The sequence below is a fragment of the Pleurodeles waltl genome, chromosome 6, assembly GCF_031143425.1.
Source record: "Pleurodeles waltl isolate 20211129_DDA chromosome 6, aPleWal1.hap1.20221129, whole genome shotgun sequence".
Taxonomy (NCBI): Eukaryota; Metazoa; Chordata; class Amphibia; order Caudata; family Salamandridae; genus Pleurodeles; species Pleurodeles waltl.
Window position 1 is genome coordinate 767,240,151 of NC_090445.1, and position 144,179 is coordinate 767,384,329.

Consider the following 144,179-nt stretch of genomic DNA (forward strand, 5'->3'; position numbering starts at 1 on the left):
AGGTATCAGAAAAGCTGAGACATGTGCAGGTCGAGCTCTTCCTGCAACATCTGATAGGACTTAGGGCGCATCCCCTGCCAAAGACCACCCCCACCGTGGAGATTTCAGTCCTATCTCAGCTGCTAAACCCTACTAAGGAGAAGTCATCATGCAGCCAACTGCCTATCTAGAGAGGAGGTCCTGTGTGTAACCCTCCAAACCCAGCTACTCCACCACAGTGCTATACGATAGATCCCAAGGACCATCCTTGTGAGCTCAGTAAAATGGGAAGGAATAGAATTACAATACAACAGCCCCTCAGTCTTTTCTAGGCCCATCCCTCCACCTCCAGTTGGAAAGCCAGATCCCACCCCCCACTCAGCCAATCATTGACTACCAGCAGCTGAGCCACCCAGTAGCCGAAGTGCACATCTGCCATTCCCAGTTCCCTGTTCCAGGTGGACTGAGTGAATTTCTCATAAGCTATTTGAGGAGGCCGATAAAGCTATGAGAAGGTCCGGATTTTGGCCTGCAGCTGGCACCACCAAAGCTGCATCAAAATAGGGGATACTTTTGTAATGTGTATAACAAGTGGAGAAGGGCAATCATCTTAAGCAGTGCAGTGCAGCCCAGGGTACTGAGAGGTGACATTATGTTTCGATATTAAGAGGTGACTTAGCCCATTGGGTGAGGTCTGTCGTTAAGCGGGACATTAGGGGTAGGATATTGAGGCTCCAGGTTAGACCCAGCTCCAGAGCTATGTACATTCCCAAGTAACAAAAACTCTGCTCACCATAAGCTGTGTCGACCATTCCACATCAATCAGCAGCCCCTTTAGTGGGACAAAAGCTGATTTAGGCTGAACAGTCACCATCAAGGCCAAGGATCTGCAGCTTCTGGGGAATCATCAGCGATGGAAGAGAGTGTACAATAGCACGTCATCAGCACAGAGTGCTTTGCAATCCTCCATTGCCATCTCCCAACCAAAGCCACAGACATGAGCATCACATCGATTCCATGTTGCCAATAGCTTGAAGGGCATGGCAAACAAAAGTAACGTGCAATGGGCAACCTTGGCCAGTGCCCCGTCTGAATTTGAAAGGGACAGATGAGGTGCTATTGAACCAAATCCACAGATAAGTCACAACCCAGGCTTCTGCTGCAATGTCTTAATTTGCCCCAAGATTTCCCCAGAGTCTTCCGCCGAAAAGGAGGTATAGGGGTGACTTCCCCTACCTTGACCCCACATACGCAAGATGATGGGGTAGTAAATCAATCAATTTTAGATTGGTCCTGGGCCCCCGTTGTCACACCCCATGGAGAAGACGGTTGCTCCAAGCCCCGATCAACAAAGCCTCAGCAGAATACTCCACAGAGTGAAGAGTTTGGAACAAAGGGCTGCTGTTAGCTCTACAGCCCGCTTTCATTACCAGGCTCCTAGGTGGGCAGCACGAGCAGCGGGAGCCAGCCCGCACCATTACACACCTTCATCATATCCAGGCTGGGCCAAGTCTATCCAGAGCTTTGACTGCCCCGCATTGGAGAAGGCCACCACAATCCAATTTTCCCATGTGTTCTCCTGGGGGCCAAAATTGGAGGGCGGGCCCGCTTAGAAAAGGCCCACACTCCATCACAGCCTGTCAGGACCCACGTCAAACATGCCACCCCACCTTCTCCCAGCTCTTCAGCCTCAGCAATAGAGCCCTAGGGCTGCACAACTCTTTTGGTCACCAGATGGGGGGAAGGAAAGCACCCCCAGAGTCCTACAGACTGGTACTGACCACTTCGAGCACCCCAGTAGGCAAGGACTTGCTGGACCCAGAAAGTGCGGAGAGGGTGCCAATGCCGGTGCAGGCTCAGTGCAACTGTGCAATGGCCCCGGTCCAGCAACGTCTCGGTCAGGTCCTACAAGACCCTCTGTCCAGCTTCTGCAGGTGGGGAAGAAAAGGGTAAGGAGTCTGACTTCTGGACACATTGGCCCACATTGGCCAGCTTACCCCTTCCACTGGGCACCGTGTCACTCGCGGCCTCAAACTACTGCCTTTTTGAGCCCAAGCACTATGAACGTGGTCTCCACTGCTGCAAGCACGTTGCTGTCTCCCCCTTCGGTGCCCAGTACACCCCAAGCAACCGCTGCACCACGGGTAGCTACCACTAGCAAACTCAGGCCGGCTCACTGCTCCTGCCAGCACCATGATTCAGGTGGGTTGGGCACAGCCAGTGGGAGCTCTAGCAAAGAGCGACCATCATATTGGCTCATCATGCCACACCCCTGATATTTTCCCTCTTAACAAAGCTTATGTCTGAAAGTAATCTTTCTGTAAATAGCTGGCAGGCTTAGACAAGGTAAATTTGTATGTAAATTTAAGAATACAACTAAATTTAGTTTTGCAAATGTGGCCACATGTATTTTCTTTTTCAGAATGTTTCAACAAAAAACTATTTTAAGCACCAAAGAACTAAGTGAAGCAACGAAAGTTGCATAAATGATACTTTCAATTTACAAATAGCATCCACTTTGCAAATCTGTTACCACCCCTTTATGTGTCTTGATAACTGATAAATAGTTTAAGACTACTATTGCCATTGTAAACATTTGAAGACTTGCATACCGACATATAAATACAAGGGCGTGCTCATTATATTCTGCTTTCCATTGTGAATTGATATGGGTCACAAAATGCACTGAGCGAATCAAAAAGACGCTTCCATCTTGCAATGTGCCCTAAGTGTGCCTGTGATAACAGGAGGCTTAGCAGCTGTGAAATAGTTATGTACAATAAACCCCATTATTAGGAAAATCAGCTGCAGATAGGTTCATCAGTGAGATAAGATATTGATCGAATTGCATTAATTGAAATTGCCCTTGCAGCATCGTCCCGTAGGCACCATGAAACAAACCCTATTTGTTTTTGTGCCGTCTACTACTCATGAACGCTTATAATGAAGATTGCATAACAGACGACCGATGGAAAGTTAGATATGCTGATTTTAATAAGCTATAATTTATTTTATTTTATGCATTATTTTATTAGATTTCGTGAGCCAATATACCAGAAATGGTAATTTACCGAAAACTACTGGTGGCAGATTCGGAATGATGTCACCGTTTGGAAATATTGTTGAACAGTTGTTCATACAGTTAGGTCCAGGAAAATATAGATACATTTTAGATTGACTTTATCATTTTTGTAATTTCAAAATATCGCAATAAAGAGATAAATAATGCTCCTACTGTTTAGTTAGTTAAGATGCCTAGCATGAGAGTCGCTGATCTCTAACACCATCAGTTTTTGCTGGTAAATCAAGGTTCTCATTCTGACCTTTTAACCCTGGTTGCCTGCACTGGGGAAGATAGCGCGAGGTCGACCACTAGATGCCACCTCATTTCTCCTTTAGTTCCCATCCTATTTAAGACAATTACATTTGATGTATTTGATTGTCTCCCTGACGCTCCCCTATCTGACACAGGAAATAATTCGAATCTCAAGTAATACATCTGAAAATGGTAGATCGAATGTAGAACTTTAAATGTATGCTGCTCATGCATGATCAGGGGGCAACTATCAATTAGAATACATGTATAAAAACCTTGTATGCTTTCACTGGGCCCTCTTTATATTAATAACACGTAATTGCGAAACGCAGAAATACACAAATAATGTTACCTATTCACAAATGCATTTTGGAATACGAAACGCTTTACTTCAGTAGTACGTTTTATGTGAATTGGACCCAAACCCCTTAAAACAAGAATACAATATGTATATTCATGCCCTAGTCATATACAATCAGAACAACAATAAAGGACTGTGCCCTGTTTGCACTTTTACTAATAAGGAGTTGGGCATTTTTGGACTGTTTCACAAAGGCATTTATAAATACAAACATAGTACCACAAAAGTCATAATTATGTTTGTGAAAAGGTCCCATAATATCCACATCCATACTAGTCATAGAGTAAAGATTTCTGTGGTTTTAGGTTTGTAATTTGTGCTTAAATAAATGCTGAAAATCTGCAATGTTGCTGAAGTACCATAATCACATGATCGTGTTAAGAGCTGGAATGGGGCTGCTTCTGGATAGTCTGCGATGAATGAATAGCAATTCAGATACATTTGCTTCTGTGATAGACAGGAGTAAATTAATATCTATGATTAAACAAGTGAAGGGAACATATCCACTTGTAATGGGGCTGTAGGAGAAGGTGGTTACTGACAGGTAAAAACGTTTTCTCTACTGAAACGTTACATGTGCAGATGAACATTTGCGCTTTATAGACACATACATCATTTTCCAGGTGTTGCAAAAACTGATGTGCAGATTTTGCACACTGCAGAATTCCAGTAAATCTGATACAATTGCATAAATTCCGATGGAAGCCTGGTTTCTTTGTAAATGCAAACGAAAGAGATATAATCATCCCTTTGCTCAAATGTAGGAGAAATACTATTTGAACATTTTCCTGTCATTTTCATCTAATGCTACGTTGATTGACGTCAAGAATTTACACATGCAGAGATTTCACCTGGTGAAAATCTTTATGCATACATTTTCCACTGCGGAGGATTCCAGAAAATCTACTGTATTTCTGTCAGATATTTTCTAAACTACTTGAGGGTTCTCCGTGAAATGCAAAAAAACAGAAAATCTGTTCAGGGTTATTGTACTGGGGAAGATGCCTGACTTTCTGACCAATGGATGCCTGCATTGGGCCTATACATGGGGCAGTATGCATAATCATAGTATTTTATGACAAATCTTCCGATTTAGCATGCAATTTTGGAGCCAACATTTTGAGACTACTGGATTAGCATGCCAATATACAAAAGGTAACCGTACACCAATTCAGTTTATTTTATTTATTATCTGAGGCGTAATATACAAGTAATATATTTATTTTTTTAAATTACCTTCCTATTTTCCACACAGTATAGGAGGGATTAATGAAATGTGTAGGACCTAGTAACTAGTGACATGTGAACTAAGAATCGATGCAATGTCATCCCACTAGAGAATTCTTAAATATTTGTCAACAATTTCATACAACATATCAATTTCTTAAACCGGCCATGAAGTTAGAGGTTTGAATTTTGGCTAACTAAAGACTTGTTATTTTGTTACTTCTTGAATTTATAATATATTAATCTCTGCACTGCCCTCAGAATGGACTTGACTGATCAATATTCAGTATGCTTCTTAGAGGAATAAAAACAATAATCAACTCAAAATTAGAACAGGCGGCAAGGTTCCAAACGGGTGCAATCCTGTGTGTGCCTCTAGAACACAGAACAATAATCAATAAAATGTGATGCTCAAGGGAGGAAAGATGCCACCATACACTTCTACCGAAAGCACAAAGCTTCAACCAAATTCTCTAAATAACCCCAGAGTAACCTTAATATATAAAATACATTGTAGACAATCTGAAGTGTTCCATCGTTCTTTATTTTCAATCTTCACAATGTTTCGTCGCAATGAGTAATTTACCCACAACTTCATCAGGGCTAAAATGAAACAAAATATGCATAATAAAAACTCTAGTATTTTGCATTCTTAATATGAAACATCACCACACCATAGGAGCAGAGAGTAAAACAACAGCTATTCATCAGAAAAAAATCCATGTTGTGAAAAGTTTGTAATATATTTTCACCTAAAGCTAAAGACAAAAATAACCACACTTGAACTGACAATGTGACCCAAAACGGAATAATACCCCATAAGTGTAGTTGCCGTAGCTATCTTTCCAACCATTAAGTAAATTATTCATTATGCATATAGCAAAACAACCCTGTGTTACAGAGGAAATTGAAACCAACTGAAAAAGAAAGCCAGGAAAGTCTCCATCCAGCTGATTTAAAGTGACAGTGCTACAAGCCACTGAACACATAGGCCCTCATAATGACCCCGGTGGTCGGCGCTAATATGGTGGAAAGTACTGCCAACAGGCTGGCGGCACTTTCCACCATATTATGACATTGGCGGTTTGGCTTCTACCACACTGACCGCCACGGAGGTAACAGCCGCCGGGCTGGAGATAGCAATCTGTGGGATCATGACCCCACCTACCACTATGGTTTTTGTGGCTTCCTTACCACCATGAAAACCGTGGCTGTAGGCACTATCAGTGACAGGGAATCCCTTCCCTGTCACTGATAAGGGTCTTCCCTACCCCCACCCGCCCCTAGATTCCCCCCACTGCCCCCTTCCTCTCCAGACCCCACCTTCATTCACGCCCCTCCCTTCACACATGCACACATGCATACACATACCCATTCACACTTTCAGCCACACATGCATACATCCATTCAAACACACATCTGCACACACATACATACATGCAGACACGCATTCACACAACTCAACATACATGCACTCACACCTCCAGACATGCACACACATACAACACGCAACACACACCCGCATACACGCATGCACAGACATAAACACACACCCACACACAACACCCCCCATCCCTGTCGGAGCATCCATTTATCTGTGTCCAGGGGGTCCTACGGCAGGAGACGGGGCGGGTTGCTTCTGCCAGCAGCAGTGTCTACCAGCAGAACACCACCAGGCTATTTTATTTCTCATACGACGGCTGGCGGCAGTCTACTGGCGTGGCGCTGCTGCTGGCAGCAGAGCCACCTTACCGCCAACTGCCAGCACGGACACGGATTTCCACCATCCTTCTGGGGCAGAAATTCGGCTGTGGTCATAATCCGGCAAATGGCTGGTAGCCGCAGCGACGGTCTTTTGGCAGCCATCGCCGTGGAAGTAGGCAGTTTTTACAGCCAAGGTCCAAATGAGGGCCATAATGTCTGGCCTAGTAGCCAAAATATAATCCAAATATCAGGGAAACATTATCCCATGCTCCTATCTGCAAGAACATTTCATCAGGGGTGGATCCTCCATTAGGGCGGAGGAACGTCACCCCCGCAAGCAGCAGAAGCTGCAAAACCTTTAACCCCTTCTGTGCCCAGGACGTAATGGTTACATCCTGAGGCACAGTGCTGCTGTGCCCAGGACGTAACCATTACGTCCTGTGCACAGAGCCCAGAGGGAGCGCTCTCGCTCCCTCTGTGGGGTTCCCCCCCACACCCCCAAGTCAGGGATGGAAGGGGAAGCCCTTCCCCTCCCACCCCCGACCCCCCCAACCCCCCCTGTGACGTCAGCGCGCGAGCGCGCTGATTAGTCACAGGGTCTCCCCCATAGCGATTGAAAAAGAAATGCTTTTGCATTTCTTTTTCAATCCCATGGGGGAGGCCCCGAGAGGCTTCAAAGGGAAGGAAATGTATTTCCTTCCCTTTGAAGTCTCTCACAGGTTTCAAAAGCCGGATTGCTTGCAATCCGTCTTTTGAAACCCCACTAGACACCAGGGATTTTTTTTTTCATTCTTGAAATTGGCAAAAGGGAGCGACCCCTTGGGCAAGGGTCGCTCCCAGGGGGGCATTTTTTTAGGAAGGCCTTTTCTGCCCCCCCTGGGGGCAGATTGGCCTATTATTAGGCCGATCTGCCCCCAGGGGGGGCAGAAACCTCTAGGCACCAGGGACAATTTTTTTTTTTTTTTTTTTTTGTGATGAATTCTTTTTTTTTAGGTGGGGAGCGATCCCTTAGGCAAGGGTCGCTCCCCTACGGGGCAATATATATTTAGGCCATTTCTGCCCCCCTTGGGGGCAGATTGGCCTATTTTGATAAGGCCAATCTGCCCCCAAGGGGGGCAGAAACCATTAGACACCAGGGAGTTTGTTTTTGCGCGCGAATGTCACGCAACAAAGCGACCCCTTTGGCAAGGGTCGCTCCCAGGGGGGGCAATTTTTTGGGAAGGCCTTTTCTGCCCCCAGGGGGGGGCAGAACACTCTAGGCGCCAGGGCAATTTTTTTTTGTGTTTTTTTTTTGTGTTCTTTTTTTTTTTTTAGAGATGGGGAGCGACCCATCAGGCAAGGGTCGCTCCCCTGGGGGGGCAAATTGTATTTAGACCATTTCTGCCCCCCTGGGGGCTGATTTGGCCAATTTTAGGTCAATCTGCCCCCAAGGGGGCAGAAACCACTAGGCACCGGGGATTTGTTTTTTGGCGCCAATGTCACGCAGGGGGAGCGACCCCGTAGGCAAGGGTCGCTCCCGGGCGGGGGGGTGGGGGTTGGGGGGGCAAATTTATTTTAGGCCATTTCTCCCCCCCTGGGGGACAGATCGGCCTATTATTAGGCCGAACTGCCCCCGGGGGGGGGGGGGGGGGCAGAACACTCTAGGCACCAGGGCAATTTTTTTTTTGTGTTTTTTTTTTTTTGTTGTTTCTTTTTTTAGAGATGGGGAGCGACCCATCAGGCAAGGGTCGCTCCCCTGGGGGGGCAAATTGTATTTAGACCATTTCTGCCCCCCTGGGGGCAGATTGGCCAATTTTAGGTCAATCTGCCCCCAAGGGGGCAGAAACCACTAGGCACCGGGGATTTGTTTTTTGGCACCAATGTCATGCAGGGGGAGCGACCCCGTAGGCAAGGGTCGCTCCCGGGGGGGGGGTGGGGGTTGGGGGGGCAAATTTATTTTAGGCCATTTCTGCCCCCCCCAGGGGACAGATCGGCCTATTATTAGGCCGAACTGCCCCCGGGGGGGGGGCAGAACACTCTAGGCGCCAGGGCAATTTTTTTTTTTTTTTTTTTTTTTTGTTGTTTCTTTTTTTAGAGATGGGGAGCGACCCATCAGGCAAGGGTCGCTCCCCTGGGGGGGCAAATTGTATTTAGACCATTTCTGCCCCCCTGGGGGCAGATTGGCCAATTTTAGGTCAATCTGCCCCCAAGGGGGCAGAAACCACTAGGCACCGGGGATTTGTTTTTTGGCGCCAATGTCACGCAGGGGGAGCGACCCCGTAGGCAAGGGTCGCTCCCGGGGGGGGATGGGGGTTGGGGGGGCAAATTTATTTTAGGCCATTTCTGCCCCCCCGGGGGACAGATCGGCCTATTATTAGGCCGAACTGCCCCCGGGGGGGGGGGCAGAACACTCTAGGCACCAGGGCAATTTTTTTTTTCTGTTTTTTTTTTTTTTGTTGTTTCTTTTTTTAGAGATGGGGAGCGACCCATCAGGCAAAAGTCGCTCCCCTGGGGGACAAATTGTATTTAGGCCATTTCTGCCCCCCTTGGGGGCAGATTGGCTGAGTTTAGGTCAACCTGCCCCCAAGGGGGCAGAAACCACTAGGCACCGGGGATTTGTTTTTTTGGCGCCAATGTCACGCAGGGGGAGCGACCCCGTAGGCAAGGGTGTTGGGGGGGCAAATTTATTTTAGGCCATTTCTGCCCCCCCGGGGGGCAGATCGGCCTATTATTAGGCCGATCTGGCCCCAGGGGGGGGGGCAGAAACCTCTAGGCGCCAGGGGAATTTTTCTTTTTTTTCTTTGTTTTTTTTTTTAGAGATGGGGAGCGACCCATCAGGCAAAAGTCGCTCCCCTGGGGGACAAATTGTATTTAGGCCATTTCTGCCATCCTTGGGGGCAGATTGGCTGAGTTTAGGTCAACCTGCCCCCAAGGGGGCAGAAACCACTAGGCACCGGGGATTTGTTTTTTGGTGCCAATGTCACGCAGGGGGAGCGACCCCGTAGGCAAGGGTCGCTCCCGGCGGGGGAGGGTGGGGGTTGGGGGGGCAAATTTATTTTAGGGCATTTCTGCCCCCCCCCCCCTGGGGCCGGCTGAGCTACAGGCCAAACACCACAGGTAGGCACCTTGCAAAAAACACCTCTGTTTTCTGTGAAAAAATATGTTGTGTCCACGTTGTGTTTTGGGCCATTTCCTTTTGTGGGCGCTAGGCCTACCCACAGAAGTGATGTACCATTTTTATCGAGAGACTTAGGGAAACGCTGGGTGGAAGGAAATTTGTGGCTCCTCTCAGATTCCAGAACTTTCTGTCACCGAAATGAGAGGAAAAAGTGTTTTTTGGGCCAAATTTTGATGTTTGCAAAGGATTCTGGGTAACATAACCTGGTCAGAGCCCCGCAAGTCACCCCATCTTGGATTCCCCTGGGTTTCTAGTTTTCAAAAATGCACTGGTTTGCTAGGTTTCCTCAGGTGTCGGCTGAGCTATAGGCCAAAATCCACAGGTAGGCACTGCTTTTTATAAAAAAAATTGATGTGTCCACGTTGTGTTTTGGGCCCTTTCCTTTCGTGGGCGCTAGTCCTACCCACACAAGTGAGGTATCATTTTTATCGGGAGACTTGGGGGAACGCTGGGTAGAAGGAAATTTGTGGCTCCTCTCAGATCCAGAACTTTCTGCCACAGAAATGTGAGTAACATGTGTATTTTTAGCCAAATTTTGAGGTTTGCAAAGGATTCTGGGTAACAGAACCTGGTCCGAGCCCCGCAAGTCACCCCTCCTTGGATTCCCCTAGGTCTCTAGTTTTCAGAAATGCACAGGTTTGGTAGGTTTCCCTAGGTGCCGGCTGAGCTAGAGGCCAAAATCTACAGGTAGGCACTTCGCAAAAAACACCTCTGTTTTTTTCCAAAATTTAGGATGTGTCCACGTTGCGCTTTGGGGTGTTTCCTGTCGCCGGCGCTAGGCCTACCCACGCAAGTGAGGTATCATTTTTATCGGGAGACTTGGGGGAACGCTGGGTGGAAGGAAATTTGTAGCTCCTCTCAGATTCCAGAACTTTCTGCCACAGAAATGTGAGGGACATGTGTTTTTTTAGCCAAATTTTGAGGTTTGCAAAGGATTCTGGGTAACAGAACCTGGTCCGAGCCCCGCAAGTCACCCCTCCTTGGATTCCCCTAGGTCTCTAGTTTTCAGAAATGCACAGGTTTGGTAGGTTTCCCTAGGTGCCGGCTGAGCTAGAGGCCAAAATCTACAGGTAGGCACTTCGCAAAAAACACCTCTGTTTTTTTCCAAAATTTAGGATGTGTCCACGTTGCGCTTTGGGGTGTTTCCTGTCGCCGGCGCTAGGCCTACCCACGCAAGTGAGGTATCATTTTTATCGGGAGACTTGGGGGAACGCTGGGTGGAAGGAAATTTGTAGCTCCTCTCAGATTCCAGAACTTTCTGCCACAGAAATGTGAGGGACATGTGTTTTTCTAGCCAAATTTTGAGGTTTGCAAAGGATTCTGGGTAACAGAACCTGGTCCGAGCCACACAAGTCACCCCTCCTTGGATTCCCCTAGGTCTCTAGTTTTCAGAAATGCACAGGTTTGGTAGGTTTCCCTAGGTGCCGGCTGAGCTAGAGGCCAAAATCTACAGGTAGTCACTTTGCTAAAAACAGCTCTGTTTTCTGTGATGTGTCCACGTTGTGTTTTGGGGCATATCCTGTCGCGGGCGCTAGGCCTACCCACACAAGTGAGGTATCATTTTGATCGGGAGACGTGGGGGAACGCTGGGTGGAAGGAAATTTGTGGCTCCTCTCAGATTCCAGAACTTTCTGCCACAGAAATGTGAGGAACATGTGTTTTTTTAGCCAAATTTTGAGGTTTGCAAAGGATTCTGGGTAACAGAACCTGGTCCGAGCCACACAAGTCAACCCTCCTTGGATTCCCCTAGGTCTCTAGTTTTCAGAAATGCACAGGTTTGGTAGGTTTCCCTAGGTGCCGGCTGAGCTAGAGGCCAAAATCTACAGGTAGTCACTTTGCTAAAAACAGCTCTGTTTTCTGTGATATGTCCACGTTGTGTTTTGGGGCATATCCTGTCGCGGGCGCTAGGCCTACCCACACAAGTGAGGTATCATTTTTATCGGGAGACGTGGGGGAACGCTGGGTGGAAGGAAATTTGTGGCTCCTCTCAGATTCCAGAACTTTCTGCCACAGAAATGTGAGGGACATGTGTTTTTTTAGCCAAATTTTGAGGTTTGCAAAGGATTCTGGGTAACAGAACCTGGTCCGAGCCCCGCAAGTCACCCCTCCTTGGATTCCCCTAGGTCTCTAGTTTTCAGAAATGCACAGGTTTGGTAGGTTTCCCTTGGTGGCGGCTGAGCTAGAGGCCAAAATCTACAGGTAGTCACTTTGCTAAAAACAGCTCTGTTTTCTGTGATATGTCCACGTTGTGTTTTGGGGCATATCCTGTCGCGGGCGCTAGGCCTACCCACACAAGTGAGGTATCATTTTTATCGGGAGACGTGGGGGAACGCTGGGTGGAAGGAAATTTGTGGCTCCTCTCAGATTCCAGAACTTTCTGCCACAGAAATGTGAGGAACATGTGTTTTTTTAGCCAAATTTTGAGATTTGCAAAGGATTCTGGGTAACAGAACCTGGTCCGAGCCCCGCAAGTGACCCCTCCTTGGATTCCCCTAGGTCTCTAGTTTTCAGAAATGCACAGGTTTGGTAGGTTTCCCTAGGTGGCGGCTGAGCTAGAGGCCAAAATCTACAGGTAGTCACTTTGCTAAAAACAGCTCTGTTTTCTGTGATATGTCCACGTTGTGTTTGGGGGCATATCCTGTCGCGGGCGTTAGGCCTACCCACACAAGTGAGGTATCATTTTTATCGGGAGACGTGGGGGAACACTGGGTGGAAGGAAATTTGTGGCTCCTCTCAGATTCCAGAACTTTCTGCCACAGAAATGTGAGGAACATGTGTTTTTTTAGCCAAATTTTGAGGTTTGCAAAGGATTCTGGGTAACAGAACCTGGTCCGAGCCCCGCAAGTCACCCCTCCTTGGATTCCCCTAGGTCTCTAGTTTTCAGAAATGCACAGGTTTGGTAGGTTTCCCTAGGTGGCGGCTGAGCTAGAGGCCAAAATCTACAGGTAGTCACTTTGCTAAAAACAGCTCTGTTTTCTGTGAAATGTCCACGTTGTGTTTTGGGGCATATCCTGTCGCGGGCGCTAGGCCTACCCACACAAGTGAGGTATCATTTTGATTGGGAGACGTGGGGGAACGCTGGGTGGAAGGAAATTTGTGGCTCCTCTCAGATTCCAGAACTTTCTGCCACAGAAATGTGAGGAACATGTGTTTTTTTAGCCAAATTTTGAGGTTTGCAAAGGATTCTGGGTAACAGAACCTGGTCCGAGCCACACAAGTCACCCCTCCTTGGATTCCCCTAGGTCTCTAGTTTTCAGAAATGCACAGGTTTGGTAGGTTTCCCCAGGTGCCGGCTGAGCTAGAGGCCAAAATCTACAGGTAGTCACTTTGCTAAAAACAGCTCTGTTTTCTGTGATATGTCCACGTTGTGTTTTGGGGCATATCCTGTCGCGGGCGCTAGGCCTACCCACACAAGTGAGGTATCATTTTTATCGGGAGACGTGGGGGAACGCTGGGTGGAAGGAAATTTGTGGCTCCTCTCAGATTCCAGAACTTTCTGCCACAGAAATGTGAGGAACATGTGTTTTTTTAGCCAAATTTTGAGATTTGCAAAGGATTCTGGGTAACAGAACCTGGTCCGAGCCCCGCAAGTCACCCCTCCTTGGATTCCCCTAGGTCTCTAGTTTTCAGAAATGCACAGGTTTGGTAGGTTTCCCTAGGTGGCGGCTGAGCTAGAGGCCAAAATCTACAGGTAGTCACTTTGCTAAAAACAGCTCTGTTTTCTGTGATATGTCCACGTTGTGTTTTGGGGCATATCCTGTCGCGGGCGCTAGGCCTACCCACACAAGTGAGGTATCATTTTTATCGGGAGACGTGGGGGAACGCTGGGTGGAAGGAAATTTGTGGCTCCTCTCAGATTCCAGAACTTTCTGCCACAGAAATGTGAGGAACATGTGTTTTTTTAGCCAAATTTTGAGATTTGCAAAGGATTCTGGGTAACAGAACCTGGTCCGAGCCCCGCAAGTCACCCCTCCTTGGATTCCCCTAGGTCTCTAGTTTTCAGAAATGCACAGGTTTGGTAGGTTTCCCTAGGTGGCGGCTGAGCTAGAGGCCAAAATCTACAGGTAGTCACTTTGCTAAAAACAGCTCTATTTTCTGTGATGTGTCCACGTTGTGTTTTGGGGCATATCCTGTTGCGGGTGCTAGGCCTACCCACACAAGTGAGGTATCATTTTTATCGGGAGACGTGGGGGAACGCTGGGTGGAAGGAAATTTGTGGCTCCTCTCAGATTCCAGAACTTTCTGCCACAGAAATGTGAGGAACATGTGTTTTTTTAGCCAAATTTTGAGATTTGCAAAGGATTCTGGGTAACAGAACCTGGTCCGAGCCCCGCAAGTCACCCCTCCTTGGATTCCCCTAGGTCTCTAGTTTTCAGAAATGCACAGGTTTGGTAGGTTTCCCTAGGTGGCGGCTGAGCTAGAGGCCAAAATCTACAGGTAGTCACTTTGCTAAAAACAGCTCTGTTTTCTGTGATATGTCCACGTTGTGTTTGGGGGCATATCCTGTTGCGGGCGTTAGGCCTACCCACACAAGTGAGGTATCATTTTTATCGGGAGACGTGGGGGAACACTGGGTGGAAGGAAATTTGTGGCTCCTCTCAGATTCCAGAACTTTCTGCCACAGAAATGTGAGGAACATGTGTTTTTTTAGCCAAATTTTGAGGTTTGCAAAGGATTCTGGGTAACAGAACCTGGTCCGAGCCCCGCAAGTCACCCCTCCTTGGATTCCCCTAGGTCTCTAGTTTTCAGAAATGCACAGGTTTGGTGGGTTTCCCTAGGTGGCGGCTGAGCTAGAGGCCAAAATCTACAGGTAGTCACTTTGCTAAAAACAGCTCTGTTTTCTGTGATATGTCCACGTTGTGTTTTGGGGCATATCCTGTCGCGGGCGCTAGGCCTACCCACACAAGTGAGGTATCATTTTGATCGGGAGACGTGGGGGAACGCTGGGTGGAAGGAAATTTGTGGCTCCTCTCAGATTCCAGAACTTTCTGCCACAGAAATGTGAGGAACATGTGTTTTTTTAGCCACATTTTGAGGTTTGCAAAGGATTCTGGGTAACAGAACCTGGTCCGAGCCACACAAGTCACCCCTCCTTGGATTCCCCTAGGTCTCTAGTTTTCAGAAATGCACAGGTTTGGTAGGTTTCCCTAGGTGCCGGCTGAGCTAGAGGCCAAAATCTACAGGTAGTCACTTTGCTAAAAACAGCTCTGTTTTCTGTGATATGTCCACGTTGTGTTTTGGGGCATATCCTGTCGCGGGCGCTAGGCCTACCCACACAAGTGAGGTATCATTTTTATCGGGAGACGTGGGGGAACGCTGGGTGGAAGGAAATTTGTGGCTCCTCTCAGATTCCAGAACTTTCTGCCACAGAAATGTGAGGAACATGTGTTTTTTTAGCCAAATTTTGAGATTTGCAAAGGATTCTGGGTAACAGAACCTGGTCCGAGCCCCGCAAGTCACCCCTCCTTGGATTCCCCTAGGTCTCTAGTTTTCAGAAATGCACAGGTTTGGTAGGTTTCCCTTGGTGGCGGCTGAGCTAGAGGCCAAAATCTACAGGTAGTCACTTTGCTAAAAACAGCTCTGTTTTCTGTGATATGTCCACGTTGTGTTTTGGGGCATATCCTGTCGCGGGCGCTAGGCCTACCCACACAAGTGAGGTATCATTTTTATCGGGAGACGTGGGGGAACGCTGGGTGGAAGGAAATTTGTGGCCTCTCTCAGATTCCAGAACTTTCTGCCACAGAAATGTGAGGAACATGTGTTTTTTTAGCCAAATTTTGAGATTTGCAAAGGATTCTGGGTAACAGAACCTGGTCCGAGCCCCGCAAGTCACCCCTCCTTGGATTCCCCTAGGTCTCTAGTTTTCAGAAATGCACAGGTTTGGTAGGTTTCCCTAGGTGGCGGCTGAGCTAGAGGCCAAAATCTACAGGTAGTCACTTTGCTAAAAACAGCTCTGTTTTCTGTGATATGTCCACGTTGTGTTTGGGGGCATATCCTGTCGCGGGCGTTAGGCCTACCCACACAAGTGAGGTATCATTTTTATCGGGAGACGTGGGGGAACACTGGGTGGAAGGAAATTTGTGGCTCCTCTCAGATTCCAGAACTTTCTGCCACAGAAATGTGAGGAACATGTGTTTTTTTAGCCAAATTTTGAGGTTTGCAAAGGATTCTGGGTAACAGAACCTGGTCCGAGCCCCGCAAGTCACCCCTCCTTGGATTCCCCTAGGTCTCTAGTTTTCAGAAATGCACAGGTTTGGTAGGTTTCCCTAGGTGGCGGCTGAGCTAGAGGCCAAAATCTACAGGTAGTCACTTTGCTAAAAACAGCTCTGTTTTCTGTGATATGTCCACGTTGTGTTTTGGGGCATATCCTGTCGCGGGCGCTAGGCCTACCCACACAAGTGAGGTATCATTTTTATCGGGAGACGTGGGGGAACGCTGGGTGGAAGGAAATTTGTGGCTCCTCTCAGATTCCAGAACTTTCTGCCACAGAAATGTGAGGAACATGTGTTTTTTTAGCCAAATTTTGAGATTTGCAAAGGATTCTGGGTAACAGAACCTGGTCCGAGCCCCGCAAGTCACCCCTCCTTGGATTCCCCTAGGTCTCTAGTTTTCAGAAATGCACAGGTTTGGTAGGTTTCCCTTGGTGGCGGCTGAGCTAGAGGCCAAAATCTACAGGTAGTCACTTTGCTAAAAACAGCTCTGTTTTCTGTGATATGTCCACGTTGTGTTTTGGGGCATATCCTGTCGCGGGCGCTAGGCCTACCCACACAAGTGAGGTATCATTTTTATCGGGAGACGTGGGGGAACGCTGGGTGGAAGGAAATTTGTGGCTCCTCTCAGATTCCAGAACTTTCTGCCACAGAAATGTGAGGAACATGTGTTTTTTTAGCCAAATTTTGAGATTTGCAAAGGATTCTGGGTAACAGAACCTGGTCCGAGCCCCGCAAGTCACCCCTCCTTGGATTCCCCTAGGTCTCTAGTTTTCAGAAATGCACAGGTTTGGTAGGTTTCCCTAGGTGGCGGCTGAGCTAGAGGCAAAATCTACAGGTAGTCACTTTGCTAAAAACAGCTCTGTTTTCTGTGATATGTCCACGTTGTGTTTGGGGGCATATCCTGTCGCGGGCGTTAGGCCTACCCACACAAGTGAGGTATCATTTTTATCGGGAGACGTGGGGGAACACTGGGTGGAAGGAAATTTGTGGCTCCTCTCAGATTCCAGAACTTTCTGCCACAGAAATGTGAGGAACATGTGTTTTTTTAGCCAAATTTTGAGATTTGCAAAGGATTCTGGGTAACAGAACCTGGTCCGAGCCCCGCAAGTCACCCCTCCTTGGATTCCCCTAGGTCTCTAGTTTTCAGAAATGCACAGGTTTGGTAGGTTTCCCTAGGTGGCGGCTGAGCTAGAGGCCAAAATCTACAGGTAGTCACTTTGCTAAAAACAGCTCTGTTTTCTGTGATATGTCCATGTTGTGTTTTGGGGCATATCCTGTCGCGGGCGCTAGGCCTACCCACACAAGTGAGGTATCATTTTGATCGGGAGACGTGGGGGAACGCTGGGTGGAAGGAAATTTGTGGCTCCTCTCAGATTCCAGAACTTTCTGCCACAGAAATGTGAGGAACATGTGTTTTTTTAGCCAAATTTTGAGGTTTGCAAAGGATTCTGGGTAACAGAACCTGGTCCGAGCCACACAAGTCACCCCTCCTTGGATTCCCCTAGGTCTCTAGTTTTCAGAAATGCACAGGTTTGGTAGGTTTCCCTAGGTGCCGGCTGAGCTAGAGGCCAAAATCTACAGGTAGTCACTTTGCTAAAAACAGCTCTGTTTTCTGTGATATGTCCACGTTGTGTTTTGGGGCATATCCTGTCGCGGGCGCTAGGCCTACCCACACAAGTGAGGTATCATTTTTATCGGGAGACGTGGGGGAACGCTGGGTGGAAGGAAATTTGTGGCTCCTCTCAGATTCCAGAACTTTCTGCCACAGAAATGTGAGGAACATGTGTTTTTTTAGCCAAATTTTGAGATTTGCAAAGGATTCTGGGTAACAGAACCTGGTCCGAGCCCCGCAAGTCACCCCTCCTTGGATTCCCCTAGGTCTCTAGTTTTCAGAAATGCACAGGTTTGGTAGGTTTCCCTAGGTGGCGGCTGAGCTAGAGGCCAAAATCTACAGGTAGTCACTTTGCTAAAAACAGCTCTGTTTTTTGTGATATGTCCACGTTGTGTTTGGGGGCATATCCTGTCGCGGGCGTTAGGCCTACCCACACAAGTGAGGTATCATTTTTATCGGGAGACGTGGGGGAACACTGGGTGGAAGGAAATTTGTGGCTCCTCTCAGATTCCAGAACTTTCTGCCACAGAAATGTGAGGAACATGTGTTTTTTTAGCCAAATTTTGAGGTTTGCAAAGGATTCTGGGTAACAGAACCTGGTCCGAGCCCCGCAAGTCACCCCTCCTTGGATTCCCCTAGGTCTCTAGTTTTCAGAAATGCACAGGTTTGGTAGGTTTCCCTAGGTGGCGGCTGAGCTAGAGGCCAAAATCTACAGGTAGTCACTTTGCTAAAAACAGCTCTGTTTTCTGTGATATGTCCACGTTGTGTTTTGGGGCATATCCTGTCGCGGGCGCTAGGCCTACCCACACAAGTGAGGTATCATTTTTATCGGGAGACGTGGGGGAACGCTGGGTGGAAGGAAATTTGTGGCCTCTCTCAGATTCCAGAACTTTCTGCCACAGAAATGTGAGGAACATGTGTTTTTTTAGCCAAATTTTGAGATTTGCAAAGGATTCTGGGTAACAGAACCTGGTCCGAGCCCCGCAAGTCACCCCTCCTTGGATTCCCCTAGGTCTCTAGTTTTCAGAAATGCACAGGTTTGGTAGGTTTCCCTAGGTGGCGGCTGAGCTAGAGGCCAAAATCTACAGGTAGTCACTTTGCTAAAAACAGCTCTGTTTTCTGTGATATGTCCACGTTGTGTTTGGGGGCATATCCTGTCGCGGGCGTTAGGCCTACCCACACAAGTGAGGTATCATTTTTATCGGGAGACGTGGGGGAACACTGGGTGGAAGGAAATTTGTGGCTCCTCTCAGATTCCAGAACTTTCTGCCACAGAAATGTGAGGAACATGTGTTTTTTTAGCCAAATTTTGAGGTTTGCAAAGGATTCTGGGTAACAGAACCTGGTCCGAGCCCCGCAAGTCACCCCTCCTTGGATTCCCCTAGGTCTCTAGTTTTCAGAAATGCACAGGTTTGGTAGGTTTCCCTAGGTGGCGGCTGAGCTAGAGGCCAAAATCTACAGGTAGTCACTTTGCTAAAAACAGCTCTGTTTTCTGTGATATGTCCACGTTGTGTTTTGGGGCATATCCTGTCGCGGGCGCTAGGCCTACCCACACAAGTGAGGTATCATTTTTATCGGGAGACGTGGGGGAACGCTGGGTGGAAGGAAATTTGTGGCTCCTCTCAGATTCCAGAACTTTCTGCCACAGAAATGTGAGGAACATGTGTTTTTTTAGCCAAATTTTGAGATTTGCAAAGGATTCTGGGTAACAGAACCTGGTCCGAGCCCCGCAAGTCACCCCTCCTTGGATTCCCCTAGGTCTCTAGTTTTCAGAAATGCACAGGTTTGGTAGGTTTCCCTTGGTGGCGGCTGAGCTAGAGGCCAAAATCTACAGGTAGTCACTTTGCTAAAAACAGCTCTGTTTTCTGTGATATGTCCACGTTGTGTTTTGGGGCATATCCTGTCGCGGGCGCTAGGCCTACCCACACAAGTGAGGTATCATTTTTATCGGGAGACGTGGGGGAACGCTGGGTGGAAGGAAATTTGTGGCTCCTCTCAGATTCCAGAACTTTCTGCCACAGAAATGTGAGGAACATGTGTTTTTTTAGCCAAATTTTGAGATTTGCAAAGGATTCTGGGTAACAGAACCTGGTCCGAGCCCCGCAAGTCACCCCTCCTTGGATTCCCCTAGGTCTCTAGTTTTCAGAAATGCACAGGTTTGGTAGGTTTCCCTAGGTGGCGGCTGAGCTAGAGGCAAAATCTACAGGTAGTCACTTTGCTAAAAACAGCTCTGTTTTCTGTGATATGTCCACGTTGTGTTTGGGGGCATATCCTGTCGCGGGCGTTAGGCCTACCCACACAAGTGAGGTATCATTTTTATCGGGAGACGTGGGGGAACACTGGGTGGAAGGAAATTTGTGGCTCCTCTCAGATTCCAGAACTTTCTGCCACAGAAATGTGAGGAACATGTGTTTTTTTAGCCAAATTTTGAGATTTGCAAAGGATTCTGGGTAACAGAACCTGGTCCGAGCCCCGCAAGTCACCCCTCCTTGGATTCCCCTAGGTCTCTAGTTTTCAGAAATGCACAGGTTTGGTAGGTTTCCCTAGGTGGCGGCTGAGCTAGAGGCCAAAATCTACAGGTAGTCACTTTGCTAAAAACAGCTCTGTTTTCTGTGATATGTCCATGTTGTGTTTTGGGGCATATCCTGTCGCGGGCGCTAGGCCTACCCACACAAGTGAGGTATCATTTTGATCGGGAGACGTGGGGGAACGCTGGGTGGAAGGAAATTTGTGGCTCCTCTCAGATTCCAGAACTTTCTGCCACAGAAATGTGAGGAACATGTGTTTTTTTAGCCAAATTTTGAGGTTTGCAAAGGATTCTGGGTAACAGAACCTGGTCCGAGCCACACAAGTCACCCCTCCTTGGATTCCCCTAGGTCTCTAGTTTTCAGAAATGCACAGGTTTGGTAGGTTTCCCTAGGTGCCGGCTGAGCTAGAGGCCAAAATCTACAGGTAGTCACTTTGCTAAAAACAGCTCTGTTTTCTGTGATATGTCCACGTTGTGTTTTGGGGCATATCCTGTCGCGGGCGCTAGGCCTACCCACACAAGTGAGGTATCATTTTTATCGGGAGACGTGGGGGAACGCTGGGTGGAAGGAAATTTGTGGCTCCTCTCAGATTCCAGAACTTTCTGCCACAGAAATGTGAGGAACATGTGTTTTTTTAGCCAAATTTTGAGATTTGCAAAGGATTCTGGGTAACAGAACCTGGTCCGAGCCCCGCAAGTCACCCCTCCTTGGATTCCCCTAGGTCTCTAGTTTTCAGAAATGCACAGGTTTGGTAGGTTTCCCTAGGTGGCGGCTGAGCTAGAGGCCAAAATCTACAGGTAGTCACTTTGCTAAAAACAGCTCTGTTTTTTGTGATATGTCCACGTTGTGTTTGGGGGCATATCCTGTCGCGGGCGTTAGGCCTACCCACACAAGTGAGGTATCATTTTTATCGGGAGACGTGGGGGAACACTGGGTGGAAGGAAATTTGTGGCTCCTCTCAGATTCCAGAACTTTCTGCCACAGAAATGTGAGGAACATGTGTTTTTTTAGCCAAATTTTGAGGTTTGCAAAGGATTCTGGGTAACAGAACCTGGTCCGAGCCCCGCAAGTCACCCCTCCTTGGATTCCCCTAGGTCTCTAGTTTTCAGAAATGCACAGGTTTGGTAGGTTTCCCTAGGTGGCGGCTGAGCTAGAGGCCAAAATCTACAGGTAGTCACTTTGCTAAAAACAGCTCTGTTTTCTGTGATATGTCCACGTTGTGTTTTGGGGCATATCCTGTCGCGGGCGCTAGGCCTACCCACACAAGTGAGGTATCATTTTGATCGGGAGACGTGGGGGAACGCTGGGTGGAAGGAAATTCGTGGCTCCTCTCAGATTCCAGAACTTTCTGCCACAGAAATGTGAGGAACATGTGTTTTTTTAGCCAAATTTTGAGATTTGCAAAGGATTCTGGGTAACAGAACCTGGTCCGAGCCACACAAGTCACCCCTCCTTGGATTCCCCTAGGTCTCTAGTTTTCAGAAATGCACAGGTTTGGTAGGTTTCCCTAGGTGCCGGCTGAGCTAGAGGCCAAAATCTACAGGTAGTCACTTTGCTAAAAACAGCTCTGTTTTCTGTGATATGTCCACGTTGTGTTTTGGGGCATATCCTGTCGCGGGCGCTAGGCCTACCCACACAAGTGAGGTATCATTTTTATCGGGAGACGTGGGGGAACGCTGGGTGGAAGGAAATTTGTGGCTCCTCTCAGATTCCAGAACTTTCTGCCACAGAAATGTGAGGAACATGTGTTTTTTTAGCCAAATTTTGAGATTTGCAAAGGATTCTGGGTAACAGAACCTGGTCCGAGCCCCGCAAGTCACCCCTCCTTGGATTCCCCTAGGTCTCTAGTTTTCAGAAATGCACAGGTTTGGTAGGTTTCCCTAGGTGGCGGCTGAGCTAGAGGCCAAAATCTACAGGTAGTCACTTTGCTAAAAACAGCTCTGTTTTCTGTGATATGTCCACGTTGTGTTTTGGGGCATATCCTGTCGCGGGCGCTAGGCCTACCCACACAAGTGAGGTATCATTTTTATCGGGAGACGTGGGGGAACGCTGGGTGGAAGGAAATTTGTGGCTCCTCTCAGATTCCAGAACTTTCTGCCACAGAAATGTGAGGAACATGTGTTTTTTTAGCCAAATTTTGAGATTTGCAAAGGATTCTGGGTAACAGAACCTGGTCCGAGCCCCGCAAGTCACCCCTCCTTGGATTCCCCTAGGTCTCTAGTTTTCAGAAATGCACAGGTTTGGTAGGTTTCCCTAGGTGGCGGCTGAGCTAGAGGCCAAAATCTACAGGTAGTCACTTTGCTAAAAACAGCTCTGTTTTCTGTGATGTGTCCACGTTGTGTTTTGGGGCATATCCTGTTGCGGGTGCTAGGCCTACCCACACAAGTGAGGTACCATTTTTATCGGGAGACTTTGGGGAACATAGATTAGCAAAACAAGTACTATTGCCCCTCGTCTTTCTCTACATTTTTTCCTTCCAAATATAGGAGTGTGTGTAAAAAAGACATCTATTTGAGAAATTCCCTGTAATTCACGTGCTACTATGGTCACCCCGGAATTCAGAGATGTGCAAATAACCACTGCTCCTCAACACCTTATCTTGTGCCCTTTTTGGAAATGCAAAGGTTTTCTTGATAGCAATTTTTTACTCCTTATATTTCAGCAAATGAATTGCTGTATACCCGGTATAGAATGAAAACGCACTGCAGGGTGCAGCTCATTTATTGGCTCTGGTTTCCTCGGGTTCTTGATGAACCTACAAACCCTATATATCCCCGCAACCAGAGGAGTCCAGCAGACGTAACGGTATATTGCTTTCGATAATCTGACATTGCAGGTAAAAGTTACAGAGTAAAACGTAGAGAAAAATTGATGTTTTTTTCACCTCAATTTCAATATTTTTCTTTTTCAGCTGTTATTTTCTGTAGGAAACCCTTGTAGGATCTACACAAATGACCCCTTGCTGAATTCAGAATTTTGTCTACTTTTCAGAAATGTTTATGTTTCTGAGATCCAGCATTGGTTTCATGACCATTCCTGTCACTGACTGGAAGGAGGCTGAAAGCACAAAAAATTGCACAAATGGGGTATGCCCCAGTAAAATGCCACAATTGTGTTGAAAAATTGGGTTTTCTGATTCAAGTCTGCCTGTTCCTGAAAGCTGGGAAGCTGCTGAGTTTAGCACCGCAAACCCTTTGTTGATGCCATTTTCAGGGGAAAAACCACAAGCCTTCTTCTGCAGCCACTTTTTCCATTTTTTAAAAAAAAAACGAAATTTTCACTGTATTTTGGCCAATTTCTTGGCCTCCTTCAAGGGAACCCACAAAGTCTGGGTACCTCTAGAATCCCTAGGATGTTGGAAAAAAAGGACGCAAATTTGGCTTGGTTAGCTTATGTGGACAAAAAGTTATGAGGGCCTAAGCGCGAACTGCCCCAAATAGGCAAAAAAAGGCCCGGCACAGGAGGGGGAAAAGGCCTGGCAGCGAAGGGGTTAACAAACAAAATGATAATAAACCATGTTTATTATAGTTTTGTTTGTTAAAGGGGTGGAGCCACAGGGGTGACAAGCAGTGAAAGGAGTGCACTGTGCACGCCCCTCAGTGAGCATGTATGCTTGGCCAGTCTTCTCGGGCTGGCCAAACACACATGTGCAGTAGAGTCTCTCCAGCCTACCACCACAGTTGACGGGCTGGAGAGAGCCTGTGCCTGCAGCCTGGAGCTACGACGAGGGAAAGAGGGGCTGCGCGGTGGCAACGGAGGAGGTACGTTTTAAAAAATTTTTGTGTTAAATTTCACCCCAAAAACCACCACCCTCACCCCTGCACGCCGCCCCCTCCCCATCCCTTGTGAGTAAAGTGAGCCCCAACTGCTTGTCATTATTTCCAAATCGAAAATCGATAGCACAGTTTGTAAGCCTCTCCTAAAACATACTATATGAAACCAATAATGCTAATTATAATCAGAAATAGTAGAAGATTGTGAAGATTGAAAATAAAGAACTACGGAACACTCAAGATCGTCTTCATTGGACTTTACACTTTATAGTTGCTTCAGGGGCTATTTAAAAAAAAAACAATAATCACTCTGAAGATTAGTATGTTTAGGGTTACAGCATCACCATTCGAAATGTTAGAAGATACAAGGAAGATTGATGCTAGTATTAGTACACTGAAGGCAGTTTCCTTATGCCATTACTATAAAGGGTCACAAGAGGGTGATAGATTGGTATAAATCACAAAAATTTATTTGACAGGAGAAAAGACTAAGGTCCGAACAGCAAAATATAGGTGGTCATTAAGGAAATGGTGGGATGCCCCACCGCCATCCGTGACAGCGGTCAATGAAAGACCGCCAGTGTTAGCGGCCGGCATCCCGCCACATAATGACGCATGGAGTCTCACCACCATTGATGGCGGTGAGGGCCACTGTGCGTCATGCTGTCGGTTGGTGGCGGGGGTGGATGCTGCTCCACCATCACCACCACGTCAGTCAATACACCGCCACACCTATAATGAAGCAGTTATAGGTGTGGCAGTGTATGGAGAGGCAGCAATGGCAGCAGAGTAGCATCCTGGGAGCCTGTTCCCTCCCGATGCAGCGCAACAGAAAAGGTAAGTGCTGTCCGAGAGGGAAGGGGGAGGGAGGTGTGTGTGTGTGTGCATGGGGGTGTGCGTGAGTATATGTGTGGGGGGGATGTGTGTCTGAGTGCATGTGTGCATGTGTGCGTGTAAGTGAATGGGTGCATGTAGATGTGGGGGGTTGAGGTTTGGGGGGACCAGTATGTAGGGGTGGGGGATGGTGAGGATTGGGTTGGGGGGACCTACATGGGGTTCTGGGGGTGGAGGGAGGGGGGTCAGTTTTTGTGGTTTGGGGGGTGGGGGCTGTTCTCGGGGATTGGGGGTGGGTAGGTGTTGTGAGAAGGGGGAGGGGCCTGGTGTGTCACATACAGTTGACAGGAATGATTATTCCTGTCACCCATATGCTTTCCACCAGGGATTACCTGGCGGGTTAACTCGCCAGGGAATCCCTGGTGGAAATGGGATCATAATCCCACCGCCTGTCCAGCCTCCATCGCCGGGTCGAATGTGCCCACAGTCGGCCCGGCGGTCGAATCTGGCCTGGCAGTGGGTGGTAGTGAACTGGCTGCTTTGCAGCCAGTTCACTACTGTGTTCAGAATATGGCGGTCTGGACCACCATGCCGTTGGTGGTAATGACCGCCACGGCCGGCATGGTGGTGCAGACCGCCATGTTCATAATGACCACAATAATTTTGAATCCTTGAGCCTGCACTGATTATATTAACAGGAGAAGTAATGTATTAAATACACATACATCAAATATGGCATTGTATTACTGGTGTGGATTCCACAAAAATCACGAATATATAGAGTAGATATTACTGGTAAACAGCAATGTTTTCTATGTTTTCTAAAAGTTGGGTCTGACAATATGAACCTTCTGGATTGAAGAATCCTTAGCGGAGACACTCCTGAGTCACATTAAAGATTGTGGTGAATGATTTTACTGTGTTTCTTGATGAAGTCTGGTGAGGAATTTATTCAATCCACCTAATTTAATGTAGGTTGTGTGCTTTTTTCGTCTTGGTTTAGACATGGAGCTTTGCCTAATAGATGCTACCATTATTTAAGACCTGGTCATGTACTTCAATTTTCTGATTCCCTCTAGGCATTTACCTTTGGTTTGCATATGTGGTTTTGTGTGCTGTCCAAAAAGGAGTTAAATTTGCTGGTGATTATTGGCTGCTCATCGGAATAAGAAGTAGTGTCTGCTGACACTATACCAGTATTTATATGGCTTCTTGAGGGTATTGTGAAATATTTCAGAAGTGCATTGTAGCAGAGGCTAAAATCATCCTTTTCAAACAGCAGCAAAGCTTCTATTTTAAAACATTGCAAGCAGCATTGAGTTGCATGCCTATAGACCAACAGCTTAACTGAACACACATTCTAAGCAATAATAGTAATTTTCTTTCAATATTTATACAGCACAAATGTGACTACCTGCACATACTAAAACGTTGTTTCACCTAAATCAGAGGTATTCACTGCAATAATTTCAGAAATGATGATATGCTGAATTGGCTTTCCAATCAACCTCAGCACCTAATCTGCATCAAACAATTTTACCAGGATATCTTAACAAACACATTCTGAAGGTCAGACAATAGTATTTAAAAATATCCACACAAGTGTGACAATATTCACTTATCACTCATCCTGAGATTAACCTAGGTTTCCCCACCAAGTAGCTTAAGAACTACTGGTAGCTCTCCAGCTACCTGTTAGTAGCTCTTCAATATGCAGCCCATAATATTAAATTAGCAGCTTTTTCTTGTTAAAATAATAAATATATAACAACATTGAAAGTGGGTATACGAGATGAAAATGTGTGTGTGATTGCAGGACTCATAAACTGTTGTTTGTAGAAAAATGGCTGAATTTCAGTTGAAATTCCAATACAAACATTCCAACCACTGAGTCGCATAAGGATAAACAAATATTTCATTGTAAATATACCCTTCAGCATGCATATATGCTATACAAATCCATATGTTACGTTATGTTTATAGCTACTATTTGACAGATAAATCATGCAACGTTTGGGCAACTAATTACATTGGTGCCAGGCAATTACATATATGTATTATCCATGCAGAGGCATGACATATTGATAATGTTTTTTTTACATTGGTGTTTTTAACCCTGACTGATGCATTGAGGTGATTACTGATGATAGTTTTGAATGGAATTGCCAACAATGTAATCTTGTCTGAAATGGTCAAAATTGCACCCTGTTAGAAATTGGGTTTTCAGGAGGCTGAGGTATGCACCCTGTTCAAACAGGAATCACAATCTTACTCGGGGTATGTCAGATACACACTAAACGTTAACCTGTGCTCACACTCTGGTAGCTAGACACAGAGCAGGTAGGCTTAACTTAAGAAACAATGGTGGTCATTACAACCCTGGCAGACGGTGTTAAAGGTGGGGTAATACCGCAAACAGGGCGGCGGATAAAAAAATTGAATTACGACCCAAACGGAAACCGCCAACAAAGACAGCCACTTTAACACACCGCCCGCCACGGCGGTACAGACAAGCAGCGCGGCGTTCACCGCCAACAGACAGGCGGAAGACAATGTACCGCCCATAGTATCACAACCCGCCAATCCGCCACCTTTTCCGGGGCGGATTCACCGTGGATAAAAACACGGCGGAAACAGCTTTTGCAATGGGAAAACACTCACCTCAACACATCCCACGAGGACTCCATGGACCCGGAACTCCAAATACTCCCTGCCCTTGTCTTTCTGCTCCTTTACGACCATCATCTATGTAGGCGCCGAAGACAACGGTGAGTACTGCACCTACGACATGGGGGAGGGGGGAGGCAAAAGTTAGGGGGACACCCACCAAACACCCCCACCCCCAACCTCGCATAACACAACATACACACCAATGCATCCACAAAAATCACAGTAACAACCCACAATGCCCCCGGAAGAATGAAAAGACAAAGCGAAATCCGTTCAAACATTGTAATGGTGCAATATACATGTCTTACAAAAATATACAGATATATACGAAATTCAGTCAGAAATATATACATTACGAGAAGTAGTGCAGCTATGTACATAACAATGTCCGTGCACCAACAGTCCAAAAATGCATGGGCGAGGCCCAAAAAAGATACCTGACCACAATCGGAGAGAACACTGCAGGGGCATCAGATAGAAATACAACAGGCACCTCAGGGGGAAGGGAAGGGGGGGCAACTCAGCCGGATTACTGCAAACCCAGATCCACGACCATTGATGTATCCTGGGGAGTGCAAAGCCACAGTCTCTCAAGTCTCTAGAGTGGGTGGGGTGCCCACTGTGCCATCCTGGGGAGTGCAAAGCCACAGTCTCTCAAGTCTCTACAGTGGGTGGGGTGCCCACCGTGCCATCCTGGGGAGTGCAAAGTCACAGTCTCTCAAGTCTCTACAGTGGGTGGGGTGCCCACCGTGCCATCCTGGGGAGTGCAAAGCCACAGTCTCTCAAGTCGATAACATTCTCCACTGGTTCTGGAGGGGGACTGGTGCCCAGACTGGATGAGTCTCCCCATGAAAGTTCCTGTCCTGTCACCGTCCCAGCTGCACATGGGATAAGGATGCCTGATGTGGCGGTCTATTCATTCCTACCCGGTGCTTGCCCTGTTCAGCGGTCTTCAACATGGCGGTCTTTGCCCTGTTCAGCGGTGCTTTGCCATGGCGGTCTTTGCCCTGTTCAGCGGTGCTTTGCCATGGCGGTCTCTGGACTGTTCAGCGGTGCTTTGCCATGGCGTTCTCTGGACTGTTCAGCGGTGCTTTGCCATGGCGGTCTTTGCCCTGTTCAGCGGTGCTTTGCCATGGCGGTCTCTGGACTGTTCAGCGGTGCTTTGCCATGGCGGTCTCTGGACTGTTCAGCGGTGCTTTGCCATGGCGGTCTTTGCCCTGTTCAGCGGTTCTTTGCCATGGCGGTCTCTGGACTGTTCAGCGGTGCTTTGCCATGGCGGTCTCTAGACTGTTCAGCAGTGTTTTGCCATGGCGGTCTTTGCCCTGTTCAGTGGTCTTCAACATGGCGGTCTTTGCCCTGTTCAGCGGTGCTTTGTCATGGCGGTTCTGGTACGGACATTGGTATGTGGCATGACGCTCCCTACACTGGGCATTGGTGTGTGGCATGACGTTCCCTACACTGGGCATTGGTGTGTGGCATGACGTTCCATCATAGCCTACCTGGGCTGTGGCAGCCGGGGCCCTCCTGGGCACTGACTCCGGTGGTGGCGGTGGCCTCCTGACCAGTGACGATACTTGTGCCCTCCTGGGCTGTGACTCTGGCGGTGGTCTCCTGACCAGTGACAATACTTGTGCCCTCCTGGGCTGTGACTCTGGCGGTGGTCTCCTGACCAGTGACGATACTTGAGCCCTCCTGGGCTGTGACTCTGGCGGTGGTCTCCTGACCAGTGACGATACTTGGGCCCTCCTGGGCTGTGACTCTGGCGGTGGTCTCCTGACCAGTGACGATACTTGAGCCCTCCTGGGCTGTGACTCTGGTGGTGGTCTCCGGACCAGTGACGATACTTGGGCCCTCCTGGGCAATGACTCCAGTGGTGGCGGTGGTCTCCTGACCAGTGACGATACTTGGGCCCTCCTGGGCAATGACTCAGGCGGTGGCGGTGGTCTCCTGACCAGTGACGATACTTGGGCCCTCCTGGGCAAAGACTCCGGCGGTGGCGGGGTCTCCTGACCAGTGACGATACTTGGGCCCTCCTGGGCAATGACTCCGGCGGTGGCGGGGGTCTCCTGACCAGTGACGACGGTGCTGGCAGTTGTGTCTCGACCGCCGGGAATGATGGCGCCCTTCTCCGCCGTGACACACACAACAGGCTGGGCAGACTTCCTCTGGCCCTTCCCCACCTTTGGTGGAGTCACAGCTGACTCTCCAATCCCCTTGGAACCCATGTGAGTTGTTCTCCCACCAGGAGTCTTCACACAGTCCCATTGTCCACTCTCCAATTTTAGAGCCTTTACAGGGGGTGGGCTGCCAGTGCCTTGGCTCCGGGTCACACTGCCTGCCCTGGTGGCCGGTGCACTCCACAAACCTTGAACAGGCACCACTGGTATTAGAGGCTTTTTGGCTGAGGCGCTACGACGGGACTGATGAATTGGAGGGGGGGGGTGGGAGCAAAAAGGTCAACTTTACAGAGGGACAGTTTCTGACGTACACTGGGATGGGTAGTTGGAGGGGGTCTGGGAGTGGAGGAAGAGGAGGTGGTTGTTGGAGGGGTCACTTTAGGTGTTTTGGGTGCAGGTGCAGGTACTGGAGGCTGTCCTGAGGTGGATGGATGTTGGGTGTGTAGGTGCCCGCGTTTGTGTACTTTGGGAGGGGGCGTCACAGACACACTGGGAGAGGACACAGGGGACGTGTAAATGGCAGTGGAGGTGGTGAGTGCAGGTGAGCGGCTGGTGGTGCTGGGTCTCCTTGTGCGATTCATGGTGCCTGTAGATGTGGTGCATGCAGGTGTGTGTGTAGACGAGACTGGGAGGGAGGAGGGAGAAGAGGAGGAGGGGGACACAGTGGAGGCAGTGGATGTTGCTGTGTCTGTACGTGGGTGAGGCTTGCGTGAGTGCCTGTGGGTTGTGTGGTGCCTATGTTTGCTTGAGCTACTTGTGTGTGCTGACTTGTGTGCATGCTGGTCTGTAGGTGTGCTTGGGATGGGCTGGGGTACAGGAGATTGGGTCTGGGTGGAGGAGGTTGGGGGGGGAGGCTGGACACAGGGACAATGGCTGCCATCAGTGCTGAGGCCAGAGATTGCAGGGTTCGCTGAAGGACAGCCTGACCAGAATGAATGCCCTCCAGGAATGCATTACCGTGTTGCAACTCTCGTTCTACACCCTGGATGGCATTCACAATGGTAGACCGCCCAACAGTGAGTGACCTGAGGAGGTCAATGGCCTCCTCATTGAGGGCAGCAGGGGTGACTGGGGCAGGGCCTGAGGTGCCTGGAGCGAAGGTGATGCCCACCCTCCTGGGTGAGCGGGCATGGGGCGAACGCTGAGGGGCTGATGGGAGGGCGGTGCTGGTAGGGGAGGTGGCAGCTGTACCTGAAGAAGTGGGGCGCACAGATGGTGCCGCCACCACAAGGGAGCCCCCATCGGCAAACGAGTCCGTGTCACTGCTTGGTGATCCGGTGGCCGACGTGAAGCTCCCCTCGCCCTCCGTCCCACTGGTGCATTCAGAGTCCATGGTGTGGCCCTCCATGGCCATGTGGCATGCAGCTCCCTCGTGCTCTGGTGCCACTGTACCTCCGCCTGATGATGTTGATGTACAAAAGGACAGGGAGAGCAGAAAAAGGGAGGGGGACAGAATAAAGAGAGTTTCAGTGCATGGCATACCGCTACCGTTGGCGGACAAGACAGACACAGCAGCCCCCTGCATTACGCCATGCTCCTGCCCTCTGCACATGCAATCTCTGGGATATGGCCTACATGGCAATGGTGGACATCTGCACACATGGATGCCACAGGGGCAACTATACCTGTACTTGGCACTCTGCTGAGGTGGGGTAGAGTGCCACATGGCATGCATTACGGAGGGGCCTTGCCTGCGGAACTCGCCCTGGCCTAGGGACACCCACAGCCCACCTCCCCCACCCAGACACCTTCCACTGCGCGCAAAGTCAGCAGAATGTGAGTGTACTCACCCCCTTGTGTCTGCTGTGATGCCCTCAAGCGCCCATCCAACTCAGGGTAGGCCACCGCCAGGATCCGGAACATCAGGGAGGTCATGGTGCGACGGGCACCCCTCCCACGTTGGGAGGCCATCCCCAGCTGAGCCTCCGCCGTCTTCTTGCTGCAGAGGCGAATGTCCTCCCATCATTTCCGGCAGTGGGTGCCCCGTCTCTGGTGGGCCCCCAGGGTCCGGACCTCCTTGGCGATGGCATGCCAAATGTCCCTCTTTTGGTGAGCGCTGACCTAAATGACATGCACAAGGAAAGAGGATCAGTCATTACCAACTGCACTGTCGATGTGAGTGGCCCCCTCCCTACTCTGGCCATATGGCCCATTCATTCTCATGCATTAATGTTCTATGAACTCTGCCCCCTTCCCTCTTCCAACCAGCCCTCTTCACCCAGGCCTAGCCTATACAACGTTCTCCCTGTGTTCTAACCTGTTGGTCTGGAGGACAGTAGAGTAGCGTGTACTGGGGGAGGACCCCGTCTACCAGTTTCTCCAACTCCTGTGCAGTGAAGGCAGGGGCCCTTTCCCCAGACGCAGCAGCCATCGTCGCTTCCAGACCGAGGTCACAGCAGCACTTGCAGTGTAGGTTCTCTCCTGTCGAAGGTCAGGTATCTAGTGATTCAACAGATAGAAAATGGCGGTGACGTCCGCGGCGGTGATGTCCGCGGCGGTGCGCATCATCACTGCCGGCGCACCTGTTCATTGGCTCCTGGGACCCATAGGGTCCAATGTTGACCAATGCAGCATTGCGCCGCGGTCTACGGCCGCCTACCGCGACGGTGTGCAACACCAGCGCAGTTACCCCACAATCCCATTGTCCCAGTTTAGAGGTCAGGCAGCCGCCATTTCAGGGGCCCACATGGCTTCATTTACATCTGCGTCACACATAGCTAGGCCTACACTCAACACACATACTGGAAGGGTTTTGTGAGTGGTGTAGTCTTGTGTGTAACTGTGGGTACATACCTGGAGGAATAATGACTGATTCGTCGCTGTTGTCCTTCGTAGGCACCGTCAGCTGGGACATGTGAGAAGATGGCGAATCCTCCGGTGTACCGACCGCTGGTGGACCTGTTGACAATGGAAGAGCGACATGTCATCGTCACCTACCGGTTTGACAGTGCCACTATCCAGGAACTATGTACCCAGTTGGAGCCAGACCTGATGTCACCAATCCGCCATCCGACTGGAATCCCCCCTGACGTGCAGGTGCTGTCAGTGCTCCATTTCCTTGCAAGTGGGTCATTTCAGACAACAGTGGCCATGGCATCAGGGATGTCCCAGCCTATGTTTTCCAACGTGCTGTCCAGAGTGTTGTCTGCCCTGCTGAAACACATAAGGAGATACATCATTTTCCCTGAGGTGGCAGATTTGCCTACAGTGAAAGGTGACTTCTGTGCCCTTGGACATATCCCCAACGTCACAGGTGCCATTGATGGGACCCATGTAGCTCTGGTCCCCCCCCACAGGAGTGAACAGGTGTACAGGAACAGGAAGAGTTATCATTCTATGAATGTACAGATGGTCTGTTTGGCAGACCAGTACATCTCCCAGGTAAATGCTATGTTCCCTGGCTCAGTGCATGACGCCTACATCCTGCAGAATAGCAGCATCCCTGATCTGATGGGTCAACTCCAGAGGCACCGTGGATGGCTATTTGGGGACTCTGGTTACCCCAACCTTTCCTGGCTATTGACCCCAGTGAAGAATCCCAGGACCAGGGCAGAGGAACGGTACAATGAGGCCCATGGGCGGACTAGGAGGGTGATCGAACGCACCTTCGGCCTCCTGAAGGCCAGGTTCAGGTGCCGCCATATGACAGGTGGATCCCTATTCTACTCACCGAAGAAGGTGTGCCAGATCATCATCGCCTGCTCCATGCTTCATAATTTGGTTTTGCGACGCCAGGTGCCTTTTCTGCAGGAGGATGATCCAGAGGACGGTGTTGTAGCAGCTGTTGAGCCTGTGGAGCCTGTGGACAGTGATGAGGAGAAAGCTGAGGAAGAAGACAACGACAACAGGGAGTCAGTCATGCAGCAATATTTCCAGTGACACACAGGTGAGAACATTTTCATGTTTAACATTACATTAACTTTCACACGTCTACCTCTATCCTGTCTGTCGATTTCAACCAGTATTTGGTAACTGAGTTGTCCCTTTACATTACGTTTTCACAGGTGTGGTTACCAATGTGTCATCTGCTTGCATCCTTCAAGGACTTGTGATGTGTGACATAGGTATGTTAGCCTTACAATAAGAAACGCATTATGACACTGTCATTGATAATACATATTTATTAAATCACAGACTGACTCAAGATTGTTTTGTGTTTCAAGGGTGTTTATTGAAGTGCTCAGAAATGGGAGAGGGTTGTAAAATGAGGATGGGTGATGGCGGAAGAATGTCCATGGCAGAGTCCAGTCTATTAGTCTCACAGGTGCACTGCCCATCTGGGCATAGGAAGTGGAGCTGGGGCAGTTTAAGTATGGACAGGGTAACAAGGTGGGACAGTGGGAGGACAAACAGGGTGGTCTCATTTCCTGGCGGGGGTCATGCCATCTTGCTCTGTCCTGTTCCTGGATCTCAGGGACCGCTTGCATGGTGGTTGTTCGTCTGCAGGGGGTGGGGTGCTGGTGTGGTGGTCCTGTGGCATGGCGTCCTGTCCACTAGCGCCGGCGGAGGTGGTGGGCAGTTCATCATCCTGGCTAGTGTCAGGGGCTCCTTGGAGTGCCACGGTGTCCCTCAAGGTCTGCTGTATGTCCTTCAGCACCCCTACGATGGTGCCCAAGGTGGAGCTGATGGTCCTGAGCTCCTCCCTGAACCCCAAATACTGTTCCTCCTGCAGGCGCAGGGTCTCCTGCAAATTGTCCAGGACCGTCGCCATCGTCTCCTGGGAGTGGTGGTATGCTCCCATGATGGAGGAGAGGGCCTCGTGGAGAGTGGGTTCCCTTGGCCTGCCCGCCCCCTGTCGCACAGCAGCCCTCCCAGTTCCCCTGTGTTCCTGTGCCTCCGTCCCCTGGACCGTGTGCCCACTACCACTGCCCCCAGGTCCCTGTTGTTGTTGGGATGGTGGGTTATCCTGGGTTCCCGGTAGTGGTGGACACACCGCTGATTGACCTGTCCTGGGTAGGGAGATTTGGGACCGCTCGGTGGGTGCTGTGTTGGTGTTACCAGAGGGTGGAAAGTCGGTGATGGGCTGTGCCTGTGCAAGGGGAACCGACTGTCCCGAGGCCCATGATGGTCCGGGCTGGTCATCAGGATCCAGTAGGGCAGAGCTGCTATCGTCACTGTGGGCCTCTCCTGGGGGTGGAGTGGTGTTGTCTGGACCCTCTGGTGTGGTGACAGTCCTTCGGGTTCCTGCAGGGGCATAAGAGCATGATTATTGCATGTGTGTGTGTAATGGTGTGCAATGGGTGGGTGAACGTGTACCACAGTACAAGCATTCCTGTGTGGGAGCTTGTGTGATGGTGGTTTAGGGGGTTGTATGGGTATGTGCAGTGGGCATGCTTTAGTGCTGGGTGTCCATGCTTAGTTGTGTCATGCAGGGCATGGTGTGGGGATGTGTGGTTTGTGTTATTAGTACATTAGTGAGGAGTTGTAGTGATAGGGGAGGGTGTGAGGGTGGGGGTGTGTGATAGCATGCAGGTAGGGTGGGGGATATGATAGTTAAGATTTGACTTACCAGTGTCCGATCCTCCACCATCTCCTGCGTGTCCCTCTGGATGCATGATGGTCAAGACTTGCTCCTCCCATGTTGTTAGTTGTGGGGGAGGAGGTGGGGGTCCGCCGCCAGTCCGCTGAACCGCGATGTTGTGCCTGGAGACCGTTGAACGCACCTTCCCCCGTAGGTCGTTCCACCTCTTCCTGATGTCCTCCCTATTTCTTGGGTGCTGTCCCACGCCGTTGACCTTGTCCACGATTCTTCGCCATAGCTCCATCTTCCTGGCTATTGATGTGTGCTGTACCTGTGAGCCAAATAGCTGTGGCTCTACCCGGATGATTTCCTCCACCATGACCCTGAGCTCCTCCTCGGAGAAGCGGGGGTGTCTTTGGTGTGACATGGGGTGGTGTGTGTGATGAGTGGGGCGGTGTGAGTGTTGATGTGTGTGGTGATGTGTAGTGGTGTGTGGTGTTTTGTGCGTGGATGTGGGTTGGGTGATGGTGTTGTGTGCCTCTGTATAGTGGTGTTGTCTTGGCTGTGCAGTCTCTCTGGCCTTCTCTCGGTAATTGTGGTAGTAGGGGTTTGTGTGTGAGGTGGGTGTGTGTTTTATATTGTGTTGGGTGTGTGGGAGTGGTGTTTGTATGTGTATCAGGTGTGTATTTGGAATTGTCCAATGTGGCTGTGTTTTGTAAGAGTGTGTGTATTTTGAGCGCGGCGGTGAGTACCGCCAATGGAATACCGCGGTTGAAAGACCGCTGCGTGGATTCGTGGGTCGTAATAGCATGGGCGTGTTTCTGTTGGCGTGACGGTGGAGGTTTTGTTTTCGCCAGTTTATCACTGACCTTTGGTGTAGCGGAGTTGTGTGGGTGTCTGAATTTCGGTGGATTCCGAGCTATGGGTCATAATAGCTGTGGCGGTATTCCGCGGCCGCGGCGGTGTATTGGCGGTCTTCTGCACGGTGGTTAGCGCCTTTTACGGCCAATGTTGTAATGACCCCCAATGTGTAAAGTATTTGTGCAACACTTCACACAGTGAAAAAAACACACAAAAAGATATCACACCTGGTTAGAAAAATAGAGCTTAATTTCATAAATAAAACAATACCAAAATGACAAAAATCAAATACGTAGAAGTTGAGATATTGATATTTTGAAGAATAAATGTGAAAATAGTGTTTCAAAGCAATAAGCACCTATTGGGGTATCTGGTCGCACTACACCAGGACGAAGTCAAGAGTTCAAGCCACCCATGATGGGGCGCAGGCCCGCAACAGGAGCCATGGAGGGCCTGCTAAGCAAAAGTACCTGAATCCTTTTTGCAGCACATGTTGTGTTGATGAACCCCACTCAGTTGGTATGTTGTGCCGGATTTCTCCACACAACTGTGGTGATGCGTAGGTTACGTTGAGCGAAGTGTCAGTTCTCAATGCGGAGGTTCTGAATACAATGTAATGGGTGAATCCAAGCTGGAGGGATCGATACGTCGATCTTCTCCACGCAGTAGCGGCAGTACATTGGTTCTGAAGCAGTGGTTCCAGAGGTGATGTAGCTGTTTTGAGTGGGATCCGCCAGGATTTTTCATGTCGCAGTGAAAATGCACTGTATCCAGTCCCTGCAACAGTGAGGATGCACTGACTGTGACCCACACAAAGGCGAGGATTCACCAGTTTTGATGAGGATGTATGGGTTCTGGTAGTTGCAGCTCTTTATTACCATTTTTAAGTGTGCAGGACTAGTTTGGGACCACTGGGCAGCGCAGGAGTTGCAGCAATTTCCAGATGCTGTAGGTGGTGATGGGTCAAAGTTATGTGTGTCCCTGAGACTTCAAAAGAAGAGCAGGCAAGTCAGCAAGCCCTTGGAGTTAGTCTGCATTCAAATGAGATGTGTCCTGTCCTTTCTCAGCAGTGCAGAGGTCAGTAGGCAGCAGGGCAACACAGCAGAAAAACAGTTCTCCTAGAGCAGCATTCCATAGTGGCTTTCCTTGTATCAGCCCAGCAGTCCTTCTTCCTGGCGGAGTTATTCATAGGTCCAGCAGTGTACTGGTTTGGTATGGTCAGAGGTCCAGTACTTATACCCAGTTGTGCCTTTGAAGTGGGGGATCCTTCAAAGAAGGGTCTTTGAAGTTCACAGTGGTCCTTTCTTCCTGCCCTGACTCCAGGGTCACTACAGAGGGTTAGGCAGTCCTGTGAGTGGGAGCAGGACCCTGTCTATTCTGGAGTAAGTGTCAGCTCCTCTCTTTCTTCCTGCCCAGGATGGTCCATCAACATGCAGATGGCTACTCAGTCATGCATACTCTCCCTTTGTGTGTGGCTGTCTAGATGGAATGCTGGAAATCAGCTGTCACTCCACCCCAGATGTGTATTGGAGAGATGCAGCAGGCACACAGGGCTAAGGGCTGGAAAATGCCAACTTTCTAAAAGTGCCATTTTCAAAATTGTAATAATAAATCTGACTTTATCATCAAATAGGATTTGTCATTACAATTCCATCTGTACTAAACAAGACATGCCTACTCCTGCTCAATTAGGAATTACAGCTTATTAGATTCTCTATTGTCAACTTATGATGAGGGAAGGCCTCTCAGTAATGAAAAAACACATTTTTGAGTTTTTCGCTACCAGGATATGTGAAACTTAAAAGTATGTGTCCTACCTTTCAGTTATATAGCACATCCCCTTACAGGCTAACTAGGGCCTCCCTTAAGGGTGACTTTGTGTAATAAAACTGGAGCTTATGGCTTGGCAAGAGGTTTTAAACGTCAGGTCGACATGGTAGTCAAGCTACACACACAGAGCTTGCAGTGGCAGGTCTGAGACATTTTTAAAGGGCGTCTTAGTGGGGGACTGTAGTGAAAATATGTATGTTTGACCACTGACTTTGTGTTTCACCACTGTGCATATTAGTTGTTCAATGTTCACCAGTTGCACATCACATTTTGTATTCAGTTTAGCTGCCTATTGGCTTTAATGTGGCATTAGACATTACATTTTGTATTCAGTTTAGCTGCCTATTGGCTTTATCGTGGCATTAGAAATTGCAGTTTAGACATTGCAGATGAGCTGTGTTTTTCCACATGGTAAACTAAGCTTGTGTTTTTCATATTTTCTCTTACCAAACAAGATAGCATGATAAGGAAACACATATTTTGTGTTTTTCTTTAGTGCAGGGAAGAACTCGGCCTTGGGAGAGAGAGCCTTGAAAACTTGGCCATCTTTCGACGTTGTTTCTTCTAACTCTGACCTACAGTAGCCAGCATGTTTTGAATATTCACATCTGAGAGGGAAGGGCCTTTCAGAAGGCTTTTTCCCATGATTATTTAATCTATAAAAGGTGTCCCTGGGCAGGAGTGAGGGGAATTTTCCAAGACGTCAGTCAGGAGTGGACGTCAACTGTCTGACCTCCGGTGAGGGTGCTTTCTCGCAGTTGAACAGGGGTCATCAACTTGCTGGCATGAGAAAGATGAAGAGCAGTGACAGGCCCTACAGTGATGAATTTTGACTTTATTCTCTGCTTTGTAATTATGTGTGCCTCCAGCCTACTGATCTCCTTTCTTGGGAACCCCATGGTGAAGCAATAATAAATGTCTTCTTTAAACTAAAAAGTGCATTCCAGAGATTTTTTTCAGCTCGGTCATGAGTGAACGCAAAAAGAACAGTTGATGGACGGAATGTAGAACAAACCAAACATTCACCCCCAGTCACAGATCTGGGTCTAATCCATCAGTTTTTTTGCTCACCATGCCATTCCAGTTTGGACCCAGTCATATGCAAATCAGTCTTGACCCTGTTCCCCATGGGAACAGTCCAGCCCGAACTGCCAGACCAGGTTCACCCTGGACCAGAAACAAGCATCCTGGGACCGGTTTCGGGGTATCACCCCTCTTCAGCCAGGCTAGCTTGAATCTGGTGGCATAGTGAGCACGGGACCCATGTCTGGGCATACCCCTCCCACTTGGGGCAGTCATGAGTGAAAGCAAAAAATTTGGCATAGTCGGCAGGATGAGAGTGGAATTGGGGATTGGAAGTGCACGATTTAAAAGTGTAATTTGTTGTTGTTTAGAGAATTAAAGGAAGCACAGCAAACCATGTTTGAAAATGCATGTGAAGTTAAACTGCCTTATGGTGCTGTAACAAACATGTTTTCTTGTTTATTAGGACTTTCTATGTTTTGGGATGAGTGCTCGGCTAAAACAAAACTGTTTTCGTATTTAGAAAAGGTGATTTTTGAAAGAAATGATGTCCTTTTTGTTCTTGACAGAAAGGTTTGGATACTTTTGTCGGCTTACAGAAAAGTACATGAGAGATGTAAACAGTTAGAACATGAAAATAAGAATTTGAGTGAGCAAATTAGCCAGAACAAATTATTACAAGATAAGGCTGAAATGTACAAAGCTGTTACAGGAGAATCTGACTTCTCCAATTCCAGTAATGAGGAGGTTAAAAAAGGTGGGGGCCAGTGTGAGCCTCATGAGTAGAGTGTAGTTCGCTGTGCACAGAGCATCCCACAGTTTTTGGCAGGAGTTGAAGTGCATTCTTTAAAAGATTGCACTGAGCAAGAAGTTGACGATGTTACCAGTATATTCAGACCACTTTTGCAAAGTACGATGTGTATAATTAATTCAGACAAGACAGAGGTACTGTCACAAAATGTGCAGTTTCTGAGAATTCAGTAGAATTCAGAACATAGAGAGATGTTGTTACAGGGAAAACAAAAGATTTTAGAGTTTCTTCCTATTTGCACTAAGCAAGAGACACAGAGTTTCATGAAATTGTTTGATTTTTGGAAACAGTATAGCCCTCATGTTGGAAATGGCCCTTCTGCGGGGTTATCCCCAGGCTTTTTGCCTTCCTCCTTCTCTTTTTCTGACCTCATTTTTGCTGGTTTTTAGACTCTGCGCACTTAACCACTGCTAACCAGTGCTAAAGTGCTTATGCTCTCTCCCTTTAAACATGGTAACATTGGATCATACCCAATTGGACTATTTAATTTACCTATTAGTCCCTAGTAATGTGCACTTTATGTGCCTAGGGCCTGTAGATTAAATGCTACTCGTGGGCCTGCAGCTCTGGTTGTGCCACCCACTTAAGTAGCCCCTTAACCTTGTCTCAGGCCTGCCATTGCAAGGCCTGTGTGTACAGTTTCACTGCCACTGCGACTTTGCATTTTAAAGTACTTGCCAAGCCTAAAACTCCCCTTTTTCTACATATAAGTCACCCCTAATGTGTGCCCTAGGTAACCCTTAGAGCAGGGTGCTGTGTGGGTAAAAGGCAGGACATGTACCTGTGTAGTTTATATGTCCTGGTAGTGTAAAACTCCTAAATTTGTTTTTACACTACTGTGAGGCCTGCTCCATTCATAGGCTAACATTGTGGCTGCCCTCATACATTGTTGAAGTGGCAGCTGCTGATCTGAAAGGAGCAGGCAGGTCATATTTAGTATGTCCAGAATGGTAATACAAAATCTTGCTGACTGGTGAAGTCGGATTTAATATTGCTATTTTAGAAATGCCACTTTTAGAAAGTGAGCATTTATTTGCACTTAAATCTTTCTGTGCCTTACAATCCACGTCTGGCTAGGTTTAGTTGACAGCTCCTTGTGCATTCACTCAGACACACCCCAAACACAGGGTACTCAGCCTCACTTGCATACATCTGCATTTTGAATGGGTCTTCCTGGGCTGGGAGGGTGGAGGGCCTGCTCTCACACAAAGGACTGCCACACCCCCTACTGGGACCCTGGCAGACAGGATTGAACTGAAAGGGGATCTGGTGCACTTCTAAGCAACTCTTTGAAGTCTCCCCAGCTTCAAAGGCACATTTGGGTATAAAACAGGGCCTCTGCCCTACCACCTCAGACACTTGCATGAGAAGAAACCTGAACCAGAAGCTGCATCCTGCCAAGAAGAACTGCCTGGCTGCCTAAAGGACTCACCTGACTGCTTTCTACAAAGGACTGCTGCCTTGCTGTTGCCCTGCTGCCTTGCTGAACTCTTGTCTGGCTGTAAAAGTGCTTTCCAAGGGCTTGGATAGAGCTTGCCTCCTGTTCCCTGAAGTCTCAGGACCAAAAAGACTTCTCTTTTTCATTTGGACTGTTCGTGTGGCAAAATTTTCAACGCACAGTTTGCTCCGCGGCGAGAAAATCGCTGCACACCGACGCTGATCGACGCGACACCTTCGGGGCGACCAAAACTTCGACGCATGGCCTTGCAAGGACAACGCCGCCCGACTTCCAGAGGGGAAATCGACGCAACGCCTGCTGTGAGAATGAGAAATCCATGCACAGCCTCCCGGAACAACGCGCAGCTGGAAAACAAGCCGAAGAATCCACGCACAGACCCCGGGACATCTGGTAATCCTGCGACCCACAGAACGAGACTGTCTGCGCGCCGGAAAACGACGCACGACTTCCCCGCGTGAAAAATAACGACGCAAGTCTGTGTGTGCAGGGGAGAAATCGACGCACACGCCATTTTTCCACGTATCTCTTCTTCTGCGGCCCTTTGCGGACATTTTCCACTTTAAACCAGGTACTTTGTGCTTGAAAGAGGCTTTGTTTGCTTTTTAAAGACTCAAGACACTTTATATCACTTTTCAGTGATATCTCTACAATTTCACATTGCATCTTTATTCGATTTGACCTACACTTATCCTGATAAATATTATATATTTTTCTAAACATTGTGTGGTGTATTTTTGTGGTGCTATATTGTGTTATTGTATGATTTATTGCACAAATACTTTACACATTGCCTTCTAAGTTAAGCCTGACTGCTGGTGCCGAGCTACAAGAGGGTGGGCACAGGATAATTTTGGATTGTGTGTGACTTACCCTGACTAGAATGAGGGTTTTTGCTTGGACAGAGGGTAACCTGACTGCCAACCAAAAACCCCATTTCTAACACCTCATCTGAGTAAAATCTTAACCCTTTGGTACAAAGCAACTAGGAAAAAACATGAGTTTGAATAGAGTGAAGAGCAGTTGTGTGATTTTGATTTGGCAAATGAAATAATTCAACAGACTTCCGATTTGTGCACAGTGCAAGAGGGAAACACTGAGTTACATGTAACTGTTCATGAACATTATGTAAACTTGAGTATGTAGCAGAAATATGGGAGGACAAGGTTGCCCACAGGGCTTTGGAATAGAAAACTATCTGACTTTGAGGAGCGCTGTACTCCTTTTGAAAAAAAGCTTTTGACTTGTTTTTGGGCTCTAGTGGATACTGAGCAAATGACATTAAATCATGATGTACTTCTGAAATCTGAAATATCAGTCATGCAGTGGGTGATGAGTTCACCTAAATCTCACAGTATAGGACAGGCACAAGAGACTAGTATCATACTTTGGATCTGGTACATACAAGATAGGGCTCGAGTAGGACCGACAGGCACTGCAGCCCCAAATGAACAGGTGTCACAAGCCCCTTTACAGGATGAGGAGAGGGTTCAAGGAGTACCACAGGTAAAAAAGTCACCAGTGAAATGGAGTGCACCATTTGAATTCTTGTCCCCTGAGGATAGAAAGCGTGTTTGTTTTACTAATGATTCATTGAAATACGTGAGTACTAAAAGACAATGGAAAGCAGTGTTTTACAATCCAGATACTGAAAAGTTGTTGTCTACCACAGGAGAAGCAAAAAGTAGCCAACATACAGAGTTGTACAATGTGTGTCAGACTTTAGAACAAGAGCTGCTTGAGACGTGTCATTTTCACACTAATTCTTGGTTCACTGCCAATGGATTAGCCTTTTGGCTTTCCACATGGCTTGCTCATAACTGGTTCATTCATTCAAAGGAGGTGAGGAGCAGAGTTGTGGCAGGAAATTTGGGAAATGTTAGAACAGAGTAAAGTCATAGATGCTCATTGTCCAATTGACTCATTAGAATGATGGTTCAATTCCCTTGCAGATGTTAAAGACAAAAGTGCAAAGGCAGAAGTGTTAACGCAGAATTCTGACTTGGTGGGGATGACTAAGTGGGTGCACCAGAAATGTGGACACCTGGGAGAAAAAGCTACTTACAGGTGGGAAGAGATTAGAGAGATGCACATCCCCCTAGATATGATAAAAACTGTGATTTTGCAATGTCCACACAACAGAGATCTGTCCCACAAACAGTCAAAGATCAATTGGGGAGAGGAAAGTTACCAGGACAAATATGGCAAATTGATCAGGTTTTAGGGGGAGTGATTGCTGCAGATTACCGAGGCGAAACCAAAGTTATTCTGATAACTAGTAGAGAATCTGATTAATTCATACAAATTGGAGACAGAATTGCCCAACTTGTCATAAGTGTAGTGAATGGAGGTTTGGTAAGGAAGGAGTCTGCCCCAGCCCTTCTCACAGTGCAAGGAAAGAGAAGCTGTGGTGCAGCAGATAAAAACATTGGTGCTAAGGTGTGGGTTAAATCCCCAAATGGCCCTCCAGAACCTGCAGAAATTATAGCAAAGGGCCCCAATAACGTCCTGCTGATTATAAAACAAGGAAAGGAAAAAGGAGAGCACATTTGAGATGACAAATGTTATTTGCAAGAAAAGTCATATTTGTTTCTTTTGCAGATCCTACTACGACTCACCACTGACCATGAGTGTGCTGTGTGATCTCCCTTCAGGCGTTTGCGTGTGGGGTCGGGGGAGGGACCGCACCCCCAACCTGACCTGATTGATAAGCTTTGTGCAACGTTCCAGCTGCTTTTAAAGTGAAAAACCCATGGATCCATTTTGCGCAACTTGCACCTCCGGTTCAAGTTCTACATGGGATGAATACAGAGTACCATGGATGTTCAGTCAACTTGTTTGATTACATTCTTCCACTGGAACTAACTCATGGCTTATTATCTGATGACTGCTGCCAGTCTCATTAAGCAACATTGCCAGTTAGCTGTCTGTTTTTCGTGTAGAAACCTGACTTTCACATACATTCCAGCAAACCTTTCAGGTGGACCGTGTACCTTTTCATGATTCAAACTCATGATGTCTCCATCTAATTCTACACCAACTTGCTATATGAGAGACACTTACAATCAGTTATTATCACAAGTAGAATATATATAAGCTTCAGTCTTATCATTGTAGGTGTGTCTGATTTGAAAGTTTATAAGATCAATACGTTAATCCACTTCCATTGCTTTACAGTGATTGCTTTTATCATTTCATTATGTTGCTGTATACAATGCAAACCTGATTTGCTTAGAATTTTTATTTTATTTTTTTTGCTTTGAAATAAGAGAAAAGTAAACAAAAGCCATTGGTCAGAGGGTGGAGATGTAGTGAAAATAAGTATGTTTGACCTTTGACTTTATGTTTCACCACTGTGCAGATTAGTTGTTCAATGTTCACCAGTTGCACATTACATTTTGTATTCAGTTTAGCTGCCTATTGGCTTTATCGTGGTGTTAGACATAGCATTTTGTATTCAGTTTAGCTGCCTGTTGGCTTTATCGTGGCGTTAGACATTGCAGTTGAGACATTGCAGATGAGCTGTGTTTTTCCACATGGTAAACTGAGCTTGTGTTTTCGTATTTTCTCTTACCGAACACAATAGAATGATAAGGAAACACATATTTTGTGTTTTTCTTTAGTGCAGGGAAGAACTCGTCCTTGGGAGAGAGAGCTTTGAAAACTTGGCCAACTCTCGATGTTGTTTCTTCCAACTCTGACCTACAGTAGCCAGCATGTTTTGAATATTCACATCTGAGAGGGAAGGGCCTTTCAGAAGGCTTTTTCCCATGATTATTTAATCTATAAAAGGTGTCCCTGGGCAGGAGCGAGGGGAATTTTCAGAGACATCAGTCAGGAGTGGACATTAACTGCCTGACCTCCCGTGAGGGTAGAAAAAATCTTTCTCGCAGTTGAACAGGGGTCATCAACTTGCTGGCATGAGAAAGATGAAGAGCAGTGACAGGCCCTACAGTGATGAATTTTGACTTTATTCTCTGCTTTGCAATTATGCTATAATATAATCACATATATATGCTGTGTACATTGCAGCTGAGAACCACTTTGATATATTTTTCTTTCATTGCTGTGACTATCTTTAAACGTGTGCCTCCAGCCTACTAATCTAATTTCTCAGGAACCTTGTGGTGAAGTAATAATAAATGTCTTCTTTAAACTAAAAAGTGCATTCCAGAGATTTTTGTCAGCTCGGTCATGAGTGAAAACAAAACAGGGGCACAATCAGTGCTTCAGGCCCACTAGTAGCTTTTAATTTACCGGCCCTGGGCACATATAGTGCACTTTACTAGGGACTTATAAGTAAATTAACTATGGTAATTGTGGAGAAGCCAAAGTTACCACAGTTTAAGGTGAGAGCACAAGCACCTTAGCATTGGTTAGCAGTGGTAAAATACACAGAGTCCCAAAGCCAGCATAAGGAGGTCAGAAATAGAGGAAGATGAAGGCAAAAAGTTTATGGTGACCCTTCAGAGAGGGCCATTCCAACATACCCCTATAAGATTATTATTAGCTTGGGAAGATTTTCACTGAAAATAAAATGCTCTTTCTACAGAAAATGTTGGCGACCCCCTGGATTATCCCATTCTTCAGACCCTTACTCAAGATCAAATGAGAAAATATGTGATGGAATAATCTACATCTCTAATGGTATGATTTAAAATTTAATGGCAACTGAAAATCCTTAAGTCCCTGGATGAAACTCTAAATATGGAGCCAATTCTGCTGGGTGAACATCTTCCACCATTGAGATAGTGTGGCAGCAGAAATGTAGTTAATGGAGACAGCTCCTTATCTCAAGTATTCTCAATAAATTAGCCGAGTGTCTGTTGGCACAAAACTCTAAATCAGGCCTTAAAAGAAGTATTGTTAGTTTGCTGAAAAGGTATCAAGGTCTATGCAAGATTTCTACGGCTTCAATTTTCTGAAAACGAATCCTCACTCAAGTAAGGTTACATAGAAAATGTGAAATACAAATAACTGCTTTGTATGACAATGTACACTTCGCTCATGAAGTCTGCAATAAAAGGCTTTAAAGCATAACACTGCATTTTGGAAAAGTCTGTAGTAACTGAAGACATATTGCTAAACAGTGTTTCGGATCTATGCTATGAATTTTTTAAAAAATCTGTTGGCATAAAATGTTATATACATGGGGACACCAATGAAATGAGCGCAGTTTTTATAAGCCTCTCACACAACGAACCAGCTACATTTTCACTTGTCTATTGACTGATACAGGAAATATTTTTTCAAAATATCAAGGCGAAATTAAAAAAGTGCTGGCCTCTAAATTATTTTGAACAGCACTTAAATGCGGGATTTGTATCAGATATGAAAGATGGGCGCTCCCACGTCCTTATTTTGAAACCTTGGATTTCCAAATGATAAAATTGCTTTCATTCAGTCTCTCCAAACCCATTAGCATAACATGACCAAGTTCACTTAGTCCATTGAAGTAGTTACAAGTTGAAAACGGTTTCCAAAGTGTATTGCAATGTATTTATTTAAACATATTTATGATACTTTAAAGTGCACACTTGCCCACGGGCTCCGTGGGGTGCTAAATAAACTGTGTTTGATGATTGTTGGAAGGCTTACAAATTAAAAGGCCACATTTTTATATTTTTTCCCAAACTGTGTATAGTTGTTCGTTGCACGCAGGTCATGGGGAAGACGATTTCCATGACTGACAACTTCTAAAAAGCAAACACGTTCGCCTTCACATCACTTCTTGATCTTTGGTGTTATTGGTAGGTGAGCAATGGCAGGACACAGAGGGTGTTTTGGAAAGAACCAATCAAAAAGTTGTTGGATAAAAGAAGGACCTTTATTATGCAGTGTCATGAAGCATATACAAATGCTTTTGAACATAGAATGTTTTTGAATTGAAAAAGAGTGTAATCTTTTTTGCTATCCCAAAACAGGAGACCTACGACTGAGTGTAAGTGTTGGACGAGCAGCCACGTTCTGAGCCAACCAAAGAGGATGCATAGTAGATAAGGGAAGCACCAGGTAAAGGGCATTAATCAAGGTCCAATCACATAACGGCTAGAATAATGTTAAAGTGTGCGCTCAGCCAGGAAAGGAAGAACTATTGTCAGTACTACGAGACAGGGAAAACAAGAAGTCAAGGTCTTATCGGCTTGGGTTTAAATGATAGTTTAGCTTCAAATAGACTCTCAATGTTTTTACTGTTTAAGATGATGTGAGATAGTTATCAATGGTATCTGGCCTCCAGGCAGAAGACTAAGCAGAGGGAGGGACTCTTAGTATAAACACCTCTGTCTTGTTTGTGTTCAAATACAGGCAGTTATGGCTCTTCACATTAGCAGCTGTACTGTGGAAAAGACAACGCTCCTTGTCTGTGTTTCCATCGATTCTTTGTAGTAGCTGAAAGTCATCAGAAAAACATGAGCAAGACATGTCAAAAGAACTTATAAGCCTTGCTAATGTGGCAACATATAGATTCACCACTGAAGGGACTAAGAGCAGAACGCTGAGATACTCCACGAGGTGGCTTACAAACAGAAGGATGAAACAACCACCTGGCTCTGGTCTTATAGGAAGAAGGAAACCGTGCTCCGTACCCTACTTTTGATCCCAGCCCCATTCAGCCTGTCTATGGAACTGCAGGGCGCATGGCATAAAAACAGCTGAATGATCAAGGGCGATCAGTTCACTAAACCTCTCTGATCCAGATTCATTCGCAACCCGTTCTCAGCAGTCAGAAGGGCAACCTCTGTTCTATAACTGGGTCTAGCATAGAGGCCTCCGTGATGAAAGATGAATCGTGTACAATGAATTATTGTTCTGCTATTTCATTGGTGGAAGGTAATAATGACATAGTCCTGTATTTGTACAAAATGAAAGTGTCCATAAAGGGTTTCTTTATCAGAGAAGTCACACATGCCTTTTTTCTTATCTTGAGGAGAAAATGAAGAGATAAATTAAGAGTTTATCAAAGAACAGAATACTGGGGACAAACTAGTGGCCTTCAGTTAGAACATTCGTGAATGACATGGGTAATGTGTAGACCCTGATTTGACAGCTTTAATTATATTTTTTTGTAAAATCTATTTAATATGCTAAATCTATTTGTATTTTCAACCCAGTTCGCAGAACCAGGGAACAGCATTATAAATGCATCTCTAGAGATAAGGAAGTAGCCCATGTTCACACCCAGGGCCATATTTTCAAAAAAGTGGTGCATCACTAGTGATGCACCACTTTTCTTGCGGCCCACTTGTGTACTCTAACGCCACCATGGTAGCGCCTTATTTACAATACGGCGTACCATGGAACATGTTAGGGGCAATAGTGTAATTTTTTTTATGCCGTTGTAACAATGTACTGGATTAGCGTAAACAAATTAAGCTAATCCAGTATAGTGTTAAGAGGCCCACTGCAATCAATGGGAGCCTCATCTTAACACCTGCTTCAAGCAGCATAAAAAATGACGCTAGATGTGGCACAAAGTAGATTCCATTGAGCCATTTTAGCGACCCTCTAATGAGGGAACGCCCCCTTTGCATACATCATGCATGATGTGGTGCAAAGTGTTTACAAGGTGTCACAAACCTAGTTTGCGCCACCTTGTAAATATGGCACTATTGTAGTGGCCCGTTAGTGTCATATTTGCAGCAAAACTTTTGCTGCCAACGTGGAGATAAGGGGCACAATGGCCTTGTAAATCTGTCCCCTAGTTTTTGTTGTTAACTTTGAAAGGACTGACAAAACTGAGCAAAAATATGAAACATGATGTGCATATGGAAATTGCAAATCAGTTTAATGGTATCTCCCTTGCAATGTTATATAAAACAGTGGAAACAGCTCGCTATAATATTCAGCATTATTTCACATCAAATGCAATAAGTTAATCTTTGCCTCGAGCAAAGGTGAAAAAGTTACAAATAACAATTGTTCATAGTATGCTAATTATGATGCATATGTATTTATTTATACGCTTGACTGTACAAACAAAGGGGCATATTTATGATCCCCTAGTGCCACCGTAGTGTCACTTTTCGTGGTGTTATACCCTGCACCGTATTTACAAGGTGGTATTAATCCACTTTTTGTGGCTTAACGCCACCTTGTAAATATGACCCCTTCACATGCAGCCCTTTGCGTGTGCCGTCCCACAGCAACACCCATTGCATTTTGAGGCTGCTTCAGATTTACGAGTTTTCTTAAACCTGAGGCAGTGCCAAAATCTGCCCCTGAGGTGGCGTTAGCCAGGAGCAACAAGGAGGAAAACATTTATTGTTCCTCGTTTTTTGCTTTGTCTATGTGTGTTGCATTCTGCAGCACGCATAGAAAGAGCAAAATGCTAGACATGATTTTTTATGTGCGGGAAGGTGGCCCTTCCTGTTTATAAACAATCATTTCAAAATGACGCTTTGGCACTTCTGTGTATGCTGCGTTCTGCAGTACACACAGAAGTGCCAAATCACTATTAGTGTTTGTTTATGTGCAGGAAGAGACACCTTCCCACACATAAACAATCAAACCCCTCAATGCAGACATTCTTGCATGATGGTGCAAGAATGCCTGCATTGGCAGCTAAATTTAGCACCAGTGCAGGGGACAACATAGGGGTGCACCGTATTCAATTAAATACGATGCTTCCCTGAGTTGTGAAAATGATGGAGTGCAGTGCTGCCAATTTTGATGCTCCATCATTTTCCTTTAAATAAGGGTCTCTATCTTCTCTAAGTGTCAAAACGGATGACAAAGCAATAGACAATAACACTCTCAATGTGACAGGAGTCCGAGAAGGCAATGAGGTCTTCTATGGTGTAGTGAACAAGATTGCCTTTAAGCATTTTTGGAAACTTAGGGCCTAATTTAGAAGTCAGCGGAGGGAATGCTCCGTCACAAATGTGACAGATATCCAGTCTGCCGTATTACGATCCTCATAGGGTAAAATGGGATTGTAATACAGCTGACGGGATATGTTCGTGATGGAGTATTCTCCTTCGCCGACTTCCAAATCAGGTCCTTAGAAATGTGTTTTTTTTCTTTAATGTCTATGGATAGGGAGTCCCATTGAGGTTGCTCATAAAGCAAAGAGCATTCAGCATCCTTTTCACCTAAGTACCCCATGAGGGACAACGAGACTTGTGAAAGAGAGCGAAGAGTCCGTACATTAAGACCAGCATAACATATTAAAGACATTTCTTTTACCTACCAGGAACCAGTAGAACATTTTTAGCCTAGAAAAAAAACGTTGACCTTCCAAAGGTTGAAAATCAATTGAGCAACGTCATTCAGCACTGCAGTACTGACTGCAACTGGTACCTCTAGACTTTATGTAGCGTAGTCATCACTGCAGTTTCATACTCAAGTTTGGCATTAATCAGTGCTCTAATGATCGAATTTGATGGGTTTGATTATTTTTGTAAAACATTGAAGGTTTTTTGCAAGAACGATTATCAAAACAATCCTTTAAAGGAAAAAAAGATACAAAAGCTGTAAATATGAACAGAACGTGACAATATTCGGCCATTCAGGACTATGAAGCATGATTTTAAATCAAGGAGCCAAAGAAAGAGACAAGAAAGGTAAAAAAGTGGCGTGTAGGAGAAGATGGATTAGCATCACATAGGAACCATACGTGTTAGGGGATAAAGAGATGAGGAAAAGCAAGAGGTGTAGATGACACAGCATTCAGGGAAGTTGTATGCAATAACCAAAACATATATTAGTCAGTGCATCAGAGGGCAGAAGTAGCAGCCTCCCGATCATCCGCTGTTTGGGGGTTCAATGTCAAGAGATAGTTCCTGAGTGGCTGCCATATGTCTCTAGGCCTTGAGGATGGAGGTTGCAAAGATGCGTAAATTTCGCTTGTTGTGTCGCAGGAGGACATATCTTGCAGCCATGCTGTTTCAGTGGAAAGGAGGCTGCTACCCCAATGAAGGTCAATCTGGCGCTTGGCTAAGAGCAGTGCAAGTGCAGTAAAGCATCTTGTGTTTAGGGCAGGAGTTTAACATCAACCAATCAATCAATCCTATATTTTTAGAGTGCAGTACTTACCCATAGGGTCTCCAGGTGCTGAGGGGGTGTGTCCTCAGAGATCAGTTGAAGAGACAGGTCTTGAGGTCTTTCCTGAACTGAGGCAGCGATGGTGACTGTCTGAGATGAGGAGGTAAGGTGTTCCAACCTTTTGCTGCCAAGTAGGAGAAAGATCTTCCTCCAGCTGAGGACTTCTTTATGTGGGGAACGTTGGCGAGCGACTGCTGGGACAAGCGGAAAGGTCTGGAAGGGGAGTACCAGGTGATGTGGTGGTTGAGGAAACTAGGTCTGATGTCGTGGGCTTCTCTATAGGCGTGTACGAGGAGTTTGAAGTCGATCCTCTTCTTGACGGTGAGCCAGTGGAGGTTTTTCAGGTGTCCTGTGATGTGTTCTTGGCAGGGAATGTTTGAGACAAGTCTGGCGACAGTGTTTTGAATTTGTTGCAGCTTGTTCAGGTTTTTCTTGGAGGCTCTGGCATAGAGGGCATTGCGGCGGTCAAGTCTGCTTGTGATTAGGGCATGTGTCACAGTTTTCCAGCAGTCAGTTGGTATCCATCTGAAGATCTTTTGTAGGAGTGGGAGGGTGTGGAAGCAAGTGGAGGCGATGGAGTTGACCTGTCTGGTCGTGGTGAGCGTTAAGTCGAGGATGATGCTGAGGTTTTGTGCGCGGTCTGAAGGGGTGGGAGGCCTGCCAAGTGTTGAGGGCCACCAGGAGTCGTCCCAGGCTGACGAGGCGGGTCCCAGGATGAGGATCTCGGTTTTGTCAGATTTCAGCTTAAGGCATCTCTCCCTTATCCAGGTCGCGACTGCTTCCATCCCATCCCTGAACATTTTCCTGGCTATTGAGAGGTTCTCAGTCAGGGAGATGATCAGCTGGGTGTCATCAGCGTAAGAGATGATATTCATACCTTAGTTCCTGATGATGGTGGCGACTGGGACCATGTAGATGTTGAACAGATTGGGGCTCAGAGATGATCTTTTGGGTACTCCACAGCTGATTTTAGTGGGTTCTGATAGGTGTGGTAGGTGTCTGACTTTCTGTGTTCTGCCTGTCAGGAAGGAGTGTATCCATCAAGGCCAATAACAGATCGGGAATGATGGTTGTCCTTCATATGCATTAGGGTGGTGAGGTTAGTGTCCCAGAATGTACAGATGGAAGAGCAGGTCCAAGTTAAGTGCGTAAAGTTGGTATGTTTCGCAGAGCATTTAGGGCAATAGTGTGGCTGGGAGGGATCTAGTTTAGCCAATGCAGGCGGAGTTGTGTAAGTCCGATGTAAGTATTTATAGTGTAACAATTTATGGCAAAGATTACTAGAGATAAGTTTGGTTTGCACACAACAGGAAATTAAGCAAGTGTTATTTGGGGGCACGATGATCAGTGAAATGGGAGGGAACTCTCTTGGTTGCTCTGGGTACGCTGGTAAGACAGTTCGCAGTGTGCTGTGTAACTAATGTAGGGTGAATCTATTCATCTGTGTTGCGTTATGACCCTCTAGTAGCATAATGACAGATAAGTGGCATCGCTGAAAAGATCTCCAAAGGTGTGTATCCGGTGTGCAGTTAATGTGTGTTGAGTCAGCCGTTAATGGGTAAGTGGGAGTCATTGCCAAGGAAATATGCAGCGAGTACAAAGAATTGTACCGGAAGTAGCCTGATTCATGCCAAGCACGTAGTGGCGAGTTTTTGGACTTCAGTCGAGGATGGGACTGCGTGTGTTCAGGCTTAAGGTATTGGAGTCTAACATCGGGGTGATACAAAAAAAAGGCAAAATGTGCTTGAGCTACCAACTAGTAAAGGTATAAGTCAAGCACTGTGAACCCACCTCAGTTATAGGGAATTGTCAATATGTCCCAGCGTATATGAGGGCAGCGACAAGCCCATATGAGTTTAGTGAGTATCAAAAAAAGCCATTGTTCAAGGGACTGGGGATATTTAGGAACTAATAACAAAAATGGGAGAACTACTATTTTAAAAATGGCTATGCGCCCAGCCATTGATAGTGGCAGTTTAATACAGCCATCTAGCTGCGAAGTGAGTTTAACGATTTCTGGGCCATAATTCAGACAGACCACTTCAGTACTATCTCTGTAGAGATAAATGCAGAGGTATTTAGGTGGGTCTTTGCACCAGTGTAAAGGGTATTCAAGAGAGCATGGGGTTGTCGAATCAGTCAAGGGAAAGACCTCTGAATTACTCCAGTTAATATGGAGGCCAGATCAGATGCCAAAGCGCGTCACTTCTCTTATCGGGGGTGGTTAAAAGAAGGATTTGATCTCAGATTAATAAAATAATATCATCGGCGTAGAGGGAGGCTAACATTGAACCCCGATGGAATCTTTGACCGCGATCTACATGACGTTCTTGGAGGTAACACACAAGAGGATCCATAGCAATGATGAATAAAAGAGGGGAAAAAGGGCAGGCCTGGTGGGTGCCCCGTATTAAGGAAAAAGGTTCTGACAGCATGCCATTTATCTGAAGGTGGGCAAGTGGAACTGGGTAAAGCAGTATAATCAGGTCTCTGAATCCTCTATGGATTACCAGTTTCATTAGGGTGGCATGTAGGAAGGGCCATTTGAGAGAGTCATACGTCTTTTTGATTATCTAAAAGTGCTGCTGCTGCCAGAAGACCTGTGGATATTTGATTATTGACTGCAAATGCAGTGCAAAGGTTAATCCCTGTCAAGCAATGGGGAACAAACCCCCAGGAGAGATCATTTTTATTCATTAGGAGGGCAAGGCGTGTAGTGACAAATTTAGCTAGTATTTATTTATTGTGGTTCAATAATGACAATGGCTTGTATGATGTGCAAAGGTGTAGGAATTTGCCTGTTTTCAGTAATAGAGTAATGACAGCTTCCCTAACGGTGGAAAGGAGTTTACCCATTTGTAGGGATTCAGCATGCACTTCTAGCAAGTGAGGGACATAGAAATCTTTGTAAGCCTTATAAAAATCACATGTGAAGCTGTCTGATCCTTGCGCTTTCGTTCCACTCAGATTGTCAATTGCCTGGGAGATGTCTTCGAATGTAATAGGGAAAGTCAGAAATTGCTGCTGACCCTTTTCTAACCATACCATGGCAATTACAGAAAGGTAATCCACCATAGCAGCAGTGGGTATGTAAATGCAGGAAGTGTATAGATGGTGATAATATGCAGTACATTTTGACACTATGGCGGTGTTGTCAGATATCAGCATGCCATCTTTCTGGGGTAAGCCAGTGATATACTAGGCCTGATATTGTAGATGTAGGATACAAGCCTGCGTTCATATGGGTCTCTCACCCTCATCATTTCGACAGGCCCTAGCATATTTACCAAGGTAGACTACCTCTCGGGTCGCTACATCATGAAATTTCTGTAGCAGAGCTGAGCGAGTATGTAGTGACACCCAATCTGGATGGTATTGGGTCCGATGTCCAGGTCTTTAAGTTGTCTCTCAATCTTTGTAAGATCAATTCTGATACTACGAAGGACTCCTGTATGTTTAGCAATGCAGACTTGTTAAAAGTAGATTATAGGTAAGGGCAGGTAGGTACCTACACTTAGCAAGAGGCCACAAACCCCCACTAGGTCCAGTCAAGGTCTCAATAAATTGATCATCAGCCTATGAGCAGTTAGGCTTAACTTAGGAGGCAGGTGTACGAAGCATTTTTCAAGTCGCAAACAGCAAATCAGGCTGTTTGCGACTTGAAAATGCTGTTTGAGATGTACAGATCCATTTTTGCGATTCAGTAATCTCTTTACCGAATCGCAAAAAGGGTTTGCGAGTCACAATTAGGAAGGGGTGTTCGCAAAACAATTGCAGTTAGCACCAGTTTCAAACTGGTAGCAACCCATTCGCAAACGGAAAAGGGTCCACATGGGACCACTTCCCCTTTGTGAATGGGAGCGAAAATATTTTTTCATAGCAGGCAGTGGTCCTAGGGACCACTGCCTGCTATGAAAAAATGAAAAGAAAACTTTTCATTGTTTGTTTTTGAAATGCATCTTGTTTTTCTTTAAGGAAAACGGGCTGCATTTTTAAAAAAAACTGCTTTATTTAAAAGCAGTCACAGACATGGTGGTCTGCTGTCTCCAGCAGGCCACCATCCCTGTGATGGCGGCTATTCCCAATGGGGTCGCAAATTGCGACCTACCTCATGAATATTCATGAGGTAGGTCATTTGCGACCCCATTGGGAATTGCAAACAGTGTCATTGACACTGTTGTACATCAGGTTGTGCGACTCACAATTTGTAAGTCACAAAACCTGAAATTCGTACAGGTGGCCCTATGAATTTAAAAAAATTAAATGTAAAAAAATACTTTATAGCATCTACAAACAAAAAGAGCCAACTTGGGACATCTGTTCGCACTCGACCAGGGCAAAGTAAAAGTTTGAGGATGACAGCGATGGAGCACTGCTCGGCTATGCTGAGCGGGAGGCCTCGGTCAAAATGTTACCTTTGGACTTAGTCACTTTTTGGGAGCTTTTTCTTTCATGGTGGAGCAAGGCTCCTCTTAAGGCTGGGCTGCAATGCGGCGATGGCGGCTTGTTTCAGTGTGGCGTCCCAGTCAACTCCTGGAAGTCTTGTTGATGGGGAAAAGCTCCAGAGCTTCAGCAGGATGAACCTGAAATTCAGGCTGGGTTGCAGTTTGATGACGCCGGCTTGACTCTCACGGCGCATTTCTCCAAAGTTGGTCTTCATCCAGAAGTACTGCTTGGGTCCTCAAAGTGTTCACAAACGTAGTCCAAGGTTCCTGAAGCTCTGGGTTGCTCCTTGGAAGTTGGGACTTCACTTCCCAGAATGCATCTGGTCAGAATCCTCAAATGTCCATGGTAAACTAGACAGGCAGTCTATTCTTGGAGGACTCGATGCAGGGGACTCTGGTCAGCTCCTTTGTACCTTTACCTTAAAGTGTGTCCACTCCTGGAGTTGCAGAAGCAAGGCAAGGTTATTTTCTTGTTGAAGCCCAAAGTGTGCAGCTGGTGCAGTCCCTGTGAGTACAGTGTCCAGGTGCAGGCCAGGGGTCCAGCAGGGCAGTCCTTCTTCCAGTATCTTCTTCCAGCAGGGATCAAAACTATGTGCCAGCTCTGCCATATTTATCCTTGCTACTGTGAGTGAAAGCAGATGGTGCTACTGTCCAATGGGGTGCAGGCCCACACCCTCTGGGTGACCACTTCCTGTTAAGTGTGGCAAACTCAATCTAAGAAAGCAACAGTCTTTAAAAATCCATATGGAGGAAATCTCTCCTGGAAGGTCACATCGGGCTGACGCCACTCACTGATCTGGTCAAGTTCCCCTACCACACCTCCTCCAGATCCTCTCTTAATCTAATCAGTGGGGCTCCTAGCTGTCTGGGGTGCAGGAAATGGGGAAGGTCCAGTTTTAAGTGGCTTTCCTTCCTTTGAAGACCAGTTGGACTACTCTTCCCCCATCCTGCTCTGCCATCTGTTGTAGCAGTTCTCTGGCCCCCAGTTGCTTCCTTTGAGTTGGCCCAGGCCACATCACACCTCATTAAGGCAGTCTGGCTCAGGCTGCCAGAGGCTAATCAATCAGGTAAAGACACTACAGGGCTGAATTTGGTAACTTTCAGAAAAACGTTCTACAACTCTTTCCCTGTGTTAGTTATACTAAATTCAACATTGGCAAGTTGTTGGATTTATTATAACATCTAATTTGGTACCAAAATTGCTATATTTAGCTCATCTCTCTTGAAAATAGGACTTTATTATTTTAAAATAAGTTCTCCAATGTTAACCTACGTGGTCCATTGACTACAATAGGCAAACTAATGTGGCTGTTGTTTTCCCTCACCAGGGCTTATTTGACATTTTTTATTACATTGCTGCTTATATTTATACCACATCCAAAACTGGGGGCACTAAGGGCAGACCTTAGGGGTGACTTATATGTAAACATAAGGTATTTTAGGTTTTGGAAGTACTTTTAATTCCAAAGTCGAATATGGGGTTAACTTTAAATTAAAAGCAGCCAGCAATGCAGGCCTGCCTTTAAAATGACACTGGACACCACAGCAGTGCACCTATGGGAGCACTATCTATACTGGGGTCCAGAAACTTACATGCCCTACCATATACTAGGGATTTACAGATAGGTTGCCAGAGCCAAGTATAATCAGGTCTCATTTGCATATACCATTTTACAAGGAGCACTGGACCTGGGACCGGTTAGCACTGCCCAGGGCACAGTCAGAGTAATTAATAACCAGTACCAGTTCAAAAGTTTGAGGGGGTGATCAGGGCAAAAAGGATGACTTTCCCTCAAGACTCCTCTTATGTATGCACAAGATGCTTCCCATAGTGTTGAAAGGCATTGGACAGAGCCAGTGTTCAATGCAAAATATTCAAAGATAGAGTCACAGATTTCAGTGCAAAATACCTCATCATGTAAGGTATTTACTGTAAAACGGCAAGTTCTGGTAGATGGATTATGACAGGGAACACAGAGTTAAGCTACTACATGGGAGCAGTTAGATAGAGTTCATGGGTGGTAAGTAATGCCAGTGAGCCACAGGAATACTGATGGGGAAAGGTATCAGTGGTCTAAATGGGTCCAGACATTGTGTGGAGCTGAATAAAACGTATAGTCTGATATGTGTGGGTGGTAGGTGCACCACACACCTACAAGATGAAAGGTATACAGAAGATCTGTGAGCACTTGCAAGGAGTGAGGCTTGGTGACTCCAGTGGAGCTGGTGGAGTCCAGAGTGGGATTGCAAATAATAATAAAATCTCCACCTAGGAGGATATGATCAGCACCAAAGTTGGCTAAATGAGTCTTGAGATTGGAGAAGATTTCCAGGGAGTTGATATTAAGAGCATATATATATATTGGTGAGTAGGACAGTGACACCAGCCAGGTCCCCGTAAACCAACAAATGTCACCCTTCGGGGTCCGAAACAATGTTGTGAATACTTTTGTCAATTAGTATGTATATTCCCTGTGAATAGGAGTTGTAACATGCAAAGTAGCAGTTGGTAGGTACCCCGTTGTGTGGCATATGACTGGTCCATACGGGATAAGTGAGTCTCTTGGAGAAATGCTAGCTTTATGTTATGCCTGTTTAGATAGGATAGAACCTGCTTTCCCTTCCTAGGATTGTTAAGGCCCCTAATGTTCCATGTCGCATGTGTTAAAGGAAAGGTGTGGGCGCTGTTACCATGTGGAATTGTAATGTTGGTAATCAGTTTATAATAGATTAGTAGGTCAAACAGCCTGAGAAGTCATGCAGTAGAGTAAATGACAGATTTTAGAATTGTATACAGCACAAACAACCCATCACAGCTCCCCCCACCCGCACCGGTAAGTGTGACCTCTGGTGGATCCCAAAAAACAATTCAATAACCAAACAAGCAGACATGTTGGCATACATCTCAGGAGTGTGGAAACACTCCAAGTGGGAAGGGGTATGCCCAATTTTAAAGTGGGTATGAAACAATGTGGTTATTGCAATTGGGTGTAAGTGGTATAGTCACAGTAGTTGCAAGGTGCCATCATGTACCAAAGCCCCAGGAAAGGGCAAGTGGTGGCATCAGCACTAGAGGGGGACAGAGCACAGAGCAGCCAGTTGAGGTGAATGGGTATCCTGTGAGCCCAGTGGCAAAGAGGAGGTGGAGCTGGCGGACGGCCACTGTGCCCGCGAAGGTGACCCCCGTTTATGTTGTTTGCAGAAGAGCGCAGCATTGGCAGGAGTGGTGAAGAAGGTATGATGCTTGCCATCCAGTCACACCACATACAACATAGTATGGTGAAGGCCGCATTTCTGAAGAATCGTTTTGACTTTGACGTATTTGCAGCGCACCTCCTATATCCCATTTGCGAGATATTCAGGAAGATAGAGATAGCCATGCCCTGATATTGTAATCACCCTCTCTCACGGGCCAGTCGTAGAACGATTTCTTAGTCACAGAAATTGAGTAATCTGGCGATTATGGGCAGCAGGGGTGCTCCCAGAACAGAACATTGGCCAAGCGATCTTTGTGCCCTCTCTACCACAAAAGTGGTAGTGAAAGGCTCTCTGCCAAAGAAGTCCACAAGATGCTGTTCCACAAACTATTCATGCAACCAGTGTTGGTGGTCTTTGCCACTCCTGTAATGTAGGTATTATTGAGGTGCGAGCAAGTCTCAAGGTCCTCGTTTTTTGGTAGAAGCCATGGCTTTCAGGAGACGTCTCCCTCCTTCCAAGTGCTTTTGCGTATTGGTGTGGCTATCTTCCATATCCGATATTCAGCGTTCTGCACCATATAGTCTGGTGGCATGTTGATCTATACGTTCATCCATGTGATCTAGCCTAGTGGTCAGTGAGTTGAATCATGAGTCTATGGCTTGAAAACCTGCTTTAAGCTTGCCCATGATCATGGCTGTGCTGTCAGGAGGTAAGGCAGCGGCAGCCCCAGTGCCAGGGTCCCTGTTTTCAGGTCCTTCCAGGTTGTGCTGCCTGAGGGGTTTGCTAGTTTTGAATGATAATTGCTTCTGTCTGTGGTCACTGCAGCCCATTTTGCAGTCGCTGGGTTAGGACTATGAAGAGCAGCAAAACAAAAATGGCTCAAGAAGGAGAAGCAGCAGGTAATGCTGTAGTATTTGTGGCAGAAGAACAAAGGTGAAGATGTCTGTAGTTGATACACTTTGCAAGGCCTGAGGAAACAAACTCCTCTGAATTGAGATGTAATGTATTAATGAATGTTGCAGACACTTTAAATCCAGTCAGTCTGGTAAGCAGTGATTCAGGGTAGGTACAAGGCAGCTTGGTGGCACAATAGGCTCAACTCAGTATCAAAACATAAGTGGCTGGAGGATGTAACAATCTGGCAGCACTAACAGCTATGGAGAGAAGCTCCAATGGGTGAGACAGTTGAAATAAAATCACCAGAGCCTTTGAGGGTGTCAATTTGGTGACTCAAAGCAATGTCCTGGAGTTCTGGGCTCCACAAGGCTCCCCCGCCATGAGAATGAGTAAGACAGAAACGTTGTTAGGTGGGAGTCATGCATATGTACTGAATAGACCTCAGGCGGGAGTGGGAGGCTCTGCCTCAGATCCTGGCCCTCAGGCAGGCGTCGCAGTCGCAGGCAGGATGAAAAGGCAACAGTGGGACACAGGGTACCTCGGCCTACAGAGGCAGCACACGGGCCCAGGTGCAGTATAGAATCACCCACGAGCAGTGTGGCCTGCCCCTCAGGTTGCAACTGCAGGCAGGAGTCAGACCCGCAAGAGGGCCGTGGGCTGCTCCTGCCCCGCCACAAATCCAAGCCCCATGCAGCTGATGTGCATGCAGGCAGAAAGTGGAGGCATCAGTGGGTCCCCCTCACTCCCAGAGGCAGCGTGTGGGTCAGGGGCACCACAGGGTAGCCCACAGATTTGAGTGGCCCACCTGCCATGCCCCAGCCAGGCAGCAAAGATGTGAGAGGGAAGTCCACACTCCTAAATGCAGGACCCAGGAACAACATATTGCTGCTCACGGTGCAGGACAGCTTGCCTGCTGGCACTTTCCACGAGCCAAGCACGCCGCAGCCCCCCGCCCTCAGACTCGCCTGTGACCCCTGTCACCACGGGGCCTTCAAGGGCCATGTCAGGCCCCGGCGGTTGGCATCATGCATGGAAGTGGGTCCGGAGCTGTCAACTGAGCCTAACCGGGCACATCTTATTCCAGGCATATCCGGGTGTCGTAGCAGGGTGATTGGGAATGTTAGGGTCACAATGTTGCCAGCATGCGGCGACGTTGGTCATAGGTTCCCCGGAGCTTCACAATTGTGGTCTATATGCGTGCCTTGAAGCTGAGTTCAGTGTTCCAGATAACTCCCAAATGTTTTACTTTGCTTAGATTGAGGTGTGGATACCAAAACGAAGTTGTAGATTGAGAAATGGTATTGACCAAACAATTCTGTAAGTTAATCAAATTAACAGCACCTCAGTCTTAGCCCAACTGACTTTTAGGTCCCTGCCACTGTGCCTACATATTATGTTATACTAATCTGTAAAGTGGTAATTACACAAGATTTATTTGTTATAGTAAACAAGTGTGTGATTTGAGGTTATTTTGTTTAAGCAGTAAATAATAAATTATTAAAATCAGTAAAAGGCAAATTTATTTTTGTTTCCTTCACACTACTAGCCAGGTTTAACATGTCCCTAAATCTTTTTCTTATGTGCTTTCAGCTATGCATATGTTGAAAACCTAACTACACAAAACAATATCAAATAAATATGAATTTAATGGAACTAAATTAAAGACTTTGAATTCTATTCTATTTGGATTCTATTCAACTTTGAATCTTTGAATTCTTTGAAATCTTTGAATTTTACTCTGTTTATAGAAAAAATAGTTTCAATGAAATGCACACTAATATAATAAATCATATAGAATTTGAGGCGTACCACATAATTTAACATTGAAAACAAAACTGCCCTATGCTACCCATCATTGTGTGAATTTTAATAGGGGAGCTAACTTGTTTTCACTCACCATTTAAAAAAAAAAATATTTATTGGTATCTTATCAACAAACATACAAAAGGTCAACTTCCAAGGAGACGGCCCCTCCCTGGTCCCCTTTCCTCATATCAACTCCATTTCTCAGTTACATTCAATATAACAATATTGCCTTTCCTGACAGTGAATAAAGTCAGAGTCTAAGACAGCACACTTAAGTGTACTAGGGACTGAGATCTGCAGCCATGTCCGAGTCCTCTGAAGATGTGGTTTGCTCCTGAGTACCACGTTTTGGGTCTTTATGGCAATCCAGGAGATGGTCCCACTGCTGTGCCAAATCTACTGTCCCAGCCCCCTTCGCTGCCTCCCGATGTAAAGCTCTCCCCTCCGCCTCAGCCCATTTAATTAGTGCATCCCGCCATCTTGGTAGCTGCGGGTTCCTAGGATCTTTCCAGTGAATCGTAATCTCCCTGTTAGCCAGGAGCAGTGCCAGGTCGATGTATTTGGTTGTAGTTCTCTGTGTATGGGACCTTAGGAAACTCCCCAGTAAAGCCACTAATGGAGAGGGGCAAGTACTTCTATCTGTTACTGTGTTTATGCTATGTAGTACTGTATCCCAGTAATGCTCCAGTTTCCTGCAGCTCCATAGCATATGCATCAGGTCAGCTTCAGGCGCTGAGCATCTGGGGCATGCACTATTCCCAGTATTGTACATTGATGCTATCTTAACGGGACTAAGATATGCTCTGTGAAAGATATACAGATTTATAAGTTTAAAACAGGCATTTCTGGAGACCGTGTGTATATGTGCTGTGATTTCCCCCCACTGAGATTCATCTATAGGTTTCCCAATATCTTCTTCCCAGAGGGTCTGCAGCTTGTCAAGGGGGAGTAGGGTATTTTTGCGTAATGTTTTATAAAGTGTGGATACAACTCTCCTGTCCCCCCCTATTGTGCAGATGGCCTGGCATCCCACATGAGTAGGAGGTTCATTTAAACCCTGTTTCCAGTGTCTCCATATGAGTGCTGTGAGTGATCTATATGCATAAGGAACAGCCCCAGGGATAGCAAATTGTTCCATCAGTGTTTCGAAGGATAGCAGTTCCCCATTACCGAACAGGTCCCCGATTGTAGAGATGCCGTATGTCGCATTTCAGGCATTGCAACTGAACTGGGTCTAAGGCCACCGCTGTGGGGTGTATAGCAGCGAGTAATAATCAGTGAAGCTAACGTTAATCTTTCTTTGCCCATAAAGTCTCTTCCCCGCTGGGTCCACAATCTCCAAAACCATGGAGTGCTGTCTCGGCGGGGCCACTAGCCACACCAGTAATGCTCCTGCCTTATCTCCCTCCGAGTGCTGTCTGGTGATATATTTATAACAGTCAAAGTGTCTCAGCTTTTCTGTAGCCAGCGCAATTTTACCCTTAGTTTCAGATATAGTAGGGGCTAGTTCCGGGTCTTCGGGTCTGTTGTGTTCCAGTCGCCTTAGGTTTTCCTCATATCTGTCTATCTCCCCCTCCAGAGACTTCCTTCCCCTCTACTATTCCAGCTATACATTGACCTCTGACAGTCACCTTAAATGCTTCCCATTCTTCGGCCCTGTAGGAGGCGGTACCCTGGTTGTGTGTGAAATATTCATTAATAGTGTCCCTAACGGTTTGTCAGAAGGTGGTATCTTCCAGTGTTTTCACTCTAAGTCGACAGTCCGGTATTTGGGGACGGTCTCTTTTCCAGTCTATCATAAGCAGTAAAGGATTGTGATCAGACACTGTTCAACAGAGGTAATCAGCATTAATTACTGTACTGTTTACGTTGGGGGATGTTAGAAAAACGTCCAGTTGTATAAGTAGATCATGTAAAGGCAAGTAAAAGAAGTAATCACGCTCCTGCGGGTGACGGTGTCTCCAGGAGTCTATGAGGCCCCAATGGACTTTCCAGTCTGTGAAACTCTTAGCCAGCTTGTGTTTGGGGGAGTGCCGCGCGGGGAGTGAGATCTATCCAACTCCGTGTTGGCGATACCAGTAGTGTTGCCTGGGTAAAGTATGGTCCTAGCGTATGCGATATTGTGTTTAGAAAGGTGCCTTGGTCTTGGTTAGGGGCGTAAATTCCTCCCAGTGTGATGTACCTACCTCCCTGATGACCGGCCACCGGGACATAATGGCCCTCCTTGTCTATAATTATCACTGTTTTTTGGAACGGTACTCCTGGCCATATCCACAACAGGACCCCTCACACGTAAGCTGAATATGTCGTGGAGTAAACCTGACCTCTCCATCTCTTAGTTATAGCCCCCACCTCCTTGTCCGTATGGTGTGTTTCTTGTATAATTGCTATATGTACTCCACGTCTTTTAAGCTGATTATAGACTTTATAATGTTTACTCATGCTATTTAGTTCGCTAACGTTCCAGGTAAGGAATTTTTAAGCTAAGGATCCATCCATAATCTCTGTGTGCGTGTTTCTCATCCACGCTGTCTCCCCCAGGTGACCCTATCGTGCTGGGCAGTAACACTAGTCCTGGCAGTATCAGAGAATAAGATGGAGTTGACTACCCCGTTAGTGACCAACTAACAACAAACAAAACAATTCCCCTGTTTTGAAAACTCCTTCTCCCCAGGACCCTGTTCAAACAATCACTAACTGCTTAAAAATTGTGTGTGGAGACCAAGGCAAGGACCAAAGACAGCGCCTGTGGCCCCCACCCATCATCTGATTATGTATCATGAGTATTATGAGTATTACTCCCCAGCCTCAGTGATGTAAATTCAGTTGCCATGACGGTGCCTGCCGCATGTATGAACCAGCCAGCTGGCTTATTGAACTTCTGCTCAAGTTCCCCCTGAGCGCTAACACTTTCAGTAAGTCAACAGTGATATTGGGCTTCAGCCAGCTGACTCAGCCCGGCCTACCATCCTAGGAGAGCCCGCCTCTGGGGTGGTGGATGACGCTCCTCAAAGGATTTCATCTGATGTCCCTGGAGTGATCCTCGGTGGGCAGTCGGAGGTATCATAAGATGAGCACGAAGCACTGCCAGTCATGGATTCCTGGTCCGAGTGAGTCTCGGAGGGGCACAGCGATCTGGGTCCCCCTCCTCCAAAGGATGCTGCAGCATGTACTGCCTCACACATTTCCTGCAATGCCTGGCTGCGCGGTGGGACTGCGCTTGTCAGCCGTTTCCCCTTTTTCCTGCGATTTTCTGCGTGGGCCCGTGCCGTGTCCTCCGGCCTCTCATTCGCAGCTGTTCCAGACCAACCATTCCCGCACCTGTTGCGGCGTAGCGAAGAAAAGCATGTCATTGTTTGTGATAATTTTCAACCTAGCCGGAAAGAGCATGGCGTATCATATAACTCTCTCTCTTAGTTGTTGTTTGATCTCAGTGAAAGTGGCTCTTTGCTTCTGTGTGTCTCTTGTGAAGTCCGGAACTATCATTATCCACTGATACCCAGGTGTAATTCCCCCTTTCATTCTTGCCTGTGTCAATACAAAGTTTCTGTCCTTAAAATGGAGCAGTTTGGCAATGATCCGGCGCGGCCTGGCGCCCGGCGGCGGGGATCTCGCCGGAACCCTGTGGGCCCGCTCTATTCCAAAGTATGGCGACAAGCCCTCAGGGGCCACTTCTTTATGTATCCATTGCTTTAAATAAGTTTCCATGCTAGGTGCATCTTGATCTGCCTTTTTGGGGAACCAACTAGTCGTAGGTTACTTCTCCGTGCCCTATTTTCAACATCTTCTGCTTGGGCCTTGAGTATTTTGATCTCCGACGTCAGTTAGGCCACCGTTTTGGTTATCTTCTAGCATTCCGTGGCAAGTTGCTCTAGGGATTTTTCATTGGTGACCACTCTGTCAGTCAATCGCCAATGGTCATCCCTAAGGAGTGTCAAATCCTCTGAGAGTGTGTTGATCTTAAGTTCTAGTGTGTCACGAGATGCCTGTATTGCTTGTGATATAGTATCCAGAGTGGTCTCTTGCTGTAAGGCCTTGTCAGACTCGTCGGTGCATCGTCCTATTGTGGTCCTCTTGCTGTGTCGTCCCCAGGGCCATCTCGCTTTCTGGTTTACCCATGTCCGCTGCTGTCCTTTGTCTGGCACAGGATCTAAGCCCACTTTGTGTCTGCCCAAATGCCCAGGAGGCTGCACCCCTTCACCATAACAGGTTACAGGGTCCCAGCTGCTCAATTCTAACGTCCTCTCTGCGCATGATAAAGTCATGAGGGTGCCTGTTTTTACTTATAGTGCAGCATGTGATCTACCGCATTCTGCCCTGTCAGGAGAGGCATCAGAGATCCATCACCTCTGCGGGTGCCGCACAAAATCTCCAGCCACAGACCTCCACTTCTCACTCTACTGCAGGCCCTTTCCACGTGGGCCTGATATCACTGCCCCCAGGTCAAGGTGTCTGGGTGCTGTCCTGGCACTCTCCTCATCCCCTCTCCGGCATTGTATGGCCTCAGGCAACAGCGGTCCGCTGGCCCCGTCCATGTCCGCTAAAAGGCCTTCCTCCCACCCGGGCTGTGTGCTCTGCACCTCTCCGATCCTCCTGGGATGGGAGTGTCAGGTCTCCGGTCCCCCCCCGTGAACAGTGCCCAGGCCCGGGCCCCAAGGCCAACACCAGCCGAATGCCGCTCGGGCCGGGTCCAGCCCCCGTTTCCGCTGGGCACGTCTCTCCAGAGTCTCCAGGGCCTCCTCTCCTGCACTGCGGCTCAGAGGCGTCGCATCGTGTCACGCCCGGTCTGCTTATCTGGTGCTGGGGGCCTTGTCTCGCCACCGGCAACTGAGCAACGCCTCTTCAGCCGCTGATCGGGCTTTGCCAGGCGGTCGCCACCGGCCAGAGGCCCCCCCATCACTCACTGGCAGATCGTTTCCTCGCTCTGGGCCCCAGCGCCTTCCTCCAAGGCTGCTTATGGCTGTCCTAGGGCGCCGCCATCTTGCCCATCAATCGCTCTCCGTGGGCCAGCTGCTGCAGAGCCTCACAGGATCTCCGCGGCCGCCATCATAAGGGCTGCCAGGGGCTCCTCCACACCTTCCACCCCGAGTCAGATTGATTTTGAAGGCTGGGGAGACAGGAAGAGTATTGGATGGTAGGAGGCCGCCGGGAGCTCCACGTTACGCGAGCTGCTCCATCAGCCTCAAGCCACGCCCCCCTGTTTTCACTCACCAGTTGTATGCAAGTGGCTGCTACGAGCAAACATCTGCTGTTATTTATAACAAACTATATTCCTATTTTATTATTAGCTGTTATGTGATTAAATTATAGCTCCATCAAAACTGTTCTTAAAATAAACATATTCATCTGTCATTTCATATTTACTGTAAAAGTTGGAGCGATTATTATATATGTTCAGTAAACATTCATGTGCATAGCATTTATTGTCAATACTTAACGCTTAATGTTTTTATCCCTTGGGTCAAAACGGATTAATCTAATTTGCCTTTAGATTTAAATGACGTGACAATTAGGAGTTCAGTAACATTATTCCCCTTTAATAAATTATTTCAGTTATGTGTTTTTTTATCTAACTTATACAGTTGTATTCAATATTGTTCATAGAATACCTCTGTTCTAAAATATATCTGTGTATTAATATTTTCATTCAGATTGGTTGGTTGTTTTGTTGGAAAAAGATGCAGTGTGGTTGGTTGTTTTTTGGGAAACATATGCCAGTGATCTTAGTGATACTAATGCAAAATCTCGTACAGCAACCACAAAGATTAATGATGTTAAACAAAGCATAGTAATCCTAGAGTACTGAATCGGAGTATGGCTCTTCATAAAGGTTCAATCAAGACTGCTTTCACTCCCTTAATAATTACACCCAACAGTCCACGACACCTCATTCCAAGGTCAACCCTGCTTTACCACCCGACTTTTAAAACTGCAACAATAAAGCAATAAAAGAGAAATGGCAATAAATTAGACGTCTGTCAACCATCTGTCTGCGTGATAAATCATTTGTTAATTCTAGTCCTCTTTGAACTGGATCCTGGAGGAATATGAATTGTGAGTCCCAGTCACCCTTGACATTCCACTATCCCCAATATGATTGACCACAAAAAGCTGACTTCAGTACTGGAACATTGAAAGTGCTTCTACCGAAAAAATCTGAACTTGTTTTCTTCCTTCATCTCTCACTGATGTCAGCTAGAAAAAATTGAGAATTTCACTTACAAAAAAAATTAGATGTGGGATACTACGATGCTTCATGTTAGCACCAACACTTTTCAATTTATACTTAGTGCCTTTGAGTGCATTGCTTGTGATGGTCATTGTCACCATTCAGCAATGTTGGCCAACATTCAACTTTATCTGACAACCTCCTTAATTAAGGATTACCAAATCAGCCAACCAGTTTGTCAAGGCTCCAAACATGGATCTTGAAATCCTCCTATCACTAAATACTCCAAAAATGAATTCTTATTCATCACACTGAAACATAGAATTCACTTTTACCTCACTCTTCTGAATTAACTAAAGGAATCACTTTCCCCTTCCTACACAACATCAATCAAATTCCTTGGCTTCCCACTCGGATCCACTCTGCCCCATGTCCTTTAAATAAACAATATAGCCAGCCAATGTTCAACTACACACTCAAAAAAGATTAAATATCTTCCCTCCCCTACACAACTGAAAATAGCAGCACAGCCTATCACATCTCACATCTCGATTTTGGCAATATCTTATTAAACATCCTCTCACAGGCTTCCCCAGCTACCTTACACTCCATACAATGCTTCTCACAGTTGTGAAAAAATATGTCCATTACCTCCGTACTTAAAAACAACAACGATTACCTTTACATGTTGGAATGAGGCCTTAGAGGGGATGTTTGGCATGCCTGGCAAATCACCAAAGGATCCCACCATAGATGGCTTGTCATTTTATGACACATCAGAGGTCTCAAAAGTAGAATATTGCTGCTCTTCAAAATACCAGAATTAAAATGTTCAAAAACACAAACCCAGTCATTCTCTGGGTCACTGACAAGACCAGAGAACTCCCTAGCACTCAGGAAGGGATTAAGGGCCAGATGTAGGTAGGTCAGATTCACAAAATCGGATGCAGAACGGTGTCTCAGACACCGTCTGCGAGTCGCTATAGGGTCGCAAAGACCCACCTCATTAATATTAATATTTTATAATAGCGAGTCCCTGCACTCACAGGGATGGTGGCCTGCTGAAGACAGCAGACCTCCATGTCTGTGACTGCTTTTTAAATAAAGCAGTTTTTTTTAATTTTGCAGCCCGTTTTCCTTAATGGAAAACGAGTTGCAAAATAAAAAAAATAACGAAACCATTTGGACCACTGCCTGCTCTGAAAAACCCTTTTTGGCAACATTCACAAAGGGGAAGGGGTCCCATGGTGACCCCTTCCCTTTTGCGAATGGGTTACCCACAGTGTGACACTGGTGGTAACTGCGAATTGCTTTGCGACTGCATTCGTGGTCACAAAACAATTTAGCATAGCGATGCGAGTCGCAAATAGGAAGGTGATACCCCTTCCTATTTGCGAGTCGCATTCACAATTTGCGAGTCGGTACCGACTCGCAAATTGTGAATGAGCATCGCAATCGGCATTTTGCATGGCACAAACTGCGATTTTCGCAGTTTGCACCATGCAAAATGCTTGCTACATCTGGCCCTATGGTCCCACCTGTCTAAGTTAGCTTTGATATTAACTAATTTTTCTAATCCAAACAAAAGTTCCTATCTGGCTGATTTGAAATGGAACACCTTTTTACCAAATCAACAAGTCACCCTGTTCATATTTCTCATGCTCATATTATCTGTTTCTGTCAATCACCAGATGTTGAAACCTGTAACAAAACCAATTCTGTCAAGAATTTGTTTTACTGATAACAATGTTGCAGTGTTCTATGTAAAGTACACTCATTACACTTAGACCAGCAGCACATTAGAAAACCATTAAATAAATATGAAGACTAGCCAAGGTGTCCAAAGAGAGGCTCATCTATATAGCAGAGGATGTGGTGTCCTAGAAACTATTCATTACTTCCTCGCTCAGTTTCTGCAAGTGGGACCGAGTTATATGAAGCAAAAGAAAGTGTTAAGTCAATTTATAGTAGAATGTGGCACTCATTGAATAATGATCACCTACAGATCTCATATATTTCCAACAATGTAGATTTAAGGATGATTCTGAAAACCTGTATTCTTGCAAGCAAGAGGATAAAGGGCCTAATTACGAGTCTGTCGGTCAAGCTGCTGCTGCTGTGGCAGTCTGTTTGCCTCTTTATGACCCAGGGGGTCCGACCACAAGGGGACCACTGTCTTCACTGGGATCGGTGATCCAGCAGGCTGACAGCAGGTGCAGGTTGCAATCAGCCAGGGTGGCACTGCACACAGCAATGCCCCGCTGATTGGAACCTGGCTCTCCACCAGTATTTTCATGGCAGTTTCATCACCATGAAAAGGCTGGCAGAGAACAGGTGCAGGGTGCAATAATGGGGCACCTGCACTGCCAATGCCCATGGCATGAGCAGTGGAGGGGTCCCCCTGCCGAGCACCCTCGTAACACAGTGCAGACAGTGTGCATTACGAGGGTGCTGGAGCTCCATGCGAGCAGCAGCATTGCAGCCAGCTCAATAATGAGCCGGTGACAACTGTCGGGTGAAAACCTTTTTTGTTACCTCCTGTCAGCCCAGTGGGAAAGTGATATTGGGGCTGGCAGGGAGGTTGCCGTTAGAGCAGTGCCCACCCTGCCGGGAGTTTGATGGACGGGTGACCCCATCTGCCAAACTCGTAATCAGAGCATATATCCTGAAATGAAAGATCAATATTCCTTTGCTTTCTCCAATACATTTCTATTATTTATCCTGCATAGATTAAAACCTCTGTTAAGGGTAAATGACTTCAAGAAATGGATTATCATATTTTTAGCTAACAAAGCTATAGGCCTTGCCAGGAAAGCATTAAGGCAGCCAATTACATCTTCCAGAAGATACATGATATTTGAAACGCTCAAGATAAATAGCCTTGTAACTGGTTTGGGAGCAATCGAGGCACACAGTGTGGAGCTTGTGTGTTGTTAGAAATTATTTTATGGAGAAGTTTCTGTTTTTAGAGTAAACAATACACATCTAATAAGATAACATCCATTATGAAACCAAGGCCTGATTTGTAGGCTACTATCGGGAACAATTTGGTTGGTCAGGTGAAGAGAACATATATGCTCTCATTGCAACCCTGGCGGTCAGTGATAAAGCAGCAGTAATACCACCAACAGGCTGGCAGTAAAAAAAATGGAATTATGACCACGGCAGAAACCGCTCACACAGACCACTTTAACACACCGACCACCACAGCGGTAGCAACAAGCACCGCGGCCGTAACCGCCAACAGCCAGACGGAAGACAATGTACCACCCACTGTATTACAACATGCCCATCTGCCACCTTTTACGGGGCAGTAACCAACAACATCAAAAGCAAGGCGGAAACAGTGCACAGAAGATAAACGACTCACCCCTGGACACTCAAGGAAGAACCACGCCGCCATGGAGCCCAAGTTGCAGGAGTTCCCCATGCTCGTCTATCTCCTTCTTCACCATGAATACTAACACCGGCAAAGACGACCACGGTGAGTACTGCTGCCTCGCACACAAGGGAGGGGGGAGGAAAAAGAGAGTGACATACACGCAACACCCCCACCCCCACCCCAACACCCCAAACAGATGCAGTAACATTACATTTTCACCCTGGACCCCTCAGGAATAATGAAAGGACAAAAGGAATTGATTAAAGGGAGTGTAATGAGATAAAATAATAGAAATACATGCTTCAAAACCAAAACAGTATATACATATATACAAATGGAGGGACACTGCCCAGTCCACAATGTCCGTGGGCCACAGGGCCACATCACATGGGCCAAGGCCCCACTTGACTCCTGCAACAACACGGCACAGGCATCAGGTAAAAAATACACAGGCACCTCAGGGAGACAGGGAACGGGGGGCACCTCAGCCGGAAGATGGAACACCACTGGTCCTGGAGGGGGCAACATGCCCATCACACTGTCCTGGGGAGTGCAAAGCTACAGTCTCTCTAGTGGGTGGTCTGCCCACTGCCTGGTCCTGGGAAGTGCAAAGCTACAGTCTCTCTAGTGGTTGGTCTGCCCACTTCCTGGTCCTGGAGAGGGCAAAGCCACAATCTCTCTAGTGGGTGGTCTACTCACTGCCTGGCCCTGGGGAGTACAAAGCCACAGTCTCTCTAGTGGGTGGTCTACCCAGTGCCTGGTCCTAGGGAGTGCAAAGCCACAGTCTCTCTAGTGGGTGGTCTAACCAGTGCCTGGTCCTAGGGAGTGCAAAGCCACAGTCTCTCTAGTGGATGGCTTCTCCACTGGTTCTGGAGGGGGTGTTGTGCCAAGTGTGCTTCATCCTGGCAAGGAGGGGATGAGTGGATGCCTTCTTCCACTGGTTCTGGAGCAGGCTTTGTGCCCTGTGATGCAGCACATGGGGAGTGCAAGGTCACAGTCCCTCACCTGGGAGTCACACCCACAGGATTTGCAGGGGCCAGGACGCACTACAGTCCATGGAGGCAGGACTACACGCTGCCCTCCGGCGGTGATGGCTGCTTAGTGGTGGCAGTGGCGGGGCTGGTGTCGGGGATGCCAGTGGTGGGGGGAGGCTGCTGCCCATCCCCTGCAGCCTCGGATGGCTGCCCACTGGGGCTGCCTGCGGTGCTGGCAGTGATGGGGGGAGGCTCCTGCCTGTCCCCTGCAACCTTGGACGGCTGCCCACTGGGGCTACTGGCGGTGCTAGCAGTGGTGGGGGGAGGCTCCTGCCCGTCCCCTGCAACCTCGGATGGCTGCCCACTGGGGCTGCTGCTGCAGGCAGTGATGCTGGTGGCGGTGCTGGTGCCGGGAATGCCTGTGGTGGGGGTAGGCTCCAGCCCTTCCCCTGCAGCCTAGGACGGCTGAACCACCATGGTTGATGGTGGGGGTTCAGATTCAGTCCCTGCACAAGGCCTCCTGACCTTCCTGCCTGCAGGGGCAGGCCCCTTGCCCTTCCCAGCTTCTGGTGCCTCTTTGTCCTTCACCTTGGCAGCCGGTAGTGCCTCCTTGCCCTTGTCCTTCACAGCTGATGGTGCCTCCTTGCCCTTGCCCATCACAGCTGGTGGTGCCTCCTTGCCCTTGCCCTTCACAGCTGGTGGTAACTCCTTGCCCTTCACAGCTGGTGGTGCCTCCTTGCCCTCGTCCTGCACAGCTTGTGGTGCCTACTTGTCCTTCCCTTTGGCAGTTGGTGCAGGCACACTGTCAGTGGTAATGGCTGGTTCCCTGGAGCCTCTCCCATCGGCAGTAGCTGCCGACACTAATGTGGCCATGGACTGGGTGGCTGAGGTGCTAGTCTGGGTTCTGACCACCCTAGCCCGAAAGATGGGGGGGAGGGGTAGAGAAGAGGTTAACGGCGGAGAGGAAAACCTTCTTAGGGACACTGGGGCAGGAAGAGGGTGAAGGTCTGGGAGTGGAGGAAGAGGGAGTGGTCTAGGCGGTGTCAGTCTGCTGTGTTTGGGTGCAAGTGCATGGGCTGGATGTTGTTGTGAGGAGGATGGCTGTTGGGTGTCTCAGTGCTTGCATTTGTGTACTTTGGGAGGAGGGGGCACAGACACAGTGGGAGAGGACAAAGGGGACGTGTGCATGGATGTGGGGGTGGTGACTGCCAGTGAGTGATAGGCGTGATGGTGATGGAGGTAGTGGATGAGGATGTAGTGCATGCAGTTGTGAGTGAAGACGCTACTGGGAGGGTGGTGGACGACGAGGAGGAGGGGGACACAATGGAGGCAGTGGATGTTGGTGTGTCTGATTCTGGATGGTGTTTGTGTGAGTGCCTGTGGGATGATGTGTGCGCCTGTGTTTGCCTGAGCCCCGCCTGTGTGTTGTCTTGGGTGCATGCTGGTCTGAATGTGTGCTTAGGATAGGTTGGGGTTCATGGGAATGGGACTGGGTAGAGGAAGTTGGAGGGAGAAGGCTAGAGACAGGGACAATGGCTGCCATCAGGGAGGAGGCCAGAGCCCGGATTGATCTCTGTTGGGCCGCTATGCCAGAGTCAATGCCCTCCAGAAATGCATTTGTTTGTTGCAAATGGCCTGCCATCCCCTGGAGGGCATTCACTATGGTTGACTGCCCAACAGAGATGGGTCGCAGGAGGTCAATAGCCTCCTCTCTCAGGGCAGCAGGGCTAACTGGAGCAGGGCCTGAGGTGCCTGGGGCGAAGGAGATGCCCACCCTCCTGGGTGAGCGGGCACAGGAAAATCGCTGAGGGGCTGCTGGGAGGGCGGTGCAGGTACGGGGGTGGCAGCTGTACCTGTAGTTGGGGTGGCCAAAAAGGTGTCCACCACCACCAGGGAGCTTCCATCAGAGGAGGTATCACTGTCTGAACTGTCCTCTCCAGTCTCAGCCGTTGTGCTCTCCTTGCCCTCCGTCCCACTGGTGCCCTCATCCTCAGTGGATTTGGCCTCCTGGGCCATGTGGGATGCAGCTCCCTCTGTCGCTGGTGCCTCTACTCCTCCATGATACTAATGCACACAAGGACAGGGGGACAAAACAAACAGGAGGGGGGAGACAAAGGATACACTTGGTGAATGGCTACACCAACACCACCGTTGGCATACACAGCACACTCACACAGGGAACAGGCCTACGCATTATGCAATGCACTACCAGTCACAATGCTAGTCACCAGCCTTAGGACAGGAATACCTAAGGCCAATAGCAACATACCTGAGACCCACAGACCCCTGCCCAGTAGTGGATGCCTACTAGCTTGGTTGGAGGAATTTTACATCCGAACCCTGCCCAACATGGGACATACCATGCAATGTCCGGCCTGGCCTAGGGTCACCCACAAGCCCACATCCCGCACCGGAGACCACCGCACCACATGCAAGTTGTAGATTTGGAAACTGTACTCACTCCCTTTTTCTGATGGGTGCTGACCTGCAGACAAATAAACGTAGAAAAAGGTATCAGCCATACCATCCGACCTCTTACACTCATGGCCCGCCATATACCTCACATCCCCATATGCACAGACATTGACCACCATACATGCAGCACGCTGTTCAGGACCCTTCCACCCCCCTTACAAGAGCTCCTCAAACACAGAAATCCATGCTTTCATGCACCATTCTTCATGCTCACAGTGTACTCACCTGTTGGTCTGGAGGCCCATACAGCATTAGGTACTGGGGTAGGACCCCATCCACCAGTCTCTCCACTCCACAGCGGTGAAGGCAGGGGCCCTTTCCCCAGTGACTCGAGCCATGGTCAGTTGCAGACACAGGTCACAGCAGCACTTGCAGTGTAGGTCCTCTCCTGTTGAAGGTTACGTAGCAAGTGAGAGAACAGATAGAAAATGGCAGCCACGTCCACAGCAGTGTGTACCGTCACCACCGGCATACATAACCATTGGCCACTGTAACCCATCGGGCCCAATGACAACCAATGAAGAGTTGCACGGCGGCACTCGACCACCTCCCGCAACGGCGCACAACATCAGCGGCATTACCTAATTTCCCCCTGTCCATCCACACAGGACAGGCAGACACCATTTCGGGGGGAGGGGGGGCAGGCCATGGCACCTAACTCTGTCACAGTACACATAGGCACCATTTGAGCCTATCCAACAACATACTGTTTCAGTCACAACATGCAATGCAGTGTACAATTTGGAAATGTGGAATACTGACCAACTGTTCTTGCCCCATAGATTGTGTTACTGAAAATATAGAAAGAGGGGGCCCATTTTTGCTAAAGCAAGAGTTGGGAGGAAAATGTGCAGAATCATATATGCTCAGAGAGGAATACAGGTCAGCAGCTGTTAAATCAAAATGCATGACAAGTGATAAGATGCATTCAAGGTAGCAAAAGTATATAAAAAGGGCTGCTTGAGTTGATGATTTTGAGAACAGTTTCAGACTTAGAGCTGTGCTATCCTCCCGGCCGTTATTCATAAATGCTCATATTACTTGCCAAACTGAATCCTGCCTTTCTTTATTCGTGACCTGCCAACAACAATTGCAACCGCTGCAGATGAATAGGAGATGGAAACATCCCCCGTGTACAGACCCCTGGGGCACTTGGCAACTATGGAGGACAGGCACATTATCCTCACCTACAGACTTGACAGGGCCACAATCCAAGAGCAGTGTGCCCAATTGGAGCCAGACCTGATATCTGCTCTCCGTCACCCCACTGGGATCCCCCCTCTTGTGCAGGTGCTATCTGTGCTCCATTTCTTGTCAACTGGTTCTTTGCAAGTGACAGTGGACTTGGCAGCAGGAATGTCACAGCCAATGTTCTCAATAGTGCTAACAAGAGTGTTGTCTGCCCCGATGAAACACATGCTCAGCTATATTGTTTTCCCCCAGGTGGAGAATTTGGCCACAGTGAAAGCTGAACTCCATGCAATGGGACATATCCCCAACATTATTGGGGCAATTGATGGTACACATATTGCCTTTGTGCCCCCCCAGAGAAATGAACAGTTGTTCAGAAATCAAAAGAGATTTCACTCGATGAATGTTCAGAGAGTGTGCCTGGCAGACCAGTACATCTCCCATGTCAATGCATAGTATCCTGGCTCTGTGCATGAAGCCTTTATCCTGAGTAATAGCAGCATCCCATATGTGATGGGCCAACTCCAGAGGCACCGGGTGTGGCTAATAGGTAATCCCAAGGTCCCCACCCAGTGTATGTTGGTGTCTGGGTATGGGGTTGTCCCTAAGGGTTAGTGTGTTTCTAACAGGTATTCCTCGATATTTGCAAGTGACTCTGGTTACCCCAACCGCTTATGGCTACTGGCCCCTGTTAGGAATCCCAGGGCAAGGGCAGAGGAACCCTACAATGAGGCACATGGGTGAACAAGAAGGATTATAGAGAGGACATTCAGCCTCCTGAAGGCCAGGTTTCAGTGCTTCCATCTAACAGGTGGTTCCCTGCGCTATTCACCCAAGAAGGTCTGCCCGATCATGGTGGCATGATGTATTTTGCACAACCTTGCCTTACGTCACCTGGTGCCTTTTCTACAGGAGGATGAGGCTAGATGGGCATGTGGTAGCAGTGGACCCTGTGGACAGTGACAAAGAGGAGGCAGAGGATAAGGATGAGGACAACCGAACAGAAATTATACGACAGTACTTCCAGTGACACACAGGTAAGACACTGTAACTTCACCTTCCATTGATAGTTTTGAGTTGGATATTGTCACTGGCAGGCTGATTTTCCGACTACTATGGCCACTTACTGTACCCTTTGGCATGTCTATTTTCAGATATCTGTGCCCCACTTTGGCTCCTGGTGTGTTGATTGCAGCCAACTACAGGCCATACCTATGTATACATTACTGTACAGTTGAATTGCAATGTTTACAGCTTGTTAAACAAATACATAGTTCAATCAATTGACAGACTCCATACTTGTATTTTTTATAAGAGTGTTTATTTATGTGCTAATAAGTGGAGGGGGTATTGTAATGGGCTGGGGTGGTGGTGGAGGAGAGTCCAGGGTAAAGTTCCAGTCTATCTGTATCACAGGTGCATTGTTCAAGGGGGCATAGGAAGTGGAGCAATGGCAGTTCAAGGTGGACAGGGTGACGGAGTGGGACACAAGGGTGTCCAGTGTCTGGCCCATCGTCTCCTGGGAATGGTGGTATGCTCCCAGGATGTTGGTGAGTGCCTCGTGGAGAGTCGGTTTCCTGGGCCTGTTCCCCCGTCGCACAGCAGTCCTTCCAGCTTCCCTGTTGCCCTGTGCCTCTGTCCCCTGGACCGTGTGCCCACTGCCACTGACCCCAGGTCCCTGATCGTCCTGTGTTTGTGGGGTGGCCTGGAATCCCTGTAGTGGTGGATACACTGCTGATTGACGTGTCCTGGGGAGAGTGGTGAGGGCCCGCTGGGCATGTGCTGTGCTGGTGTTTCCTGAGGGGGGAGACTCTGTAGTGGTATAGGACTGTGCCTGGGTAACCAATTGTCTGGAGTTCCCTGATGGGACAGGTTGGTCATCCAGATCCAGGCGTGCAGAGCTGCTGACATCACTGTGGGCCTCTTCTGTGGGGGGACTGGATGTAGCTGGCACCTCCTCTCCGGTGACGTTGGGTGGGGGACCTGAGGGGATGTAAAAGCAATATTATTGTTTCTGTGTGTGCCATCTTGTGCATGGGTGTGTTGCCCTCTATGGTTGTTATTGCCCTGGCATATTAGGCTTGTGTGAGTGATGATTTGGTGGGATGTGTGATTGTCTCAAGTGTGCATACCTTGGTGATGGGTGCCCATGCAGGTCTGTGATGGGTGTCCATGCATTGGTGTTGCATGCAGGGTTTGGTTGTGGGAGGGGTGGGTTGTGATGGTGGGGTGTGTGGGAGATGGTGGAGTGATGGGAGTGAGGGCGAGGGTGGGTGTTAGAAATGGGGTTTCTGGTTGGCTAGGGTATGCACCTCAGCCAGGCAGAACCCAAACACTCTAGTCAGGGCAAGGGAGTTACACGTCCAAGATAACCCCTGCTCACCCCCTTCGTAGCTTGGCACGAGCAGTCAGGCTTATCCCAGAGGCAGTGTGCACAACACACACAACACATGTGATGCACTATCCCCACCACAAAGGAAACACAACACCAAGTTAAATGAAAATATACTGTATTGTACACCATGCAATTAGTAGACCAAACATCACATATCAGTAATATCCTGCTACCTTAGCAGTTGTCAGAACGTTACACATTAGTTACTCTGCAAACTATCAGTAGTCACATCTAACACACAGGTTACTCAGTATTCTGCAACATAAGCAGTAATCAGGAAACATGGTATTACACCAGAGCACTTCTCAGAAGAATATCATAAACGCCCATAGTAGGAACATTATAAACCATATGGCAAGTCATAAAAACATATTAGTATGGTATGCCCATAATAGGAACATTTGCATACATATATAAAACACCATAAGCAGGTAGGCAATATATGTATCCACAAAGTCTGTAGCAAGAACTTAGAATATATATATGGATCCTTTATGGAGTAGTTGTTCGGGTGATAAAGGCACCTCCAGTGCCTAGGTGATGGGGAAAAAAATTGGGCCCCCGGCGCTCCTCTGCTGTAGTATTGATGGGCCTCTCCAGGAGCCTGCGATCACTGGGGCCCCCCGGGACTCAACCGGCCTTAATGAGGTGGGCCAAAGTCCTCCAAAGATATCGTAGAGGGGAGAAGGGGGTGCCAAGCACCCCCTCCAAGTGGTGACAGGCCCCTCCTGAGGCTCGCAATGGCTTGGGGTCCCCCCGGGCCTGCACTGGCCCTCCGAGTCGGGGGGGACCACAACACTTGGCACTAGCCCACGAGGGGCCAACAAGGGGTCTGCGGTGTGGGCGAGCCTCCGGTGAGGCAGCCGGCCTGTGGGCAGATCAACAATGAGCCCTCTGGGGCTCGGCAGGCAAAGGAGAGGCGTCCTCCTCTCCTTCTACCCTCTGACGACGTTCCAGCCCATAGCAGAGCCTTCTGGTGCCCCGGGGTGCTCTACGGAGCGGTCCTCCCCCTGGGGGCACCAATAGGAGCACGCTTGCTCCAGCCCAGGGAAAAAAGGATTTCCTTTGTGCCCCGGGGGCAATGCAAGGCGCGCTTCCCTCGTGCTTCAGTTGAACAGCCTCCCTGGGCTGCTGCGGTGATTTCTGCCACCACGACGTGCTTTCAAAAGCGCTTGTGCATTAAAAGAAGCTTGGGTCGCAGCGGTGATGCCCCCCGCAGCTGGAGAGTGCTTTTAAAAAAGCGCAGCATGAAAAAAAAGATGAGACGCTTCCCAGAGCACTAACTTCTGTCGAGTGATGAAGCACCCCTCATGCTTCATATGGTTGCAGGGGTCAAGGGCCACAGCAACCTTCCCCTGGTGAGCAGAGTTCTAGAGAAAGGCCCACAGATGAAGGGGCTCAGCAACAGGCCAGCACAAGGAGGGTGCAAGCAAGGGCAGTTCCTTATAGTGACCAAGCAGGTCACAGGTCAGCACAGCAGCAGCAGTCCATGGTGGTTTCTGGTGAGTCCTTCTATCCTTCTGTGTCCATCTATAAAATGTCTCCAAGAATCTCCAAATTGTGAGGAAAATTCCCCTGTATTTATACTCAGCCCTTACAATGTTTTACAATGGTAGGGAGAGGAGGTTCCAACCAGTTACAACTGGTTCTGGGAGTGCCCCCTCTCTCCTCCAGCACAGGCTCCAAATATCAGTGGGGGGTAAACAACCCTATTGTGTGAGGCCAGGGCACAGCCTTTACAAATGCAGGTGTGCCCCGCCTCTCCCTACTCTCAGCCCAGGAAGACTATTCAGTATGCAGATGCACCTCTGTGATACCTCCCTCCCTGTGTACGGGCTGTCTGAAAAGTATGCACAAAGTCCCAACTGTCACTCTGCCCAGACGTGGATTGGATTCAAGCTGCAAAACACCAGAGTCATAAGTACAGAGAAATGCACACTTTCTAGAAGTGGCATTTCTGTAATAGTAATACAAAATACACCTACACCACTAAGCAGCATTTACTATCACCATCATAACCATACCAAGCATGCCTACGCTACCCCTCATAAATTAGACAATACCCCTTACACATAAGGCAGGGCATTTCTAATGCAATCCTATGAGAAGGCAGCACTCACAACAGTGAGACACCAAGTTAGGCTGTTTGTCATGCAACCTGGCACATGTCCTGTCTTCTACATACATGGCACCCTGCCCATAGGGCTAGCTAAGGCGTACCTTGAGGGAGACCTATATGAAGAAAAAGGGGAGTTCTGGGCCTGGCAAGTAAGTTTATATGCCAGGTCCCTGTGGCAGAAAAACTGTGCACACAGGCCCTACGCTAGCAGGCCTGAGACAGGTTTGAAAGTCTACTTCAGTGGGTGGTGCAAGCAGCGCCACAGGCCCACTAGTAGTATTTAATTTACAGGCCCTGGGTATAGAGATACCACTGTACAAGGGACTTACAGGTAAATTAAATATGTAAATTAGGTATAAACCAATTATACCAATCATAACAACTTTAGATAAGAGAGCACCTGCACTTTAGCACTGGTCAGCAGTGATAAAGTGCTCAGAGTCCTAGAGCCAACAGCGACAGGTCAGAAAAAATAGGAGGAAGGAGGCAAAAAGACTGGGGATGACCCTGCATAAGGAAAGAACTTCAACAGTGGGGGTAGGTGATGGCATGCAGGTAGGGGGTGAAAGTAGTAATGATTTGACTTACCAGAGTCCAGTCGTCCTGCTACTCATGCCAGGCCCTGAGGATGCAGTATTGCCAAGACTTTCTCCTCCCATGTTGTTAGCTGTGGGGGAGGAGGTGGGATTCCTCCGCCAGTCCTCTCTTCTGCCACCTGTGGGCTTGCTACCACGGAACGCACCTTCCCTCATAGGTCGTTCCACCGCTTCCTGAAGTCATCCCTTGTTCTTGGGTGCTGTCTGACGGTGTTGACCCTGTACACGATCCTCCGCCATAGCTCCATCTCCCTGGCAATGAATGTCTGCTGCAACTGTGATCCGAATAGCTGTGGCTCTACCCTGATGATTTCCTCCACCATGACCCTTAGCTCCTCCTCTGAGAACCTGGGGTGTCTTTGTGGTGCCATGTGTGTAGTGTGAGTGGTGTGTGTGAAGGTGTGTGGGGTGATGTGTTGGGGTGTGTGCTGTAAGGTACGTGGATGGTGTATGGGTGATGGTGTTTTGTGGCTCTGGTTCTATGGGTGCTGTTGGTCTGTCTCTCTCAGTTGGCAATATTTGTGAGTTGCAAGGGGTTGTGGGTATTGTGGGTGTGTGTATTAAAGGTGGTGTGTGGGTGTGGTGTGTTATGTGTGTCAGGTGTGTGTAGTTTGAATTGCCCAATGTGGTGTTGTTTTGTACGAGTGTGTGTATTTTGAGCATGACAGTATGTACCACCAATGGTTCACAGCAGTTGAATGTCCGCCGCGGTGATTCGTGGGACATAATGCTGTGGGCATAGTTATGGTTGCGTAACGGTGTGGGTTTTGATACCGCCACTTAATCTGACCTTTGGGCTGGCGGACTTGTGCGTGTGGCTGTATAGTGACGGATTGCTATGTGTGTGTCATAATATGGGTAGCGGTAAACCACTGCGGTGGTGGTATGTTGGCGCAGACGGCATGGCGGTAAGCAGGACTTACCGTCAATGTCATATTGAGGGCCATAATCTTGAAATGGGGGCCTTGTTGTCTATCCAATTTAGGCAATTTAAAAGATATGTATAAAGCCACCGCTTCTTTTGGGTTTTACTGTGTCTCTAGTTATTTCCCTTCTGTTGTTCACTCTGCCTCTATACATTTTAGGTTCTCCTAACTAAAGCCATGATGACTCTGGTGACTGTACAAATAAGTTAATAAATAAATAAATTGCTGGACACCGTTTATTCTTCTCAAAACTGGAGGCAACATCTAGATTGTTGTGTAGAGGTCATTCCTTGCTAATAATAGCATTCACAGGCCAGTGATTACTGGCAGTTGCTTTCAACTGGAGACCTGTGAATGACACTAGTCAGTTATCCCTGAATACATAATCATTTTAGTAATTTTGCAGAACAAATCAGAGAATCCAAAAACTGGGTGATTTCCAGCAAGCTTCAAGACTGGGGAATGTCAAAAATCTCAGATTTGCCAATGGAGACCTGAAAAGCTATATTGACAAAGGAAAATGAATGGGCTGTGAATCATAAGGCAAACTGGCCAATGGTTTTTCCAGCACTGATTAATGAGACAAGCTCCCTGTGCCACTGCAATACACAAATGTAAATGCTAGTGCTGATAGTTTTCAGTCGGAACCTGTGAGTAATTATTAAACACACAAGCAGGTGTCTAGACAGAGCTCATAAGAATAGGTGAAACAATCTTTGAATGGTAACAAAATATATAAGCATTTTCGGCTGAACAATCTAGTCTTCGTGTACGCCACAGGAGCCAAGGGCACTTCCTTTAGGTAATATTAGCATGATCAAGAAAATATGTCTGAAACAAGTTAGTTACACTAAGACAAGTACATGTGATTTTAGCTTTTGCAACCCCGTCCCCTTGTGCTATTTATTTGCACAATTTAAGACACTTAAATACTCCTTAACCTGTTTAGCGCGTGTTCCCTCTTGTTTCATAACTTACCAACATGCTGCAATCAAGCATCCAGTCAACTTAATCTTGTATTGTGAACGGGCCGAATGGGGTAAATACTGGGCCAGTGCTGGAGCAAATGACGATTTCTTCATAAACTGCAGGAAGGCTTCCGTGGCTGTGTTGCCCTTGGAAAGGACCTGTCAGTCAAAACGTCATGCATAAATGTGAGGTAAAAAGGCACGATGGCCTCTGCAGATGATTCGTTTTGAAATTTTCAACGATTTGTAATGCTAATTATCTTCAGACTCCTGAAATGTGTGTATGTGGAACAGCCTCGCTGTGTTTTGACCTCAGGAAGCATATGGGTGAATTAAAACAAATGAGAATTGCTATGATGCCCTTGTTCAAATAATCTAATTTGATTTTCCGGCCACCTCCACTTGAAACTTTGGAAAAGGTGAAAAAGTAGCAATTTGCTCGGCGCTGTTGATTAAGGTGAGACTCTCAAAAGCTGCCTGCAGAATTCGAAACGGTTACATTTCTATTTCTTTGAAACAATAGAGCCTGGGGAAATTGTATTGCCACGCAGCAGTCGCCCCCTAAGAAGTATTTGTTATTGCGTTAATTCCCTTTCAGCCTCTGCAATTAGCCTTTTATTTTCTGTTGTTTATCCCAGAAGAGTGAAAGCTGTATAATTCATTCTCAGTGTGAATATCCCCCAAAGGCTGACATACTACTGCAATCAACAGTCAAACAATTTCAGCTATGATACATTTGAAAGAGACCTCAGCTTGCTGCTCTGCAAGTCCATGCCAAAACCACAAGAATAAAATATGTACATAAAGTTGCAAATTACATGTTTACTTTTTTTCTACGCTTTATAAAGTTCATTAGTATGTGCAGCACGTATGGCAGTGATATAACACGGAATGTGTCTGTTTCTCATCGTCTATGCGCTCGCAATTTACAGAAGTGTTCTGACAATTGCAATAAAATCTTTTCTAGCTATTGTCAATACCTTGCAATTCTATTAAGGACACAGAGGCGGGGAATCTGCTTCTCAAACTTTTACTACCAATACAGCAGCCAATGAAAACGTTTTAAATTGCAAAGTACATTTCCCACCCATGCTTTATATGTTATTACTAGGCTTGGGCATAATTTTAATTAGACCAGAGTAATTGAAGTAATATGGTAATTTTGCAAGTTCTATGTCATTACCGATTTTACCTCCGTGATGCCACTTTGAGTAACCGATTTTCCTGTTTGGGGAAAATTGTATTATGAGAAGCACTGGAAAACTGCGAAAGATATCAGAGGGTTCTCCAACATGAGCAGGAGTGTGGCTAGTCAGCATTTTAGGAAGAAATGTATTTTTGAGTGACAATATTCCAAACGGGCCATCTGGGTATTTTCTTGACACAAAATGCACTTTTATTTTATTTTATTTTTTTAAATAGGAAGAAAGTGCCATAGAGACTGCCAGGCTACTGATTATACAAAAGCAACTTCCTCTTCTTGCCCTGAAGACTGCTTCCTCTGCTTTATTCAGCCATTTGTCCCTTTGGATTTTTGAGTGAAAGCATCACTGTATTTGTCCGCAATCTCTGCTGTATTAATGACCTAGAAAACTAACCTTTTTGAGAAAAATCAAGTAAATTCAAAGCAAAACTTTGGGAAAAAATTTGATGTTCGAGGAAGGGCATGTGCCAGTATTTTGCGTTCGTTTTTGTTTTTTATTGTTTGACTTTGTGGGTGGGTGGCCTAAATGTTGGATTGACATGGGGGGAGGGGGGGGAGGGGCGGGTGGGAGGTGTGAGTTTCAGATCACAGAATCTGTGAATCTGTTTTACTATTTTGGCCCAGGTCTACCCTGCAGTGGGCATTCGGTGTATTTTTCATGTATTTGTTTTACATTGTCACTGCTGCTCTATTGTATGTTTTCTTGAAAAACGGTTTTGTGGATGGGTTTGGATTAAAAGCAAAATGTAGGTTACTTTACATTTTGTCTGCATGCTCTCGTTGGTGGTTAGGGTTGATGTGCCTCCTGGAGTCCAAGACCATGTAGCCAGACATCTTCTTTTGGTCTTCTTCTTCCCAAAGTGCTTGGCCACACGTTTTTGTGAGTTTGTATATGTGTGCCATGGTTGATATATTGTAGTTGGGAAGTTTTTAAACGTAATTATAATTTGTTGTTGGCATTGCTGCTTTAACGTTGATGGGTAAAGGGCAGTTGCATGTGTCAGCCAAAGCACCTTTAGCAAATTATCTTCCCAATCCTTTCCCTAAAATCCTATAAGATGATTTTTAGGGAGCAGGTGTTCCAGGCAGAACAAGGCAAGTGCCTTCTTTGTTCTCCACACCTCTGTGTTTGCTGGGCATGCCACAATGGTCATTTTGTGCAGCTAGTGTGGTGTGTGCTTGCCATACAGTAGACTGCCATGTGTTATTTGTTCTTCCTGCATCCATCTTTTTTGGCCATGCGGTGATGGCCATTTTGTATAGCCAGTGTGTACTGTGTTTGTCACAAGCCACCATTTTGTCTATGTTCTCTAATCCTCCTTCTTTGATGGCCATGTGGCAGTGGCAATTTTGTGTCGAAAGTATGTACTGTGTTATTCATAGACCACCATTTTGAGTTGTGGAGCCAGTGAGGTGTATGTGTTTGGTGACAATTTTGTCTTTGATTTTCATGCTTCTGTGAGCTACTTACCACCATTTTGCGCAGCCAGTGTGCGTTTCAATCCTTTTCTTTCACTTTCATAGCCATTGTCTAAGAACATTGATAGAAGAGCACTGTGACATTTTTGTTCATTTTCTTCTTTTTTTCCTGATATATTTATGTGTGTGTATGGCAGACCATAGTACAGTGCTGTTGTTTTTATCAATTTATTTGATTTTGGTCTGCCTCCACCTTCCTCCCGTAGGGTCCCCATGGGCACTGGTGGGGCACAAGTAAATATTTGATGTATTTTATTGCCTGCTTCTTCCGACAGAGCATTCATGGTCTCTGGAGGAGCACCAGCCATTATTTTAAAGAACATATCTTTTCACCAATCATGTTGCACCCCCTTTCTTAAATATGAGGCACATTATGTTTCTGCCTCTTTCTTTGTCACCATCTTGTAGTCAAAATAAAGTTAACATTACATCTGTTTCCGATATCTGATGCTGAAGGCAGTAGTGCCAAAAGTCCTTTGCTACCTCAGCCAGCAGCCGTACTTGGTTCAGCCCAGTTGGTTGATATAGTGCACATCCCAGATATTCACTTATTCTAAGGAGAGATTGTCTGGATCACAGACAATGCCATCAATAGCTCCGGGCAATTGATATGAAGGGCCAGTTTTGATCCTGATCACCTCCTACCTGTGAAGATTTTGCTCCCCATCCTACTCTGTAACTAACTGTGGATAGCACCCAAATGTTGCTCCGCCATTCCAAGCCTCCATGTGGTTGAGCAGTGAGAACATTTTAATAATGACTTCCTCCCACAGATGTATCTGGTCAATATAAGAAAGATCCTTGCAAAGGTGTTGAATTTTTAACTGTTGAATGCCCCTATAATGTAAAGGCTAACAGACCCAACGATATAGTCTAGCTTCACAATACTGACCTCAATTCTCTTTTGATTGTCCTCTCTGTCTGCATATGAAGTTGCAGTCGGTTTGTTAGCAAGTCCAATTGAAAGCCTAAGAACTTTATAGTCTTTGCCAATGTTTTTAGATTCGCCATCCTTTGCATGGTATCCCACCCAATCATTTTGCCTTCACTCCTCCTGTTTTGCTGAATTCACTTTTGTTGGCATTAGAACTCTGTGCACTTTACCACTGCTTACAAGTGCTAAAGTGCTAGTGCTCTCTTCTTTTGCTCCCTCCTTCAAACATGGTAAAATTGGCCTGCATATAAGTGGCTCATTTAATTTTCTCGTAAGCCCTTATTAAATTGTATTATATGTACCCAGGGCCTGTAAATTAAATGCTTCTAGTTGGCCTCCAGCACTGATTGTACTACCTACTAAAGTAGTATTTCAAACATATTCACAGACCTGCCACTGCAGCCTCTAGTGCAGTTTTAAACTGCTATATCCACCTAGCAAAATAAATCTTTTTTCCAGCCTAAAACCTTCCTTTTCATTACTTATAAGTCACTCCAAAGGTAGGCCGTAAAGGCTCATAGGGCAAGCTGAAATTATTTAAAAAAGCAGGGTATGTGGGATTAAGTTTGAAATGTACTAGCAGTGATAAACTCATAAAGACATTTTTCACTGCTGGAAGACATATCTCTCCCATTGACTAACACTGGGTTACCCTATTGCATTTAATAAGTGCTAACTTTAGATTGGGATCTGGTAGAAACTTACTGTTTATACTTTAATGAATTGTAATTTAAAATCCTCTTTAATGGTAAAGTCAGATAACTGTGAATGGCTCTGCTGTTGGGGTTTGTGTATTGCTTTCAGACAGTAACACATAGGGGAGAGGGTTGGCTATCCTGGCAGGGTGAATAGAAGGGGCTCTGTTAGAAATTGGGTCTCTAGTTGGCAGTGGTTTGCACCCTGTCGAAGAAGGGACCCTCACTCTACTCAGGGTAAGGGAGTTACATACATAAGATAAACCATGCTCACCCCCTTGGTATCTTGGCACAAGCAGTCAGGTTTATCTCAGAGGCAATGTGTACAGTATTTGTATACACACACACCAAGTGAAAACACCACAAAAGGACTCCACACCAGTTTAGTAAAGTAGTCAATATTTATCTGAATAAAACAAGATCAAAATGACAAAAATCCAATATACACAAGCAAAGAGACAATATTTTAAAGATTAAACTTCATTATAGCGCATAGAAACACAACCAGCAGACCAGCACAGCAAAGCAAATGGCAGAGTGTCAGTCCCTCCTGTGGCATCTAGATCTTCTTCCTGGCAGAATATCCTCAGTCCAGAATTGTTCTGAAGTTGTGGTCTCAGAGGTCCAATACTTGTACTCATTTCTGCCTTTGCTGTAGGCAAACTTCAAAGGAAAGTCTTTGTAGTGCACACAACCCTGCCTTTCCTGCCCTGTCCCCAGACATACTCCAGGGGGTTAGAGACTGCTTGTAAAAGGACAGGGACAGCCCTTTTCAGGTACATGTGTCAGCTCCTCCCTCCACTCTAACACAGGAAGACCCATCAGGATGTGCAGGACATACCTCAGCCTCCTTTGTGTGACTGTCTACAGTGAATTCACAAACAGCTCAACTTTCATCCTGACCCAGACGTGTGTTCCACAGCCAGGTAGACGCACAGAATGGTTAAGCAAGAATGTGCCCACTTTCTAAAAGTGGCATTTTTGAACTTAGAATTTAAAAAACAACTTCACTAAAATATGTATTTTTAATGTGTGAGTTTGGATACCCCAAACTCCACTTCTTTATCTGCTCTCAATGGGAAAGTACACTTAAAATAAATTTCAAGGCAATCCCCATGTTACCCAATGGGAGAGAGAGGCCTTGCAATAGTGAAAATTGAATTTAGTAGTATTTCACTATCAGGACATGTAAAACACACTAGTATGTGTCCTACTTTTTAAATACACTGCACCCTGCCCTTGGGGCTGCATTGTGCCTACCTTAGTGTGTGACTTACATGTAGTAAAAGGGAAGGTTTGGGCCTGGCAAGAGGGTGTACTTGCCAGGTCAAACTTCCAGTTAAACCTGCACACAGAGACACTGCAGTGGCAGGTCTGAGACATGTTTACAGGATGTCTCATGTGGGAGACGCAATCAGTGCTGCTGGCCCACTAGTGCACTCCATCTGCCCTTGGCACCTTTAGTGCACTTTACTAGGGACTTACTAGTAAATCAAATATGTCCATTATGGATAAACCAATTACCAATCCAATTTAGACAGAGAGCACTTGCACTTTAGCACTTTTCAGCAGTGGTAAAATGCCAAGACTCCTAAAGTCAGCTAAAATGAAGTTCAGCACAGGATCAGAACAGGTCAGAAGCCAAAAAGACAGGGGAAACCACATCAAGGGCTGACAGGTCTAACAGGCTGCATCCAGCCCCACTTACATTTCAATGAGCTTTCCTCCTGCACACACAAAGGAATCTGTCACCATGCCTGTCCTGTATTTTGTCACCCAAGACTTCTTAGAGTCTTGACAGGGTAAGGGAAAAACTTTCCAGAACCAGATGTGGTGTTAGGACAAGCCTTTCCTCCACACACAAAGGCTAGCACCAGGTATAAATATTGGACCTCCAGAGCCCCTCATAAGAACACTCCCGGACCTGTGGAAATTAGAGAAGAAGGACTGTCCTAATTATTGAGGACTCCCACGCTGTCTGAGAAGGAAGAATGGACCTGGTTACCTTAATTCCAAGCTAACATGATTGACTCCAAGGGTCAGTTGGCTGAACTCCTGATTGAGCTACAGGGACAAAACAGCTCAAGAGGCCTTCCTGCAACTGCTCATAAGACCTGCTTCAAATGGATCTACAACTGGACCTGTCTGAGCCCTGCTGGCCTCTGCTGGCGTGAGGTCCTGATCCCCAAGAGATGCCCCACAAGTCCTGAAACCCTGGCTTATGTCAGACTGAGATCCTCCCAAGATGAAAGATTAAATCCTGAGTTTTGGTCTCTTTGTAACCAAGAACAAGTGATTTGTGCCAAAACTCTGCCATCTGAGATGACCACCAACGCGAAGGTCTAGTAGAGAGCTTCTCTTCGCGCTACACCAACCACAAGCAATGACTGCCAACGCAAGACCTGCACTTCGTGTTACAGCAACAACAGATTGTGGTGACCACCAACATGCAGTTCAAGCAATGACCACCAGCGATGCCCAACCAGCTTTTCGCACTACAGTGATGACAGTCCGCGCTAATCAGCCTGCTCTTCGTGCTACAGTGATGCACATCATCGAAGCTCACTGTGCCCCTCATCTCCCCTCCACTTCAATCGGAACTCTTTGCATCAGACTATGAGAAGGTTACTCCTTTAGCGGGACTAACCTGGTCCCTGTATCTGATCTGCACTCCATTGTAGTCAGCCTGTACTCGTGACTTTCCCCCAGTCTGGGACGACCAGATGACTGCGAGTGGCAGATTGTGCTTTTAGGTGTTATATCTATTTAAAAAGTTACAAATTAATTACTCTGGTTCTGTTAATTGAATTTTGATGTTCTGATATAATTTTATTTATTACATCTTGCTGTATTTTTCTAAATTAGTATGGGATTTTTCTTGCATTGAATTTTCACTTTTTTACTGTTTGTATGCTGCATAAATACTTTACACATTGCCTTTAATTAAGCCTGATTGATTTGTGCCAAGGTACCACATAGTTAAGCACAGGTTCATTAAGTGACTGATTCACCTAGACAAGGATTGTGGTAATTACCTGAGTGGGACTCCCTCCCCCCACCAATGGGAATGTAATTTCTTACAGGTGTCGAAATAGACTTCTTTGCATTGATCATGAAAATGAGTTCTTGAAGCAAATTAATCATCCATGACAAATGGGGAATCACTTGGTTGATATTGTCAAGATATACAATAAATCTTAGTCCCTTTACTGAGTGTTTTGACTACTGACCTCAGTAGTTTAGTAAAACAACGTGGGGCCTACGGCAGGCCAAATCAAAGCACTGTGAACTTGTAACTTGCAGTCCTCCAGAAAGAATGAAGAAAGCACTTGTGAGAGGGAAACATTGGAATGGTCAGATAGCATAGAATTGCTATTGTGAATTGAAATCCCTCCATTTGAAACTCTTGCGAGTTTCAGTGGAAAAATTGAGGCAAAGGAGTGGTTCCGCTTTCTTGGCACTTGATCTCGAATACACAAATGCCCTGTGACTGTTCCTGATACTGTAAACAACAGATTGGTTACCAACGGCAGAACAGACAACAAATCTTGAAATGTAAGCTGTGAATGCCTGATAGTTGCATTATGTATGTGCAGAATGTACTCATCTGGAAGAGCAGACAATGTTTTAATTGAAATGGGCATGTACTCCCTGAAGTTGCAACCACATTTTGATATTCTTGACCACAGCCTCTAAGCTTAGCATAAGCACCTGGCAGCCCCTGTGGTTTCAGGAATCCCCAGGCTTCCAGCCTTGGAGGAGCCCCTTCTCAGCTTCTGTGTAACTCAGGCATGTGGACATGTTCCAATTCATATAGCTTGTGCAGTATGGTTCCCGAGAGTACCCTACCGAACCAGGCGCTAAGAAAAATAAAGTGAGACATTGCTGCTTTCCCTTTCAGGCACAGCCGAGGAGTGTGAGTTGGAGAAGGTCCCTTAATAGAGTGGTTTGTGCCCCCAGAAAAAACTCATCCAAACAGCAATTGGCTCAACATTTGAAGACATTTCAATTTGAGCAGGCCATGATATTAATAGAACACATAATGTGCATTTCGGATGGAGCACCCCTCAACACTCCCTCAAACCCCATACCATCACCAAAACCCATCATAATGACACTCTGAAAGCAGGTGAGTGATGAAATTCTTGTTCAGAAAGAGACTTTTCCAGTTGGAGCATTTCCTTTTTTAGGGTCGAGCATACGTCGCATGCTTTTCGCTTGCGAGACACTTAAGTAGTTAGAAAAGGGCTCGGAGCCCTGTCCATGTCACGTCAGTGTCTTTCATTGGTTCGTGGGCTTGCCTGTTAAAATCTGCTTGCTCTCATTAGTGGAAGGCATGCATACGTCATGCCTTTTCCGGTGGTTAGCCCTCCTCAAGTGCAGCGACCAAGTACTGAAAACATGCGAGGCTCGCTGTTTTCCGTCTTGTTTGTGGACTACTCTTTATCTTTTTTGGCAGCGCGATCTCGCTTGGCTGCAGTCTTTTCTGTTTCACGTTGTTTTTATGCAACATCATGGGCCTGATTCTAACTTTGGAGGACGGTGTTAAACCGTCCCAAAAGTGGCGGATATACCACCTACCGTATTACGAGTTCCATAGGATATAATGGACTCGTAATACGGTAGGTGGTATATCCGCCACTTTTGGGACGGTTTAACACCGTCCACCAAAGTTAGAATCAGGCCCCATGTGTGTTAAAATAAGCCATGCTGCCTGTTGGTTGAGCGCAAGACACTGTTTAACTGAAATACTCTGGCTGATGAAAGCGACAAGAACCCGCATATGAGCAAGCTGTTCAGCCGTGGTTGATTGTTGCACCCTTCATTCATAGTAGATTTATTTTCCATGCTGGCAGTGCACATTGATACCTGAACCATGTGTTACGAAAATCCTTTCTCGGATGAGAGAATGCTGCTTCCACAGACTACACACACAACATCTACATTAACAGAGGAAAGGGATAAACACCCCATACAAATTTTTAAACACCCCAGTTCCCCACCATTAATGGAATGGAATGAGGGAGGTGCAGACTGGATAATGCCTGCTTAAGTACCTCATGTTGCTTCTGTAATGCTGCGTTCAGCTCCCTCTTGACTTGACTTGCTGGGTTTGGTGAAGAGGAGTCTGCCTCCCAAACTCCTTGGCAATTCAGAGTACAAGGAGCTTGAAATGAAATTAAGTGGTGCCCATGGATATTTGTAATCACACCAAGAAAGGGAAGCCCTGTGTTTAAAAGTGGCTTGAGAACAATATGTTTCAGTAGAACAACAGGTTTATAACAACCCAGATATTTGTTTCAGATGAAAAAAAAACAGCATTTACATTGCAATAGGTCTCACATTTGCGAGAGTTAGAGCTATTGGCGTTGTAAATGTATAATTGGACTTTTCATGCCACGTAAATTGGTCAACCCTGCCTCATAATTTGGTCCTTTCCTGCCACATAATTCCAGTGGCCCTGCATATAACTAAAGCCCTACCATTCACCTTCTTCATCTGTCTGTGGTGGGCATGGCCACATGCAGGGTGTACACACATTCATGGTACAGATTTTTGATGAACTGCTTTGAGAAGCAGCTGCCAATCACAGCACTAGATAAACAAGAAACCAATTTGTAGGAGGGCTGCATTTCTCAAATTGAAGTATAAACTCGTCAGCAAAACTGCATTAATTTCAAAGTCATACCACAATTAGGAAGCACCTTCAGCTGTTATAATGTATACTTGTCGTTTAAAAATCCAACATCTCACCCTAGTAAGCTTTTGGAATTATAAATGCGTGCATAGCAATCGTCTGAGAAGGAAGCCACAGGTTCAGAAGCTAAATAAAGACATTCAGGCACTAGTTAAAGACAAAGAAGCATCAACGATGTAAGCTGCACAATGCAGCACTTGTCTCAATGAGGTGAAGCGGGCGATTGCTGACAGGAATGATGTGGTTTGTCACGTGGCCTCTCTACAACGAGAGGAGACAGTGGGACAGAAAGGTCGGTGTGCCGGTAAGTGTCCCACTAGAAACCTTTTATTAACAGTTTATTCCAATGACCCGGGGGACCCATTCACAAAACTGCCAAAAAATCAAAAGGTAGACAGGAGGGGGAAACAGGAGCGCTGCAGATCAATGCACTTTTCTCTGTGACACAGAGGGCTCAAGTAGCAAGGTTTCTACTATAAATGAAAACATGATTAAGAAAGGACAGGAGAGGTCGAGTGGGGTATCCTTTAAACAAAAGTAAAACCTTTCTTAGGTCCTGAAACCTGAAGCAGGAGTTTACCTACAGCACACGGAAGATGGAAATCCACAGGCCCTCCAGACCCCTACTGCAGCAAAACCATTGGTCACCCAAGCGGTTGGGTTGCCCCCCCCCCCTTTGGGCTCGGCTGCCTGCTGCATTTTGGTTGCAATGCATCTGTAGCTAAAGGGACGGCAGACATGTGGCATGTAATAACAGTCTCCTGCCGTCATCAGTGTAGGCGCATGTGCAGCTTAGTCTGCCATCCACCTTGCTTAAAAGAGAAGCGCGACTGCTGTGGGGGAGAGGGAGTGATCGACAGGCTGCCGGTGGTAATGCAGAGTTAATTCAATTATAAGAACTTTGCTTGAAGCGCGGTGTCCGTGAAACATGTGCAGTGTAACTGGTGCTCCTGCAAGCTACTTCAAACTGCTATGGCCGCCGTGGAGCGCAAAAGGAAAAGACAAATGAAAACAAGCATTTGGAATGCAATTGTCTTGTGCTTGCTCGAGTTAGAGCTCATTGCGTTGTAAATTAATGACTGGACTTTTATTGCCACACAGACTGAAAATAACAAGAGGAAGAGAACGAGAGAGAGCTGGCCCTGGAATAGCCCCCCTCTGATGTTGGTTTATGTTTACAGAGGGAGCTGGTGGGGAGGAGAGACTGAACACAAACCCACAGTGCAAGGCAAACACTGAAAGAAAATGTCCCCTTCAGAAGAGATATACAGGACATAGCGTATTTACACAGTACTTTGTGTTGCTCCCAAAGTGAAAAAAGGCAGGACAAAGAGGCAGAACTGATCACTAGCAAGCAAGGATTTTTTAAGGACACTGCAACTAACAAATCAAAACGCTGGAACTCACTCTATTGTATACTTTAGTATACAGCAGGCCGAATGCTAACACTCGACCTAAAAATGTATTACTACTTACATTTCTTAAAAACAGCATGTATACGTCCAAAGTACGATATGTAAATTACATAATTACTTTCTGTCTAGGAGCGGCGGGTGACAGAACAATTTTGTGAAAAGGACTGGAAATAAAAATGTAGTTTATTGCTTTGTGAACAAGCTTTGCCTCAGCCTGAGTGAAAGGTCACAATCCATTCGTGATCTTGTCTTGTTTTTACCCCTCCAGAAGACTGTTAATTTTCACAATATCAGTATATCATTGAAATACTATAATTGCGAAGGTTAAAGGCAACATACATTTTTTTCAAATACATTTGTGACTTAAGTGAATTTTCGTAAGTTTCTGTTCTTTTTGACGTCCTGTGGTTTTGTTTACAGTGTTGCTTCATGCAGATACTATGGGTTTCGGTAACCGTTCCCTTTCCCCTTTCTTTTACTTCAAGTTTTCCAGAAATTGGTGTTATAGAAATGTCTTCCTGCAATCTTCGCCCACGATCAAAAACTGTTCTGAAATGAAGTGATCTGAAAGTGGGTGATGTTGTAATGGTGAACTATAATGATAATAGTCCAGAGGAGCGAGCATTCTAGTTTGATGCCCAAATAACAGCGTTGAAAGTATTCTTGAGGACTAACAAAGAGGTGCATGCCAGAAGTTTCATGAGGTAAGTTTGTTTTCTCTGTTTTAGATTGAGATTTGTTGTTTTACGTAATTTGTAATACAATGACATTCCAATGTAATTTTTATTATCACCATATCTTTTTCATTGGAGTTTCTTTAAGGAAATGTACACAGGTGTAAAAGAGCACTGCAAATTAAAAATATTGCTAAAATTAGATATTTTAAATGCAAATTGCAGATGTGTTTTGTTTAACTTCATGAAAGCAGGTCTGTGCTAAACACTTATGACTAATTAGAAGGCAGAGGAGGCAATAAACTATAGATTTTTTCTGAAGAAAAAAACATTATACCTCACTTTAACAGCAATGCTGAGGATCTGTTAAACTAAAAGGCCCCTTCACATTGGAGGGGGTCATTTAGAATTGTCGGAGCTGGGGCACCACTGTTAATGTACCCTGTGCTCACCCCGCCATATTTGTGTTTTTTTTTTGTCCTCATTTCGTCACCCACGCTTTGGTTAAGGGGGAAAAGCACAGGTCCCGGCGAACAGTAGCATGCCTCCAGGTATATAATCCATACCTCTGTTGAGCCGTCCCACCTGCTCAACACCCTGCCATATTTGTGTTCCACCCGCTTTTTAGGTCGAGCGCGCAAGCACTCTGATGTGTTGTAATCCATCTGTGTGCTTTTAACCACACCCACCGCACGCCCATCACTATCACTCGTTCATGGGCTTACCTTTTAAAAATCCTTTGTTATTCATAAATGCTTTACGTTTGTCCCTCCCTGGGGTAATTTTGTTACAGCCTTGGCCATCAACCCTGTTACATGGATAATTGCATGATTGCCGATACGTTTGACTGCGAGCGAACACCTTTTTCTTTTTGGGCCTCTCGTTCGCGCTCATGCTCTTAATGGCCATGGCACTTTGAATCGCCTCACTTATGTCAACTGTTTTACTTTTCATTTTTTATTTATGTGTCAAGAAAAGTCCAGTTAGGAATTTAGAACGCCAATAACTCTAACTCAAGCAAATTCGAGACCGTTTGCATTGCAAATGCTTGTTCTCCTTAGTCAGTAGGTCAGACTGTTAGGTACTAAATAGGTGACGAAAGGGGTATGTTTATTCATTAAATGGTTCGATAGGTAATAATTCGTATTTTGCTTTCTGATTACTGCTTGCTTTGCTTTTAATGCTATGCTTTGAAATATTTAGCAATTTGAAACGTGAGGGCAGATATGTTTGGGCTTGGGTGCTGCAGATTAAGCCTAAAGTGCCGCTTTACTGATCCACAGAATAAAATTATCAGCTTGTACTACAACCGTTCATTTTCACAATTATAAGGAGAGGAGGTTGAAAAGTATAGATTTGGGTAAGGAAAAGAGAATTAATTTTGCAAAGAAGATGAGTCCCGGTTTGCTGTGCCTGTGCACTATTGGTGCTCTGAGTTGGAAGACGTGATTCTATAAAGACTGCAGATTTACAGTTTAACAGTCACCGGATTCATGGGAGCTGCAAACTTACCTTTGCCTGAGCTGGATTGGGTCGCATTGATAGAGGTCCTTCTAAGGGTCTTAGATTATGATGGAAGCTGGAGGAGCTACAGATCACTATTGATGAACATTGGTAGAGCAGCTGGTGAAGGCCCTGTTCAAAGAACAGCAAGCCGATGGTGCTGCATCTCCGGTCCGAGGAACATTGGCAGAGCTACTTGCAAGGGGCTTGACTGTGGGACACCTGAGAAATGGTGCTGCAAGTTAAGACTCATATGCATTGGTAGACCTGCTCAGGAGGACACTAGTTCGTAGAACCTAGGGTGATGGTGTGGCAAATTAGGATGGAGGGGCTTTGGTAAGACTGGCAGTAAGGGCCCTGATTTTGGAACTGTGAGATAATGGTACTGCAAGTCAGGGCTGCCATACATTGTCAATATATATTTATTTTATATATAATGTATGTATATTTATTTTCTGTAGAGGACTGCCTTGATTGTCCTGGTTAGACCTAAGCAGTAAAGATATCATGTGATACCTTCTATCGGATATCAGACATGCTACAACGGTTTTCCTAAAAAGTGGAGCCAGACGTGACTCCCTCATCAGAAAAATATTGTTGCCATGGTCTCTAAAGAAGTCTGGGAACTGAAAAGGCTGACAGAACATGCTCATGAGGATATCCTCGCATACAATCTGCTCAGAAACTCCTTTTCTATACAGCAAAATAACCCGGGCTTGATTGCAGAGCATATTGAGGTAACATAGTTACAGGTGCTCTCTTTCATGTTACTTTTAGCAATAAATTGTCTACTTATTTTGTGGTTGTTGAGCAGAGAAGTGAATTACTTCAGAAGCCTGGGTATCGACTGCCAGGGTGTGGGTGTGCTTGGTGGGGGAGAGGTGGTCTTCTCACCGCTCCTTGTGACAGGGGCCCATAAGATTTTACTATGCCTCTGCCTTACCACAGTTATGAATTTGAATGCTGACAACGAGATCAGCTAAGGGATGCAGCCATTCATCCCAACATTCTCTCTTTTGAACATGGAGGCGCACACCCGATTCCTACCTCATTTATATTAAGTTGTGAGTTATGAAGATTGCGCTACACTATGCACTATCCAGGATTAGGGAATCCTTTGCTGCACAATAGCTGCTCTCGGCAAAATGCTAAACAATGCAAGCTCCTAGAGATTAATGTATGGATGTTGAATAAGCCCAAACACATCTATGGTGCATTAAGGTATTGTTTCTTATTAAGCTAACTTTGTTTAAAAACAAACCACATGAACTACAACAAAAATTAATTAAAATAAATTGCAGGAAAGGTGTTGCGTCAATTTCCGGAGATGCGGACTCGATTCCGCAGGCGTTGTGTCCATTTTTCAGCAGCGAGACAGACATTGCGTTGATTTTTCCAGCACGGCATGTTGAGACTTGGATTTTCTCTTTTAGGTGAAGTCTTTGATGGCCCTGAGACTTCTGAACAAGATGCAAGCTGACCAGCCCTTAAAGATCACTTGTGATGGGAAGTCAAAGTCCTTCCAGCAGAGTCAGGGAGCAGCAGGCAAAAGGGCAACAAGTAAAAGAGCAGTCCTTTCAGAAAAGTAGTCCAGTTGAGTCCTTTGGGCAGCACTGCTGCCCTTCTGACATTGTCCAGTTGTAGGTCCAGAAGTGTGATTTTTAGGGGATCACAGACCCAGTATATATATACCCAAGTGTGCCTTTGAAGTGGAGGAGACTTCAAAGAGTTGTTTTGAAGTGCACCAATTCCCCTTTCAACCCAGCCCTGTCTGCCAGGAGCTCTGTAGGGGAGTTATCAGTCCTTTGTGTGTGGTCAGGCCACTAGCCTTTGAAATGTGAGATCCCCCTCCACCCTTCCTGCTCAGGAAGACCCATCGGTATGCAGATGAATGCAGATGCAACTGAGTGTCCTGTGTTTATAGCTGTCTGGGTGGAATGCACTAAGGGAGATGTTAACCAGCACAGACCATACTTGGATTGAAGACAGGCTGTCAGTCATAGAAAGTAGCAAGTGCAGAGAAATGCCTACTTTCTAAATGTGGCATTTCTAAAATAGCAATGATAAATCCAACTTCACCAGTAAGCAGGATTTCTCACTACCATTCCAACCATATCACACATGGCAATGCCACTCCTTTCAGATCCGAAATTACCACTTAAAAGTATATATGGGAATTTTCAATGCTGGCCCATGAGCAGTGGGCTTCACAATAGTGAGTTTTTCACTACCAGGACAGGTAAAACTTACAAGTACATTTCCTGCATTTTACTTACATAGCACCCTGCCATATTGGCTACCTAGGGCTTACCTTAGGGATGACCTATCTGTAATGAAAAGGGTGTTTCAGGCTTGGCAAATAGCTTTAAATGCCAAGTCAAAGTGGCAGTGAAACTCCACACACAGGCCTTGCAATAGCAGGCCTGTGACATGGTTAAGGGACTACTTATGTGGGTGGCACAATCAGTGCTACAGGCCCACTATTCACATTTAATTTACAGGCTGTGGGCACATACTAGGAGCTTATAGGTTATTAAATATGCCAATTGGGTAGGAGCCAATGTTAGGAAGGAGAGAACAAGCACTTTAGCACTGGTCAGCAGTGGTAAAATGTGCAAAATCCTAAAACCAGCAAAAACTAGATCAGAAAAATGGAAGGAGGCTTCATTCCCTGTAGGGAGATGGACCACCTCAAGAGTTTAGGATTTTCACCCTTCATTTGCATGAGCTATCTGAAGGGTCTGTGGTCTATCTGAACCCATAAGCGAGTCCCAGCAAGGTATGGTTATAGCTTCTTCAGTACTCAGACCACAGCAAATGCTTCTCTTTTAATAGCACTTCACCTCTGGTCCCGTGGAAGCAACCACCTGCTAATGGAGGCTACCAGTTGGTCTAGGCCCTCCTCATTCAGCTGTACTAAGACTGCCCCTATGCCATGCTCTAAAGCATCCCTTTGAGCAATTAATTATTTGGAGTGATCAGGGGCCCTGAGCACAGGTGCTGTTCACATGGCTTCCTTGAGACAATCAAAGACTTTCTGACAAGCCTCTGTCCAGATCACCACCTGGGCTGTTTCTTAGAAATCAGCTCAGTTAAGGTGGCAACAATGGTGCCATAGCCCTTAATGAATCTTCTGTAGTAGCCCATGATGTCTAGGGAGGCTCTCACTTCGGTTTGGGTTTTAGGTGGCAGCCAAGCCATGAAGGTTTCAATCTTGACCTGGAGGGTCTGCACCTTGTCACCACCTACCAGGTGTCCCAAATACACCACAGAACTCTGCCCAATCTGGCATTGGCTGACCTTAATTGTCAGGCTTGACTGCTGCAGGACATAAAGCATCTATTGGAGGTGATGCAGGTGTCCGTCCTAGCTGGCACTGTAGAGGGCAATGTCATCTAAGTAGGTGTCACAGGAAGCTTCCTTAAATCCAAGACCCTGTTAACCAACTATTGGAAGGTAGCCGAGGCATTCTTCAAGCCAAAGGGCATCACCAGGAATTGATAATGGCCCTTAGTGGTAGAAAGTGATGACCTCTCTTTGCCCCCCTCAGTAAAGGTGATCTACCAGCACCTTGATGTTAAATCAAAGGTACTGAGGAATTTTGCAGCTCCAAACCTGTCAATGAGCTCATCAGCCCTGGGGATGGTGTGTGCATCAGTCTTTGTGACGGAATTGAGGCTTCTGTAGCCCACGCAGAACTGAAGTTCTAGTTTGGTGTCCAGTGGGGCAGCCTTTGGTAACAATACCACAGGACTGGACCAGGGAGAGGGTTCAACCACTCCTAAAGCTAGCATCCCAGAGACTTGCTCCTAGATGCTGGCTCTCAAAATGGCTGACAATTTGTAAATTTTCTTCTTGACATACGGACTGGCTCCAGTGTCAATGTAATGGACACACAGATGTGTGAGTCCAGAGGTGAGTGAGAACAGTGAAGCAAACGGTCCCATCAATTGATAACAGTCACCTTGCTGCTCTGGGGTCAGGGTGGCAGAGAGGCTTAAACCCTTCACAGACCCATTGTGTTTACGTGCAGATAGGAGATGTTGGAGAGGTTCACTCTCCTCCTCTACATCCTTATCTGCCACAAAGAGCATGCTCACTTCGGACCTCTCGAAGTGAGCCTTGAGTCTGTTGACATTGAGCACCCTTAGGGGGGTCCTAGTGGTCTGGGGATCCACTAGGTGGCCCCCCTTTATGCTCCTTGATTTCATATGGGCCACTCCAGCAGGCCTGGGAGTTTATAGTAATAGGATGAGGCTTGGGATGAGTAAAGGAGAGATGAAGGAGGGAAGAGTCTGTAGAAAGGGGTTAGGAGATCATAGTAGTAGAAGGGTTTTTCGATGAGTCAACAGTGAGATGAATGAGGGAGAATTTAGTAGGGTTGGTTGGGAGATCATAGTAGGAAACTGAGGTTTAGGGTGAGCCAGGAGTGGTAGAGGAGGGAACAGCGTAGGTAGGGTCATTTTGGAGATCATAGTAGTAGAATGGATTTGGGATAAGTCAGAGAATGGGGATGGGGAATAGATTGATAGAGGTATAGGGTGATGGGGAGCTTCATTTTTAACACAGCAATGAGCTCCCGTACACCTTCTATCGGACTTACCAAGGTCCTTCCAGCCTTCTGCGTGCCCCTGATGTACTTACCTTGTACTCTTGGACGATACCACATCTATATACATTTATCTGCAGATCGACACACAGGATCGGACTCCCTCTTTCTACCTTTTAAAGCAACACTGTTTCCCAGGTGCCACCGTAACTAGCCTTCTTTGGATTTTCCATCCTTACACTACCATTTGAGCCTTGATGAAGTCACTGTTGTGACAAAACATGTGTTGGCTATGCCTCTTTGACTGTATTTCTGGATTTATGAAAATTAATCCTAATAAACGACTTTCTGGAACACCAAGAAGAATACCGAACAATTTATTAACAAAGCTGCTTCACTCAAGCTTTCACCTACACTTTCTTAATCTGTACATTGTTGAGTGCTGTGGTCGTATTTGTTCATTAGATGCTGTGTATATCCTTATACACTATATTGTGCCTTCAGGTAGTAGGGCACTTGGCCGCGCGCACCTAATTTTACTATATTGCTTTTTACATTTACTACTGTGGACACCACTCAGAAGTGGGATATTCTGCCATTTACTACCTTTTCGTTTCGGATTACATTTAGGGTGATGGGGAGACAGAGTAAAGTTTATGAGAGAGTACACATTTCTTTTCTCTTGTACACTAGGACTAAAGTAATAAGTAAATAGAAACATGAATACACAGTAAGGGAACATATGCATGAGGAATATAATAATGGATATAATATTTTGAGATTTAAATTTGTATTGTGTAAACACAAATTTTCAAGATTGGCAATATTTGAAGTAAATGTAATTTTGTACTTTTCTAACAATATTTTATCTTTCCTCAATGTTTCAATAGCAAACTGTTTGCAGATCAGTAGTTAAGAAAACATTTGCTCATTGTGATAGATAAAATGAAAACAAAGTTTCATCAGTATCTAATCTAACAATTTATCTAGGAACTATGCACAGACCTATGATCATAATAAGCATAGAATATTATACACATACATACACACACTTACACACATACATATATGCATAATTATATATACATGTTGCTAAACAATTGGTCTGTAAAGCAGCGTGCTCTGACTGCTGGTGCCAGCGTAGGGTTGAGACCAGGACCATCAAAAAATAAGCCAACAAGAATTGTTGCACTCCCAGAGGTAAAGATTAGCAGATTCCATTTATTCACAGAGCAGCACTTCAAACACCACTACACATTTCAACATTTTGTCTTCCTCAGGTGGTTTTAGTTTGTAGGCACACATGGTTCTCATTTACCTGCCTTATATGGACACAGGGGCATTCTGGGAGTTATAGTTCAAAGTGCCACTTTCATATATCCATACATACACACACACACACAAACACACACACACACATATATACACATTTTAACTGTGAATAAAAGATACATTTGTTAAACAGGCTTAAAGAGTATGTATATATTTTGGTATTAAAAAAATAGAAAAATAGTGATTATTCATATGTCTTAAAGAAATACACATTTCTAGATATATGCACATAATCAGATAATAAATGTTTACCAACAAAGGAATATGCAGTCCATTGTTGTTTGGATATGGTGGCTATGAAGGAAAGAGCCAACTACTGAGTAGTCTTCTGAATATAAGATAGTTATCTGTGGATCTTTTATTTGGAGGTAATGAATTCCATAGTTTGATTGCTTGAACAGAAAAGGATGTACCACCTATTGTCCTTTTCTTGTATGGTGGAGTTTTAAGGCGGGGTGCCAATCGGGAGCGGAAGTTTATTTGTTGAATGCATTTGGAGATTTTTTCCTAATGAAAAGCGGTCCTGTTCCATGTATTGCTTTGTGGGTGATACAAAGCAGTTTGAAGCTGGATCTTCTTGCAACTGGTAACCAATGTAGTGGAAGCAGGGGAGATGTGGGCTTGCGGCTTTACATGTAGTAGTAGTCTGGCAGCTGAATTCTGAATGCGTTGTAGTTTTTTCATAGTAGATAGAGATGATACATGATAGAGGCCCTTGGCATAATCCAGTTTAGATAGAACAAGAGAGATATGCGTTCTTGTGTCCAAATTGGATCGTAAAATAAAGCATAACTTTTCTAATATGCATTGAGTGCAAAAATAACAATATGCATTGAGTGCAAAAATAACAATAAGAAAGCAAAACAAATGCAGCAAATCCAGTTGGAGCATGTAAATGCTAAAATCCATCCATTTTGAATGCAGTTTTATAAGTTTTATCTCCATACAGGTCAAAAGAAACATGAACACATGATAGAGACTGTTACTTCAACAAGACTACTGAGGAGGACGCAGGATCTTCTCTTGAGAATGAATGCAAGAATTTATTGGAAAATACATAAACAAGTGCTGACCACTACTTTTTAAAGTTAACACTTCAAGCTATCAGTCTTCAGAACGAGGCTGCACTTACTACACAGTATAAGAAAACGTGCAACTAAACAATGCCAAATAAAATGCCTCTGGGCCTCAGAGACTCATAAAACGTTGGAGGCATGTTAAAGTTTCATAGCTTGTCCTAAACATTTACCACACACTGAGGTGGTCAGTAAATGTAGCGTAATTCAAACTTTACTATTTAAAATGCTGACCTACTGCTAGGACACCCACATATCTACTTTGAAAACAGGAAGACTGTATTTGCTATCGCAATACCTCAAGAAACTGAACAATGAGATGACTATTGCAAGGGTAGAAGGAATATTCTTAACAGGGAACTGGCTAAAACCTAAACAAGCTCTGGCAAAGCCAATAGATCTGTCAATTCCTGCCAGCATTTTGTCTTTGTTTCTTTTGCGAAAGTTTACTATTGTAGAAGCTGCCAGTCCTCTTCAATATATTAAAAGAAAGTTGAGAAATACAAAAAAATGCATTTTTGGTCTCAAAAAGCACACATTACTATATTATACCCTTGCACTAAAAGAAACTACTTTACAATTGATGTACTCCTCTTGAAAGGTCAGAATGACATCATTCACAGTGGAGGAAGCTCTTGGCTGAAGTGCACTGACCCTTTTCCTTACATAGTATGGTATAGTGGGTGGAAGACAAAAGTGAATGACACAACAACAGATCAGTAGATAAAGAGTGCTATCTGAAATCCCTTATAAGTAACCATATTAAACATTTAATTTTAGTAAAATCCAAAGGTTCTGGCTAAAGCCAGACTTTAAAATGAGAGTTAAACACATAAACCCATGTTAATAAGGACAACTGTCAAGCAGAATATAAAGCCTCTACCACAAAACCATCACTTGTCACTATCAGTTACTAAGGCTACTTTGACGTTACCTGGCCAGCGTTGACAGGGAATACGCTGTCAAAATTTAGAGAAATCTTTAGCTGGTTTCATACTGGCTGGTGTGTGACAAGACTACTGGCAGGGCCATGGTGAGATTTCTTGGCATTGTTGTGGTCCCTGATGCAAACCCAATAATCAGAAAAAAACAAAATGCCTCACTCTACTCATGAGAAAGACATCTGTTATTAGAAAAGCCAGGAAAACAGTCCATCCAGAATGTATTGATCGGATGGTAAATGAGTAGTACAGCCATACTAGTCAGTACACTGTTAGAGACCAGTTTATCTAAAAAATAAAACGAAGTGTTTATATGTAGTTTAGGAACAGCTAAAGAAAGGAGAATAACTGTGGTGTCCTTCTTGACTGTGCTATGATGGCTTTGTTTCTTTCAGCCAAAATACCCTGTCGCAGTGCTGTTTCTATTTACTGTGATTTAAATAATGAACTTTACATCTGATCACGGATGTGTGGGTATTTGTTGCAGAAATCAGCAAGATATTTAATTACAATGCTCTGTGAGTTAACGCAGTAGCTTTGAAAGCCTGTTCATCTTGTGTTTCTAAATTAGTTTTCTATTTATGTGATCATTTATTTATTTATCCATGTTTTAGTTTGTTTGTGTACTCTGCAAAGTAACCCCTGGTGAGCATCTGAGCATGTGACGTATTCCATTGAAGGAGTAACAAGAAAATAAAATAACAATACATTGCAAAGAGAGAGTTATCAAAAAGTTTTATATCCACAGATGACATAGTTAAATAATGTGAGATAGATCAGAATAGCCAAGTGTCAAAGGTTTGTTTGTGGAGCTGGAAGGCGACACAGTCAATGCTAAACAAATCTCATAAACACAGGGTTCTAAGGGACAGATATACAAAGCATTTTTCTGGTTGCAATTTGCATGAGTAGTAGAATCAGGTGGTTTGCAACCTGAAAAACTGTTTTCACATATGTACAAAGTGCAAAATGTGATTTGGTGGCTTGCTACTGACTCACAGTTTACATTTTTGATTCAGTATTTGGAAGGTGCGTGTTTTGGGCGTCCCTTACAAATATCGAATCAGTATGGTATGTATTACTGTTTTGTGACCAAATTCTGATCACAAAACAGTAATATTTTACCGCTTTTTTATAAATAGTCGTAACCCATTCCTAAATGGGAAGGGTTCCCTTCGGACTGTTTCCCCTTTGTGAAAGTTAACTACTCTTAAAAAAATGAAACTTTAATTTTTACTTTATTTTCTTTTTAAATGCATCCTATTGTCCTTTAAGGAAAATGGGCTACATTAAAAAAAAAAAGATTGCTTTATCAAAAAGCAGGCCATCAGCCCTGTGATGGCTGCAATTTCGAATGAATTGCAAATTGCGACCTACTCTTAATATTCATGAGTTAGGTTGATTTGTGGCCCACTAGGAATTGCAAATGAAGAAATAAACATGTCATACATTTAGAATTTGGAAAAAAACACCTTTTGGGAATCGTAATTCTAAACATACGCAAATCTAGCCCAGCGTCTTTTCACAATTGGTCAAGATCAGGTACATATATGAAGGGCAATGTGTTGTGGCAATGACATTTTGCATATTCTGACTTTTAAAAACATTACAACTCTGATTCACAACGGTAATTTACATTTTCGAGGAAGTGTTCACTCTGTAGTAAGTTTACTACTTTCCCGCATTTACAAACTTCATGTGTAAATTTGCTTTGTCAAAAAGCAGGCCATCAGCCCTGTGATGGCTGCAATTTCGAATGAATTGCAAATTGCGACCTACTCTTAATATTCATGAGTTAGGTTGATTTGTGGCCCACTAGGAATTGCAAATGAAGAAATAAACATGTCATACATTTAGAATTTGGAAAAAAACACCTTTTGGGAATCGTAATTCTAAACATACGCAAATCTAGCCCAGCGTCTTTTCACAATTGGTCAAGATCAGGTACATATATGAAGGGCAATGTGTTGTGGCAATGACATTTTGCATATTCTGACTTTTAAAAACATTACAACTCTGATTCACAACGGTAATTTACATTTTCGAGGAAGTGTTCACTCTGTAGTAAGTTTACTACTTTCCCGCATTTACAAACTTCATGTGTAAATTTGCTACCAAAGGGTAAGTAACATGTCTCCACAACCAAAGTAATCAAATTGGCTTACATTACGTCCTCTCTAATCCCATTGCATTTAGTAGTGTCAGCCCCCTATCCCACCCACTTCCCTATGTCTTCCAACATTTACCGCTAAAATCTATTCTTACATATGCAGAGAATCCGCAGTTGAGGTGGAGAACTCAACATTAATAATTATAGGCAGAAATTACACTTTGTATTATGTTTTGCAGTAATACCAAGTACAGTTTGTGAGTAAGGCTCTACATGTTGACCCTTGACCCACCTTTAGCCCCTCAAAAGATCCTAGAAGGGGATGAAATTACAGAAAGTAGACATGGTTCTTAAACACCTGTTTACTTCTTTTTCTTGCCTTCAAGAACTCTGAGATCAGGGAAATCATGGGCAGAGTCAGAGATACCAAGAACCACAGATACATCAGCACGTGGGCACTCACACAAACACACAAGGACAAATTCACAGAGCACAAAGAACAGGCAAAGCTTTTATCATATTAGTACAACATACTCAAGGTGAAGGGAACAGGAACAGACAGCAACCAGGTGTATGAGTCACTTTTGGTGCTTATTTAATACCCCAGGGTGTCTGTGGACCTCGGATAAGGCTGTAGAGGGTCAAACTAATTTACCAATTCTGAGTCTGGTGCTTGCGGGTGCCTCACAGAAACCAAACAATAGTGTTAAATTCAAGCAAATGGAATAGAAAAAGTCCTTGTTACTAGTCTAAAGAGAGAGACCAAGGAACAAAATATAATTTAACTCGGGGCACTGAAAAGCCTTGTCACTCTCAGAAAACAAAGAACTGGCAGGCTGAGAGGCGGAGAGAAGCATTAAGAGCGGCAGTGATTACAACAGGGTCGAAGTACACCCGGTTCGCGCTCGCCGCCTTGGACGCTCCAGAATATGCCTCTTTCCTCGCTGTAATTTGTGCGTCTCTGCATTGGTGTTTAGCGCCCTGGGAACAGCCTGCCGCGCAGCAAAAAGGGGGCATGGGGATTGCAATCATGTCTGACGTCATGAAGCCGGAATTGACTGTCGAACTTTCAAAGCTAGTGGGTCTGCCTTTAATGTGCTAACACAGGCAAATAGCATTTGCGCAGTTCGGCATTTGCATCTATTGTCACATTTAAGCTAGACCTATTGGACTTGCCAATGTTTGTCATGATCTCAGCTGTAGCGAAAACGATAAGCAGTGGAGCAGGAATGCTTTCTGGCCTCAACAGATGGATATTTACACGAATACATTCTGAGCTGATAGAATTTCCAGAAATCAATTCAACCCGAGCTAACAACGGACACAATAGCCTTCAGAAAGTTATTTCAATGGGCTCGAAAGTATAAATGACTGTGACAGTGAATGATTTCCTGAAGCACTGCCGTCAAAAAGGCTAGACGTAAAAATGTCAAAGCACTAGGAAACATACAGCAATGCGTTCTAAAGTCCTTGACATGTTCTTTCATTCTTCGCGATAGAGTCGTGTTGATGGAAATAAAACAGCTGAAAACACTTTTGGCATTGTGGTCAGAATTACAGCTGTGTTTAAGTAGATGTAAAGGGAACTTGGTGAAAAGAGTGACAAGGTTTGCATCACTACTACTTCCATCGGTAGCTCTTTTCGCGCTAATCAGGGATACTCAAAGTACGGCCGCGGGCCTTATGCGGCCCCTCTGACCTTTACATGCGGTCCCTGGGACAACAGGAGCACTGGGCAGCTGTTTGCTCGACTCCGCACTAACAGAAATATTAAATACACACACAATCATTTATTTCAAACTTAATTGGTGCTAGAGAAAGGAAGTAACTAGGGACTTCTGCACTGAACTTTAGAAACGCTTTCATTTTTAAAGACGTCTTGCATCATAAGTGTAAAACTAAGACAGTCTCTTCAAAATTAATTAAGTGTATTTAGTTAACATGCAGAACCTTTTCGCCTTAGTACAATTTATATTATCAGTGCATTGAGATGCATTCCTTTTAAAGAGATAGTTTTCAAACATAAATTTGGAAACATTAATTATTTCCCTTACCCTGAGAACACCATCAATAGTAAATTAAAGAGGCAAGTCACTTGGTATGTGCACTTTATGGGTGGCCTGGGTTCCTATCATACATAAACAACATTATAGTTTATTAAATCAAACATAGAAGGAGGTTTTGTGCAGCGCACACCATGAATCATGTATTTCGAGGTCATCTTAAATGTGATAATGCAGAAAAAGGAGGGAAAGTGACACTAAACAATTGCCTAGGATCACACAATTTGAAAAGTGGGTAAGCTGGGATTAATTCCAGGTTTCCTGGTTTCCCATTGTTTATTTCAGCCACTAGACAGGCTGAGGTGTGGAAAACGCACTTTAAAGAGCCAGGCGCAGAATACAATTATACAAACCATGGCCTCTCACCATAAAAACTAAACTATAAAAGCCCTGCTCACATTGTAAGAACTATCTAGCCACCTCCCCCTCCCCTAAGAACCTCTCAAATGCCCATGTCAAACATAAACTCTCAAGTCTCTCCGCACTCCAAACTTCTGCCCGTTTCTTCCAAATACTTGCCTACCTGTTTCTTTTAAACTGCCAATCTCCGTTGAACAAATGTGAAAACTGCTATAACTACCCACCACTAGAAAAACCTTCTGAGTCTTTTGACAGTTTTTTCTGCTCTCCCTCCTCCTCTCCCTTACAAACTAGTTCCTTCAAGCAAATCGGACAACACTAAGCTCAGCCGCACTCCCTCATATCTAAAGAAAATCACCTCCTCCTACCTGATCTCAAATTGTTCAATAACAATAATCCCTTGATCCTTACAATATCTGCCAATATCACGCTTGCATTTTTTGTGTGCCTTGTCTATTGCCCCCGGGCTCCTATCCAACTGTGCCATTAATAAAAAAACGCTGTCCACAACAATGCAGTTCCTGACCACATTCCTTACTTCTCACCTAAATCATCTTTAACACATTTATGGAGAGCCAGGCCCTTCATTTTTCCCAGGTCATTTTCCCCCAAGTACAGCACACGCATGTCAGGGCAATAAAAATGTTTGGCCTGATCTAGGTATTGGCAGACGGGCTACTCCGTCACTGCGGTAACGGAAATACCATCTGCTGAAATCTAAATCCCATTATTTCCTATGTGATTTAGACTTCAGCAGATAGGATATCCGTCACTGTTGTGCCAGAGTACACCATACACCAATATCTAAATCATGCCCTTTGTCTCAAACATTGCATTCTAGGCAACAGCTCCACCCAAGGCATACCATTTTTACCAAACCATTTCAACTGTATTCCTAGATTGTCAAAGCCCAATTGTCTGCCAAACTTCCCAGGATCCGCCTGCCTTTCTTCCCACTTCATAAAGGAGTGCCACAAATCCATGCCTCAATATGCTCCTAGGCCCTGCAATACAACCCATAACAAACAGAAAAATAAACGTTCCTTACCAAGCCAGCCCCCACCTCATGTACTGCTTGTAACACTCGGACCTCCACCTTCCCACTTTCTGAACATTATCTTCCTGCCAGCAATGCATCTCATCCTCTATCACCATCCCTGTCCTGAAAGAGTAAGTACCATATTCATTACCCGGATACCCAGTACAACAGTGCCTTCCTCAACACCCCAACCCCTGTGATGTCAGCACCCTTTCTCTCATTGCTCGAAGAAAAACCGCACTGTCCGAAGGTTGCCTCTCCCTGAACTTCGGCCACCACAGCGCCGGATACACCTTCTCATCTGGATAGCTCCACAGACTGACACATTGCCCATGTCCTTTCTGATCTGTCTTGGATTGTGGCAACCATATCCTGACTTCCCTTGCAATGCCCTCACATTTTCTCTGCATATACCCTCCTTCTGGGTCCCAATCAACTCACCCACCTTAAAGACCCCAAAGAAGAACCACACTATCACCACTGAAAATAACCGACTCTCCTCTGATCTTCGGGAAGCACTCCCACCAGTCTTTAAACAGCTTCAAAGTCACTGGCCTGATAATCTGTTCCTGTGCCCCACTTTCCCTGGACCATCCATCCAAGATACGCTTTCCCAACTCACCCTCCGACGGCTCATCATAGCGCCAGTACAACTTACTGCAAAAAGCCAATTCGGACAGATTACCTGCAATCGACACTGCAGACAAACCTCTGTCAATCTGAAGCATGATAAACCTCACCATTTTCCTTTCCATCCTCCATTGTCCTCCTTTTTGCACCGGATGCCACAAACTCTAGCCAAGACTGACTGTATGCACGCCACGTGGACTCCGCCAATGAACCTCTGACCAGTTGCTTCACTTCTCTGTCCAACAGTCCATAGATGTGCCGGCACGAGGACCCCTTTGCGGCAGCCCAAGGCACTACCCCACAGAATCTGCACCACTGGGAATGACATCAAGCATCCGTAATACTATTATCCACACCTGCACTATGCTGTGTTCTAAAAATGGCATTCAATTGCAAACATAGAAGAACAAAAACTTGCAGCAAAATGAGAACTTGTAGGTCTCTGGTTGACTGCTATTCACAATGTCAACCACTGCCTTAGTGCCCACATGGAAAAGCACCTTCTTATTGAAAAACATGTGACCCCACTGACAAATGGCCCCCACAAATGGAAAGGATTCCAAGACTGAGATACTGCAACCACCGTCCTTCCAATGCTCCAGCCACTCCTTCGCACCACAATGCCCTTGCCAAAACACACCAAATCCTGCTCCACTTGCAGCATCTGAAAAAAAGCTCCAAAGACCATTCTACTTCTCCTCCCATCCCTTTCAAAGGAATACCATTAAACTCTCTCAGAAAAATCTGTCAGATCTGCAGATCAACTTTCAGTCCTGCATTCAGTCGACAAGGCACATCCAAACCTCTTACAAAAAGTACACCCTGACCTCTCTGCAAGAAAAACTGCGGTGTCTCAGCAATACTTGAATCTCTTTCACCTGCACTTTGTCTTTTGCCACCATCTTACTCAACAAACCCAACAATTTTTCTCTTTTGTCCTCAGATAGCTTCATTATTAGCTAAACCAACTCCACCCCAATAAAAGTCAAAACTTCCTGTGGGCCGCAAGTCTTTTCTGGTGCCAATGGGACTCCCAGATCCTGCAGCAACAAAACCTCACACTCCAAAGAATGTGTAGCCCCCACAATGAAAAAATCATCCAATCAGTGTGTCATCTTGTGAGAATCTAATCGTTGAACAACTGCTGAAGCACAGTACTGAATGTTTCAAACAACAAACAAGAAACTGAACAGCCCATTGGCAATGCCTTGTCCACATAAATGCGTCCCGCATATTGTATTCCCATCAACGCAAAATCATCCGGATGAACTGGCAGCAATCTGAATGCAGACATGATGTCACATTTTGCCATTAAGGCCCCAGTTCCCTCCTTATTGATCCATGCGATTGCTGAATCCACAAATGCATAATGCACCCTGCTCCTTTCCTCCGGGATGAAATTATTAACTGAATGACCTTCAAGTCCAGACAACTGTTGGATCATCTGGAATTCCCCGATTCCCACGGGCTCTTTTTAGGGACAACTCTGGTAGGAGATATAAACACATGTCAGTGGCCAATCAAGAAAAGGGCTGGCCACCCTTCCTTTCCACAGTGCTTTCATCAATGTTTTCCATACCATCTCCTCTTGGCCCTTGACGGAACGCAAAAATTCTCAACCCAGTGCCTTTCAGGAAACACCCTTAACAAAGCAGATGTTTAGCACACAACAATAATCATGCTTGGTGGAACAACACATGGCATTTTCTGTGCCTTAATCACATACATGCCAAACTATGCATGTGTGTGGTTAAGCCACAGAAAAAGCAAGAGTGGATCGTGAGAGGACGTGGTGAGGTAAGTGGGGCTGTGCAAGGGTGATGGGTGGATTAAGGGCTTGGTGTGGGTGGGTGGGGGATGTCGGGGCAGGCAATTTTTTTCTAAGGGTGGGGGGCTTTGGGTATTTTTTTAGGGTTTAGGGTGGGGGAACGGGCAATTTGTTTTTAGGGTTGGGAGTGGGGGTTTGGGTATTTTTGTAAATTAGGGCTTAGGGTGGAGGGAGGTTAGTTTATTTTTAAAGAGGTGTGAAAGCTTTAAGGAAGGATGAGAGGAGGAAGGAGAGAAGAGGAGGAAGGATCGGGAGAGGACGCAGTGAGGTAAATGGGTTTGGGGCAGGGTTGGTGGGTAGTTTTTAGCCGTGGGGTGGATTTAGGACTTAGGGTGGGTGGTGGATGTCGGGGTAGTTTAGTTTTTTGGGGAAATCTATGGGATTTCCTTGCACCATTTACTACGGCACTTTTAATGCCTGCTTGAGAGCAGGGGTTAAAAGGGAGCTTCCATTCTTTAGAATGTGCCCATATGTACTCTGCAGGAGTAGCACCAACCGTTTGGCACTACTCCTGCAGAGTACATCAATAGAGTAATCAAAAATTACTCTATTGCCCCCTACCCTGCGCCATGGTTCGCCTTATTTTAAATACGGTGCACACACACTGGCTGTAGGGGGGTGCTAAGCGGCGCAGGAAAAGTGGTGCTGCACTATTTCTATAAATCCATTAAGGGCATGGGTGGGGGTCAGCATATTTTTTTTTAAAGCTTAGAGTGGATGGGGGGTTGGGTAGTTTACTTATTAGGGGGAAGTTTTTAGGGCTTAGGGCGGGTGGGGGTTTTGGGGTAGTCTAGTTTTTAGGGTCAGGGATGAGGAGGTTGGGGTAGTTTATTTTAGGGCTCATGGTGGGTGGGGGGTTGGGATAGTTTAGTTTTTATGGGGCAGGGGTGGGGGTTTCAGGATAGTTTTCTTTTAGGGTTCAGGGTGGGTGGGGGTTGGGGAACTTGCGTATTTACAGGCGGAGAGCATGGGATAGTTTTTTTTGGGAGCTCAGGGCGGGTGGTTGGGTTGGGGTAGTCTAGCTATTAGGAGTCAGGGTAGTTTTGGGCCTCAGGGTTGGTGGGGGGTTACCACATCTGCTGTTTCACATGCCGTTTCCACATATGCCTTTACTAGCATGCTTTTACAATGAAAAAGTAAAGGCATGCGTGGTAAAGGCATGCATGGAAAAAAGGCAGTTGCGGTTCCGACCACATTGTTAAGGTATGCGTTGTTCCTGCATGCGTGGTTCTGTCATACAACCATGCCTTTCTCATGGATTCTCTTAGCCCAACCCGAAACAGTTGTCAAAATAATTCAACAAAAATTCTGCATTAACCAATCTTTTTTCCCTAGTTCAAACAAGCCTTCAACCTGCCACTCTTAACTAGTGTACAAGCCTTTCCCATGGGGTTCTAACCTCCTTTTCCTCGGTCTCTGTCACTGCTGGGCTGCCACTGCCCTCCTTGTCGCCCTAATGACCTCCACCATTTCTCTGTGGCCCGCATAGCAAGACCGGGCATTGTGAGCATTCATGCCTAAAGTGACAGAATTTCGTATTGCATGTGCCTTTGTTATGCCCAACATGCACTTGTGGTGTTAGGCAGTCCTCTCCCCACTGACCTCACCCCACCCTGTGTGAGATGATCATGAAGGGGCTTGTAAATCACTGGCCACCCGTCCACTGTATATATTTGTGAGAAAACAGGGCTGATTGCAGAGGCCCCCTAACCTTTTGCCCCCATTTTCCACTTTTTGCTGGTGTTTTCCTGACTCTGATGGTGCCATGGGTACTGCTAACCAGTCCCAGTGCCTGTGCTCTGTGTAAAATCAATATGCAAATTAGGCTAATTATAATTGGCTAAGTTAACCTACCTATAAGTCCCTAGTATATGTTAGGGCATGTAGGTTTAGGGACAATAGCATGGGTAGTGCACCCATACGTGCACTGCTGAGGTGCCCAGTGTCATTTTAAAGGCAGGCCTGCCTTACTGGCTGCTTTTAAATTAATGTTATATGCAAATTCGACTTTGGAATTAAAAGTAGTTCTAAAGTCTTAAACTACTTTATTTTTACATATAAGTCACCCCTAAGGTGTGCCCTATGTGCCCCTAGGGCTAGGTGCCATGTAACTATAAGCAGGGACCTTATAAAAATAGTTTTATAAGCCCTGGTGAGGTAAAAACAGCCAAATTCATTTTTCCCTCATTGTAGTGAATGGCCTCCATAGGCTAGAATGAGGAGACTTTATTTTAATTTTTAAAGTCCCCTTAAATAATGGATATCAAGAGTTTGGTATCAAATTAATTGTTATAATATATCCCACAACTTCCAGTTGTTGGATTTAATATAACTTGTTCATGTAAAGAGTTTTAAACTTTACCTAAAAAGTTGCCAATTTCAGCCCTGCATTGTTTTTGCTGCTGTGCTCTGATTGGCCAGCCTCTAGCAGCCTGGCCAGGCTGCCTTGATGAGGTGTGAAGTGGCCTGGCTTCACACAAAGGAATGTGCCTGTGGGAGGGAATCTCCCCTCAGCAGATGGTGAGGCAGGAAGGGGGGGGGGCTGCCAAACTGGTCTTCAAAGGCAGAGAAGGACATTTGGAGCAACCAGCAACACCCCCACATCCTGCAACCCCAGACAACTAGGTGCCCCCTTGAGTAGATTAGGAGAGGGCAGGAGAGGGGTGTGTTTATGATTTTTAGCCACACCAGTGGGTGGGCTCAGCCAGATGTAACCTCCAAAAATCAGATTCAGCCATGATGGATTTTTGGAGAATGTTGCCTCCTGGGATTGATTTTTGCCACACTTTCCAGGAAGTGGTCATCACAGGGGGAAGGACCCTGTACCTGATTGGAGAACCAGGACCCCCCTGCTTTTTACCCAGGAGCAAGGATAAAACTGGCAGACCTGCACCCACACCTCAGTTCCCTACCACATCCAACAAGGAAGAACTACAGAAGAACAAGGACTGCCCTGCTGGACCCCTAGCCTGCACCTGGAACCTGCACTCAGACGGACTGCACCAGCTGTACACTTGGGCATCACCACAAGAAGGACTTTGCCTGGCTTCAACTGGTTCAAGGAGGGACTCCCTATTTGCTACAGGTGAAAAATTGCTAACCAGAGTCCCCTGCACCAACTCCTGAAGAAAGCGACCAGCTGACCACTGTCCAGTGGCCAAAAAGGAGTTTGCGCCAGGTGCATTCCGGGAATTGTAGTCCGCACCCCCAAGGACCATCTCAGAACTTCTGGACCCTTGGGGTGACCTGTGGACCTCAAAAGAACCTTAAAAGGACATCTGGGAGAAGCCCCAGAAGTTTGTAGAAGTTTGGACAACTTTTGAAAAAAAGCTCCATAGAGGGACCGACCCGCCGCGGCAACTCTAACCAGCTTGACTTAACCGCGACCCGGCCTGATTTGCTGGTTCGTCCCGGTAAAGAAAATCTCTGAAAAAGAGACTAGTGGCCAGATGTAGCAAAGGTTTAGCGAGTCGCAAACAGCGAAAATCGCCGTTTGCGAGTCGCTAAAGCCACTTTGCTATGTAGAAATGCATTTTGCGAGTCGGAACCGACTTGCAAAATGCATTTCCGACTCGCAAATAGGAAGGGGTGTTCCCTTCCTATTTGCGACTGCAATGCAATTCCATTTGCGACCACGAAAGCAGTCGCAAATGGACTCACAGTTACCATCCACTTGAAGTGGATGGTAACCCAGTCGCAAACGGGAAGGGGTCCCCATGGGACCCCTTCCCCTTTGTGTCTGGCATAAAAAATAATTTTTCAGAGCAGGCAGTGGTCCAATGGACCACTACCTGCCCTAAAAAATACCGAAACTAAAGGTTTCGTTTTTTTTTTCAAAGTGCAGCTCGTTTTCCTTTAAGGAAAACGAGTTGCACTTTGAAAACAAAAAAACTGCTTTATTTAAAAGCAGTCACGGACATGGTGGTCTGCTATTCCCAGCAGGCCACCATCCCCGTGAGTGCCCTGAATCGCTATGGGGTCGCAAATTGCGACCCACCTCATTAATATTAATGAGGTGGGTCTTTGCAACCCCATAGCGACTCGCAGAAGGTGTCTGAGACACCTTTCTGCATTCCAAATTGCGAGTTGCAATTTGCGAGTCGCTGGGACTCGCAAATTGCAACTCGCAATTTGGAAACTTGCTACATCTGGCACTAAGTCCGAAGGTAAAAAGTTGACCGGGACCTCCCAGCCAGCGTATCCGAGGAGGGCTCCAGGGACGTCGGATCAAGATCCAGGTTTACCCCGGCCGAAGGATTTTCACCTCGAGAAAACGACTAAGTCCGAAGGTAAAAATCTCCACTGAGGATTCCCGCGAAGCGTATCCGGAGAAGGGCTCCAGGAGGTTGGATTGGACTGGCAGGTTCGTCCCGCTGAAGAAAATCTTCGAAAAAGAGACTAAGGTGGTCATTACAACCCTGGCGGACGGTGTTAAAGCGGCGGTAAGACCGCAAACAGGCCGGCAAAAAAAAAAGGAATTATGACCGTGGAGGAAACCGCCAACAAAGACAGCCACTTTAACACTCCGACCGCCACGGCGGTACAGACAAACAGCGTGGCGGTCACCGCCAACAGACAGGCGGGAGACAAAGTACCGCCCACAGTATCACAACCTACCAATCCGCCACTTTTTCCGGGGCGGATTCACCGTGGATAAAAACATGGCAGAAACAGCCATTTCAATGGGAAAACGCTCACCTCTACACACTCCACGAGGAACGACGACACCATGGAGCCGGAACTCCAAATACTCCCTGCGATAGTCTTCTATTCTCCTGTACGATCATCAGCAATGCCGGCGCCGAAGACAACGGTGAGTACTGCACCTACGACATAGGGGAGGGGGGAGGCAAAAGTCAGGGACACACACACTCAACAGCCCCAGCCCCACCCCGACCCTCACCCACTACAACACACACACCAATGCATATCCAAACATTACAGTAACAACCCCAAACCCCCCGGAAGAATGCAAAGACAAAAGGAAATGAGTGCAACCACTGTAATATATCAAAATACAGTAACCAAATATATACAGATATATATACACAATCAACAAAATATACATCACGATTCGTAGTGCAGGTAATGCACCATTCAATGTCCGTGGACCACTAGGCCCAAAATGCATGGGCGAGGCCCACACACGATACCTGAGCAAAACAGAGAGAACACTGCTGGGGCATCAGATAGAAATACAACAGGCACCTCAGGGGGAAAGGAAGGGGGGGCACCTCAGCCGGATGACAGCACCATGCCAGATCCATGAGGGGGCTCCATGCCCATTGATGTATCCTGGGGAGTGCAAAGCCACAGTCTCTCAAGTCTCTACAGTGGGTGGGTTGCCCACTGTTCAATTCTGGGGAGTGCAAAGCCACAGTCTCTCAAGTCGATAACAGTGGATGGGTTGCCCACTGTTCAATCCTGGGGAGTGCAAAGCCACAGTCTCTCAAGTTGATAACAGGCTTCATCCTGTTAAGGACAGACGGAGTGGATGCTGTTCTCCACTGGTTCTGGAGGGGGACTGGTGCTCAGAGTGCTTCATCCTGTTAAGGACAGACGGAGTGGATGCTGTTCTCCACTGGTTCTGGAGGGGGACTGGTGCCCAGAGTGCATCACTCTCCCGTGACAGTCCCAGTTCCGTCACTGCCCCTGCCGCACATGGGCTAGCGGTGCTTGAGTTGGCGGTGCTTGCCCTGTTCAGCGGTGCTTGCCATGGCGGTCTTTGCCCTGTTCAGCGGTGCTTGACTTTGCTGTCTCTGACCTGTTCAGCGGTGCTTGCCATGGCGGTCTTTGCCCTGTTCAGCGGTGCTTGCCATGGCGGTCTTTGCCCTGTTCAGCGGTGCTTGACTTTGCTGTCTCTGACCTGTACAGTGGTGCTTGCCATGGCGGTCTTTTCCCTGTTCAGCGGTGCTTGCCCTGTTCAGCGGGGCTTGCCATGGCGGTCTTTGCCCGGTTCAGCGGTCTTTGCCCTGTTCAGCGGTGCTTGACTTTGCTGACTCTGACCTGTGCAGCGGTGTTTTCCATGGCGGTCCCTCATTGCCCAGCGGGGCTGTGGCTGCCGGGGCCCTCCTGGGCACTGACTCTGGCGGTGGCCTCCTGGCCAGTGACAATGGGACTGCACTCCTGGGCACTGACTCTGGCGGTGGCCTCCTGGCCAGTGACGATGGGGCTGGCGGTGGCCTCCTGGGCAGCGGGGATGATGGCGGGCTTCTCCGCCGTGCTGCTCTTCCCAGACTTTGGCGCTTTCTTCTGCCCCTTCCCCACCTTGGGAGGAGTCACAGCTGAGTGGACAGTCCCCCCGGGACCCTTGTGAGCGGCTTTGCCGGCTGGAGTCTTCCCCCATCCTGTCGTGCACTGTCAAACTTCTGGTGCTTCACGGGGGGGGACTGGCTGTGCTGTGGCTCCGTGTCACACTGGCTGCCCTGGTGCCCGGTGTACTCCACATACCTCTAACAGGCACCACTGGTACCGGAGATTTTTTGGCTGAGGTGCTAGTACGGGACCTATGAATTGGAGGGGGGTGGTGGGAAAGAGGTCAAGGTTGCTCAGGAAAAGTTTCTGACGAACACTGGGATGGGTAGCTGGAGGGGGTCTGGGAGTGGAGGAAGAGGAGGTGGTTGTAGGAGGTGTAATTTATGTTGATTTGGGTGCCGGTGCATGCTCTGGAGGCTGTCGTGAGGTGGATGGATGTTGGGTGGGTGTGTGCCCGCGTTTGTGTACTTTGGGAGGGGGTGTCACAGACACACTGGGAGAGGACACAGGGGACATGTAAATGGTAGTGGGGGTGGTGAGTGCAGGTGAGCGGGGTGTGGTGGTGGGTGTGCTGGTGCAGGACCTAGTGGCTGTAGTGGTAGTGCATGCAGGTGAGAGTGTAGATGACACTGGGAGGGAGGAGGGAGACGACGAGGAGGGGGACACAGTGGAGGCAGTGGATGTTGCTGTGTCTGTATGTGTGTGATGCTTGCGTGAGTGCCTGTGGGATGTGTGTTGCTTATGTTTGCCTGAGCTTCCCTTGTGTGTTGACGTGTGTGCAGGCTGGTCTGATGGTGTGCTTGGCATAGGCTGGGGTACAGGGGATTGGGTCTGGGTGGAGGAATTTGGAGGGGGGAGGCTAGAGACAGGGACAATGGCTGCCATCAGTGCTGAGGCCAGAGATTGCAGGGTTCGATGAAGGGCAGCCTGACCAGAATGAATGCCCTCCAGGAATGCATTACTGTGTTGCAACTCCCTTTCTACACCCTGGATGGCATTCACAATGGTAGACTGCCCAACAGTGAGTGACCTGAGGAGGTCAATGGCCTCCTCACTGAGGGTAGCAGAGGTGACAGGGGCAGGGGCTGAGGTGCCTGGGGCAAAGGTGATGCCCACCCTCCTGGGTGAGCGGGCACGGGGCGAAGGCTGAGGGGCTGCTGGGAGGGCGGTGCTGGTAGGGGGGGGTGGCGGCTGTACCTGTAGAAGTCGGGAGCTCCCATCGGAGGACAAGTCTGTGTCGCTGGTTGCTGATCCTGTCCCCGCCGTGAAGCTCCCCTCGCCCTCCGTCCCACTGGTGTATTCAGAGTCCGTGGTGTGGCCCTCCATGGCCATGTGGGATGCAGCTCCCACATGCTCCGGTGCCACTGTACCTCCGCCTGATGATGCTGATGCACAAAAGAACAGGGAGAGCACAAAAGGGGGGGGGGGGACAGAAGAAAGACAGGTTGAGTGCATGGCTTACCGCTACCGTTGGCGAACAATACAGACACAGCAGCCCTCTGCAATACGCCGTGCTGTTGGGCTCTACTGATGCAGTTCCTGGGATATGGCCTACATGGCTATGGTGGACATCAGCACACATAGATGACACAGGGGCATGTATACCTGTACTTGGCACTCTACAGAGGTGGGGTGGAGTGCCACATGGCCTGCATTATGGAGGGGCCTAGCCTACGGAACTCGCCCTGGCCTAAGGAAACCCACAGCCCTCCTCCCCCACCCAGACACCTTCACTGAGCGCAAAGTCAGCTGAATGATGTTGTACTCACCCCCTTGTGTCTGCTGTGATGCCCTCAAGCACCCATCCAACTCAGGGTAGGCCACCGCCAGGATCCGGAACATCAGGGGGGTCATGGTGCGACGGGCACCTCTCCCACGTTGGGAGGCCATACCCAGCTGATCCTCCGCCGTCTTCTTGCTCCAGCGGTGAATGTCCTCCCATCTTTTACGGCAGTGGGTGCTCCGTCTCTGGTGGACCCCCAGGGTCCGGACGTCCTTGGCGATGGCACACCAAATATCCTTCTTCTGGTGGGCGCTGACCTACATGACATGTACAGGGGAAGAAGAGAAGTCATTACCAACTGCACTGTCGAAGTGAGTGGCCCACATCCCTACCCTTGCCATGCTCGCAGAACTCTACCCCCTTCCTTCTTACAACCAGCCCTCTCCACCCAGGCATAGCCCATACAACTTGCTCCCTGTGTACTCACCTGTTGGTCTGGAGGACCGTAGAGTGGCGTGTACTGGGGGAGGACCCTGTCAACGAGCTTCTCCAACTCCTGTGCAGTGAAGGCATGGGCCCTTTCCCCAGACGCACGAGCCATTGTCTCTTCCAGACCGAGGTCACAGCAGCACTTGCAGTATAGGTCCTCTCCTGTCGAAGATCAGGTATCGAGTGATTCAACAGATAGAAAATGGCGGTGACGTCCGCGGTGGTGCGTATCATCACCGCCAGCGCACTTCGTCATTGGCTCCTGGTACCCATAGGGTCCAATGTTAACCAATGCAGCATTGCGCAGCGTTCTTTGACCGCCCACAGCAACGGTGTATAACGCCAGCGCAGTTACCTCACATCCCATTGTCCCAGTTTAGAGGTCAGGCAGCCTCCATTTCTGGGGCCCACATGGCTTAATTTTCAACTGCGTCACACATACCTAGGCCTGGACTCAACACACATACAGACAACTTTTTGGATTATGTTTCGTGTTCTGTGTAGCTGTGGGTACATACCTCTGAGTTGCTTGAGTCTGTGGTCGCTGTTGTCCTTCCTAGGCACCGTCAGTTGGGACATGTGAGGAGATGGCGGAATCCTCCGGTGTACCGACCGCTGGTGGACCTGTTGACAATGGAGGAGCGACATTTAATCATCACCTACAGGTTTGACCGTGCCACAATCCAGGAACTGCGTACCCAGTTGGAGCCTGACCTGATGTCAGCTATCCGCCATCCCACAGGGATCCCCCCTCAAGTGCAGGTGCTAACAGTGCTCCATTTCCTAGCAAGTGGGTCTTTTCAAACAACAGTGGCCATGGCATCAGGGATGTCCCAGCCTATGTTTTCCAACGTGTTGTCCAGAGTGTTGTCTGCCCCGCTGAAACACATGAGGAGCTACATCGTTTTCCCTAAGGTGGAGGATTTGGCTGCTGTTAAAGGTGACTTCTATGCCCTTGGACATATCCCTAACATCATAGGTGCCATTGATGGGAACCATGTGGCTTCCCCCCCCCCCCCCACAGGAGTGAACAGGTGTACAGGAACCGGAAGAGTTATCATTACATGAATGTACAGTTGGTATGTTTGGCAGACCTGTAAATGCTATGTTCCCTGGCTCAGTGCATGACGCCTACATCCTGTGGAATAGCAGCATCCCTTATGTGATGGGTCAACTCCAGAGGCACCGTGTGTGGCTATTAGGGGATTCTGGTTACCCCAACCTGTCATTGCTACTGACCCCAGTGAGGAATCCCAGGACCATGGCAGAGGAACGCTACAATGAGGCACATGGGCGGACTAGGAGGGTGATCAAACGCACCTTTGGCCTCCTGAAGGCCAGGTTCAGGTGCCTCCATATGACAGGTGGTTCCCTATTCTACTCACCAAGGAAGGTGTGCCAGATCATCATCGCCTGCTGTATGCTTCACAATCTTGCTTTGCAACGCCAGGTGCCTTTTCTGCAGGAGGATGGTCCAGATGATGGTGTTGTGGCAGCTGTGGAGCCTGTGGACAGTGATGAGGAGGAAGCAGAGGAAGAAGACATTGACAACAGGGACTCAGTCATCCAGCAATATTTCCAGTGACACACAGGTGAGAACACTTTCTTGCCTACTACAAGTACTTTCACACTTCTACCTCTATCCTGTCCGTCAATTTCAAGCAGTATTTGGTAACTGAGTTGTACATTTCCATTACGGTTTCACAGGTGTGGTTTCCAACGTGTGTCATCTGCTTGCATTCTTCATGGACTTGTGATGTGTGACATAGGTATGTTGACATCACATTTGAGAATGGATTTTGTCACTGTCATAGCTAATACACATTTTCAAAATCACAGACTGACTCCAGATTGTTTTGTGCTTCAAGGGTGTTTATTGAAGTGCTAAATATTGGAGGGGTGGTAAAATGGTGAGGGGTGATGGTGGAGGAATGTCCATGGCAGAGTCCAGTCTATTAGTTTCACAGGTGCACTGCCCACATGGGCATAGGAAGTGGAGCTGGGGCAGTTCCAATATGGACAGGGTTACAAAGTGGGACAGTGAGATGACAATCAGGGTGGTCTCATTTCTTGGCGGGGGTCTTGCCATCGTGCTCTGTCCTGTTCCTGGATCTCAGGGACCGCTTGCGGGGTGGTTCTCCATCTGCAGATGATGGGGTGCTGGTGTGGTGGTCCTGTGGCAGGGCGTCCTGTCCACTAGAGCCGGCAGAGGTGGTGGGCAGTTCATCGTCCATGCTAGTGTCAGGGGCCCCTTGAAGTGCCACGGTGTCCCTCATGGTGTTCAGTATGTCCTTCAGCACCCCTACGATGGTGCCCAGGGCGGAGCTGATGGTTCTGAGTTCCTCCCTGAACCCCAAATACTGTTCCTCCTGCATGCGCTGGGTCTCCTGAAACTTGGCCAGGACCGTAGCCATTGTCTCCTGGGAGTTATGGTATGCTCCCATGATGGAGGAGAGGGCCTCGTGGAGAGCGGGTTCCCTTGGCCTGTCCGCCCCCTGTCGCACAGCAGCCCTCCCAGTTCCCCTGTGTTCCTGGGCCTCCGTCACCTGGAGCGTGTGCCCACTACCACTGCCCCCAGGTCCCTGTTGTTGGTGGGGTGGTGGGTTATCCTGGGTTCCCTGTAGTGGTGGACACACAGCTGATTGACGTGTCCTGGGTACGGAGGTATGGGCCCGCTGGGTGGGTGCTGTGCTGGTGTTTCCAGAGAGTGGAAGGTCTGTGTTGGGCTGTGCCTGTGTGAGGGGAACCGACTGTCCCGAGGCCCACGATGGTCCGGGCTGGTCATCTTGATCCAGTTGGCCAGAGCTGCTGTCATCACTGTGGGCCTCTTCTGTGGGTGGGGTAGAGATGTCTGGACCCTCCTGTCAGGTGACGTTGGGTAGTGGTCCTGCAGGGGTGTAAAAGCATGATTATTGCATTTGTGTGTGTCATGGTGTGCAATGGGTGGGTGAGCGTGTACCCCAGTGCTAGCATTCCTGTGTGGGGGCTTGTGTGATGATGGTTGGGGGGTGTTATGGGTATGTGCAGTGGGCATGCTTTAGTGAGGGGTGTCCATGCTATGTTGTGTCATGCAGGGCTTGGTGTTGGGATGTGTGGTTTGTGTTATTAGTACATTAGTGAGGAGTTGGAGTGATAGGGGAGGGGAGGGGGTGAGGGTCTGTGATAGCATGCAGGTAGGGTGGGGAATATGATAGTTAGGATTTGACTTACCAGAGTCCATTCCTCCACGGACTCCTCCGAGGCCCTCAGGATGAATAATGGTCAAGACCTGCTCCTCCCATGTTGTTAGTTGTGGGTGAGGAGGTGGGGGTCCGCCGCCAGTCCGCTGTACCGCGATGTTGTGTCTTGAGACCACGGAACGCACCTTCCCCTGTAGGTCGTTCCACCTCTTCCTGATGTCCTCCCGATTTCTTGGGTGCTGTCCCACTGCGTTGACCCTGTCGACTATTCTTCGCTAAAGCTCCATCTTTCCAGCTATGGAGGTGTGCTGCACCTGTGATCCAAATAGCTGTGGCTCTACCCATACGATTTCCTCCACCATTACCCTGAGCTGCTCCTCGGAGAACCTGGGATGTCTTTGCCGTGCCATGGGGTGGTGTAGGTGATGTGTGGGGTGGTGTATGTGGTGATGAGTGTGGTGATGTGTAGTGGTGTGTGGTGTTTTGTGCGTGGATGTTGTGTGGGTGATGGTGTTGTGTGCCTCTGTGTGGTGGGGTTGTCTATGCTGTGCAGTCTCTCTGGCCTTCGTCAATAATTTTTGGTCGTAGGGGTTTGTGGGTGATGTGGGTGTGTGTTTTATATTGTGTTGGATGTGTGGGAGTGGTGTTTGTATGTGTATCAGGTGTGTGTATTTCGAATTGTCCAATGTGGCGGTGTTTTGGAGATGTGTGTGTATTTTGAGCGTGGCGGTGTGTACCGCCAATGGAATACCGCGGTTGAAAGACCGCCGCGTGGATTAGTGGGTCGTGATAGCATGGGCGTGTTTCTGTTGGTGTGACGGTGAAGGTTTTGTTTTCGCCAGTTTATCACTGACCTTTGGTGTGGCAGACTTGTGTCGGTGTCTGAATTTCATCGGATTCCGAGATGTGGGTCATAATAGCTGTGGCGGATTTCCGCGGCCGTGGCGGTGTATTGCCGGTCTTCTGCACGGCGGTAAGCGGCTTTTACCGCCAATGTTGTAATGACCCCCTAAGTGTGAAGGTAAACTTTTAACCGAGGCCTCCCGCGGCCTGTAGCAGGGCTCCATCGCGGTCGTCCTTAAACTGTGACTTTGCCCCGGTCGAGGTGCAACGAGATGACCTGATTGGCGCTTTTTGTTTCTAGGTGCTAAAAAACAATAATTCTTTAAAAATTCATATCTCCGGTTCCCCTTATTTTATTTTATTAGTTTTTGTGTCATTTTAAAAATAAAAATATAAACTATTTTTATAAGTAGGTATTGGATTTTTAAACTGTTTCCTGTGGTTTATTTAATTACTGTTTTGTGATATTTGAATGCTTTACACTCTGTCTCCTAAGTTAAGCCTTGACGCTCGTTGCCAAGCTACCAAGGGTTGAGTTGGGTTTAATTTACTGAGACCTAACTGGACCTTAGTGGAGGTTAGTGGCCTATTGCTAAGTGTAGGTACCTACCTGCCCTTACCAATAGCCCATTTTCCAACAATATTGTAGCCGCCAGTGCTGGCCTTATAGTTTGTAAAAGCAGTTCATTGTCTAACTGTCCCCAGACAACATTGGTGTCATCTGCTATTCTAGCTATACATTTTTCACCATACCTCACCCATGCCCAATGCTTCAAGGTGAACTGGGCCTTCTTAACTACATCTAGGTACTTGAACAATGCCATGCATCGCTCAGGAAATTTCTTGCAATATACACTAGCGTAGATAAAAAAGGCAGCTATTCAGTTTTTCAATATTGACCAGGCGCATAGGTCTTGGTTCAGCTCATACTCTTCTTCTTTGGACCCTTCTTTGGCCCTACCCCTTTATGCAATAACTTGATGTTCTCCCCTTTCCAAATTTGGTCCTTAGTGGAGGTCATGAGATGAGCTCCAGGGGCTTGGTGATCCCCATGTGCAGAAGTTTTTTATGTTTGCGTTCTTGCTCTCTTTTTTCATCCTCATACTTTACTAGATCAATTGCTTCCTCTAAAACAGATACTGTCACCTTATTCACTGTCTTCCCTTTCTTGGCACTCGTCTCATCCCCTGTCTCTTGATCCTGGATATATTTACCTTCCACACCCCTGACTCCTTCCTCCCTACCCACCCCCACTGATTGAGAAGTAATCACACCCCACACCTCACCGGTGTTACCTGACTTCAAAGTCATAGCCTGTCCTGATTCCTACCTCCCCAATGCCCAGCCTATTTCCCTTTGCACAGACACCTCTTTCTTTGTAACTGTCTTTTTGATGGCCTGCAAAACACCAACACGTTACTCTCTTGGAGCCCCTGATGCAAAGCAGTGGGCACCCACCACCACTCTGCCTCTTTGTCCCCATGTTGTCAATTCCCTTTCATAGTCCAACATCTTCTCTTCCATTCCACGGCCTACATCTCCTCACACACTCAGGCCAGGAAACTCTCCATCACACACACCACCATTGCTAAACTGCACCTCATATAGATGGTCAAATAAGTCTGTACACTGAAGAGAGGCCGCAGAAAGCCCTCCCCAAAAGCAATAGTCTGATCCCCCCTCGCCCCAGGGCTGGCCTCATAGGCACGATTCCTGTCTTCAGAGCAGGGTTGTTGAGCTGTACTGAGCACTCCCTGCTATGTCTTCACCTGCGCTGCACTGTCGCACTACTCCTCTGCCTGTCCCATCTGAGCAGCTGCCCTGGCTGTCCTGACCACAACTTCTATAGCTGCCATGTCTCCCTCTGTGACCTAATGCCACTTCCTGAGTGTCACCAAACTATGGGAAAACCTGTCCATGAAGCTGCCAAATGTGGGAGGCACACACTTCGTGCCCCATCCACCCAACCTCCATTACCTCATGCCCCATGGAAAATAGCAGGCCCCACTACACTGTTCAACCCCCATCCTCGTGCTAACCCTCCCCTACTCATGCCTCTCCCAAGGGTACCACTGGCTGTGAAGTCCCAACTGCCATGCACTTGATTTGGGGCCAAGCCCTCACTTCCTGGTCCCGCTGCCTGTCCCTAGCCCTCAGGGCCCCCAATCCACATAAAATTCCCCAGGGCCAAACATCCCTGAACTCCCCCCAAGGTCGGGCTGAATAGACAAACTGTGTCTCACACCATTCGGTCCCACAGCTTGTTACTAGCCTTTCGGTGGCCTGAGCTCATTGTTAAATTTCCCGTGGGCCTGACCTCACTGTCCCGTGCTCAGCTGAGTGCTCATTCATAAAACTGTGCCTGCCACTGCCAGACAGGTCAAGTGGCAGGCTGAGATCCTCCTCAGCCCTTCCCACCGTGAGTGCAGTCCCTACCTCAATCCGATGGCCCAACTCTGCACCATTCAATGCTGCTGCCTTTGCTGAACATTCACTGTTTATTCACTGTTTCCATCACCTATGAACTCTCTGGGGCCCAAAAGCTGCTCCCCTTGGGGTCACAGCAGCAGGTAAGCCGGCCCCACCCACCTCACTTTCCTCCAGCTCACCGCTTTTCCTCACCACCTTCTTCTCTCCTTTTTTCCCTGCAATATTTTTTACTTGCATTGTCCAGCGAGGCCTATTGGTTCCTTCCCACTCACCTCATTTGCTGGGTCCTCCCTTCTGGATTTTTACTTTTGGTGGCAAGCAGACGAGCACCACAACCTTCACGCCGCCTGCAGTTCTCCTAACCATTCATGGTCGCAGGGGGACCCACACTCCCAACACCAAGAGGTCTGACCTCCCGTCCTCCTCCAGTGTAAGAAGGGCTTCTACTACCCTCTTACACTGTTCTCTAAACATATTCACAGTGTGCCAAGTCACCAGCTAATCTAGGCCTCATAACTGGGAAAATCTATTACACACTCTGACCGACATTCCTGTTAGCTAAATTGCACAGTCCCTTGGCATCTCCTCCTATGCCTCTCAGCCCACCCCTTCATACTTACCCTCCAGTAACTGTCACCCCCTACCACACAACTCACAGAAAAAAAAAAAACAGGGGATCAGGGCAAGCCCACCCTCCCAAGCCCCCATTTTGTCTCAAAGTGCAGAGTGCGGTATGCGTTTAACAATATTTCATCATGGCAGCCATCTTAGCTGTACAGCTGAATGCACTTGAAACAAAATGGGTAGCAGAAGTTGAACTGAGACCCGCCATCCTGTGAAGAACAGTTTAGGCTTTCTGTGAGTTTTATGGATTACATCAGAAAGCTTTGCAGCACTCTGAGGCAGTTGCGGGGGCATATTTAAAAGAGAAGGGTTTATGTCACTGTGTGCACACCATTTCCTTTAGTATCTTATCCGTGCGGCTCCTGGAAAATGATCCTCTTCATGCTCGCTGGGGCCTCTACTAGTGCCCCGCATGAAGCTGGCATTTCATCTCTCTTCGTAGCTGAATCACCCACGGGTGTCAATTCATCAAAATGCCAGGGGTAGCAAAAGTGACATCACATACCCTTTGACCCTGATGACATCACAGGAAGTGACATCATATGACAGTTGACTCTGGTGACATCACAGGAAGTGGTAGCACAATAATTCTGAACTAATCACATCATAGGCAGTGGTTTGGCAGCTAAAGTGTAAGGATATCAAAATAGCAAAATATTACCAAAGAAATAAAAAAAAACATTATTAAGTAGAGGACGGCTATAATATGCCAGTTTAGTTATGAAATGCCATGGACACAGAAATGATAAGGAGCTATGAAAGGGTACAGCTGCAATCTTTTCAGGCCCAAATTCAGTCCTTAAATGCCTAAAGTCCACATTAATTTACCTCTCCCCCAGTGTTGTAGTCACTAGATGATGCTCTATGGCAAAATGAATAGATAAAAACCAACTTCACTTCTATGCATACTATTATCTTAAGAATTGTTTTCTATGATTCAACATGTGTGCTTACATGACACTTAATTTTGAACAATATCCTATGTTTGCTGATGTGTAAGTCACAAAGCTACAACCTGGGCAGTCAGTTGAAAATTGCATATGTTTTTATGTTTTTACGTTATGCTATTACCTAAGAAAAGAGTACTTTCATTGGTGTGTTTGGCTTTTAATTTTAATGTGGATTAGATTATTTCCCTCTTCAGGTAAACAAGAAAACAACTAGTTTACAAAGTTAAAAACAACTGGATTACAATGTATAAACTGGGTAAAGACCTTGTCATAGTCTTGGATCCCATTGCTCTGTTGTAGTTTGACACTTGCTCTAGGCAAGACTGCTGGTTTAAAGTTGACAGCACTTATGTTTGTAGGTGACTAGGCGAGTCCTACAACAAGTCGCAACTGTTGTCTCACCCCTCCCGGCTCACAAGCAGTACCTCTAAAAAAAAAAAAAACAGTTAACAGTGATTTGTGGCAGCCTTTATGCATGGACTCAAGAGTGCAACATCTCAGGGAGGTCGTGGTTAAGCAGAGATTTCCCTTTTCTCACATGAACAACATGTCATAGGCAATGAAAGAGATGAAGTAGGGTTTTCAATAGGTTTTATTAACAAGACTGCAACCTATGATAAGTTGCAAATGCTGCAGTGATTAAGATAATGAATAATCTCACCATCTTGCAATAACACGTAATGTAAAGCAGGTGTGGTAGAGGCCCTAATACCCTAGCATGATGGACCTAATCTCTAACCTAAAGAGAGCTAGGTGGGTTAATCCTAATTTGCTATTACCATGTTCATGAGAAGAGCCTCCCAACCCTTGTTACTTTGGAATCAGGTCTCTAGATCAGACTCAGTGGGGACGCAAAGAATGGGTCAGCATCAAGGCGACATGTAGCATAGGTAGCATTGATGGCGTCTGATAGGAATCCCTCTGATTACCTTGTCTGTGTGAGATGTATTTATACAGATCTGTTAGGACCCCTGATGCAGGTATGTTCCCAAACAATAGATAAGAAAGCATGCTTGGGGCGGCAATTATATCAGCAATTCCCTGAAAAGGTACATTATGCTACTGGCACACGAAAGTGGGAAAGTACATAATGTGACAACCTACGTATCTCAATTGTCTTTGACACTGATAGTGACGCCTTTACAGAATGGCACTGATAACGTAAAATTAAAACATCTTCCTAACTATAAACATGGCAGCCATCTTGGAAGAATTAATTAAATAAATGTGCTAAAGCAGAGCAAGCTAAGTAGGTTAACAATCACTGGGTGACAGGGGCACAGGCCTGCAAGCCAGAAGGCTAAGATAACTCCTGATTCCCATTAAAACTAAATAGGATCCACTATCGCTCAGCTCTAAAAACATTCTGTCACAGGATTTTGTGTTAAATTATGTTAATTTAGATAGGGCCTGATAGCATAATGATAGCATAATGAGACAGTTTCTGTTTGTGCTGCTGCTTTTGAGAATAGTACCCAAAAATGTGAACATTTCTAAACAAAATGATACATTAAAGTAGTTTAATGTGCTCTTATTTGGGAAGTCTTAAACTGAAGGTGCCAGGCATGCTTTCTTACATTGGCCCCTTTGCCTTTCTAGCTAGGGGACGCAAGGACAGTGCAAAGTGTCACAAATGGAATAGCAGGGGTCACAGCAGCAACACCAGGTGACTCCTAAATGATGTCCCTGGAATCACCCCTGCTCTGCTCTGGTGCCTTCATCTGCAGTTGCTGGATTGGTTGGTGTGACACTAAACTAGTGATCGATCCGGCCACCATGACAAAAGAACTAAGAACATCAGACTGCAAGTTGCCCGGGTCTAGTGGCACTGAGCAAAGTGTACTGTGCTTTCCAGAACTTGATGGAGACCATGATGGGCTCCTGTCCATGAAAGCTTCATTAAGATGAAGTGACTAGTGGGTGGGTGCAGTTTGGTTGTATATCTTGAGGAGGTTTTTGTTTTTTACATTTTGCCCCTTCTGCATCTGGAGGTGACTTTGGGCCTCATTTATCAAATCGTTTTGCATTCACGAACGATTGCTAAATTCGATTGTTTGGGAATGCAAAAGTTCCTTTAGGGAATCACAATTTTATGTGATTCCCTAAAATTGCGTCTCCAAATAGGGAATCACAGTTTCCGATTCCTTAAATAGAAATCCCAAATAAGGATTTCCTATTTGCAATTACCAAAGCACATGTAACAAGCATCTCCTAAATCCAAAATGGGCATTTAGGAACTGTTACTACCATCAACTCCAAATTGATGGTAACCATGTGAAATTTTAAAAAATGCATTGAAATCCATTTTTTAAAGTGCCATGCAGCACACACATGCCACTAGGGTGTGTGCACTTTACATGCCCACAATTTATTTTAGGAGTGCATTAAAGGGGGCTTAGGCCCTTGGCACCCTTGGTTTTGCATTTCCTAATTTGCAATTTCCTAATAGGAAATCACAAATTAGGAAATGCAAAACCATTTGCACTTATCAGCCCTCATGCTCATTAGAACGAATGGAGTCACAATCCGTAACAGCAATTCCCCACTAGAGATTGCGATTCAGTGGGAATCGCTGTTAGGGAATTGCTATATTGTTACATGCCATTTTGCATTCCCTAAATAGCGATTTCTTAAAATTCTCAATTTATGGAATGCAACATGGGATTTGGATACATCTGGCCCCTAGTTCTGACCTTATGTACTAAGGCACATCATTGTCCTTTCTCGCTGTAAATAGTGTTTTATCTTTTATTAAGGTCTCTAAGGCAAATAGTTACATGAAGTAGCTACGGCCAGCTCTTTCCACCGACTAGAGGGCCATTAATGTACTGTAGTTGTGGTTTAAGGTTACGAATGACTGATTCTGGTGATATTGGTCGTATTTTATGTATTTGATTGTAAAATATGAGTAATTTACAGTCTTTATGCTATTGCATCATAATTGACTGTGCATTTCTACCCTAGGTCTACTCTCTATGGCCCTTTGTGTATGGGGTTTCCTTCTTAAGCTTTGCTTAGTCTAAGATAAAAACGTATAGATTTGCATGATTACTACTTTGTATTCCAAGAAGCCATGGGAAAACGTGAAGTCTCTGAACCCGTTCAGGGACTACCCAAGCACAATACAATGATAAGAAATGCGAATAACTGCACCGTAAACAAAATTGTTTTACCAATTGATGAGGTAGAGCTGATTATTGGATATAAAAGCCCTCATAGCATGACTCGGAGTAGAACAACTAAGAAACTGAACCGTGAGTGCGTATGTACATTATCCTGTATGTTTTAAAAAAATATGTCATTAACGCTCCATGTGTGGATGTAATCCCTAGGGTAGCTGACCCAGCAGCTTAAACAATGACCCCGCCCCCGTAGCCTCTTTCAGGGGATATCTTTGCTAAACCCACTAATCCATGCAGCAATTGGTTTGCACCCCTGGAAGTCATCTAGGGGGATCCTGTTCCACTCGAATTGTCACCAAAGGTGACTGACTCCAGGGCAACTACCGACCAGCTGCTACCTCACCCAGATCTCCTCGTGCGGTTAATAAGAGAGATGAAAGAAGAGGTAGGGGCCCTGAAAGCTGCTGTTTCTTCCCTATCTGGATTGGTGAAACAATTAGTTGGGACAACAGTACTAAGAAATTACCCTATTAAGTCAAAGCAAGAGAAGCATGCCCGAAGAGGCCCAATTCGAGTGGTTTAAGCCTGAGAGAACAGGGAAAGCCATCAGCGAGGCCATTGGAGGGTACTAGACAGATTTTATCTGCTGGTCATGGACGGCTATCAAGACTAGGTCTTAGCACCCATGGATTCAGGATGACAGAGTGTGGTCTTTGTGATTTTCCTGGTTGAAGGGATGCAGTAGGTACAGATGACCACCAGGGAGTCGAAATACAAACAATTCATATTTTTATGATAAATTACCCTAAACTCCAGCCCCATATGCGGGATGAGAGCTAGGATTCCCTAAAAAACATGGAAAATCACTGGATCGGACATGTTATGGACACCAAGGCCCTCATTACAACTTTGGCGGGCGGCAACCGCCGCCCACCAAGTTGTAAGTGCTGTGCGGCTGCCAATGAGGTCACACTCCCACGGTGGCCATCATGACATCCCCGCTGGGCCGGCGGGCGGAAACCAAGTTTCCGCCCGCCGGCCCAGTGGGGATGTCGGCCGCGACATGGGAGCCGGCTCCAAAAGGAGCCGGCGGTGTTGCGGTCGTGCAATGGGTGCAGTTGCACCCGTCGCGCTTTTCACTGTCTGCTGTGCAGACAGTGAAAAGCTTTATGGGGCTGTGCCAGGGGGCCCCTGCACTGCCCATGCCAAAGGCCCCAGGGGCCCCGCGACTCCCCTTTCTGCCATCCTTTCCATGGCGGTTCCTACCGCCATGAAAAGGCTGGCGGGAAGGGGACTCGTAATCCCTTGAGGATTAAAGGAAAACTGCTGGTCCCGGCGGTGCGACTGCGGCGCTTCCGTCGCGGACTTAATATGCGAGTTTGCGCCGCCAGCCTGTTGCCGGTGCAACCTCCAAAACAGCCCTTGCGGTCAAAGACCGCCAGGGTTGTAATGAGGGCCCAAGTAACATATAAGGAGGATATTAGTAGCGCTAAAATCCATTTATGGCTCTGGGTTGAATTAATTGAAATTACTCATGGGCACTCGCAAACATTTTCCCAGGGGCCAAAAAGTTTTGTCTGTGACGTGTCTGGGGGCCGCATTGATGCCAGGGCAGTGGCAGTCAGTTGGGGTGACTAGGTGGATTGGTGGCAAGGTAGGTGTAGGGGAAGAAAAGGATATACATCTAGTGGCTGAAATAAACAATGGGAAATCAGAAAACCTGGAATTAATCCCAGCTTACCCACTTTTCCAAATTGTGTGATCCTAGGTAATTGTTTAGTGTCACTTTCCCTCCTTTTTCTGCATTATCACATTTAAGATGACCTTGAAATACATGATTCATGGTGTGCGCTGCACAAAACCTGCTTCTATGTTTGATTTAATAAACTATAATGTTGTTTATGTATGAAATGAACCCAGGCCACCCATAAAGTGCACATACCAAGTGACTTGCCTCTTTAATTGACTATTCATGGTGTTCTCAGGGTAAGGGAAATAATTAATGTTTCCAAATTTATGTTTGAAAACTGTCACTTTAAAAGGAATGCATCTCAATGCAATTATAATATAAATTGTACCAAGGCGAAAAGGTTCTGCATGTTAACTAAATACACTTAATTCATTTTGAAGAGACTGTCTTAGTTTTACACTTATGCTGCAAGATGTCTTTAAAAATGAAGGCTTTTCTAAAGTTAAGTGGAGAAGTCCCTAGTTACTTCCTTTCTTTAGCACGAATTAAGTTTGAAATAAATGATTGTGTGTGTATTTAATATTATTGTTAGTGTGAGCAAACAGCTGCCCAGTGCTCCTGTTGTCCCAGGGGCCGCATGTAAAGGTCAGAGGGGCCTCATGAGGCCCGCCGGCGTACTTTGAGTATCCCTGCTCTAACTGATATAAATCAGATGATAATCTGCTGGCCCTTGATGCAAGAACCAGTAACCCTAAAGAGTCTCTCATACAGTTTAAATATTGAGGGGTAGCCCCACATACAACCAATGTAGATAATCTGTGATGTTTAAACCCAGACCCAAATACTGCCATGGGTCCATAGAATGACTGAGTACAGAGGATACTTCTCCACTGTTGTCTCACCAGTTCCCACATGAGTTTCCACTAAATTCTGTTAGTCCAAATAAAGTACTTTACCCAATGGCCTTGCTTCTATCTACGGGACAGTACAATGATATGACTCCATCCTTATGTACTACTGTCTCTGTCCCCCGGTTAACTAGAAAGTATCTGAAAGAGGTTTCTATCGCCTCCTGGAATATGGCAGGGCCAAACTCAAAAAACTGTTCTTTGACTGGAATGTCCTTGTTGATAAGTTCAATATCTGCCTATCCCAGGAGACGTGGTGCTTATTACTTGTAGTTAGGGTAGGTTACTTTAATTACTTTATTCCAGCTAAAACCAATTTGCTTGGGCGGCCAGCTGGAGGTCTAACAGTCTTGGTTAAAGCTTCACTCGAACGTAAAATAAAAATAATTGAGATAGACTCCCTAGAAATCTTAGGGCTCAGCCTGAGTACTGCTAGGAATCCTGCGGTCAAAATCTTTAATGTATAAGCTAAGAGAGTGCAGGGTGGAAAGATTTCTATTACCATACAAAAATTGGAATCTTTCTGGGAGCACAGGAATCAACCGGCGCTAACCTTTGTGGCAGGCAATTTGAAAACTACTTTTGAACCATTGGACATGGATTATGCCAAATTGGTAGATGAGGAGGATGAAAAATGGGCTATCCCCAGCCTCATCTATCTCCAGTTAAAAAGCGGACCCAAGCAGCTTTACAAGTAAAAGCTTTCACTATGGAATACAGACTTAGGGCAACAAACGGGAGAACATGTTCAGACAGCACAGGGGCCGTCACATACAATAAGCACCACAATGAGAGCTGCATTGATTATGTAATGATTGATTTAAGAATATATCAGAGCATTAATCCCTTCGCTGCCAGGGCTTTTCCCCTCCTGTGCCGAGCCTTTTTTTTGGCTACTTGGCTCAGTTCAAACTTAGGCCCTCATAACATTTTCTCCACATAAGCTACTAATGCCAAATTTGTTTCCTTTTTTCCCAACATCCTAGGCATTCTAGAGATACCCAGACTTTGTGGGTTCCCATGAATGAGACCAAGAAATTGGCCAAAATACAGCGAATATTTCATTTTTTTCCCAAAAATGGGAAAAAAGGGCTGCAGAAGAAGGCTCGTGTTTTTCCCCCTGAAAATGGCATCAACAAAGGGTTTGCCTTGGTAAAATCACCATCTTCCCAGCTTTCAGGAACAGGAAGACTTGAATTACAAAACCCCATTTTTCAACACAATTTTGACATTTTACTGGGACATACCCCCTTTTTACTATTCTTTGTGCTTTCAGCCTCCTTCCAGTTAGTGACAGAAATGAGTGAGAAACCAATGCTGGATCCCAGAAAGCTAAACATTTCTAAAAAGTACAAAATTCTGAATTCTGCAAGGGGTCATTTGTGTAGATCCTACAAGTGCTTCCTACAGAAAATAACAGCTGAAATAAAAGAATATTGAAATTGAGGTAAAAAAAACAGTCATTTTTCTCCACATTTTTGTGGGGATATATAGGGCTTGTAGGTTCATCAAGAACCCTAGGTGCCCAGAGCCAATAAATGAGCTGCACCTTACAATGGGTTTTATTCTATACCGGGTATACAGCAAATCATTTGCTGAAATATAAAAAGTGAAAAATAGGTATCAAGAAAACCTTTGTATTTCCAAAATGGCCACAAGATAAGAAGTTGAGAAGCAGTGGTTATTTGCACATCTCTGAATTCTGGGGTGTCCATACTAGCATTAAAATTACAGGGCATTTCTCAAATTGATGTCTTTTTAACACACTGTCTTACATTTGGAAGGAAAATATGTAGAGAAAGACAAGGGGCAATAACACTTGTTTTTCTATTCTGTGTTCCCCCTAGTCTCCCGATAAAAATGGTACCACACTTGCGTGGGTAGGGCTAGTGCCCGCAACAGGAAATGCCCCAAAACAGAACTTGGACACATCACATTTTCACAAAGAAAACAGAGCTGTTTTTTGCAAAGTGTCTAGCTGTGGATTTTGGCCTCTAGCTCAGCCGGCACCAAGGGAAACTTAGCAAACCTGTGCAGTTTTGAAAACTAGACACCTAAGGGAATCCAAGATGGGGTGACTTGTGGGGTCTGACCAGGTTCTGTTACCCAGAATCCTTTGCAAACCTCATAATTTGGCCAAAAAAAAACACTTTTTCCTCTCATTTCGGTGACAGAAAGTTCTGGAATGAGAGAGGAGACACAAATTTCCTTCCCCCCAGCATTCCCCCAAGTCTCTCAATAAAAATGGTACCTCACTTGTGGGGATAGGCCTAGCTCCCGTGACAGGAAATGCCCCAAAACACAATGTGGACACATCACATTTTCACAAAGAAGACCGAGCTATGTTTTGCAAAGTGCCTAGCTGTGGATTTTGGCCTCTAGCTCAGCCAGCACCTGGGGAAACCTAGCAGACCTGTGCATTTTTGAAAAATAGACACCTAGCGGAACCCAAGATAGGACTGACTTGTGGGGCTCTGACCAAGTTCTGTTACCCAGAATCATTTGCAAACCTCAAAATCTGCCCAAAAAAACACTTTTTCCTTTCATTTCGGTGACAGAATGTTCTGGAATCAGAGAGGAGCCACAAATTTCCTTCCACCCAGCATTGCTCCAAGTCTCCCGATTAAATGGTACCTCACTTGTCAGGGTAGGCCTAGCTCCCGTGACAGGAAATGCCCCGAAACACAAACTGGACACATCACATTTTCACAAAGAAAATAGAGCTGTTTTTTGCAAAGTGCCTAGCTGTGGATTTTGGCCTCGAGCTCAGCAGGCACCTAGGGAAACCTAGCAAACCTGCGCAGTTTTGAAATCTAGACACCTAGGGGAATCCAAGATGGGGTGACATGTGGCGCTCTGACCAGGTTCTGTTCCCCAGAATCCCTTGCAAACCTCAAAATTTGGCCAAAAAACACTTTTTCCTCTCATTTCAGTGACAGAAAGTTCTGGAATCAGAGAGAAGCCAAAGGTTCCCTTCCACCTGGCATTCCCCCAGTCTCCCGATAAAAATGGTACCTCACTTGTCGGGGTAGGCCTAGCTCCCGTGACAGGAAATGCCCCAAAACACAACGTGGACACATCAAATTTTCACAAAGAAAACAGAGCTGTTTTTTGCAAAGTGCCTAGCTGTGGATTTTGGCCTCTAGCTCAGCCGGCATCTAGGAAAACCTAGCAAACCTGTGCATTTTTGAAAACTAGACACCTAGGGGAATCCAAGATGGGGTGACTTGTGGGGTTCTGACCAGGTTCGGTTATCCAGAATCCTTTGCAAACCTCAAAATATGGCTAACAAAACAATTTTTCCTCTCATTTCGATGACAGAAAGTTCTGGAATCAGAGAGGATCCACAAATTTCCTTCCACCAAGCGTTCCCCCTAGTCTCCTGATAAAAACGGTACCTCACTTGTGGGGGTAGGCCTAGCGCCCGCGACAGGAAATGCCTCAAAAAACAACATAGACACATCACATTTTCACAAAGAAAACAGAGCTGTTTTTTGCAAAGTTCCTAGCTGTGGATTTTGGACTCTAGCTCAGCCGGCACCTAGGGAAACCTAGCAAACCTGTGCAGTTTTGAAAACTAGACACCTAGGGGAATCCAAGATGGGGTGACATGTGGGACTCTGACCAGGTTCTGTTACCCAGAATCCTTTGCAAACCTCAAAATTCATCCAAAAAACACTTTTTCCTCTCATTTCAGTGACAGAAAGTTCTGGAATCAGAGAGAAGCCACAGGTTTCCTTCCACCTAGCATTCCCCCAGTCTCCTGATAAAAATGTTACCTCACTTGTAGGGGTAGGCCTAGCTCCCGTGACAGGAAATGCCACAAACACAACGTGGACACATCACATTTTCACAAAGAAAACAGAGCTGTTTTTTGCAAAGTGCCTAGCTGTGGATTTTGGCCTCTAGCTCAGCCGGCATCTAGGAAAACCTAGCAAACCTGTGCATTTTTTAAAACTAGACACCTAGTGGAATCTAAGATGGGGTACTTGTGGGGCTCTGACCAGGTTCTGTTATCCAGAATCCTTTGCAAACTTCAAAATATGGCTAACAAAACACTTTTTCCTCTCATTTCGATGACAGAAAGTTCTGGAATCAGTGAGGAGCCACAAATTTCCTTCCACCCAGCGTTCCCCCTAGTCTCCTGATAAAAACGGTACCTCACTTGTGGGGGTAGGCCTAGCGCCCGCGACAGGAAATTCCTCAAAACACAACGTAGACACATCACATTTTCACAAAGAAAACAGAGCTGTTTTTTGCAAAGTGCCTAGCTGTGGATTTTGGACTCTATCTCAGCCGGCACCTAGGGAAACCTAGCAAACCTGCACAGTTTTGAAAACTAAACACCTAGGGGAATCCAAGATGGGGTGACTTGTGGGGCTCTGACCAGGTTCTGTTACCCAGAATCCTTTTCAAACCTCAAAATCTGGCAAAAAAAAAACTTTTTCCTCTCATTTTGGTGACAGAAAGTACTGGAATCAGAGAGGAGCCACAAATTTCATCCACCCAGTGTTCCCCCAAGTCTCCTGATAAAAATGGTACCCCACTTTTGTGGGTAGGCCTACTGCCCGCAAAAGGAAATGCTCCAAAACAAAATCTGGACTCATCAAAATGAACAAATACAAAACTACCTGTTTTTGCGGTGGGGTCGACCTGCGTTTTTGGTCCTGGGCTCAACAGCCATGTAGGGAAACCTACCAAACCTAGACACTTCTGAAAATTAGACACCTGAGGGAGTCCAGGGAGGTGTGACTTGCGTGGATCCCCCAATGTTTTCTTACCCAGAATCCTCAGCAAACCTCAAATTTAGCTAAAAAATCAAATTTTTCCCACATTTCTGTGTGGGATCACCGCACCTGGACAAATTCATACCACCCAACATTCCCCTCAGTCTCTCGGTAAAAATGATATCTCATTTGTGTAGGTGGGCCAAGTGCTTGTGGTTGGAAAGGGCATCACATAGGGGCTGTGTATGTGTGGGGTCTATGTTGCTGGCTTTGGGTTTGGCAAATTCATTGATGATGGTGAAGACTTCTTTGCTGTTTTGAGAGTTGTTGTCAAGGCGTGTCTTGTAGTGATCTCTTTTGGCGGTGCGTATGAGTTGGTGATGGGTGCGAATGATGGTTTTGAGGGTGGAGAAGTTGGTTGTGGAAGGTTCTAGTCTCCATATTTTCTCAGCTTGGCGGCATTTGCGCTTGGAGTCTTGCAGTTCAGGGGTGAACCATGGGGCGTTCTTGATGTTGCGGGTGGCGATGTGTTTTCTGAGGGGGGCTAGTGTGTCTGCGCAGGTAGTGATCCATTTGGAGAGGTTGTGTGCTCCTGTGTTGGGGTCGTTGGTGTGGGGGGGGTTATGGGCCAGTTGGGAGTTTAGTCTTTCTGTGGGGATCTTGTCCCACATGCGGTAGGGTGTGGTGTGTTGATGGTAGTGTGTGGGGGGTTTAGTGAAGGAGAAGTGGACGCAGCGGTGGTCAGTCCAGAGGAGTTTGGTGGTGTGGGTTTAGGCTATGTGTTGGCTTGAGGTGAAAATTGCGTCAAGCGTGTGTCCTGCTGAGTGGGTGGGTGCGGTGACCAGTTGTTTGAGTCTGAGGTTGGTGAGGTTGTCTATGAGGGAGGTAGTGTTGTGGTCTTGTGGGTTTTCTAAGTGAAAGTTGAAATCACTGAGGATGATGTAGTCTGTTGAGGTGAGGGCGTGCGAGCTGATGCAGTCGGCAATGGTGTAGCAGATGGCGGGGCGTGGTCCGGGTGGTCTGTAGATTAGTGTACCTCTGAGGGTGGAGTTGTTGTTGATGTGGATTAGGAAGTGCATGTGTTCAGTGTTGTCGATAGTGTCTTGGTAGCTGGTGGTGACTTTGATGGTGTCTCTGTGTAGGATGGTGATGCCACCGCCTGGCCTGTTGAGGCGGTCTTTGTGTTGGAGTTCGTATCCCTTGGGGGTGGCTATGGCTATGCCGGGTTCTGAGGAGGGGTTGGTCCAGGTTTCCATGAGGTAGGCGATGTCGGGTGAGTGTGATGTGATGAGGTCCCAGAGTTCTATGGCAGTTCGTGCTTAGGCCTCCCTAACGTTTTTGCCTCATATGGTATCCAAGCCAAATTTGTGTCTTTATTTTTTAACATCCTGGGGATTCTAAAGGTACATAGGGTTTGCAGATTCAAATGGAGGGAGCTGAGACAATAGGTAAAATATAGTTCATTTTTGCGTTTCATCGGAAAAATACTTTCTAAAACTTGCACCAACGAAAGATTTGCTGTGCTAAAGTTACCATCTTTCCAGCTTTCAGAACATGCAGAACTGAATCAAAACCTTTTTTTCACCATATTTGTTTGCATTTTTCAAAGTCATAGCCCATTTTTCCTCTTTTTTGTGCTTTCAACATACTTCCAGTATTTGGTGGAAACTGGACTATAATCCTTGGGTGATCTAGGAAAGCTATAGATTTCTGAAAAGTAGAAAAGATTCTGAATTTAGCAAGTGGTCATATATATAGATCCATCAAGGTTTTCCCAAAAGAAACAAACTGTAGAAATAAATAAATATTGAGAATGAGTAGAGAAAAATAGCCACTTGTGACAACATTTTCATTGGTAACTTTTTTATCATGATGGCCAATTTACAAAAGCAGTATACCATTGCGTCCGCTAAACCCTTTTGATTGCAAGGATATGTAAGGTTTGTACATTGTTCAAGAACCAGAGTATCCAGAACAAACAACTGAGCTGCACATTAAAATGGTTTCTCATTGTGTGTCGAATAAAGAGCAGTTTGTATGCTAAAATATGTAGAGTGAAACAAGGGTATCATGGAAATGTATGCATTTCTAAAATGGGCATGAGATATGAAGTTTAGGGACAGTGATTATTTGTACATCTCCGAATATGTGGTTCAGATGGAATCTTTAAAAATATCTTATTTCTTACACGCAGGCTTACATTTCTAAAGCACAAATGCAGACAGATCCCTCTGGCAATAGCAAATGTTCTACTATTCTATGTTTCCACACGTCTTTCAATGAAAATGGTACCTCACTTGTTTATTGGGCCTGGAGCCTTCCTGAGCTTAGAGCAATCCAGGGTGGAGTGACTTGTATGGCTCTCATCAGGTTTTCCTACCCATGAGCCTTTACAAACCTAAACCTTTGACCAAAAATACATTTACTCACTATTCTGTTAGGAAACATCTGGAATCTGTGGGGAGCCACAAATGTCCTACCTTCCAACATTCCCCTAAATATCCCAATATAAATAGTGTAGGAGGCTGGCCTGGTTTGTAGTGGGTACCTTGGGTACTTACACCTTATACCAGGTCCTTTTATCCCTTATTGGTGAAATGTAGTAATGTTCTACCAGCTTAGGCTGATAGAGGTAGCTATAGCAGAGCAGCTTTGGCTGAACTAGGAGACATGCAAAGCTCATGCAATACCACTTATAGTTACACAGTACTTATACACAAGTAAAGACAATATTCAGTGTTACCAAAAATAAAGTTATTTATTTGGGTGACACAGTATCAAAAATATCTTAGGGTCAATAGTCCTTCTGGAGGTAAGTATTATACACAATATATACACTAGACACAAAAATATGTAAATAGTCATAGAACAATGCAAACAGTAGGAAATCCTATAGAATGCAATGGGAGAAAATAGGTCTAGGGGCAACACAAACCATATACTTAAAAAGTGGAATGTGAATCACAAATTTCCCCCTAGACAAGTGTAGTGTGTGCAGAATCGCTGGGAGAGTAAGAATACAGTAAAGGTAAGTACATTTCCCCAGCCCAGATCCCAGAAAAGCAGGAGTGAAGTACTGCAAGTTTCCTTAGGACACACTACACCTCGTTTTTGGGATTTTGCAGGAGCCAACCAAGTCTGCAAAGAACAACTGCTGGATTATTGGACCTGAAGACCTGCAAAGGAAGGGGACCAAGTCCAGAAGTCAAAAGAAGTTCCAGGAAGGACAGGAGCCCCTGCCAACCCAGAAGAGGGTGCAAAAGAAGGGTCCCTGGTTAGTTGAAGACTGTAGAAATGCACCCAGAAAGATGCCAGTGGGTTCCTGCATAATGCAAAAGATGTCCCATGGTGTGAAGATAGGTGCAGATGAGATTTCGTGTTGGAAGGCACCAATAAGCCTTGGCTACAGCATAAGTGCATTTTTCATCAAAATGGCGCTGGATGGATCCAGGAGGGACCTGGGGGCCTCAACTCTGTGTGAGGAGGAAGAGGGTCTCTCAGCACTTTAGAGAGCCCTCAGGATGCCAGCCAGCACCCTCAGAAGCTGCAGGATCCAGGTTAAAAGCAGGTGCAAAATGCACTTGACGCAGCACAACAAAAGAAGGCCCCACGCATCCGGGGAACAATTCAGCAAGTGAGATCGCAGAGTGGAGGTCTGGGGACCTGGGCCAGGTTGTGCATGAAGGAATTTTGCAAAGAGTGCACAGAGGCCTCAGGAGGCGAGAAGACACATTACACATTACAGTCTTTCTCAGGGAAGGCAAGGTCTTACCTCCTCTAAATTGCATTGGCAGGACCTCAGGACAGTCTCTGTCGATGATGTCCACCCTCTGTGTCCTTAGGAGCATGCTAGTTGCCGGGAGAGGAGTCCCAGGGGACCGGTCGTCGCCTTGGAAGGTATCTGCTTGGAGCAGGGGAGTGACTATGTCACTCCACTGGAGATTTCTTCAGTCCGTCTGGTGCAGGATGAAGACAGGGAGTCCCCAGAGCATGCGCACAGTGGAAACTGTTGCAGTTGCTGACTTCGAGCTGAGGTTGCTGAAGAAAAGTGTCTCTTGTAGACACGTTGTTGCAGTTACATCCTTTCTTGGAGCAGGCTGATGTTGATCCGAGGTCAGAAGACTCTTAAGTTGTTGCAGAGGATTCGTGAAGGAAACTTGCAAGCAGAATCTGAAGAGAACCCACAGGAGAGACCCTAAATAGCCCTGAGAGGGGGATTGGCTACCTTATCAGCTAAGGACCTATCAGGAGGGGTCTCTGACGTCACCTGCTGGCACTGGCCACTCAGAGGCCTCCAGAGCGCCCCACACCTTGCAAAGCAAGATGGCTGAAGTCTGGGACACACTGGAGGAGCTATGGGCACCACCCCTGGGGTGGTGATGGACAGGGGAGTGGTCACTCTCCTTTCCTTTGTCCAGTTTCCTGCCAAGCAGAAGAGAAGGGGTCCCTGAACTGGTGTAGACTGGTTTATGCAGGGAGGGCACCATCTGTGCCCTTCAAAGAATTTCCAGTGGCTGGGGGAGGCTACCCCTCCCCAGCCTGTAACACCTATTTCCAAAGGGAGAGGGTGTAACACCCTGCTCTCAGAGGAAACGCTTTGTTCTGCCTTCCTGGGATTGGGATGCCCAGACCCCAGGAGGGCAGAACCCTGTCTGTGAGGTGGTAGCAGCTGTAGCTGCAGTGCAAGCCTCAAAGAGCTGGTTTGGAAGTACTGGGGGTCCATGGTGGCGCCCCCAGAATGCATGGAACGGGCTCCCCAGTACCAGATTCGGAATGGGAGGACAATTCCATGATCTTCGACATGTTACATTGCCATATTCAGAGTTACCATTGTGAAGCTACACAATGATATTGACCTATATGTAGTACACGTGTGTAATGGTGTCCCCACACTGACAAAGTCTGAGGAAATGGCCTTTAACTATGTGGGGGCACCTTTGCTAGTGCAAGGGTGCCCTCACACTTAGTAACTTTGCACCTATCCTTCAGCAAGTGAAGGTTAGACATATAGGTGACTTATAAGTTACTTAAGTGCAGTGAAAATGTCTGTGAAATAGTGTGTGCACTATTTTACGCAGGTTGTAATGGCAGTCCTGTGTAAGGGTTTGTCTGAGCTTCCTATGGGTGTTAAA